General features: G+C 36.6%; 2 protein-coding genes, 1 non-coding gene and 1 pseudogene across 9 annotated transcripts; 1 reads left to right on the forward strand and 3 right to left on the reverse strand.

The window, feature by feature from the left end:
• Positions 1-14,169: 14,169 nt before the first annotated feature.
• LOC137240377 (fatty-acid amide hydrolase 2-B-like) lies at positions 14,170-37,725 on the reverse strand (annotated as a pseudogene).
• Positions 37,630-68,172, reverse strand: LOC137237143 (fatty-acid amide hydrolase 2-like). Of its 7 annotated transcripts, none has more exons than XM_067760441.1 (8): positions 68,034-68,172; positions 43,224-43,472; positions 42,929-43,151; positions 39,168-39,385; positions 38,808-39,098; positions 38,619-38,744; positions 38,238-38,501; positions 37,630-38,166 (listed from the first exon to the last, which is right to left on the reverse strand). In XM_067760441.1, exons 2-8 carry the CDS (start codon positions 43,392-43,394, stop codon positions 37,876-37,878), a joined length of 1,584 nt encoding a protein of 527 aa, XP_067616542.1. In that variant the 5' UTR covers positions 43,395-43,472; positions 68,034-68,172; the 3' UTR covers positions 37,630-37,875. The 7 variants fall into 7 exon arrangements, with proteins under 7 accessions (XP_067616542.1, XP_067616546.1, XP_067616544.1 ...); XM_067760445.1 differs by having other exon boundaries at positions 43,224-43,397; positions 68,034-68,094; XM_067760443.1 differs by lacking the exon at positions 68,034-68,172 and adding an exon at positions 67,864-68,017.
• On the forward strand, positions 59,350-59,422 carry TRNAK-CUU (transfer RNA lysine (anticodon CUU)). Its single transcript has one exon. It is a non-coding gene; the product is annotated as a tRNA-Lys (tRNA).
• A 62,256-nt stretch (positions 68,173-130,428) lies between the features above and the next one.
• Positions 130,429-134,646, reverse strand: mAChR-B (muscarinic acetylcholine receptor). The gene is made up of 3 exons (XM_067769480.1): positions 134,531-134,646; positions 134,037-134,467; positions 130,429-133,067 (listed from the first exon to the last, which is right to left on the reverse strand). The coding sequence occupies exons 1-3, from the start codon at positions 134,644-134,646 to the stop codon at positions 130,429-130,431; spliced, it is 3,186 nt and encodes a 1,061-aa protein (XP_067625581.1).
• Between the last annotated feature and the right edge of the window lie 9,533 nt (positions 134,647-144,179).

Here is a 144,179-nt window from a genome sequence, read left to right on the forward strand (position 1 = left end):
GATTTCGAATATCAATATTACCATGACGCCACGTTAGCACACAAAATTGTTCGTTTGCTAAATATTTGTTTTAACAAAATAAAACATGTACGAACGGGACTGTCTTCGGCTGTGCCGAAGACTTCATACCTTTCATGAATGGGGCTGAACAATAATCTTATCCCGTTCGTAATCTCCGAATAATCGGATGTATAAGATAAGAAATATATAGTGAACAGATCTACATACCTTAACGATTTTTAAGATAAATATAAAATAAAAAACAGGTAGGTACTTTGTGTGAGGATGCAAAGTTTCAGGTTTTTTGTGGTCTGCGTGTAAAAACTATGACTACGAATCACGTATTTCAACAATATATGACGTAAACGTAACTATTTGATGAAATTTGATGAATTTTGAAGCTTCTAGCCGTAAAAAGGGGGCAAAAATTAGAGTTTATATGGGGTATATAATATATATACCACCGATCTCTATGATTTTTTCAGACAACAATATATGCTATATACGTAAGCATATGGTGAAATTTGAAGCGTCTAGCTGTTAAAAAGGGGCAGAAATTGCGCAAAGTTTCTTAACTGAACAATCGGTTGTATGAGATATATACTATATATACCACCGATCTCAATGATTTTTTCAGACAACAATATATGCTATACACGTAAGCATTTGGTGAAATTTGAAGCTTTTAGCTGTTAAAATGGGGAAGAAATTGCGCAAAGTTTCTTATCTGAACAATCGGTTGTATGGGATATATACTATATATACCACCGGTATCTATGATTTTCTCAGACAACAGTATATGCTATACACGTAAGCATTTGGTGAAATTTGAACATATATAAACGATTTTTAAGATAAATATAAAATAAAAAATAGGTAGGTAATCTGTGTGAGGATGCAAAGCTTCACGTTTTTTGTGGTCTGCATGTAAAAACTATGACTACGAATCACGTATTTCAAAATTATATGACGTAAACGTAACTATTTGATGAAATTTGATGAATTTTGAAGCTTCTAGCCGTAAAAAATGGGTCAAAATGACAGTTTATATGAAGTATATAATATATATACCACCGATCTCTATGATTTTTTCAGACAACAATATATGCTATATACGTAAGCATTTTGTGAAATTTGAAGCTTCTAGCTGTTAAAACGGGGCAGAAATTGCGCAAAGTTTCTTATCTGAACAATCGGTTGTATGAGATATATACTTGTATACCACCGATCTCAATGATTTTTTCAGACATCAATATATGCTATACACGTAAGCATTTGGTGAAATTTGAAGCTTCTAGCTGTTAAAATGGGGCCGAAATCGTAAAAAAAATATATATATATTATATATATATACTATATATACCATCATATATATATTATATATATCACCGATCTCTATGATTTTTTGACACAACAATACATACTATATACGTAAGCAATCGGTGAAATTTGAAGCTTATAACTGTTAAAATGGGGTAGAAATTGCGAAAAGTTTCTTATCTGAACAATCGGTTGTATGAGATATATACTATATATACAACCGATCTCTATGATTTTTTCAGACAACAATATATGCTATATACGTAAATATTCGGTGAAATTTGAAGCTTCTAGCTGTTAAAATGGGGCTAAAATTTGCGAAAATATATATATATACTATATATTTATACTATATATACCAGCATATATATACCATATATTCTACCGATCTTTATGATTTTTTCAGACAACAATATATGCTATATACGAAAGCATTCGTTGAAATTTGAAGCCTCTAACTCTTAAAATAGGGCAGTAATTACGAAAACTTCCTTATCTGAACAATCGGTTGTGGGGGATATATACTATATATAGGACCGATCTCATAAATTTTTTAAGGCAACAATATGTGCAATATACGAAAGTATATGGTGAAGTTTGAAGCTTCAATCTGTTAAATTGGGTAAGATATTACAAAAATCCTCTTTTTCTGAAAAATCGGTTGTATGGAGGATATATGCTATAGTGGTCCGATCCGGTCGGTTCCGACAAATGTCTAATCGGACACCTAAATACACCCGCTCACCAAATTTTATCAAGATATCTCAAAAATTGAGGGACTAGTTTGCATACAAACAGACAGACGGACATGGCTAAATCAACTCAGCTCTTCAACCTGATTATTTCGGTATACTTAATGGTGGGTCTATCTATTTTCCTTTAAGGACTTACAATTTTCGGTTTCGTGACGAAATTAATATACCATTTCATTTTCATGAAAGGTATAAAAAAAGTGTATCAGTGTTAATGTACACGAACTTCTGAACAATATTAATAAATCTTTCTCAACACAAAATTTAGTTCACATTTTCATTTTATTCTCCATTTTGCATCTATGTTTTTAGACAGTAGATATAACCGTGCAGGCAAGAATCGCTGTTACTTGAACTGATAGCGACTTTCGGTTACATAGCACTCCAATAATAAATTTACCGGTAATCGGAATAAGGCCGTTAGTGTATATGAATGTGTATTAGAGATGTACAGAAAGGCCTTCACAGGAACTTGAAACACATTTTTCAAATTTAAATCATCCGAATCGAAACCGGAAACAGACAAATTTCAATATGTTTGTAGAGTCGGTTCCGTGAATTGTTGCCAGTGGAACATATGGTCTCTAGATGATTGACGAGTTTAAGAAACGAAAAATAAACAATGTATTTGTGAGTTCTGCAAGCTATTGAAAACATAGCAAGTTCCCTTAATAGTTTACATCATTTAATGCTTGATCGCAGCAATCTCCGAGTGCAGATGTCCTCGGCCTAGGGAGGAGGGTCAGCACTGCATCCTAAAAATAAATAATAGTTTAAATAAACTGAAAAACCACGTTTTTAATGCTAACCGAACTAAAAATTAGAAAATAATTTTTAATCACAAAGATTTTATGTTACATTGGTAGAAGGTGGAATAATTTACCACAACTAATTTACTCAAAATAAAATTACTATAATAAAATTTAAGTCATTAACAGAATAATAAAATTCAGAGTAAAAAGCGTGGGGTGTGTTTTAAACTAGATATTTCAATTACTCTACTTGCAACTACAATTATTAAAGTATAGTCAAATTTTATTATAGGTAATTTTATTTTGAGTAAATTATTCCACCTTCTACCAATGTAACATACAATCTTTGTGACTAAAAATTATTTACTAATTTTTTGTTCGGCTTTTTAGTTTTTTCAAACTATTATTTATTTTTTATTTTGATGGTTTTTGTTTGTAGATTTCCATGTTTTCAGACGTCGGCCAATTTCTTGTACGTGAATAACCTTGACTGTTTGACTGATTGATGTCTGCGCCTAAGGAATATTTGGAATAAAAAATTCCGGGACGGTAATTTTTTTATGTTCTTATTTTACTCCAATGGGAAATCGATTGAAAAAGCTATTGCAAGTTAAATTGATCATGCGGATCTTGTTTGCTTTTGTGTTCGTCTCACTTTAGTAAAAACATGGTTATGGTCTTTTTCCGAAATGGTCACATGGTCAAATGAAAATTTCCTAAATGGTCACTACACCAAATTTTGAAGGGTCCTAAAGTCAGTTGGCCTATGACCCCTTTAATTGGTCAATTGATCTTATGACCAATTCAAATGGCCACTGTCCGTAGACCCCACGTCACCTCACCATCAAATTATTGCTTTGTCATTGGTCCTTAATACGTACGCAAAGTTTTAATTAAACTTATAGTCATTTGATGTGGTCATAAGGTCAATTGACTTTATGTAACCCCACCATCTAATTATTGCATTGTCATCGCGTGCAAAGTTTCGAATTAATAAAACTTTTGGAAGTTACTGAAAACAAAGAAAGCTAGGTAATAAGTAGAGGCGGAGAATATTTTTTACTATGAGTTTGGGAAACTGTCCTGGGGTAGTTGGTTCAATATGATTGCTTTTAGTGAAGTACGCTAGTAATTGTGACGTACTACTACTACAGTAGAGATGTAAATAAAGGAGATATTGCTATACTAAATATTTGAGTTATTTATTCGACAGTTCAGCGATTGGACGGTAAACTGAGGTGCATAATAATCAGGAATTTCCCAAAATTTCTTCTTATACCGGGATTTAGAAACTTAATTTTAGTTACAAATACTCTCACAATTAAATAAAATATTACTACATTGTAAAGTGTTTTTTATATATACGCATGTGATATCGATATTGCCTTGAAAAGTAACTAATTTGTAAATGACTTTTGTGAAAAATATATTGTTTAAAGCCTCCGTTTGTGAAAAACTGCATAGAGAGAAGCTTTTCAATAAATATTAATCTAAATTACAGGATTTAGTCCTTTTATAACGTCGGGTGTGGAAAGAGTTCCTTTTTAAAAGGCAAATTTTGTAATTTAAAATGTCAAAAGGACTCCAATGTGAGCGAACCTTATTCAATTAAAACGTTTATATGCTGAAAATATCGAAACTGGTGAACAGTAAGAAATTTTTGAAGATTCGTTAAATGACGAAAATTTTGCTGGTTTTGAAGATAATATCCTTCCGGTTGAAAATGATGATGGTATTGTGGAGGTTGCCGACCCAACTGCTGATAGAGACAATTCCATTACCAGTACTTTTGATGAATTAACTGCTCCCTCTGCTAATAAAACTGCCGCTCCAAACGTTGAAGAATATGGTGTTGCAAATGACACCCCTATTGCTAATGTATCTGTTAAAGATTCTTTGGAGGAAGAAATCCAATTCCTTCAGAAGAGGAAGGCAATACTACAATTGAAGAGTCAAATACAACAACTGGAAGTAGGACTTGGTGGAAAACCTCTCGCAGACCTAAATCCGAAAGCGGAATTGAGCATGCTTTACCGAAGTTTGATGGAGAAAGTAGTGCTTAGGGTATTAAAAATTTTCTGGAAGATTTTGAAGAAATCATGAGAACGATTAATGCTGATGATCGTTTTAAACTTATTAGTGTTCGTCGTTCGTTGGCGGGAACTGCCAAACTGTCTTTGTCAGCAACTACGGCATTAAGTTATGATGCATTGAAGGAAACTCTTATCGCAGAGTTTGCTATCACTACTACGCAATATGACATTTATCGGAAATTAGGAGAAAGATGCTGGGATAGACGACAAGAGAATTTGCATTTTTATATCCTTTCAATGCAATCTCTGGCGAAGCATGGCAATATAAATGAAAGGAGTTAATAGATTTTATTTTGGATGGGATTAACCAACAAGTATCTAATACTCATCTTTTAATGGGAGCTCGTAATCTCCCAGAGCTTAAAAGTTTGGTAAATAGATACAAGGACAAATATTTAATTCCTATAGTTGAAGGGAGGCGAATTAGTTCTGCTGCTATGAATAAGCCGATTACAACAAAAATAGCCAAAGAAGAGTCAAATTCAGCCAGAAATGCATATCTTTACTTCAACTGTTCACAAAGAGGTCACATTAAAGCAAACTGTCCTTATGATTTACGACCGAATGGATCTTTTTTCCGTTGTTGGAAGATGGGGCATGATCACCGCTCTTGTTCTGATCCCAAAAAGATTTTAAAATTGCGCCAAGATCCAAGATGTCGTGGGTGCCAATAATTTAGTTGTAGTATTTCTTTTAATAACGTGGTAGGAAGTGCAGAGTTTAACAATTTTCTTTCTTTATTTGACATTGGCAGTCCAGTTTTGTTAGGAAATCTTGCATACCAAAACGTCAAAATATATGTTCTGACCAGAGTGCAATTATGTTGGAATTGTGGGTCGGAAGATTAATATAATAGGAGTTATTACTTGTTTGTCAAATTTAAAAATCGATTAAATGATATCAAATTGCATGTTTTAGAAGACAAAGACGATTTTCTAAAAAGGTACAAATTATATTTAACAAAATTGAGTTTGAAATATTCAATAAATGAATTGAAATCAGTTAATGAATGTATAAAACTTTGCACTTCACTCAATGATAATATAACTCGTGTAATCAATGGGCTCAGTATTTTAAGAAAATGTAAGTTGTGTGTAAATGGAAACGATTCTGCAAACCTTTTGTTCACAGAAGAAATACCCAATGGTATATCATCCTTAGAAGTTCCAGATATTTTTAAGATTAGTAGTGAAGAATTTAACTTATATGAAAAATTAGTATTAACGCGAGGGGAAGAAATAAAAGCAATTGTTTTAGAGTCGTACGTTAAATACAATGTAGATATAGAACCATTTGATTATAAGATGACAATTCATCTTACTTCAGATGTTTCATTTCATTGTGCACCTCGGCGGCTCTCTTTTGCTGAGCGTACAGCTGTGCAGAGTACTATAAACGCTTTAGAGGCGCAGGGTATTATACGTTCTAGTAACTCGCCGTACGCTTCTGCTATTGTCTTAGTTAAAAAGAAAAATGGGCAGATGCGGCTTTGTGTTGATTATCGTGGTTTAAACAAAATTACAGTACGTGAGAACTATCCGCTGCCGCTTATAGATGACAGTATAGAGTATTTAGATGGCAAAAGATTGTTTTCGGTTTTAGATTTAAAGAATGGGTTTTATCAGGTTGCAGTTTCCCCTGATTTAATTAAATACATATCCTTTGTAACTCCAAATGGGCAGTATGAGTTCCTTAAAATGCCGTTTGGGTTAAAGAATGCTCCTGGCGTTTCAGAGATTTATTAATAATATATTTAGTGATTTAATTGAAGCTAGAAAAATTATAATATTGTTACGAATATTAGCAAAACTAAGGAGTGCTGCCAGCTCTAAGCCGATCTAAGCAGTGACGTGAATGCACATCAATAATTCAATCATTATGTATCTACATAAACGAATAAATAATTGCGTCTACACATATGTACACATTCCGACGAGCAACATTTACATACAAGGCAGCAAGAGATGAGATGTCACACACCGATGAATTTACTTATACGCTTATGTGTGTGCGGGAGACTGTAAACTACAAACACATGCATATACCTTATCTGAGTTGTCACAAGAGAGAGCAATAATTTGTGCACGTAGTTGTGGCTGGCGATTTTGTAGCCGAAACAACTAGTAACTTCTGGAAATCGAAGAGCCTAGAAGTATGCAGCGTAAACTATAAAAGCGGCGCCAGCGAGTAAGAAGTAATTCAGTTTGATTTGAATTGTCAAGCAGTTACGAGTAAGACGATATCTAGCGAGCAATAGCACTATTATTTTGAAAGTCAGTTTTCTTTAAGATATCAGTTTGGTTATTAAGCTATTCGTTGCACAGTTTGAGTGTTATTGTGAAGTACTTAATAAAGGCCATTTTTCCATCATTCAATATTGGAGTTATTTATTCAACAGTTTAGTGATTCGAACTTAGCAGAGGATTGCAAATAAGAGGATTTGCAAGCAAATTCGTTACAATTGGTGTCAGAAGAGGAATTGTTGAATAAATTCCAGAGGACAACAAGGACATGGCAAAGTTAAGTGAATTGAAGATCCCGCAACTGAAGAAGGAGTTGGAGAACCGTGGATTGAATACAACTGGCATTAAACTCGAACTTCAGGCACTACTACGAGAGGCAATGGAATTAGAAGGAATTGATGTGGAAGAGTATGTCTTTCATCTTGATGGCGAGGAGACAACAAAAATTGAAGAGAAAAACGAATCATCACAGACAATTACCAGCACAGACTTGAACATGATATTGGCTGCAATAACTGCTCAAACATCGACAGTAACATCTAAGATGGAAGCGCAAGAGGCACGTATAACAGAAATGTCATCACAAATATCCACCAACATGTCATCACAACTGGAAGAACAGAAGACGTATATGATATCCCAACTGGAATCGCAGGAAACCCGTATAACATCACAATTGGAAGAGCAAAAGGCATATATGGCATCCCAGCTGGAAACACATGAGACACGTATTTCAGAAATGTCGACACAGATTACATCAATGATGGAAACACAACTGAAAGAGCAAGAGGCGCGTATATCATCAAAACTCGAAGCGCGTATGGACGAGAAAATAACGCAGTTTGAAGAAAAATTCGAGGCAGAGGTGGATGCATTGAGAGGTCGTATACAGGAATTGCAACTTAATCGGCCGACTGCTTCAGCGAGCAATACGAAGGTAAAAACTCCATCTTTTGACGGTTCTCTTCCTTTCCAGGTCTTCAAGCTACAGTTTGAGAAGACCGCAGCAGTGAACAACTGGAATGCGGAAGATAAAGTTGCTGCACTATTCGTGGCATGGAAGGGGCCAGCAGCGGAAATTCTACAGACGATTCCCGAAGGAGAGCGGAACAATTATGAAGCATTGATGGCTGCTGTAGAACGACGTTATGGAAGCCAGCATAGGAAACAGATATTTCATATTGAGTTGCAAAACCGTCACCAAAGAGCGGATGAGACTTCGCAGGAGTTTGCCTCGGATGTTGAAAGGTTGGCTCATCTCGCAAATGCGGACGCACCTGTGGAATACACCGAGAGGGTAAAAATCCAGAGTTTTATAAACGGCATACGGGACGTAGAAATGAAACGAGCGACATATGCAAACCCAAAACCCACATTCGCAGAAACGGTATCGCATGCTCTGATTCAGGAAACAGCGTCGCTTTTGTGTAAGCCAGTCTTCAAAGCACGCCGTGTGGAAGTAGAAAGGCCAGAGTGGGTAGACACAATTTTGGAAGCACTAAAGGGATCTCAACAGAAGAATGCCGCAGTTATTAAATGTTTCAAGTGCGGCAACCCAGGTCACATTGCACGTCATTGCGATCTTGGTCCTAATAGTTCCAACAATGTGGGTGGCCGTAAACGCAAAGCTGGCGGAAATGAGCAAGAGCGTGTCGAAAGTAAAGAACGAAAACTTGCCCCGGCTGTTGAATGTCCTGTGATATCTGTGTCGCAGATTGGAAGGAAATCAAGCAGTCTTACCATCAGAGGGAATGTGGATGGTAAAGAGCGTGTACTGACTGTAGATACGGGGGCATCTCATTCCTTGATTCGATCTGATTTGGTCTGGAGCGAGGTTGCGTACGGTCACAGGCGAATATAACCAAGTTCAGGGAGAAGTAATATGTGAAATCCTAATTGGGAAGGTCATGGTTCTACACAAATTCGTTGTGGCGGAGATCGTTGATGAAGTTATATTGGGAGTGGATTTCTTGGTTGACCATGACATCAAGATCGATATGCAGAGAAGGGTGATGCATTATGAGAACCAAGATGTGCCACTTAACTTCAGTTTGGAAAAAGGGTTCAGCAGTAAGCGAGTGCTGGTCGAGGAGATTCGACAGAGACCACGAAAGTCAAGGAAAGTAGATCGAGCAAAGGTTGATGGATCGAATGTGCCAAATAAATCGAAATTAAAAGTACCTGCGAGGAAAAGACCGGCATCAACAAACCCTAATGGACGCACTAAATTCACTGAAAGAATTTTTCAGAAAGAATGCAAGGATGATTTCAAGCCAGCGCGCACTTTTGTTGGGAAACGTCGGAACGATACTGAGTATGTGAAGCCAATCCGTCAAGAACAAGCTCTACAAAGTAGTTCTTCATTGGCCAAGCAACAGAGTGCGAGAGAACGATCCAGAATAATGAGTAGTAAGATGGAACACAGGTACGACAGGGAAAATAATTCGGAAGGTTTCCGGAATGGAGATTTGGTACTGTTAAACAACCCTCACCGGCGGAAAGGTGTCCCAGCCCAATTTCGGTGCAGTTGGGAAGGCCCGTACAAGATTGTGAAGAAGCTCAGTGATACCATCTACCGCATACAAAGCACTGAGAAACCACGGAGTAGAAGAGTGGTACATTTGGCGATGCTGGCAGCGTTTAGATCGAGAGATTTGTCTGATCGGGACGATCAGACTTAGGTGGAGGGCAGTGTTACGAATATTAGCAAAACTAAGGAGTGCTGCCAGCTCTAAGCCGATCTAAGCAGTGACGTGAATGCACATCAATAATTCAATCATTATGTATCTACATAAACGAATAAATAATTGCGTCTACACATATGTACACATTCCGACGAGCAACATTTACATACAAGGCAGCAAGAGATGAGATGTCACACACCGATGAATTTACTTATACGCTTATGTGTGTGCGGGAGACTGTAAACTACAAACACATGCATATACCTTATCTGAGTTGTCACAAGAGAGAGCAATAATTTGTGCACGTAGTTGTGGCTGGCGATTTTGTAGCCGAAACAACTAGTAACTTCTGGAAATCGAAGAGCCTAGAAGTATGCAGCGTAAACTATAAAAGCGGCGCCAGCGAGTAAGAAGTAATTCAGTTTGATTTGAATTGTCAAGCAGTTACGAGTAAGACGATATCTAGCGAGCAATAGCACTATTATTTTGAAAGTCAGTTTTCTTTAAGATATCAGTTTGGTTATTAAGCTATTCGTTGCACAGTTTGAGTGTTATTGTGAAGTACTTAATAAAGGCCATTTTTCCATCATTCAATATTGGAGTTATTTTTTCAACAGTTTAGTGATTCGAACTTAGCAGAGGATTGCAAATAAGAGGATTTGCAAGCAAATTCGTTACAATATACATGGATGATATAATATTAGCAACCAATGACTATGAAGAACATAAAGATTTATTACGAGCGATACTAGATCGTATAACAGAAGAGGTTTAAAGTTGAATATGGCTAAGTTTAAATTTGCCTACAGTCAAATTGAGTACTTGGGTTATCTCGTGTCTGCCGCTGGAATTACGTTAAGCGAGTCACATATCCAAGCTATTAAAAATTATCCTATTCCAACAAATCAGAAAGAACTGCAGTCGTGTCTAGGATTATTTTCTTATTTTAGACGATTCGTACCTTCTTTTTCAAAAATTATAGGTCTCTGTTGAGTTTGTTGAAAGAAAATATAACTTTCACTTTTGATGAGGAAGGTTTTGATGCCTTCAAAAAACTAAAGTCTGACCGGTCTGAGGCTCCAGTTCTGTGTATTTACAACCCTCTGAGAGAGATTGAACTGCATTTTGATGCAAGTGCAGTTGGTTTCGGAGCAGTTCTTTTACAACGGCAAGATGATAAGAAAATGCACCCGGTATCATATTTTTCAAACGCTACATCGACTGTTGAAGCTAAATATCATAGTTTTGAATTGGAAACTTTAGCAATAATATATGCTCTTAGACGTTTTCGGCCCTACTTAGAAGGAGTACCTTTCAAAATTGTAACAGATTGTAACTCACTAGCCCTAACACTTGAGACAAAATAAATTAATGGTCGCATAGCAAGATGGGCATTGGAATTAGAAAACTACAACTATAAAGTAATTCATCGCCCAAGTATTTGCATGAAACATGTAGATGCTTTAAGTCGTTGTGTTATGTCTGTAAGTTATGCTGAAGTAGAATTTCAAGTGCAGGTTGCCCAAGTGCGTGATGAAAATTTAAATAGTATTCGCGAGATACTTTTAGTAGGGAAACTAAAACATTTTGATTTGCAAGATGGACTTGAAGGAAGATGGAAATAAGTTTCTTTACGTTCCAAGAGAAATGGAGGATAATATTATAAGATTAGCTCATGAAAAAGTTGAGAAGACATGTGGCAAAATAACTCAACTTTATTGGATACCAAATCTTCGTCAAAAAGTAAAACATTTTGTTGAAAATGGTTTGAAGTGTATTATGTATGGAGTGCCAGCGGCATCTCGTGAAAGACATTTATAAAACATCATAGTATGGTTAGAAATTCTCCAAGTATGCTTCTTTATAGCATAGGACAGAGAGTTTGTAGATGAATTTTAAGAATATTTAGATAATAAATTAGGCCTATCTGTAAAACGAGATTTAGATAAGATTCGTGCTGATGCCAGTGAGGCAATTCAACATGCTCAAGAATATAGATATAATTATTTTTTTGAATCATAGTATATGTAGATGCTAAAAAATATGAGGTTGGTGATTTTGTTGTCATAAAAAATGTGGATTCTGTAATTGGGACAAATAAAAAGTTTGTTCCTAAATATAGGGGACCATACGTTGTATTCAAAATCCTTGGGAATGACCGCTATGTAATTAGGCATATAGAAAATTGTCAACTTAGCCAGCTTCCATACGATGGAGGTGTTGAAGCTAATAAAATGCGGAAATGGTTAATGAATAATAATGCTGAATCCATTGAATGAATTGCCTTTAGTATGGTGTTATGTTCTATATCACTAAGAATCATTGTCTAATACTAATATGTGTGACTGTAATCGAGGTCGATTAGATGTCAGATTGGTCGAGTGGTAAAGTGTTTTTTATATATACGCATGTAATATCGATATTGCCTCGAAAAGTAACTAATTTGTAAATGACTTTTGTGAAAAATATCTTATAACTTTAAACGAGCAATTCTTGTATATTTGTATATTTGTATGTTTGTATATCCGAACGATCTCGGGAACGGCTCAACCGATTTAAATGAAATTTGGCACAGAGATAACGTATCACCTTCTGATACTTTCTACCTAGGTGCTGCCACTCAAAATGTTTCACAAGGTTGCCACCTATTCGAAATTAAAAAAAATTGCATGAGATATGCCGATATGAGTATCAAACGAAAGGTATTTCACTCCGCATTACAATAGGGACATTTTTGAGTAGGGTTGCCATTTAAGGTTGCCACCTATTCGAAATTAAAAAAAATTGCATGAGATATGCCGATATGGGTAACAAACGAAAAGTATTTCACTCCGCATTACAATAGGGACATTTTTGAGTAGGGTTGCCATCTATCCGAAATCAAAAAAATGGTAGGAGATATGCCGATATGGGTATCAAACGAAAGGTATTTCACTCGGCATTACAATAGAGACATTTTTGAGTAGGGTTGCCATTTAGGGTTGGGGTAGTTAGATGAAATAGTACTCTACTTACTCATATTCTATTAAAACTTTAAAGGAGAACATTAAAGTTAAAAATCTTCGTAAAAAAATCTTACACATGATTCGACTGAACTTTCTTTGTTGTCATAAAAATTTCACACACGCTAACAAAATCGAAATGTAATATCAAGGCACTGTGGCAAATTCTAGCCAAATATATTTAAATGCATATTTTTGGCAAATATGAAATGAATAATTGCAATTTCTCACAGATTAATATTAGATTTCTCACCATAGCAAAAAGATATCTCACCATCGTAATTTGCTACCGTTGAACACTAGAGGCATATGTTCAATTTGAAAACGACATCAACCATTTAACTACTTACCAACAGATGGCGCTTAGGGAAGTAAGTTGACATTTAATTAAACTAACTGATAGTTGTCATAACTGATAGTTGTCATTCGTGAAATTTACAAGTTTTTGGAATGTAATAACATTGTGAGACTTTCATAGTGTATAACTAAAAAAATGTTTGAAATTAGACAATTTGGCGCATGAAGATACTTGACCTAAATAAGTTAGTTCTCGATTTCACTAATTGTCATAACAATCCCTTATACTATAGGTTGGGATTACCATTCCAGTTCATTTTGCGGTTAGTGTTTCATATGTTTTTGAAATCTATTTTTAAGGAAATGAAATATTGGTAAGAAAAATATATAATATACATATGTACATATAAAAAAAAGTAGAGTTTGATTAATGAACAAAGAATGTTATTTGGAATACCCGAAGATTGCCGAGCAAAGCTCGATCGCCAGGTACTATTGTTTAAAAGTTCAGTATGTGAAAAACTGCATAGAGATTATTAATTTAAATTACAGGATTTAGTCCTTTTGTAACATATTGCTATAAAAGTGATTGCAAAATGGGTGATGTAGTGGAGTTTAATAGCGAGACACAGTATAGACTAGAAATTTAGAAAATCTACAATCATAACCCACAAAGTGAACTCTTTCAGGGAGTACAACGACTAAATGGCCCTAAATTTGGGCCAATTTGCTTCCTATAAATGGATAAATGGAAAAAAAGTTTTGTTTATTATTTCCAGATCAGAGTTAAATCACCAGCTGCATAAAACCGATCATTTCAAAAAAAAAAAAAAAAAAAAATTGTTCTTTGAATGTTTAAGGCAGCACTGTCCAAGCAACAGTCCGTTAAATATTTCGGAAATATCGCAGATAAATTTGGACTCGTCACGAAACATTTTATTTTAGCCGAATAAAAAATGTTTACCAAAATTTTGTTAATAACACCTACTATGAATACAAATTTAAAAAATTAATCTCTTTCATATACTAAATATCATGTGGCGTGGGCGGAATCCAACCACCGAGCGCGGCCTCTAGCTCACTAGCAATTTGGAAACACAACTTGTCCATATATGGTGCGGCAACCACTTGAAATCCAACCGGTAGGCCATTATAGTTAAAACCCGTAGGGATGTCGCGGGAAAACCGATAATATTAAATATCATAGTGTAATCTATATTCCAAAGGGCTAAAGGCGAGGTATGATGATGAATACCAGATGTGAAGAAAGTGGGTAAAAACAAAACGCCATTACTTCCAAGCAATTGCTGAAAGGAAATAAAAACAAGTAAGAACGGGACTGTCTTCGGCTGTGCCGAAGACTTCATACCTTTCATGAATGGGGCTGAACAATAATCTTATCCCGTTCGTAATCTCCGAATAATCGGATGTATAAGATAAGAAATATATAGTGAACAGATCTACATACCTTAACGATTTTTAAGATAAATATAAAATAAAAAACAGGTAGGTACTTTGTGTGAGGATGCAAAGTTTCAGGTTTTTTGTGGTCTACGTGTAAAAACTATGACTACGAATCACGTATTTCAACAATATATGACGTAAACGTAACTATTTGATGAAATTTGATGAATTTTGAAGCTTCTAGCCGTAAAAAGGGGGCAAAAATTAGAGTTTATATGGGGTATATAATATATATACCACCGATCTCTATGATTTTTTCAGACAACAATATATGCTATATACGTAAGCATATGGCGAAATTTGAAGCGTCTAGCTGCAGGGGCAGAAATTGCGCAAAGTTTCTTAACTGAAAAATCGGTTGTATGAGATATATACTATATATACCACCGATCTCAATGATTTTTTCAGACAACAATATATGTTATACACGTAAGCATTTGGTGAAATTCGAAGCTTCTAGCTCTTAAAATAGGGCAGTAATTACGAAAAGTTCCATATCTGAACAATCGGTTATGGGGGATATATACTATATACGACCGATCTACATTTTTTCAGGCAACAATATGTGGAATATACGAAAGTATATGGTGAAGTTTGAAGCTTCAATCTGTTAAATTGGGTAAGATATTACAAAAATCCTCTTTTTCTGAAAAATCGGTTGTATGCAGGATATATGCTATAGTGGTCCGATCCGGTCGGTTCCGACAAATGTCTAATCGGACACCCAAATACACCCGCTCACCAAATTTTATCAAGATATCTCAAAAATTGAGGGACTAGTTTGCATACAAACAGACAAACGGACAGACGGACATGGCTAAATCAACTCAGCTCTTCAACCTGATTATTTCGGTATACTTAATGGTGGGTCTATCTATTTTCCTTTAAGGACTTACAATTTTCGGTTTCGTGACGAAATTAATATACCATTTCATTTTCATGAAAGGTATAAAAATAGGTAGGTAATCCGTGTGAGGATGCAAAGCTTCACGTTTTTTGTGGTCTGCATGTAAAAACTATGACTACGAATCACGTATTTCAAAAATATATGACGTAAACGTAACTATTTGATGAATTTTGAAGCTTCTAGCCGTAAAAAAGGGGTCAAAATGACAGTTTATATGAAGTATATAATATATATACCACCGATCTCTATGATTTTTTCAGACAACAATATATGCTATATACGTAAGCATTTTGTGAAATTTGAAGCTTCTAGCTGTTAAAACGGGGCAGAAATTGCGCAAAGTTTCTTATCTGAACAATCGGTTGTATGAGATATATACTATGTATACCACCGATCTCAATGATTTTTTCAGACATCAATATATGCTATACACGTAAGCATTTGGTGAAATTTGAAGCTTCTAGCTGTTAAAATGGGGCCGAAATCGTAAAAAAAATATATATATACTATATATACCATCATATATATTATATATATCACCGACCTCTATGATTTTTTGACACAACAATACATACTATATACGTAAGCAATCGGTGAAATTTGAAGCTTATAACTGTTAAAATGGGGTAGAAATTGCGAAAAGTTTCTTATCTGAACAATCGGTTGTATGAGATATATACTATATATACCACCGATCTTTATGATTTTTTCAGACAACAATATATGCTATATACGTAAGCATTCGTTGAAATTTGAAGCCTCTAGCTCTTAAAATAGGGCAGTAATTACGAAAAGTTCCTTATCTGAACAATCGGTTGTGGGGGATATATACTATATATACGACCGATCTCATAAATTTTTTCAGGCAACAATATGTTCAATATACGAAAGTATATGGTGAAGTTTGAAGCTCCAATCTGTTAAATTGGGTAAGATATTACAAAAATCCTCTTTTTCTGAAAAATCGGTTGTATGGAGGATATATGCTATAGTGGTCCGATCCGGTCGGTTCCGACAAATGTCTAATCGGACACCCAAATACACCCGCTCACCAAATTTTATCAAGATATCTCAAAAATTGAGGGACTAGTTTGCATACAAACAGACAAACGGACAGACGGACATGGCTAAATCAACTCAGCTCTTCAACCTGATTATTTCGGTATACTTAATGGTGGGTCTATCTATTTTCCTTTAAGGACTTACAATTTTCGGTTTCGTCCCGAAATTAATATACCATTTCATGTTCATGAAAGGTATAAAAATAGGTAGGTAATCTGTGTGAGGATGCAAAGCTTCACGTTTTTTGTGGTCTGCATGTAAAAACTATGACTACGAATCACGTATTTCAAAAATATATGACGTAAACGTAACTATTTGATGAAATTTGATGAATTTTGAAGCTTCTAGCCGTAAAAAAGGGGTCAAAATGACAGTTTATATGAAGTATATAATATATATACCACCGATCTCTATGATTTTTTCAGACAACAATACATGCTATATATATATCACCGATCTCTATGATTTTTTCAGACAACAATACATGCATACGTAAGCATTTTGTGAAATTTGAAGCTTCTAGCTGTTAAAACGGGGCAGAAATTGCGCAAAGTTTCTTATCTGAACAATCGGTTGTATGAGATATATACTATGTATACCACCGATCTCAATGATTTTTTCAGACAACAATATATGCTATATACCTAAGCAATCAGTGAAATTTGAAGCTTATAGCTGTTAAAATGGGTTAGAAATTGCGAAAAGTTTCTTATCTGAACAATCGGTTGTATGAGATATATACTATATATACAACCGATCACTATGATTTTTTCAGGCAACAATATATGCTATATACGTAAGCAATCGGTGAAATTTGAAGCTTATAGCTGTTAAAATGTGGCCGAAATCGTAAAAAAATATATATATACTATATATATATACTATATATACCATCATATATATATTATATATATCACCGATCTCTATGATTTTTTGACACAACAATACATACTATATACGTAAGCAATCGGTGAATCGGTAATATACTATGTATACCACCGATCTCAATGATTTTTTCAGACAACAATATATGCTATATACGTAAGCAATCGGTGAATCGGTAATATACTATGTATACCACCGATCTCAATGATTTTTTCAGACAACAATACATGCATACGTAAGCATTTTGTGAAATTTGAAGCTTCTAGCTGTTAAAACGGGGCAGAAATTGCGCAAAGTTTCTTATCTGAACAATCGGTTGTATGAGATATATACTATGTATACCACCGATCTCAATGATTTTTTCAGACAACAATATATGCTATATACGTAAGCAATCAGTGAAATTTGAAGCTTATAGCTGTTAAAATGGGTTAGAAATTGCGAAAAGTTTCTTATCTGAACAATCGGTTGTATGAGATATATACTATATATACAACCGATCACTATGATTTTTTCAGGCAACAATATATGCTATATACGTAAGCAATCGGTGAAAATTGAAGCTTATAGCTGTTAAAATGGGGTAGAAATTGCGAAAAGTTTCTAATCTGAACAATCGGTTGTATGAGATATATACTATATATACAACCGATCTCTATAATTTTTTCAGACAACAATATATGCTATATACGTAAATATTCGGTGAAATTTGAAGCTTCTAGCTGTTAAAATGGGGCTCAAGTTTGCGAAAATATATATATATATACTATATATACCACCATATATATACTATATATACCACCGACCTTATTAATTTTTCAGACAACAATATATGCTATATACGTAAGCATTCGTTGAAATTTGAAGCCTCTAGCTCTTAAAATAGGGCAGTAATTACGAAAAGTTCATTATCTGAACAATCGGTTGTGGGGGATATATACTATATATACGACCGATCTCATAAATTTTTTCAGGCAACAATATGTGCAATATACGAAAGCAATCAGTGAAATTTGAAGCTTATAGCTGTTAAAATGGGGCCGAAATCGTAAAAAATATATATATATACTATATATATATACCATATATACCATCATATATATATTATATATATCACCGATCTCTATGATTTTTTGACACAACAATACATACTATATACGTAAGCAATCGGTGAAATTTGAAGCTTATAACTGTTAAAATGGGGTAGAAATTGCGAAAAGTTTCTTGTCTGAACAATCGGTTGTATGAGATATATACTATATATACAACCGATCTCTATGATTTTTTCAGACAACAATATATGCTATATACGTAAGCAATCAGTGAAATTTGAAGCTTATAGCTGTTAAAATGGGGTAGAAATTGCGAAAAGTTTCTTATCTGAACAATCAGTTGTATGAGATATATACTATATATACAACCGATCTCTATGATTTTTTCAGACAACAATATATGCTATATACGTAAGCAATCGGTGAAATTTGAAGCTTATAGCTGTTAAAATGGGGTAGAAATTGCGAAAAGTTTCTTATCTGAACAATCGGTTGTATGAGATATATACTATATATACAACCGATCTCTATGATTTTTTCAGACAACAATATATGCTATATACGTAAATATTCGGTGAAATTTGAAGCTTCTAGCTGTTAAAATGGGGCTAAAATTTGCGAAAATATATATATATATACTATATATATATACTATATATACCACCATATATATACTATATATATCACCGATCTTTATGATTTTTTCAGACAACAATATATGCTATATACGTAAGTATTCGTTGAAATTTGAAGCCTCTAGCTCTTAAAATAGGGCAGTAATTACGAAAAGTTCCTTATCTGAACAATCGGTTGTGGGGGATATATACTATATATACGACCGATCTCATAAATTTTTTCAGGCACAATATGTGCAATATACGAAAGTATATGGTGAAGTTTGAAGCTTCAATCTGTTAAATTGGGTAAGATATTACAAAAATCCTCTTTTTCTGAAAAATCGGTTGTATGGAGGATATATGCTATAGTGGCCTGAACCGGTCGGTTCCGACAAATGTCTAATCGGACACCCAAATACACCCGCTCACCAAATTTTATCAAGATATCTCAAAAATTGAGGGACTAGTTTGCATACAAAGGGACAGACGGACAGACGGACATGGCTAAATCAACTCAGCTCTTCAACCTGATTATTTCGGTATACTTAATGGTGGGTCTATCTATTTTCCTTTAAGGACTTACAATTTTCGGTTTCGTGACGAAATTAATATACCATTCCATTTTCATGAGAGGTATAATAATACGTAATTAGACTCACAGTAAGCTCGGCTTTAATTGTTTCAGCTTCTGCTCTGTATTGTTGAAGTTGCTTGCCTGTAATGGCAGCATTGAGTCCCTGAATTAAATCAAAATATAGCGCTTCCTTAGTATATTCCGATTTACCAAAAATTGATTTTAGAAATTCAGATGAGGTCTCGCGTACTTTATTTGGATTTTTGCTGTTAATCAAATGTGGAAAATCTTTCAACAGTATTATACCACCGAGTGCAATCTCAAGCGAGTTGGTAAAAGCTTTTGTTGAAACCTTCTTCACTTGACAGCCACGATTCTGGAAGAACTTCACAGCCATCATGATGGAAAGTTTCATCTCGTGGTCAGGTGATAAATGGCAAATGCCGTTAAGTCCTTCAAATCCAAATGCATAAAGAATCTATAAATCAAGGGGTTATGTCAATATTATTTTTTTTATTAAATAAATCGAAATAAAATAGTGAATAAATAACTACAATTTTCAGTTTATATTCAGAGAGTTTCATTTAATATTCAAAAAATTACAATTTATATTTAGAATTTCCATTTGATATTCGGAAAGTTCCAATTCACATTCGGAAAGTTGCAATTCATATTCAGAATTCCATTTCATATTCAGAAACTTACAATTAATATTCAGAAAATTACATCAGAATTGGCAAGATGGCTTAGAAGGTTCAATATGGTCATATTAATAGTTCTAGAGATAGACGGGCTAATACCTTAATGGTGCTTGTTGCCGTATCTATATCCGAAAAAGGATAACACTCCCCACTTCTGTAAGCTTTATACGGCCCACTTTCATGGTGAAAAGTTAAAACAAAAACAAGAAAAACCATATAAGAACATACAAAATTATGTAGCAAGTGTACTGCGCTTGGGACCATATTACCCAATGTTGAAGAAAGTAAGGGCAATATGACCTAAAATAAAGTCACTAAAAACAGCGAAATTGGAAAAAATTCTTTACTTTAAATCAAATTTCTTCCCACGTTGGTCCGCCATTAGGACCTCCTGCATCCGTTTCTAAATACTCAATGTCTAAAAGTTGAATGTAAAATACTTTTTCTGAATATCAGTTAAAAGTTTCAGAACATCAATTGTAGTTTTCTGAGTGTGAAATGTTATTTTCTGAATATTATTTGTAAGTTTATGAATACTGTAACGAATTTACTGCAATTCCTCTTATTTGCAACCTTCTGCTAACGTTCGTATCGCTAAACTGTTGAATAAATAACTCCAATATTTAATAATGAAAAATGCCCTTTATTAAAGTACTTCACAATAACACTGATACTTCACAACCAATAGCTTGCTTAAATGAAACTGATAGTCGTGTCTCTACTGTTGCTGCATTTTATATCTGTGATTTCTCGTTCGCATCTTCTATGCGCTTCCATTCTAGAATTTACTAGTTGGTTATCAGCTATAAAATTACTACGTTTATAGCTTCTCATATGCGCGTACACATGTGAGCACAATTATAATTGCATACTTTTGGGAGCATCTCAGATAAGATATCTGCATGTGTTTGTGCGTCTCTTCTCCGCTGCGTGTACGTACATATGTGAAGACATAATGATTGATTTAATGATGTGCATACAAGTCACTGCTTAGCATCGGCTTAGAGATGATAGTATCCCTTAGTGTTGCTAATATTCGTGACACTGCCCTCCACCAAAGTCTGATAGTCCCGATCAGACAAATCTCTCGATTTAAGCGCTGCCAGCCTTTCCAAACGAACCATTTTCATTTTGGTTCGTGGTTTGCCAATGGTTTGTATGCGGTACTCTTGATCCGTTGATCCGTTTTACAACTTTGTATGGGGCTTCCCAATTACTCCGCAATTTCGGGGACAGACCTCTTTTTCGTTGTTGGTTGTATAACAGCACCAAATCTCTTTCCTGAAACCCTTCCGAATTAATTGCTTTATCGTACCTGGCTTTCATTTTGACACTCATAATCTTTGCTCGTTGCCTTACCAGATCGTGTATCTCTCTCAGCTCTTCTTCCAAGACACCAGTGGATTTCTTTACATTTCTCTCCGCATCGACATCTATTCCATACTTCAAATCCGCTGGCAGTCGAAGGTCATTGCCAAAAATTACCTTTGCGGGAGTTTGAATAATGATATGTGTGTACCCCACTCCTTATGGTATTTGTCTACTACTTTCCTTAAATGCTCCTCCAAGGTTCTATTGAAACGTTCCACCATACCATCGGACTGAGGATGCAATTCAACTGTCCGTGTTTTTCGAATGCCCAACTTCTTACACATTTCTTGGAACACAGCTGATTCAAAATTCCTGCCTTGGTCAGAATGTAACTCCATTGGCACACCATACCTTGCAACCCAATCGTTTGTAACCACTTCTGCTACTGTTTCCGCTTCTTGGTTTGGGATTGGGTATACCTCTGGTCATTTACTGAAATAATCCATAACACCAGTACGTATTTGTTTCCGCGGTTGCTAATAGGAAATGGACCTGCGACATCCATTGCGGTCCTTTCAAATGGTGCACCTGAGGTATATAGCTTCATCTGGCCATGACTTCGGGTTTTGGGCCCTTTCGCTCTGCTGCAAACCTCGCAGTTGGCAATCCACTCAGTGACCGACTGACGGCAACCAACCCAATAGAATCCCTGCTTAATTTTCTCGAGCGTCTTCGTGATTCCGAGATGACCTCCATTTGGACTGTTATGTAGTTCACTGAGAACGTCAGGAATCCTTTTCCTTGGAACAACTATCAGTTTCTTCTTACTTTGACCATCCTCACTTTCCCATACTCGATGCAAGCAACCGGATATCAACTCTAAACTGTTCCACTGTGCCAAATATGACTTCGCAATGGGACTCTCTGCTGACATCTCCTCTCTATTTGTTCTTCCTTTGGTCGGTCGAGCCCTTGCATAACATGTGACAGATCTGTATCTTCTAGCTGACACTTCCTTAGCTGTTCCTTGTCCCATTCATCTGTACATGTTGTAGTCATTAGCCGGACATATATAATGTCTTCTTTAGCCTCTGCCTTTGAACAGTGCTTGCATTCCAAACTACATGGTCTTCGTGACATTGCATCAGCATTTCTATGGGTACTACTTCTCCGATGCTCAATGGAAAAGTCGTAGCTTTGTAGTCGCTCGATCCACCGTGTCAATTGTGCCTCTGGGTTACGGAACTGTAAGAGCCATTTTACCGCTGCGTGATCTGTCCTGACGCGGAATCGCTGGCCGTAGAGGTACTTGTTAAAATGTTTAATGCACTCTACCAGTGCCAACAGCTCTCCGTGTAACGCAATAGTTCCTCTCTGGTTTTCCAATTGAACGGCTGTAATATGCAACTAACTTCTCCCGTCCGTCGACCAGTTGTGATAAAACGCCTCCTATAGCATATCCACTCGCATCGGTATCTAGAATAAATGTTGCTCCTGGAATCGGATATGCCAAAAATGGGACAGTGCACAAACGCTTCTTCAATGTTTTGGAAAGCCACTTCTTGCTCCTTCTTCCATTCAAAAGCTTTATTTTTTCTTGTAAGCTCATGGAGGCTATGGGCTACGCTGGAAAGTTTGGTACAAATCGGCGGTAATATGTGCACAGCCCAAGGAAACTTCTCAATTCATGCAGGTTCTGTGGTCTTGGCCAATCCTTTACAGCCTCTATCTTTTCGTTCGCAGTGGAGATGCCCTCTGTCGTTACCTTGTAACCCAAATAATTTACTTCCCTTTTAAACAGCGCGCACTTTTTGGGACTTAGTTTCAGACCAGCGCCAGCTATTCTCTGGAAAACTTCCTCCAAGTTTTTAAGATGTTCATCAAAGTTCTTGCCCAATACGATGATATCGTCCAGGTATACCAAGCATGTTTTCCAATGTAGTCCTTTCAATACCTGATCCATGAGTCTCTCAAAAGTAGCTGGTGCATTACAAAGTCCAAAGGCATTACTGTAAATTGCCAAAGACCATCTCCGACGCTGAAGGCTGTTTTTTCTTTGTCTTCCTCCTTCACCTCCTCTTGCCAGTAGCCACTTTTCAAGTCCAGTGTGTAAAACCATTTGGTACCAGAGAACGAGTCCAGAGTGTCGTCCATTCTCGGCAATGGGCAGCTATCCTTTTTCGTGACGTCGTTCAACTTGCGATAGTGTACGCAAAACCTCATTTTTCCATCCTTCTCCATGGACTAGCTCATGGTTCGATGACGCCGCTGTCGCTAATTTCTTGTACGATTTGACTCACAACTTCCCGCTTCGCCAGTGAAACATTACGAGGAGCTTGACGTATCGGCCTCGCGTCTCCAATGTCAATTTGATGTTTCACATCATTGGTGCGCCCTGGTTTGGAACCATCCTGGTCAAATATGTTTGCGTACTTTAGGAGCAGTTGCTTTGCCTTACTCTGATAATCTTCCTCTAGCCCCTCCGCCCATGCCGTGATGTCATTTGAAAGATCAGCTTTGCTAGTTGAAACGTGTTCCTGGAGCTGTTCACAGTTAATAACTATTTCAGCCTCTTGACATATTACCAATATAGCTCCTTTGGTCAGTTTGAGTGGTGACTTGATCTCATTGAGTACTCTTACCGGAATACGTCCATCTTGTTTTGTCATAGCCAGGGTTTTCCTACAAGTACGTTCAGTGTTGCTTTGTTTGCTGCTTCGACAACCCACAATTTGGTTGTCCCACAATCTCCATCAACCCTTGCCCAGATAACCGCTTCTGATTTTGGTGGTATTTGCTGACTCTCTTCCACCAGCACTCGCTTACTGCTGGTGTCTCTCTCGTAGCCGAAATTAAGTGGAACATCCATGTTCTCATATCGCATCGCCTTGTTTTGCATGCCGATATTGATGCCTTGGTCGATTAAGAAGTCCACTCCAATTATGATTTCATCAACAATCTCTGCCACTATAAAATTGTGTACCACCGTGACGTTCCCAATTGCGACTTCACATGATACTTCTCCTAGAAACGTGGTGTTTTCTCCCGTGGCTGTACGCAATCTTGCCCCATGCAGTGGCCTTATTTTCTTGTTGACTAAATCCGCTCGAATGATGGAATGAGATGCACCCTTATCTACAGTCAGTAAACGTTCCTTTCCATCCACATGTCCTCCGACAGTAAGATTGTTTGACCTTCTTCCAATTTGTGAGATAGAGATTATGGGGCATTCAATTGAGGGAGCCAGCTGTCGCCCCTTGCGACTGACTCGCTTTAGTTTAACGATTGATTGGTCTTGGAGATCTGCTCATCTCCTTCAGCTCTGCGTTTACGACCACCCACATTGTTGGAACTGTTAGGGTTGGTGTTGCAATAACGAGCAATGTGCCCTGGATTTCCACACTTAAAGCATTTGACTGCATCATTATTCTTCGGCTGCGTACCTTTCAATGCTTCCAAAATTGTGTCTACCCACTCTGGTCTCTCTACTTCCACACGATGAGCCTTATATGCTGGTTTACTCAATACGGAGGCAGTTTCAGGAAATGTCGGTTTTGGGTTTGCGTATATAGCTCGCTTCGTTTCCACGTCCCGTATGCCATTTATAAAACTGTGGATTTTTACCCTCTCGGTGTATTCCACGGGTGCGGCCGCAGTTGCCAAATGAGCCAATCTTTCAACAACCGAGGCAAACTCCTGCAGAGTCTCATTCACTCTTTGTCGACGGGTTTGCAACTCAATTTGGTATATCTGTTTTCTATGCTCGCTTCCATAACGTCTCTCGACAGCGGCCATCAATGCTTCATAGTTTTTCCGCTCTCCTTCGGGAATCGTCTGTAGGATTTCGGCTGCTGGCCCCTTCAATGCTACGAATAGAGCTGCAACTTTATATTCAGCATTCCAGTTGTTCACTGCTGCTGTCTTCTCAAACTGCAGCTTAAAGACCTGGAAAGGAACAGAACCGTCAAAGAATGGTGTTTTTACCTTGCTGAAACAGCTGGGCGATTTAATTGCAACTCCTGTATACGACCTCTCAAAGCATCCACCTCGGCTTCGATTTTTTCCTCAAACTGCGTTATTTTCTCGTCCATAGGCGCTTCGAGTTTTGATGATATACGCGCCTCTTGCGCTTCGAGTTGTACTATTATGCGTGCCTCTTGTTCTTTCAGTTGTGTTTCCATCTTTGATGTCATCTGTGTCGACATTTCTGAAATACGCGTTTATTGTGCCTTAATCTTCGATGTTATGCGTGTCTCCTGCGATTCCAGTTGAGATGCAATACTTGTAATCTGTTCTTGCAGTTGAGATGACACTGTCGATGTTTGAGCAGATATTGCAGCTAAAATCATGTTCAAGTCTGTGCTGGTAACTGTCCGTGGCGTTTCGTTTTTCTTTTCAATTTTTGTTGTTGCCTCGTCGACATCAAGGTGAAAGACATACTGTTCCACGTTAGTTCCTTCTGCTTCCATTGCCTCTCGTAGGCGTGCCTGAAGTTCGAGTTTAATGTCGCTTGTATTCAATCCAAGGCTCTCCAACTCCTTATTCAGTTACTGGATCTTCAATTCACTTAACTTTGCCATGTCCTTGTTGTACTCGAAATATTCGGAATTTATTCAACAATTCCTCTTCTAACACCAATTGTAACGAATTTACTGCAATTCCTCTTATTTGCAACCTTCTGCTAACGTTCGTATCGCTAAACTGTTGTATAAATAACACTGATACTTCACAACCAATAGCTTGCTTAAATGAAACTGATTGTCGTGCCTCTACTGTTACTGCCTTTTATACTATGTGATTTCTCGTTCGCATATTCCAGGCGCTTCCATTCTAGAATTTACTAGTTTGTTATCAGCTATAAAATTGCTACGTTTTATAGCTTCTCATATGCGCGTATATATGTGAGCACAATTATAATTTCATACTTTTGGGAGCATCTCAGATAAGATATCTGCATGTGTTTGTGCGTCTCTTCTCCGCTGCGTGTACGTCCATATGTAAAGACATAACGATTGATTTAATAATGTGCATACAAGTCACTGCTTAGCATCGACTTAGAGATGATAGTATCCCTTAGTGTTGCTAATATTCGCGACAATATTTTTTTTTTTGTAGCATCCAATATATTTTGCCAACTGTATACATAGAATTCATCTAATAATTTTGTGGTTTTTTAAAAGTAATTCATATTTGGTGGTTTTTTTAAAGTAATTTACGAATATGAAATGGAATTTCTAAATATGAATTGTAAATTTCTAATTATCAATTGCAACTTCCTGAATATCAGTTGTAATTTTCTGAATATTAAATGGAAGATTTGAATATAAATTGCCTTTTTCTGAATATCAATCGTAACATTCTGAATATGAATTTTCTGAATTTGAGTTGTAGTGTAGATTACATTCAATGAAATTGTTAAAAACAGTTTATCAAAAAAGGCGGTCAATTTTTTTAGCGTATTAATATTTTTCTGAAGTTTCCAGATAATATACTTTCTATCATCCCAAGCTAATGTTTTGTGAAAATTAGTTTTAAAACTACACGTACACGTACATTGAAAACATTTTCTGGAGCAGTTTGAGAATGGCCGATTTCAAACACATAAGAACACCCTCACCCTTTTTGGCGGCCACCGTGGTGTGATGGTAGCGTGCTCCGCCTGCCACACCGTATGCCCTGGGTTCACACCCCGGGCAAAGCAACATCAAAATTTTAGAAATAAGGGTTTTCAATTAGAAGAAAATTTTTCTAAGCGGGGTCGCCCCTCGGTAGTGTTTGGCAAGCGCTCTGGGTGTATTTCTGCCATGAAAAGTTCTCAGTGAAAACTCATCTGCCTTGCAGATGTCGTTCGGAGTCGGCATAAAACATGTAGGTCCCGTCCGGCCAATTTGTAGGGGAAATCAAGAGGAGCACGACGCAAATTGGAAGAGAAGCTCGGCCTTAGATCTCTTCGGAGGTTATCGCGCCTTACATTTATTTTTATTTATTTATTATGAACACCCTCAAAGGGAGCTTTCAGAAACCACTATTTTTGTTGACACATTGCATCCGTTAATTAAGTGATAGAAATTTTGGTTTATGAAGGGAGAGTTGAGCCAACTATCAAATTAAATAACTATCCATAAATTTCAAGGAAAGGGCTCCTTAGACTATTTGTTACACTTCACCATAATAATAACAGGAAATTGAAGGAAACATTTTATTCATAAACAGCACTTTAAAATGTCAAAGAACTGTCAGACAGCCGAATAAACACGTTGAGAAAATGTAGCGAAAAATATTTCTACTCAGTATTTCGGATCGTAACTGCTCAACGGTGCGTTCAGTAAGGTATCACTCAACGACTTTTGTGTTTCCTGAAAGCGCCCAATGGCAAAGTTACAATTTGTTTCGCTCCACACATCGTTTTTGGGTATTAGAAAAAAAATTTAATTCCTATTTTTTCGAGTTTCATTGAGTAGTCTTAACTTCGACCCTTGTGCGCACCCCTCAAACGTCTCCAAACGAGGTAAAAACATAAATGTGATATTTTTGTCGTTGCTGTTCAGTCTGAAGAAGTGAGATTCGGAAAATCGGTAATTTGATTTATAAGAAGCACCCTAATCTACCTACATACATACGCTGATATTATCTGTTTTAACAGGCGTGAAGAGATCCAACTTTTCAGCATTTTTGCCTGCCATTGCATGCGTTAGCAAACTTAAATCCCTTCCAAAGCGGGTAATCGGACCCAGTTGCAGGTATATTTGCAAATAGGGATCTTTGCAATATGGAAAATGTCCTTCTACTGAGGTAATACCACCTGTTGGTTTATGTCCAAATACGCAATTAAATAATGCTGGAATGCGAATGGAGCCGCCAATATCCGAACCAATACCGAATAGGCTGGCGCCTGAACCATTTAAGGCGCCCTGGACGAAAAAAAAAAAACATAATAATATTAACTACTTGTGAACTAGTACACATTTTACTTGCATACCTCTCCTCCAGAGGAGCCTCCGACCGTGCGCCTACTATCGTTAAGGATTGAGGCAGCGTTTTTGCGTAGCTGGATTTGTTTCAATGCTAAAGCAATATTCGGGTGTTATGGAAACTAACAGTGGTATACCACCGGCATCTATTACATTCTGTACTACTCCACCGTTTTCAAGACTTATTAGGTGGGCACGCTGTTTGCTTCTACACGTATTGGCATGGATGGAAAAGCGATAGGAATAACTGAATTAAATAAAAGTTTGAGATATCGGTGTTTATTTGCACCTTTTAATCCGCAGCTCTCTTTCACTGTAAATGGTATTCCTAGTAAAGGACTACGTTTGAAAAGTGCTGATAATTCAGCGTCCGATGTTTTTGATATAAGGCCGTCAGCACGAATCGATTCTTCATGTGCTCTTGTAAAACGATCCTTCACCACTGCATTTATAAAAGGCTCTACTTCTTTAATACGCTCGATGTAAGCTTTAACAAGATCTTCGGATTTCAACTATCAAAGAAAAATATAAACACAAATATTAACATCTGATATTAAGCATTTATAAAGTCCGAAACTTATTGGGATTTCGGCGGCTATAATGTGCAAGCCCGTGTAGGCCCAAATCTGTTAGCAATAGGTACGAGTGACGACTACAGTATTTAGCGGTTTGCATTTCGATAACTCACACCCATTTAGATATATCGGGGAAAATGTAGATAGGTAATTTCCATTTAATGAAGTTACTCGGTGCTTTCCCCGACCACACGTTTTTCATTTCAAGGTAATCGCGCTTAACTTGTTGCGTGTAACTCAAAAATTGTTATCCCCAAAACCAGCCACTGCAGCGAAACTATTCCTAATTCGGCCCACTCCAGGAAGGTGTTGAACCGGACGTGCAGCTCTCGCGGCTGATTCCCATAACTAGACTCTATGTGGAGCAATGCTAAGCGCCCGCTTCGCTTCCCTCTTCGTTAATTTTTGCAACTCTCCGTCGATCCCGATAGCAGCAACCCGGCAATTTTGACACTTCGTTCAAATGTTCGTTCCACACAGGTATGACATTTCGTCAGTGTCAAACGGTTGTGAGTTCAAAAGAGAAGCAAACACATATATCTTACTTGTAAACCTACCCAATGGTGATAACTTAAAGATCTTTCACATGGGTAAATTTTCGGTTCGGTTTTTCGACTTTCAAATAAAGCAAATTGATGGTTAAAAGCCAAAAATCCTCCACCATGAAAATATACTCAGCAAAAGTTTATCTAACGGCTGGAGGCGGCATAATACACGGAGGTTTTGTCCTGCAAGTTTGTAGAAAAAATTAAGTATTAGCACTTTGCAAATTGGAAGATAAGAACAGAACATGAATAGAAAAATACTTTTTATCTATTATGTATTTAACACTTTCTAAATTTCGCTTTTCAAATACATCTGCATATCTTAAGGGACTAAATTATACGATCGCATAAAAAAAATATATATAATGATATTTTTCACTTAAGGTAAAAATCACGAAGTACTCGGCAGTATACAGTATACTCGATCCCTTTTATTGAGCATGAGTGTTAGCATCGATATTTTGAGTACTTTTCTTGAGTACAGCTATCATCCAAAAAACTAATATTTTCTTTGCTCAGCATAACCCTCTATCAGCAATGTTTATCATAAAAAGCTTTATCTGATTTTTAATTTGAATTAAACCGAGCTTAAAACAAAAGATTGATTTGAGTACATAAAGGGATTTTTCATCACTCATTGGCATATACATACATATGTATGTAATACCATTATCCTATATTGCTAATAGAAAATCCTCGCAATTCGAAATCAAAACAAGACAACCTACAAAATTCTTGTGATTGTATCAGCATAAAAGCCTCGTCACATAAGCAGTTTCTCATATAGATGCGTTTAACTTAACCTTATGCATTATGAGTAGATTGTACGTATTTTTATGGAGAATGGTAGATTGAGCGACACTGGCGCCATCTACCATGAAAAATTAGCAAAGCATACGAAGAAGAATTTGACATTTGCTTTGGCTAAGGGTGCTGGCACACTTTGAAATTACATTTCCCACTCGTTGATAACTTTTCTAACATTTTTCGCAATTAAAACCTGCAATATAACAAATGAATATGTTAGCAAGTATTTTTGTTGTATAGGGAGAATGTTTAAAACAGTGCTCCCGAAATTTTGTATGTGAATAGGCAAGGCGAAATAAACTTCAATTGCCAAATCTGAGATTCTTTCATATTTATAAACGCAACATCTTGGTTGATTGTGGCGATGTTGCTGGAGTGCATAAGCTTGTGCTAAACGCATCTGTATGAAAAATTTCATTGTGCCGCGGCCTTAAGTGTGACAAGAAAAAATTTAAATTTAGTTACATTCGATTATTGAATACATAAACAACAAGTAAAGGTGTCTAAGTTCGGGTGTAACCGAACATTATATACTCAGCGTGAGCTTCATTTGCACATTTCATTTCAGATAAATTACTTTTCTACATAACACGTGGCACCACCAGTTTAAAAAAAAAATGTCTCCCCATTTCCTCTTACAACAAAACTTAATTCAAAACTATTTTTTGCTAGTTACAGCTCATTATTCTAGTCTACGATCCTTGTAAACTTGTTTTATATATCTAAGTTGCCGTGGTCTTTAACCGATCCCATCCATTTTTACTAGAAATATTTCCTGCTATAGGGAAAATTTGTGTACCCAATTTTATTACGATCCGCTAATTTTTCTTCGAGTTATGGCTCCCGAAACATAGAAAATTGCTTAGTCATAAAAGGGGCGGTGCCACGCCCATTTTTTAAATTTTAATTTTTTCCTATTTACCCACTTGGGAAATGAAATACCATTGATATAAAGCTCTTTTTTGCAAAAATATAGCTTATTTTATTCGTCCACAACCCTTTTAAAATTCTTTTATATAAAAGTGGGAGTGGTCCTTAACCGATTTCGTTAATTGTTCTTCAAAGCATTCCTTATAGTAAAGCCAACCTCTCTGCCGAATTTTGTTACGATAGGTTTAACGATTTTGGATTTATGGTTAATAATATTTGTAAAATTGATTTTATCAAAGTGGGTGGTGCCACTCCCATTCAAAATTTTTTTTTTTAATTTTTATCAAGAGTCTCAATATCAGTCCACACGTCAAATTTCAACATTCTAGGTGTATTATTTACTAAATAATCAGGTTTTTTGTGTTTTCCAAAATGTTATACATATGTATAAAAAGTGGGCAAGCACGCTGAGTATAAAAACATTTAAACAGCAATATATCGGCACTGTGACGTTTGTGAATGAACGTAGCTTGTAGTAGCAATGCAGGAGTATTACATATATGCTCATTGGGGTACTTCATATTATTAGCACTTTACAATAAAGCTGGCAAAAGTGGGTTGTTTGATCTCCGGAAAAATTGGGCTTCTGTCGATAGAGAGTATTGATTATATACCGATGATGTAATGTTCATGTTTAGATTCATCAATTGTATTATTAAACTTTTATAAAAAAAGTTGACCAGTAACCTATTTTAAAATTAAAAAATAAACAAAAAATTTAATTGTGCTGGGTAAGACGAACAATACAAAACAAGTAAGGAAGGCTAAGTTCGGGTGTAACCGAACATTACATACTCAGCTGAGAGCTTCTGAGACAAAATAAGGGAAAATCATGTAGGAAAATGAACCTAGGGTAATCCTGGAATGTATTTGTATGACATGGGTATCAAATGGAAGGTATGAAAGAGTATTTTAAAAGGAAGTGGACCATAGTCCTATAGGTGGGCGCCATTTTGGGATATCGCCATAAAGGTGGACCAGGGGTGACTCTAGAATGTGTTTGTACGATATGGGTATCAAATGAAAGGTGTTAATGATTATTTAAAAGGGAGTGGGCCTTAGTTCTATAGGTGGACGCCTTTTCGAGATATCGCCATAAAGGTGGACCAGGGGTGACTCTAGAATGTGTTTGTACGATATGGGAATCAAATGAAAGGTGTTAATGAGTATTTTAAAAGGGAGTGGGAATTAGTTCTATAGGTGGACGCCTTTTCGAGATATCGCCTAAAGATGGACGAGGGGTGACTCTAGAATTTGTTTGTACGATATGGGTATCAAATGAAAGGTGTTAATGATTATTTAAATGGGAGTGGGCCTTAGTTCAATAGGTGGACGCCTTTTCTAGATATCGCCATAAAGGTGGACCAGGGGTGACTCTAGAATGCGTTTGTACGATATGAGTATCAAATTAAAGGTATTAATGAGGGTTTTAAAAGGGAGAAGCCCTTAGTTGTATATGTGAAGGCGTTTTCGAGATATCAACCAAAATGTGGACCAGGTTGACCCAGAACATCCTCTGTCGGGTACCGCTAATTTATTTTTATATGTAATACCACGAACATTGACCAAGATTCCAAGGGCTTTTGATTTCGCCCTGCAGAGCTTTTTCATTTTCTTCTACTTAATATGGTAGGTGTCACATCCATTTTACAAAGTTTCATCCCTTTTTTCATATTTGGTATAGAATTATGGCATTTTTTTCATTTTTCGTAATTTTCGATATCGGAAAAGTGGGATTAGTCGTAGTCGGATTTCGGCCATTTTTTATATCAAGATAAAGTGAGTTCAGATAAGTACGTGAACTAAGTTTAGTGAAGATATATCGATTTTTGCTGTAGTTATCGTGTTAACGGCCGAGCGGAAGGACAGATGGTGGACTGTGTATAAAACCTGGGCGTGGCTTCAACCGATTTCGCCCATTTTCACAGAAAACAGTTACCGGCATAGAATCCATGCCCCTACCAAATTTGACAAGGATTGGTAAATTTTTGTTCGACTTATGGCATTAAAAGTATTATAGACAAATTAAATGAAAAAGGGCGGAGCCACGCTCATTTTGAAATTTCCTTTTATTTTTGTATTTTGTTGCACCATATCATTACTGGAGTTGAATGTTAACATAATTTACTTCTATACTCTAAAGATATTAAATTTTTTGTTAAAATTTGATTTAAAAATTTTTTTTTTAAAATTGGGTGTGTTCGTCATCCGATTTTGCTAATTTTTATTTAGCACACATAGGAGTAACGTTCCTGCCAAATTTCATCATGATATCTTCAACGACTGCCAAAATTACAACTTGCAAAACTTTTAAATTCCCTTCCTTTAAAAGTGGGCGGTGCCACTCCCATTGTCCAAAATTTTACTAATTTTCTATTTTGCGTCATAAGGTCAACCCACCTACCAAGCTTCATCGCTTGATCCGTCTTTGGTAATGAATTATCGCTTTTTGGTTTTTCGAAATTTTCGATATCGAAAAAGTGGGCGTCGTTGAAGTCCGATATCGTTCATTTCAAAAAGCGATCTGAGATGAGTGCCCAGCAACCTACGTACCAAATTTCATCAAGATACCTCAAAATTTACTCAAGTTATTGTGTTTACAGACAGACGGACGGACGGACGGACGGCCGGACTTACGGACATGGCTAAATGAATTTCTTTTTTCGCCGTTACTGGTTACCGTTATGCGAACAAAATTAATATACTCTGTAGCTCTGCTCAGCTGAGTATAAAAAGACCGCTTATCATTGGCTTGTTTGTTCACCTTTCGTTTGTTTAACAGCTCCACTAATTCAACTACTTAAAGTGTCAACAATTTGTTATGAATCGGCGGAATGCCCGGTTTTTTTCGCGCCATTAATATATTCAGAACTGGGTTAACTATGGACCAAATGATTTTAGCAAGAATTTGCAGCAGTCGAAATATAAGCTCCTTGTTTTATTTTTGTGTTTATTCTTTATACCGGCATAGAGAATTGAACAGTAAAATAATATTTTAATAAATGCACTTAATACTTTATATAGCGACGCGCACGTTTACTACGAGGGAGTGCGGAATGCCTACTGATTCCAATCATTCTGTTTTAATTTGCATGTGGCACGAGATCGTATTCTTTGTATGCGCTAAGAGAAGTGAAGCAACTGGTTGAACAAGCATATACCACGCCAATACGCTAAAGTAGCTTAAATTGAAATAAATGAAATGCGATATTTTGGTTCATTAAGAGAGTTGGCACTTACTACATTTTTTCTATCTTCATCTGTATCTAATGAGACAGCAATGTATCCAATTTAATTTTAAGTTACTCTCAATTATATGACTATTGCTAAATTTTGTAGTTTTGTAGTTGTCCCTCTCCCCAACGCAATAAACTGCGGGTTTCACAACTTTTCCCTAATAGCCTCAAAACTATATATGATATTTTGAAAAATTTAACAAAAACAAAAAAAAAAAAAAGAATGGAAGTCGCGTTCATCTGTAACCAAACGTTATACATGTGAAAGAATATTTACTGTGAGCTTTAGCAATAATGTTGGGGTTGGATTTAACATCAAAAATGGTTGAAACAATGTTCATTTAAAATATTTTACCACGGTTCAATTTAGATCTCAATTGGTTTCCTAGGTACTGGCTTTCCAAGTGTACTGAGGCGCTTTTCTGTGGTTATTAGAAAAATTGGGTGTGCTTATTAGAGACGTTTTCGCCGTTTTTCGCACGCCGCCGTCGAATGTCAAAAATATCAGCGGGGGGGGGGGGGGGGGTGGTGGCGGCGTTCGGCGCATTACTATATTTTCTACACATTTAAGACAATTATTGTTTATGTCGAAAATTTGTCTGATATAGTCGAAAGGGGTATCAACGGATGCGCATCACTGCCAGTTTTAATAATCCAATTGCAAAATTTAACTCTTTCCACCCATTCAAAAGTTATTTAAAAAAACAGTCGCTTTCAATGCCAGCTTAATACGGTTTTAGCATCACCCAATTCATCAAGTTATTAAAATTAAACACTAAAAGAGAAGTTATATAAAAAATTTAAATGCTCAATTTACAAATTTTTTTTTTGAAAAAATTAATAAGGAACAATGAATTTAAATAAAATAACCCAAGTCGAACATGTTTTTAAATTGTCCTTAAGTTGTTAAAAAAGCAAGTTACTCGAAAAAAGTGCCGATTTTTTCAAAACTTCTATATTTCCGATTGGCTAAGATAATAAGCGAAATCAGTGATGCAAAATCCTTTAGTAGGTTCCAAAGGTTTAAATACTCCTCTGAAAATTTTCTCACCACATACTAAAGTTGAATATATATGTATGTACGTATGAGAAGGGTTCGAAAAATCACGTGACCTTATATTCAAATATCTGCTGTTTATTTGCGAAACTTTAAAATATCGTCGGAAATGTTAATTTTGATTTTCACATTTCATCTTTCAACACACAAATCTCCGGGCTTGTATTTAATTGTCCATTATTTCTCACTCATTCATTTAGTGACTCATTATTACAAGGACTCTTTCCTGACAATTTGTTAGAATCTAAGTCCTCAATACATAAGCCTTCCAAAGACTTTACTCGACTCTGCGCCACGTATGCTTGTCTCTTTTCGAATTCCAAAATATTTTGATGTCACTTCTAACGGACTGTATGTAATATATGTTCCAAATATGAGCCAAATCGGACATCATAGGTCGCTTTTTATTCATGTATGTATTATGTGTTCCGAATATGGACCAATTCGGCCCACAAATACGAAAATTTTGAATATCTCGACCCTTGTGCCACCTATCGACGATTTTTTCACAAGCCGTTTTCTATTCATGTATGTATTTTTTTTGTAAGGCGCGATAATCTCCGAAGAGATTTCAGGCCGAGCTTCTCTTCCAATTTGCGTCGTGCTCCTTTTAATTTTTCCTACAAATTGGCGGGACGTGACCTACTTGTTTTATGCCGACTTCGAACGGTATCTGCAAGGCACATGAGTATTCACTGGGAGCGTTTCATGGCGGAAATACACTCGGAGTGCTTGCCAAACACTGCCGAGGGGCGACCCCGCTTAGAAAAATTTTCTTCTAATTGAAAAGCCTTGTTTCTAAAATTTTGATGTTGCTTTGCCCGGCGCGTGAACCCAGGATCTTGGGTGTGATAGGCGGAGCACACTACCATCACACCACGGCGGCCGCAATGTATGTATTAATAATGTATGTATTAATAATACATTGTATTATGTGTTCGAAATATGATCCAAATCGGACTAAAAATACGATTTTTTAAAATATTTCGATCAATGCGCCACCTAGCGGAGATTTTTTTGTGTCGCTTTCTATTAATGTATGTATTATGTGTCCCAAATATGAACCAAATTGGACCACAAATACGATTTTTTTGAATATCTTGATCCTTGCGCCACCTGGCGGCGATTTTTTTCATATGTTGCTTTCTATTCATGTATGTATCATGTGTTCCAAATATGAGCCAAATCGGACTACAAATACGTTTCTTTGAAATATTTCGATCCATGCGCCACCTATCGAAGTTTTTTTCATATTATTGCATTGTCGTCGGGTTCTGAACTATATTCCAAGTTTCAAGCTTGTAGCTTATCGGGAAGTTATTTAAATTTTAATTACAAAATTCGTTCGCAATGGCCGTGCAGCCGGCCTGTCAAGTCAAGCTAAATAAAACCGTAAAAAAAAAAAAACAAGTTGGTCAAATTTCGGCCACAGGCGATACTAGTTTTAGTTAATACCTTTATTAATGTCGCGTATTCAAAATCGAAATTAAATAGTAACTTAAGTTTAGTTATAGCTGTTTGACTATAAATGCGCCCAAGCTCTAAATTTTTGAATACCTACATTCAGGATGGAAAATGACACTGAAGACGATACAACGCCGAAACCAGGTTGCCTCCAAACCAAATTTGTGGGAAAGGTAAACATAAACTCAAACACTTCTTGTGACACAAAGTTTCTCAGGGGAAATAAATTTGCTCCTCCATTAAACGTAGCACATTATGATACGAACAGCATTTTTGTGCTTAATTTTTCAACCGAACACTAAACAACAAGAGGGAATTGATAGGCAACTTATTTTTGGTTGAAACGAAAACATCATTATTAATTGAATGTTGAGATAAAGCATTAACTAAGCATGCTTATGTTATGTACCTGTATATATGGCATATCGTATGGTTAAATAAAACTAAGGACGTACACATGGTTAAAATTACTAAAATAGAACTCAAACCACAAATCTGTACATAGGTAAATACAGAAACATACAAACATACATAACTAGAAATCACATATTACTTATTCTTTAGCTTATTTATACTAAGATTTTATATCGTTAGGGATTGGCGGCACCCAACCACCGAATGCTCCTTCCAATTCAGCTGCTATTTGTAAACAAAGTTTATCTTGATACGGTGCAGCAACCACTTGAAAGCCAATCGGCAAGCCTCGTTTATCCAAACCCATGGTAACATGTGTGGCAGGTAAACCCAATATATTAAATATTAGCATTAGATCCACACCAACCAAATTCAATGTGCCAGTGTTGAAGGCAAAGGCAGAAGTGGGAAAAGTTGGTACGAGGAGCACCCCATTCTCGCCGAGCATATCCTGCAATACAAAAAAAAAAAAAAAAAAATCGACTGTAATTATCTCAGACACAATTTCGTTGTAATATGTACCACCAGATATTCTTTCAGAGCTTTGCGTTCAACGCGAAAGTCTTCTGCTTCCTTGTCAGAAATATATACTTTCTCTAAACGCATCCACTCCATAAACACAGCGTCACGGTTGTGCTGAGATTTTCCAACTAAGGAAAGAAGAACCTGCCAAATCAGTGTCTTTTTGCTGGGATGACTTTGGCCTGTTACACTCGGTACACCTTGAAGTTCAGTAAGGGCGCGAAGTCCTATTTCTCTGGCATTCTCAAACCTATCCAATTTTATCTGTTTGGAATAAAATAAAAAAAAAAGTTACAGGATAAAATTGTAACAATGTTTAACAGGCAAATATATTTTTGAAATTATTTGAGAAAACGAGCCGTTAAGCTTTTAAGTACTTGCCTCTTTTGTTATGAGTCCTCCTTTCTCAAAGCATTTAACTGCTTTTGTTATAGCTAATTGTATATCTAAATCAGTCGGTTGATGCGTTAACTTAGCGAAGCCGCTAAACCCGTAAGCGTAATATACCTGTAACAGATTTTTCATGGATACTCTATATAAAAAATCTAACACTGGTAAGAAATTGAATACCTTTATATCCTTTACCGCTATTGGTTCGTGGAATTTCAATTTCTTATAATTATCGCCAGCCATGACTTGCAACAAAATTGGTAAATCCTTAGCAAAACGTGTAATGGGACCTGTTGTAAGATAATTTACGAGTCTTGGGTCATCGCAACTTGGATAGTTGCCTTTGACTGAAAGCAAACTTGCTGTTGCTTTGTGCCCGAATACACCACAAAACATTGAAGGCAATCGTATTGAGCCACCAAGATCAGAGCCCAAACCGAAAGTGGACGCTCCACAGCCATTAAGAGAACCCTTTAAATAAAGAAAAAGTTTAAGTTTAGAAATGTATACTTCGCGGCAATTTTTGTCTATGGCGTTCACCTCACCACCTGATGATCCACCAGATACTCGGTTTAGATCATACGGGTTGCGGCATTTTCCATTCATCTTGGTATTCGTCTCATAGCTCATACAGAACTCTGGATTTGCTGACACCAAAAGTGGTATGCAACCAGCAGAACGTAATCGCTCCACCACTTCACTATCTTGTTCACATTTTATATTTTTTCGATGAATGTTGCCGACAGCAAAAGATAGACCTAAAATAAGCCAGTATTAAACATTAGAACTTTAAAAAAATGGTGCTGATTTGATATATAATTATATAACCATGTTATTATTATCTTTTTTTTGTTTTTTTTTTTTTCTAAATGACCATTAGCAGATATCTATTTACTTAATTAATTTATAATATAGCGCCTCTGAGTTAGAGATGTCAACTCGAAATCGTCATAAAATGGTATTTTTTAATTCCAAAAAGTCACAAAAATTAGTTGCTTGTGACTCCGGTAGGCTTTGAATCCTATCAAAGTATCAATATGAAGTTTTTTACGCAATGTTTTTTTTTATATATATATTTACAACAAACACATAAAATAAAAACAACCATAAAGACAAACAAAACTTTTTCACCAAGTTTAGTTAAACTTAAAGTTAAACTGGACTTTTGATGAAACACCTGACTGATAAATTGAGCTTCAAAGTTCACTTATAACTTTGTACCAATTCAAACAACACTGAAAGCTTACCGAAAGCACACAGTTATCACTTCAAATTTATTATTAGGGGGACTCATTAAAGCATATAAATTTATAAGGTGTAAAATTATATCCATTTACACACGCTGTTATATGAACGCACCTAGTAATGTTATTGGTGAACTTAATTTTCGATCAGCTGCATTATTGCCAAAAATTTTTTAATTGTTATACAAATTAAAAAATGCCCAGATTAAGTGAAAAATCAAAATAAAACATCTTTACTAAGAAATTCTTGTAAATGACTTGCTGATGTCGGATGAAAAGGTCGGCAATTATGTTTGCAGGGTTGCATTCCTTTGAGTTTACCGCATTTACACCATGAAATGTGCGCGTAAATTTATACAAATTGTGTAAATGATTTTTCATACATAATTTGACAGTTCGTTTACGCACCAGATGAATTTATACGTTTACACACTTTATAAGGCATTTATAAGGTTAAATGAGTTCCCCTATTATTGAATTTGGTTGGTTAAACATACATAAATGAATGTCTGGATTAGAGCTTACGATTTCTTCTTGAACACAAGCGAGAAAATCGACTTCTCGCGAGATACTCTTGTCTCGAAGTACTCGTAATACTCACGATCTTCTCGACTTTCAATTCAGTCGCTGCATTGGCAATATTCTATAGATTTCGGGGTTTTTTACTTGTGGTTTTACTAATATTTTGGCTTGTGCTCCAGAAGAAATCGTAATCGATTAAGTTGAATGTCGAGAAGGTGAGACTCGCGAGAAATCTCTTCTCGAACTTGTTCGAGATATCGTAAGCTCTAGTCTGTATGTTTAAGGAATATTGGTAATACGTGTATCATGGATATATTTAAAACTATTTGGACTTATACCGAAAAGCAATTATACAAGTTATAAAGGCGTTTGAAGTCCTAAGTATATCGTCAAACTTCTTCTAAGATTAGCGTATCGTACTTAACGATTTTACTCAGTGTAAGAAAACTTCTACAATCAATATAGGTCGGCAAACTCTCTGCCGAATTTTGTTACGATAGGTTTAACGATTGTTGATTTATGGTGGCGGCCGCCGTGGTGTGATGGTAGCGTGCTCCGCCTACCACACCGAAGACCATGGGTTCACACCCAGGAAAAAGCAACATCAAAATTTTAGAAACAAGCTTTTTCAATTAGAAGAAAAATTTTCTAAGCGGGGTTGCCCCTCGGCAGTGTTTGGCAAGCGCTCCGGGTGTATTTCTGCCATGAAATCTCTCAGTGAAAACTCATCTGCCTTGCAGATGCCGTTCGGAGTCGGCATAAAACATGTAGGTCCCGTCCGGCCAATTTGTAGGGAAAATCCAAGAGGAGCACGACGCAAATTGGAAGAGAAGCTCGGCCTTAGATCTCTTCGGAGGTTATCGCGCCTTACATTTATTTTTTTTTTATTTTATTTAAAATACTATTTGAGAGTTATGGCTCTGCACATAAAAATTTATAGATCAATGTGGTCATATTAAATCGTTCACAAGAAGGTCGGGCTTATACCTCCGTGGTGTCTGTTACGGGAACGAACCAGATATATATCCGGAAAAGGACCAGCAACATCAGCATAACAATCCCTAAAACCTTCGCAGAGTGTGTTTACAACAGCAATAACAACAACGCGTCCGAATCGGAGTCGAAGCTCTGGTACACCCCTAGCAGATAATGTGTACAAATTATTACAAATGATCCCGTTCGTGGATATAAAAAAGTTTGAAGGGAGGGGTAACTGAGAGATCAATATTAAATTTCAGAGAAGTTGGAAATTTCTGCTACAGAACTTTTTATAGCAAAAATTTGCAATCAGCAAATCGGCCGTTTTAACACATACATGAAAACTTTACAATCAAATGAAAATTTTTTAGTAGGTCATGAAAAAAACCTTAAAAATCAAAGTCGAAAAAAAGTAAAAAAAAATGAAATTTCGCAGGCTCGAAAATTATTTTCTGAGTATGCGTAGTGGAACTTTTTTCCTGAGCCCAAATCCTATCGAAAAATCGATGGCCCGATATCGGTTAATAAATCGACCCAGTCTAATGCACATAGTAGCGTTGGGAGCAAAGAGAGCGGTTAGCTTGTTAGTTGGTAAATATTTAAACTGTTTATTAGCTAGCTGAAACGTTTGCAGTCAAATTCGCTGGTGAGGGAGAGGAAGTATGATCTGCAGGAAAAACCTATTGAGCAGGCTCTGTATTTGCCAACTTAAGTCCTGGCACCTAATTGGGGGTTTGCAAGAATGCCCAGGTTTCTGAGTATTAAATAGAAATAGATGGGGTTTTCTCCTTTATGGGATTTCTGGCGATATTAGAAGACATTCCGTGGAAGCTCTGAGCGCGGTGTTATGGCAGGCCTACAATTTACTCCAGCCCGGCAAAAATATTGGAGACGCGTAGCATACAAAATGCTGCACATTTGTTTTATAGGTAACTATGAGCCTTTCTTTACCTTTGTTTCAATAGTAGTCAGTGAGGGACTTGAGGCTACGGCTTTGAATTTTAGGTACAATTGTGTAAAGTTTCGCGAGGCGCAAAACCTTGAAAGACTAGGAAGTTGTTAATTTTACAGCATAGCTCATCAATAAAAGGGCAAGTACAATGGTAACTTCTTCGGATGGTAAAGGGAGCTATATTCTAAGTAACAATACTCATTCTCTACGGGAAGTCACTCAGAAATGGATTAAAATATTCTCCTAATTATTTACTGAAATTCACGGACAAACATGAAACAGGCCCAATATATAAAAAGTAATAAATTCAACATGGGACCATGGGAAATACTATGGTTTGGATGCCCTCTCTTATAAGACATTTTGGAATAATTTTGGGTAAGACAGAGACCGGTTTTTGAATTTCAGGTTTTTGCTAATTTAGAATGTTCATCCACCCCACTGTATAGCAAGAATGTAAAGGCACAGCTTAGGATAGATCAAATATAATGTGGATAGCTATTAGGTTTGCGCAGGAGTTTTCCTAAGAACAAGATGGAAGATTTATAAATTAATGTCTAACAAATGAGCGAAGCCATTGAATATTATTGATTTAATTATCTTACCTTTCAAACCAGTAGATTCCTTGACGGTAAATGGTATACCAAGTAATGGATAACGTGAAAACAGTGCTATCAACTGCTCACTATTTGCTTTCGCAATCAGGTTATCGGCATGTTCTGCTTCTTTGATCGCTTGCTCGAAGCGATCTTCAAGAACTGCATTCAAACTGGGATTTACTGCTTTTATACGCTCTATATATGTTTTCACAAGCTTCTGTGAGGTGATCTATAAGTGATTGTCAAAAAATGCTATCAGTTATATATAGTTTTTAGTCCTGTTATATCTTTTTCTATTTACCTTCTTTTTTCGTATGTCATTAACTAATTCGCCGACTGACTTAAGTAGCACCGCGTCCCGAATCGGTGGATAAGTTGGCGGCTTACGTGGCAGTAACCAGTTGACTAGCGTGTTCACAACAAAGCAGAGCAAGTTGCCAATGGCGAAGATAGCTCGCAAAAAAGGTAGCATATTCTATATATGTATAAATGTATTTGCGACTATTCTTAGCCAGAATAAACAGTCAACTTGTAATGAATTTTCGAAGAACTGTGTATAAAAAAGCATTCGCAAGGAGTTCAATGGTTTCAATTTTTTAGACAAAAATTTTCTAAATAATGTTAATAAATTTCGTTGTTTAAATGTATTAAAAAAACAATAATTTAATCTGTAGGAACTAATATGTGCGAGTTTTCCAGTTTTGTCGCTCCCTTGGATCACTCGGCACCTGTTGGTTTGTCGATCTCATGATCTCCATTTGAGGCGTAAAAACTTTTAATTTTTCAAGGAGCAAAAAGACGTTTATCATGGAAAAAATTGAGCAGAGTGCTCGTTATAAGATATGCTAGGCGAGAAATAATTTTTATTTTAATATTTGGGTGGTTCCGTAGAAGTCTTAGCAAAGAGCAAAAAAAGTAAACTTTTGCCTAAGAAAATTGTTTGCATGTCAATCGAAAGCTGCACATGTTGTCCTCTCCGACACGAAGGTTAAGTTAGGTTGAACTGGCCGGTCCATGTGGACCTGGCGTAGACTGATTCATTCCGTAGTGTTATTAGAATTTTTTTTAATAACCAAACCGAAAGCCCTATCAAAAACCAGGACCTATGTTATAAAATAGCTTATTTCTCTTTGCAAATACTAGAAGCTTGACGCCAGAAGGCAGTGTCAAGTCAGAACACCCGCCATGAGTCTACAGTCCTCTCTATTTAATAATAGGAGTAGCTTTGTTATACTAAAGTTGTAAGTGATCTTTGAAACTTTGCTGCCCCACGCTTGGGTCCACGCCTTCCCCACTTGGTCGATCATGTGGACCTCTCGCGTTCTCTTCTCCTCGCCCAATCTTATGTTTGTTTGTTTAAATGTGTATTCAATTTATACTTAATATTTTAAGAATTTATGAGCTTAACACCGGCATATAATAATTGAAGATTTAATTATTGGGTCGTCTACGTGGCAAGCTTCAAGGGATGCGCCCATTTTAGCTAGTTTATCCTCTTTTTCATTCCCATCTATTCCCATATAGTCTGAGACCTAATATAGATGTATGCTTCTCCCTATCCAGATACTTTCCAGGGATTGCTTATACTCTAAAACACTTATAGAAGCTGTGCTAGGCTATATTATTGCCTTAATTACTGCTTTGCTGGCAATATAAAAGATGACGCGGCTGTAGTTTCTACACTCAGAGAAAAAATCGTTCTAAAACGAACGAAACAAGTTCAAAATTAAGAACATTCGTTGACAAAAGCCTGCTAAGTACGTTTTTTCTTAACTCGTGTGACTCCGATGGGCTTGTTTTAAGAACAGTTGTTCCAAGCACACCGTTCGTATTTTATGACCAGTTTGGTATTGATGCGTGAAAATTCTGTGCTAATTTCAAGCACTACTTGGGCTTGATTTGAGGTTTTACGTTCTCACGCTTCGAGAACGATTTGGGGTCGATTTAACATTTTTCGGTCTCAATTCAAGAACGCTTCGCGCTTGATCTTTGGTAGGAGGGGAAAGTATTTTTTTTTAATAGGTACCCATTTATTATACTCAGTTGAGCAGAGCTCACAGAGTATATTAACTTTGATTGGATAACGGTTGGTTGTACAGGTATAAAGGAATCGAGCTAGATATAGACTTCCATATATCAAAATCATCAGTATCGAAAAAAAATTTGATTGAGCCATGTCCGTCCGTCCGTCCGTTAACACGATAACTTGAGTAAATTTTGAGGTATCTTGATGAAATTTGGTATGTAGATTCCTGGGCACTCATCTAAGATCGCTGTTTAAAATGAACGATATCGGACTTTAACCACGCCCATTTTTTCGATATCGAAAATTTCGAAAAACCGAAAAAATGCGATAATTCATTGCCAAAGGCGGATAAAGCGATGAAACTTGGTAGATGGGTTGACGTTATGACGCAGAATAGAAAATTAGTACGATTTTGGACAATGGGCGTGGCACCGCCCACTTTTACAAGAAGGTAAAAGTTTTGCAAGCTGTAATTTGGCAGTCGTTGAAGATATCATGATGAAATTTGGCAGGAACGTTACTACTATTACTATATACGTGCTACATAAAAATTAGCAAAATTGGATGAAGAACGCGCCCACTTTTTAAAAAATTTTTTTTTAAAATTCAAATTTTAACAAAAAATTTAATATCTTTACCGTATATAAGTAAAATAAGTCAAAATTCAACTCCAGTAATGATATGATGCAACAGAATGCAAAAATAAAAGAAAATTTCAAAATGGGCGTGGCTCCGCCCATTTTCATTTAGTTTGTCTAGAATACTTTTAATGCCATATGTCGAACAAAAATTTACCAATCCTTCTTAAATTTGGTAGGGGCATAGATTCTATGACGGTAACTGTTTTCTGTAAAAATGGGCGAAATCGGTGGAAACCACGCCCAGTTTTTATACACAGTCCACCGTCTGGCCTTCCTCTCGGCCGTTAACACAATAACTTGAGCAAAAACCGATATATCTTTACTAAACTTAGTCCACGTACTTATCTGAACTCACTTTATCTTGGTATAAAAAATGGCCGAAATCCGACCATAACCACGCCCACTTTATCGATATCGAAAATTACGAAAAATGAAAAATTGCAATAATTCTATACCAAATACGAAAAAAGGGATGAAACATGGTAATTGGATTGGTTTATTGACGCAAAATATAACTTTGGAAAAAACTTTGTAAAATGGGTGTGACACCTACCATATAAGTAGAAGAAAATGAAAAAGTTCTACAAGGCGAAATCAACAGCGTTTGGAATCTTGGCAGGAATACTGTTACTGGTATTGCATATATAAATAAATTGGCAGTACCCGACAGATGATTTTCTGGATCACCTGGTCCACATTTTGGTCAATATCGCGAAAACGCCTTCACATATACATCTAAGGGCTACTCGCTTTTAAAACCCTCATTAATACCTTTAATTTGATATCCATATCGTACAAACACATTCTAGAGTCACCCCTGGCCCACCCTAATGGCGATATCTCGAAAAGGCGTCCACCTATAGACCTAATGCCCACTCCCTCTTAAAATGCTCAGTAACACCTTTCGTTATTTACCCATATCGTACAAACATTCTAGAGTCACCCCTGGCCCATCCTAATGGCGATATCTCAAAAAGGCGTCCACCTATAGACCTAATGCCCACTCCCTCTTAAAATGCTCAGTAACACCTTTCGTTTGATACCCATATCGTACAAACATTCTATAGTCACCCCTGGCCCGCCCTAATGGCGATATCTCGAAAAGGCGTCCACCTATAGACCTAATGCCTACTCCCTCTTAAAATGCTCAGTAACACCTTTCGTTTGATACCCATATCGTACAAACACATTCTAGATTCACCCCTGGCCCACCCTAATGGCGATATCTCGAAAAGGCGTCCACCCATAGAACTAATGCCCACTCCCTCTTAAAATGTTCAGTAACACCTTTCGTTTGATACCCATATTGTACAAACATTCTAGAGTCACCCATGTTCCACCTTTATGGCGATATCTCGAATAGGCTTCCGCCTATAGAACTTAGGATTACTCCCTTTTAAAATACTCATTACCACCTCTCATTTGATACCCATATCGTAAAAACACATTCAGAGTCACCCCTGGCCCACCCTAATGGCGATATTTCGAAAAGGGGTGCACCTATAGACCGAATGCCCACTCCCTTTTAAAATGCTCAGTAACACCTTTCGTTTGATACCCATATCGTACAAACATTCTAGAGTCACCCCTGGCCCACCCTAATGGCGATATCTCGAAAAAGTGTCCACCTATAGACCTAATGCCTACTCCCTCTTAAAATGCTCAGTAACACCTTTCGTTTGATACCCATATCGTACAAACATTCTAGAGTCACCCCTGGCCCACCCTAATGGCGATATCTCGAAAAGGCGTCCACCTATAGGCCTAATGCCCACTCCCTCTTAAAATGCTCAGTAACACCTTTCGTTTGATACCCATATCGTACAAACATTCTAGAGTCACCCCTGGCCCACCCTAATGGCGATATCTCGAAAAGGTGTCCACCTATAGACCTAATGCCTACTCCCTCTTAAAATTCTCAGTAACACCTTTCGTTTGATACCCATATCGTACAAACATTCTAGAGTCACCCCTGGCCCACCCTAATGGCGATATCTCGAAAAGGCGTCCACCTATAGGCCTAATGCCCACTCCCTCTTAAAATGCTCAGTAACACCTTTCGTTTGATACCCATATCGTACAAACATTCTAGAGTCACCCCTGGCCCACCCTAATGGCGATATCTCGAAAAGGCGTCCACCTATATACCTAATGCCCACTCCCTCTTAAAATGCTCAGTAACACCTTTCGTTTGATACCCATATCGTACAAACACATTCTAGATTCACCCCTGGCCCACCCTAATGGCGATATCTCGAAAAGGCGTCCACCCATAGAACTAATGCCCACTCCCTCTTAAAATGCTCAGTAACACCTTTCGTTTGATACCCATATTGTACAAACATTCTAGAGTCACCCGTGTTCCACCTTTATGACGATATCTCGAATAGGCTTCCGCCTATAGAACTAAGGATTACTCCCTTTTAAAATACTCATTACCACCTTTCATTTGATACCCATATCGTAAAAACACATTCTATCGTCACCCCTGGCCCACCCTAATGGCGATATTTCGAAAAGGCGTCCACCTATAGACCTAATGCCCACTCCCTTTTAAAACGCTCAGTAACACCTTTCGTTTGATACCCATATCGTACAAACATTCTAGAGTCACCCCTGGCCCACCCTAATGGCGACATCTCGAAAAGGCGTCCACCTATAGACCTAATTCCCACTCCCTCTTAAAATGCTCAGTAACACCTTTCATTTGATTCCCATATCGTACAAACACATTCTGGAGTCACCCCTGGTCCACCTTTATGGCGATATCTCGAAACGGCGTCCACCTATGGAACTAAGGATTACTCCCTTTGAAAATGCTCATTAACACCTTTCATTTGATACCCATATCGTACAAACACATTCTAGAGTCACCCCTGGCCCACCTTAATGGCGATATCTCGAAAAGGCGTCCACCGATAGACCTAAGGCCCGCTCCCTCTTAAAATGCTCAGTAACACCTTTCATTTGATACCCATATCGTACAAACAAATTCTAGAGTCAGCCCTGGTCCACCTTTATGGCGATATCCCTAAATGGCGTCCATCCATAGAACTATGGCCTACTCTCTCTTAAAATACTCTTTAATACCTTCCATTTGATACACATGTCATACAACCACATTCCAGGGTTACCCTAGGTCCATTTTCCTACATGGTGATTTTCCTTATTTTGTCTCCATAGCTCTCAACTGAGTATTTAATGTTCGGTTACACCCGAACTTAGCCTTCCTTACTTGTTTTTTATTTGTAATAATTTTTTTGTCATAAATAAAAAATATTTATAACATAAAATTTTTTATTATTATTCAAAAATATAAGAAAAAATGCATATATACAATTTTTTCATTCATTTCTCTTATTGAGAAGTTATTCTTATTTGAAAACGTAATCTACATATATACTTAAAACATTTCATAACAAGTTTGATAATTACCTGTGCATATGTGAATGGAACTGAGGGAAAAATAAGAGGTAAAAAGAGAGAACATAAAAACATTGTTTTAAAAAAATTCAGAGTTTGGCGGTGTACGAACTCGCCCCACACGATCTCAACCACAACATCATAGCCGCTGTGCCACTACAACTGCCTGGCATCTCGTGCCAAATGTTGTATTTAACACTGTAGTGCATACGAATTGTACCGTTTCATTTTTCTTGAACTTAATTTAAGAACATTGTACTTAATTTAAGAACATTCGTTCTCATTAATAGAACATTTGTTCATAATTTAAAACCAGCCGTTATCTTTTCAAGAAAATGGTGTCAGTTCAAGAACAAGGTTGTTGTTTTAAGAACAGGTCGTTCGTTTTTCAAAAACAAAAAAGTAAGAACATGAAGAGCTTGAATTGAGTCCGGTGGTGCTAGATTTTAGAACGGCGTTTTTATCTGAGTGTATATCCTATTATACAGTCAGCGTGGACAGGCTCCACAATTCCTGGTGAATGGAAAGAAGGGGTTATAATCACTATCTCAAAAAAAGGCGATCTCAGCCAATGCAAAAACTGGCGCGGCATTACATTGCTTAACACAATCCATAAGGTTCTAGCATTCATCATACTGGCAAGAATATCGCCCACGCTCAACGCACAATTGCGTAAAGAACAGAACGGCTTTAGACCAAATCGATCTTCCGTGCACCACATCAATACCTTACGAATAATCATAGAGCAGTCTAATGAATGGAGATCGCCACGATATCTTCTCTTCATTGACTTTGAACGTGCGTTTGACACAATCTTCCGTGAAGCGATATGGAGTGCGCTGCAAAACTGCGGGGTCCCAGAGAAAGTCATTGACATGATTAAGGCCCTCTACAAAGATGCAATGATCAGTGTACGCTTCAAAGGAAAAAACAGCAACAAATTTAGCATAAACAAAGCCTTACGACAGGGGTGCGTCCTATCAATACTGCTTTTCATACACAGAGAAAAACGCCGTTCTAAAATCCAGCACCACCGGACTCAATTCAAGCTCTTCATGTTCTTACTATCACTAAACTGTTGAATATGTAATAATGCAAAATGGCCTTTATTAAAGTACTTCACAATAAATAACTCTACTCTTGCCCGACAGATTGGGTGCTTAATCAAAACTGACTGATAGCTTCAATGAAACTAAACTCTCGCGCCTCTACTTTCGCCTTTTTATATTGTCTGATTTCCTCGTTGCATACTTCTAAGGCCTTTCCATTTCAGAACTTATTAGTTAGTTACCAGCTACAAATCACCAGCCACAACTATGTTTATTGCTTCTCATAATACTTGCACAAATTATTGCCCTCTCTTGTGAGCACCTTAGACAAGATATATGCATGTGTTTGTGCGTTGCTTCTCCGCTGCTCGTATGGACATGTGTGTAGACATAATGATTGAATTATTGATGTGCATACAAATCACTTTTTAGCATCGGCTTAGAGATGGCAATACCCCTTAGTGTTGCTAATATTCGTAACACTGCCATCCACCTAAGTCTGATCGTCCCGATCAGACAAATCTCTCGATCTAACCGCTGCTAGCCTCTCCAAATGAACCACCCTTCTATGTCGTGGTTTCCCAATTATTCGTATGCGGTAGATGACATCACTGATCCTCTTCACAAATCTGTACGGGACTTCCACACTACACCGATATTTGGATGCAACACCTTTCCGCCGGTGAGGGTTGTATAGCAGTACCAAATCTCCCTCCCGGAAACCTTCCGAATTATTTTCCTTGTCATACCTGTGTTTAATCTTACTACTCATTATCCTGGATCATTCCCTGGAACTCTGTTGTTGGGCCAATGAACTACTTCGTAGAGCTTGCGCTTGACGAATTGGCTTCGCATAATCCACGTTTCACAACAGTAGTGCGCTCTGGCTTGAAACTACGCTCGCATTCTTTCTGGAAAATTCGTTGCTTCGTTTTTGTGCGTCCATTAGGTTTTGTCAATGCCAGTGTTTCTCTCGCAGGTACTTTTGATTTAGCTTTATTTGGCCCATTCGATCCATAAAACTTTACCTTTGACTTTCGTGGTTTTTGTCGAGTCTTCTCCACCAGTACCCGATTACTGCTGAACCCTTTCTCCAAACTAAAGTTAAGTGGTATATCCTGGTTCTTATAGCGCATAGTCTTTCTCCGCATATCGATCCTGATGTCATGGACAACTAAGAAGTCCACTCCCAATATGACTTCATCAACAATCTCCACCACAATGAATTTGTGTAGAACCACGACCTTTCCAATTAATACCTCACATACCACTTCTCCTTGGACTTGGTTATACTCGCCAGTGACTGTACGCAACCTTGCTCCAGGTAACGGTTTTACTCTCTTGTTGACCAAGTCAGCTCGGATTAAGGAATGAGATGCGCCCGTATCTATAGTCTGTACACGCTCCTTGCCATTCAGCTTTCCTTCGACGGCAAGACTGCTCGATTTTCTTCCAATTTGTGACACAGATATCACAGGACATTCAATAGCTGGGGCAAGTTTACGTTATTTACATCTGACACGATCTTGCTCATCTCCTCCAACTTTGCGATTACGGCCTCCCACATTGTTGGAACTATTAGGACCAAGATCGCAATGACGTGCAATGTGACCGGGCTTCCCGCATTTGAAGCATTTGATAACTCTTTCACTCCGCTTTTGCGATCCTTTCAGCGCCTCCAATATTGCGTCTACACACTCTGGCCTGCTTTGAAAACTGGTTTACACAGCAGCGACGCTGTTTCCTGAATCAGAGCATGTGATACCATTTCTGCGAATGTTGGCTTTGGATTTGCGTATGTAGCTAGCTTTGTTTCGACGTCCCGTATGCCATTTATAAAGCTCTGAATCTTTACCCTTTCAGTGTATTCCACGGGTGCGTCCGCATTCGCTAAATGTGCCAGCCTTTCAACATCCGACGCAAACTCTTGCAATGTTTCACCAGGCCTCTGGAAGCGGTTCAGTAACTCCATTTGGTATATCTGTATCCTATGATCAGTTCCGTATCGTCTCTCTAGAGCACCCGTCAATGCTTCATAACAGTTCCGTTCGCCCTCTGGAATAGTTTGTAAAATCTCAGCTGCAGGCCCTTTCAATGTCATGAACAGTGCAGCAAATTTATCTTCAGCATTCCAGTTGTTCACTGTTGCGGTCTTCTCAAATTGTAGCTTAAAGACCTGGAAAGGAACTGACCCTTTAAAGGATGGTGTTTTTACTCGCTGAAACAGCTGGGCGATTTAGTTGTAACTGCTCCATACGACCCTTTCAATCATCGACTTCTGCCTGAGATTGAGCGATTTTTGCATCCTGCGCTTCCAACTTTGATGTTACCCTTGCTTCGTGTGCTTCTAACTGCGAAGACATTTGTGCCGCCTGCAATGATAAGCGCTCCTCTTGTTCTTCCATCTTGGATGTTATGCGTGTCTCCTGCGATTCCAGCTGGAATGTTATACGGTTCTCCTGGGATTCCATCTGTGATGACATATACGTTTTCTGTTCTTCCAGTTGAGTTTCCATCTTGGATGTTATCTGTGTCGACATTTCTGAAATACGCGTTTCTTGTGCTTCAATCTTCGATGTTATTTCTGACGACATTTCTTTTACTGTCGATCTTTGTGCAGATATTGCAGCCAAAATCATGTTCAAGTCTGTGCTCGTAACTGTCTGCGATGTTTCGTTTTTCTTTCCAATTTTTGTTGTCTCGTCCCCATCAGGATAAAAGACATACTCGTCCACATCAATTCCTTGCGACTCCAATTTGCAACCTTCTGCTAAGTTCGAATCACTAAACTGTTGAATAAATAACTCCAATATGTAATAATGCAAAATGGCCTTTATTAAAGTACTTCACAATAAATAACTCTACTATTGCCCGACAGATGGCGTGCTTAATCAAAACTGACTGATAGCTTCAATGTAACTAAACTCTCGCGCCTCTACTGTCGCCTTATTATACTGTCTGATTTCCGCGTTGCATACTTCTAAGGCTTTTCCAAAATCACCAGCCACAACTATGTTTATTGCTTCTCATAGTACTTGCACAAATTATTACCCTCTCCTGTGAGCACCTTAGATAAGATATATGCATATGTTTGTGCGTTGCTTTTCCGCTGCTCGTATGGACATGTGTGTAGACATAATGATTGAATTATTGATGTGCATACAAATTACTGTTTAGCATCGGCTTAGAGATGGCAATACTACTTAGTGTTGCTAATATTCGTAACAATATTATATTTCATAAACCTTTAATATCTCCTAGATTAGCCAAATAATTGGGTTAATATTTCATGTCTCTACTGCAATCGGTTCGAGGAGGAAGAAGCGTCGAATGGCAGAATGAAGAGGCAACGTTCAGCAGAAGGCGACAACCCTGCTTTCAAGGGGCATAAAGGACTCAGTCCCAGGGCCGCGAGGCAGGGTAACCACATAGACAAGACAAGTAGGAATAGAGCTGTAGGACAGATGCGAGGTAGTAACTACCTCGATGACTGCAAGTCAGAGAGAGGACGTTGAATGAGTGATGTGGCAAAGCAGTCGCTGACTGTGGTGCTGGTTGATCGTAGCAATGCTTTCGGACACATGACTACAGCGACAACATCGCGAGCTAGCGGTGGCTGTAGGAAGTGGTTCTAAACCTTCAAAAGCAAGGCACGAATGCGCAGTGGTGATTAAAGCGCAGATCCCCATGGTACCAAAAGGTAAAGGATGGATACCATGCGTGATGAAGCCGGAGGATACGCTGCAACTTCTGCAGAGTCAGAATCCGAATATACCGACACATGATTGGAAGGTACTTACTGCATCTCGACCTACGGATGAGGGTAAGTTATACATCTTCCAAATAAACAAGCAGGCGGAGGATATATTGTACACGCTGCTTGGCAAAATATCCGGGATATCGGAGATATTTATATGTGATTTAGGAAAATAAGTCCCATGAACAACAATCCTAACACGCTGGAAGTGGCCGTTGACGTCACGACGAAGTTGTCAGTGGGGGGCAAAGCGCCTAATGGTGTTGCGAGCCTTACAGAAAACCTCCAACAAAGTAAAGTAGCGTCGAGCGAACTCCACCTAACTCTTGAGCACGGTTCGTTTAACGTGGCGCTGATTCAGGAGGCACAACTTCAATCGGGAGGAGAGGTTTCTAGGCTTATTTCGCGTTTACTATACGCAAACCGAAGGAAGGTTTCGAGGTGTATTCATGGTAAGGAAACAGCCTCATTCATATATGCTGCCTAATTACACTATTGAAGACCTCCTACTGGTGGCCGTCGATCAGAAGAATAAGCAGGCATTTATCCTGACATCCTGCCATATGGCCCATACTGCGGAAGCACGACCTGTGGAATGCAGAGGTTAGTACGGGAGGAAGGGCGCAAAGAGCGGTTGGTCATAGGCTCAGATGCGAATGCGCACCACAATGCGTGAAGAGGGGGACATTCGAATGAGAGACGCGAATATCTATTTTGTTATATCCTGCAAACTAATTTGCAGATACCCACCAGCGGAAGTGTCCCTACATATGCTGGTTGCGCTCTGAACATGATATATCAAGATATGATTGGATGGCTTCTGCTAGACTATCCTTCTCCGACCATGCGTATATCGGGTTCAGAGTCCCCCTAAGGAGGGTAGAGTTCTTCCCTTCTCTTCTTTCTCTTTTGAAACCTCAAATCAACGAACTGGACTAAATTCAAGAAACACATAGAAACAAAACTGGGACATCCCAAAGAGATTTTCAATGTGGAGGAATTGGAGCAGTCCAACGACTACCCAACAAAGATTCCTATGACTGCGTATAACTAAGCTTGCCCTCTAAGAAGATTCAGAGGAAAAGCAATGCCGCCATGGTAGAGCAACGAGCTGAGTCCTCCAAGAGGAAAGGGAAAACATAGTCCAGGGACTAATAAAGAAAGATAACGGAGAACGGTCATTTAATAGTGAGGAATCCGTTGAGTTGCTTTTCGACACACATTTCCTAATGGGAAATTATTAAGAATAGTCAGCAGGCAGCACTTACACTTCGATTACGAAGCGGGTAGTGCCGGACTTGATGACTGATACCAAAATCGAGTGGATGGTGAAGACTTTCTCTAAGCTGGAATCGCCGGGGCCCGAAGGCATATTCCCAGCCATGCTACAAATTTCAAGCAGTGTAGTCGTGGAATGGCTTAAAATAATATTCGATGGGCGTATAAGACTGAATCATGTGCCGCACTCTTGGAGAACTGCTCGTGTAGCTTTCCTACCAAAACCGGGGAATATCGGTCATATGTATTCAAAAGACTACGGGCCCAGAGGCTGATGATGCCACACAAAATATAAGACGTACCTCAGAAAATTGGAGCGGGTATGCAGTATGTTAATGCTTAGCATTACGTGAGCCCTGAAAACAATCCCGACGGCTGAAATGTATGCCATTTTGCACATTCCAATTGCAGATCTGGTGGCAAAAACAGAGCGTTAGCAATTGCAACGAGGTTCAGTGCCTCGGGGCAGTTTGAGCGCAGGCCATACGGCCAAAGTAGTATAAAAAAATAAATAAATCTAAGGCACGATAACCTCCGAAGAGATTCTAGACCGAGCTTCTCTGCGTCGCGCTCCTTTTTAAATTTTTCTACAAATTGGAAGGACGAAACCTACCGGGCCGACTCCGAACAGCATCTGCAAGCAAATAGGTTTTCACTGAAAGCTTTTCATGGCAGAAATACACTCGGGGTGCTTGTCAAACACTGCCGAGATTATTATTTATTATATTCCTAGATAGAATTGAACATCTAGTTGACAATTGCAAAAGTTAAAACTAATACCATAGCCTTCCAGAAGCACAACGTATCGCTCGTAGTCGGAGCATAGGGCGGAGGCAAACGCTCTCCAGCGATTTCTATCAGTCGCTAAATGTCTTATTTCATTCCAGGTGGCGGTGGAAGGACTCTAGTTGAAAATCGTATGCATCCAAGTTTGTCGAGGACGTCCCCTGCGCCGGATTCCTTGTGGGACCATTGGAAGGCCATTTTGGCAACGTTGTCATCTTCTCTGCGGAGAGTGTGACCGATCCAACCCCACTTACGTTTTTTAATTTCAGTGTAGATTGTGGGTTGTTTGTGAGTGACAGTAGGGTTTCCGGGAGGGAGATTTGGTACTGCTATACAACCCTCACCGGCGGAAAGGTGTTGCATCCAAATATCGGTGCAGTGTGGAAGGCCCGTACAGATTTGTGAAGAGGATCAGTGATGTCATCTACTGCATACGAATAATTGGGAAACCACGACATAGAAGGGTGGTTCATTTGGAGAGGCTAGCAGCGGTTAGATCGAGAGATTTGTCTGATCGGGACGATCAGACTTAGGTGGAGGGCAGTGTTACGAATATTAGCAACACTAAGGGGTATTGCCATCTCTAAGCCGATGCTAAAAAGTGATATGTATGCACATCAATAATTCAATCATTATGTCTACACCAGGGATGCACCTTAACGTTAAGCTAATCGTTTATCAAAAAATTTCCACCGTTTCCGTTGAAACACTTCGAAATATTATCGATAAAGAAATTATCAAGATAAATTGTATCTCGTATTTAACCGAAACGAAAAGCTTTCGTTAACGTTAAAAACGTTAACAAAAACGTGATACTTTATGTTTGAATTGTGCTGGCAATGCTATAGCCATGGTGAAGCCGTAAGGTGGCAACAATGAGCGCACATACACACACAAACTCTATGTAATTTGTTTGTGTAATTCGTTGGTGGTAATGTCAAAAATACTCTGAGAAATGTTTGTACTGTCAAAATTCATGAGAAAAGTTGCAATCAGCTTGGCTAATGCTTTCACCTTTAATGACTCCGCCATCAATCAGCTTTGCCAGCATAGTTTGAAATTAATAATCAACACAAACGATTTGATTTCGTTTTGATATGGCAGAAAACGAAACGAAATCATTTCGTTAATTTGACGATCTTAACGTTAATAAACGAAACGAAATGACTTCGTTTCGTTTATTAGCGTTGATTATCGTAACGAAATGATATCGTTTCGTTGGTTAAGCATGCCTGGTCTACACACATGGCCATACGAGCAACGGAGAAGCAACGCACAAACACATGCATATATCTTGTCTAAAGTGCTCACAAGAGAGGGCAATAATTTGTGCAAGTATTATGAGAAGCAATAAACATAGTTGTGGCTGGTGATTTGTAGCTGGTAACTAACTAGTAAGTTCTGGAATGGAAAGGCCTTAGAAGCGTGCAACGAGGAAATCAGACAATATAAAAAGGCGAAAGTAGAGGCGCGAGAGTTTAGTTTCATTGAAGCTATCAGTCAATTTTGATTAAGCACGCAATCTGTCGGGCAAGAGTAGAGTTATTTATTGTGAAGTACTTTAATAAAGGCCATTTTGCATTATTACATATTCACCAGTTTAGTGATTCGAACTTAGCAGAAGGTTGCAAATAAGAGGATTTGCAGTAAATTCGTTACAATATGTTATTAGATTATTTTGTTTTACTTCAACAAATTGTCCATAATATATACACGGACATAGTAAAATAATGATATAATCCATATATTTGCTTAGAACGCACTATGTTTCTTCAAACTAAAAATAACAAGTAAGGAAGGCTAAGTTCGGGTGTAACCGAACATTACATACTCAGCTGAGAGCTACACTCAGAGAAAAATTCGTTCTTAAACGAACGAAACAAGTTCAAAATTAAGAACATTCGTTGACAAAAGTCTGTTAAGAACGTTTTTTCTTAACTCATGACCGATGGGCTTGTTTTAAGAACAGTTTTTCCAAGCACACCGTTCGTATTTTATGACCAGTTTGGTATTGATTTGTGAACCTCCTGTTCTCATTCCACTATTTGTGCTTAAAATAAGATTTTTCGTTCTCAATTCAAGAACGGTTTGGGCTTGATAATTGATGGGAGGGGAAAGCATTTATTTTTTATTAATCATAATTTTTTTGTCGTAAATAAAAAATATTTATTATTTAAAAATTTAAGAAAAAATGCATATATACATTTTTTCATTCATTTCTCTTATTTGAAGATGTAATCTACATATATACTTAAAACATTTCATAACAAGTTTGCTAATTACCTGTGCATATGTAAATGGAACTGAAGGAAAAATAAGAGGTAAAAAGAGAGAACATAAAAAAATTGTTATAACAAAATTTAGAGTTTGGCGGTGATCGAACTCGCGCCATACGATCTCAACCACAACATCATAGCCGCTGTGCCACTACAACTGCTTGTCAGCTCGTGCCAAATGTTGTATTTAACAATGTAGTGCATACGAATTGTACCGTTTCATTTTTCTTGAACTTAATTTAAGAACAGTGTACTTAATTTAAGAACATTCGTTCTCATTAATAGAACATTTGTTCATAATTTAAGACCAGCCGTTCTCTTTTCAAGAAAATGGTGTCAGTTCAAGAACAAGGTTGTTGTTTTAAGAACAGGTCATTCGTTTTTCAAGAACAAAAAAGTAAGAACATGAAGAGCTTGGATTGAGTCCGGTGGTGCTAGATTTTAGAACGGCGTTTTTCCCTGAGTGTATGGAGACAAAATAAGGGAAAATCACCATGTAGGAAAATGAACATAGGGTAACTCTGGAATATGTTTGTATGACATGTCTATCAAATCTAAGGTATTAAAGAGTATTTTAAGAGGGAGTGGGCCGTAGTTCTATAGGTGGACGCCATTTAGGGATATCGCCAAAAAGGTGGACCAGGGCTGACTCTAGAATTTGTTTGTACGATATGGGTATCAAATGAAAGATGTTAATGAGAATTTTAAAACGCGTGGGCCTAGTTCTATAGGTGGACGCCTTTTCGAAATATCGCCATAAAGGTGGACCAGGGGTGACTTTAGAATTTGTTTGCACGATATGGGTATCAATTGAAAGGTTTTAATGAGTATTTTAAAAGGGAGTGGGCCTTAGTTCTATAGGTGGACGCCTTTTCGAGATATCGCCATAAAGGTGGACTAGGGGTGACTCTAGAATTTGTTTGTACGATATGGGTATCAAATGAAAAGTGTTAATGAGTATTTTCAAAGGGAGTGGGCCTTATTTCTATGGGTGGACGCATTGTTATATAACTGACTGTTGGGGTAAGGCGGAGGTGGCATGTGGCATGCTGGCAAGCCCATGCTAGCTCGTCGGGTGGGGTGAGTTTTCGCTCACCAGCCTTACCTGCAGTTATATACACAAAAAGGAGAGTTCATGTTATATAACTGACTGTTGGGGTAAGGCGGAGGTGGCATGTGGAATGCTGGCAAGCCTGGCTAGCTCAGTGGGTAGAGCATGAGACTCTTAATCTCAGGGCCGTGGGTTCGGGCCCCACGTTGGGCGCGATTGTTATATAACTGACTGTTGGGGTAAGACGGAGGTGGCATGTGGCATGCTGGCAAGCCCCTGTTAGCTCGTCGGGTGGGATGAGCTTTTGCTCACCAGCCTTACCTACAGTTATATACACAAAAAGGAGAATTCATGCCTGAATGTATGAGAAGAAAGGGAAGGCTGGAAGAAAAGGTCTGTCCGGGTCGAAAAACCGAAAAAGTGCGATAATTCATTACCAAAGACGAATAAAGCGATGAAACTTGGTAGGTGAGTTGAATTAAAAGAAGGTAATTTAAAAGTTTTATAAGCTGTAATTTGGCAGTCGTTGAAGATATCATGATGAAATTTGGCAGGAACGTTACTACTATTACTGTATGTGTGCTTAATAAAAATTAGCAAAATCGGAGAACGACCACGCCCACTTTTAAAAAAATTTTTTTTTAAAGTCAAATTTTAACAAAAAATTTAATATCTTTACAGTATATAAGTAAATTATGTCAACATTCAACTCCAGTAATGATATGGTGAAACAAAATGCAAAAATAAAAGAAAATTTCAAAATGGGCGTGGCTCCGCCCATTTTCATTTAATTTGTCTAGGATACTTTTAATGCCATAATTCGAACAAAAATTTACCAATCCTTGTGAAATTTTATAGGGGCTTAGACTCTGGGACTATAACTTATTTCTGTGAAAAAGGGCGAAATCGGTTTAAGCCACGGCCAGTTTTTATACACAGTCGACCGTCTGCCCTTCCGCTCGGCCGTTAACACGATAACTTGAGCAAAAATCGCTATATCTTTACTAAACTCAATTCACGTACTTATCTGAACTCACTTTGTATTGGTGTAAAAAATGGCCGAAATCGGACTATGACCACGCCCACTTTTTCGATATCGAAAATTACGAAAAACGAAAAAAATCCCATATTTCTATACCAAATACGAAAAAAGGGATGAAACATGGTATTTGGATTAGTTTATTGACGCAAAATATAACTTTAGAAAAAAACTTTGTAAAATGGGTGTGACACCTACCATATTAAGTAGAATGAAATGAAAAAGTTCTGCAGGGCGAAATAAAAAACCCTTGAAATCTTGGCAGGAATTCTGTTCGTGGTATTATATATATAAATAAATTAGCGGTATCCATCAGATGATGTTCTGGGTCACCCTGGTCCAAATTTTGGTCGATATCTGGAAAATGCACTCACATATACAACTAAGGGCCACTCCCTTTTAAAAGCCTCATTAATAGCTTTAATTTGATACCCATATCATACAAACACATTCTAGAGTCACGCCTGGTCCACCTATATGGCGTTATCTCGAAAAGGCGTCCACCTATAGAACTAAGCCCCACGCCCTTTCAAAATACTCATTAACACCTTTCGTTTGATACCCATATCGTACAAACAAATTCTAGAGTCAACCCTGATCCACCTTTATGGCGATATCCCTAAATGGCGTCCACTTCTTAAAATACTCTTTAATACCTTTCATTTGATACACATGCCATACAAACACATTCCAGGGTTACCCCCGGTTTATTTTCCTACATGGTTATTTTCCCTTATGTTGCCACCATAGCTCTCAACTGAGTATGTAATGTTCGGTTTATTTTGACCAAAATCACTTGATTCTCTTTTAATTTCCTATCTTTGATTTGCCGATCTTCTCAGTAAATTTTTTCCTTCTATCACATAAATCTTTTTCGCATATTCGCTTCTGACCATTTTTTTTTGTTTTCCTTTTTTTCTTGGTTTTTTTTTGCGCTTAAATTCCGTCAGGTCAATAGAGTTTTTTATCTTCACAGAGTTCACGTTAGTCACCTCTTTTGCACTATATCAATTTTGATTTTAATCCATAGCCTTTTTTTATTATTTTTTTTATTTGATTACCTTTTTATTTAGTTATTAACATATTTTTTTCCGCCATAAGAAAAGGGAGGAAATATTTTACTTCGATTCGGACCGCGACCGCATGTCCGAATAAAGTCAAATCAGAAAATATCTCCTCTCCCACTATCGTTGGTAGGTTGGAAAAACTTCCAACATAGAATCCGCTCATAGGTATATGTATGTCAGTTTATGTATGCACTTTTAACTTTTCAGCGTCCCCCTCTCTCTTCGACGCAGGCGCCATCGTTGCTGGATAGATCGGTGAGTGCTAGTCATTAAGTTATGTTAATGTTTTCTTACACTATGTATATACATAAACATATATATACCAAACAATTGAGCGCTTGCATAACAGTGGCGGTACGATAATTCCGACTTTTGATTTTGGTGCTTTGGCAATTTTTTTTCTTGTTCTCGCGAACCGTGACTTTAAAAGTTCCCTTTTTTCTTATTAATCATTTACCCATGGACTTTTATTATCTTACCCTCTTTGTTTTTATCGTTTTGGCTTTTTTTCATATTTTCATCTTGAAGTTTTTTTTCATTTATAAAAGTATAAAGCGGTATATATGTACATACATATACTAATCTATATACGTACATATATATATAAATTGGCCTAGTCTAATTATTTTCCTTTTTGCTAATTATTTGAATTAGTTGGATTAAATTTGTTGAAATTGAATTAAAATAAAATAAATGTAGGGCGCGATAACCTCCGAAGAGATCTAAGCCCGAGCTTCTCTTCCAATTTGCGTCGTGCTCCTCTTGCTTTTCCCTACAAATTGGCCGGACGGGACCTACATGTTTTATGCCGACTCCGAACGGCATCTGCAAAGCAGATGAGATTTCACTGAGAGCTTTTCATGGCAGAAATAACCCGGAGTAGAGGTTTACGCCGATCACTTTATCGGCGGCGGCGGCGTAGGCGTACGAACAGTAGGAATCCCTACCACCAGTCGCTACCACGCCTCCTGAGCCTCACACCATATGCCAGTTCAGAAGCTATACGACTGCGACTTCGAACTCATACCTTCGTCGACGTCACTTTCCTAGAAGCTCTAGGTGTAGCTCCGAAGGCTTTCCAACGGATGCTTTTGTTGCGCTATGCTGCCGAGCTACACTTTGAAACGTTAGGGAGTGACTATTCGGCCAAAGATGCCGCCCTCGAAATCATAAGCAGTCTAAGTGGATGTCACTGCGTCATGAGTGAAAATCCGTATAATCCTCGGCGCATCTGCATAATTAAAATTTTACCAGGACCCTGGATAAAATTTTTAAAATGTAGACCAAAGATTGCAGACGTTTGTGTTCACAACATTGATTTCAATAGTCTTCGTTAAATCAAATTTAGAATGAAAGTCGACGGATTTTAAGTTGAAAGTTGTTAACTACTGTTTTCAGGCCTTACGATATAGGAGCTCATTATGGATGACCGCGTAGCTTCAGTTTTCAGACAAGTTCAACTGTCCACTACGTTAGGGTAGTATCACACACGGTCATTAGTTCCACTGTCTTGGGAAAGCTTTTGCTTCGCCCCTTTGAGTGTTCTTGCGAAGGACAAAGCCTCACCTGGTAGATATATGTGCCTACGTATTCACAATTGTAAAAGGAGCCGTAACGTGTAGGTGATATTTAAACTTGGTTGATAGGCTATAATCAATGTGATTCACTCCAAGGGACTAGTTTTGGATAGGGCCGCCAACTTTAGGAAATGTCAAACCGGGAGACTTGGGTGTTGAAGGATGAAGTGTGAAAATCAATATTAACATTTCAGACGCTATTGTATAGTTTCGCAAATAAACAAAAGATGTTTGAATGTAAGCTCAAGCGATTTTTCAAACCCTTCTCATATGTATGTAATTTCAAAGCAGTGTTTATGCCCCTAGAACATACTAAAGGATTTTGCATCACTGATTTCGCTTATTCTTGAGGACAGTTTAAAAACATGTTCGCCTTGGGTCATTTTATTTGAATTAATTGTTCATTATTTTTTCAAAAATGCAAAGTGAGCATATAAATTTATTATATAACTTTTCTTTTAGTATTTTGTTTTAATAACTTGCTGAATTGGGTGATGGAAAGTCCGTGTTAAGCTGACATCGAAAGCGCCTGTTATTTTAAATAACTTTTGAATAGTTATAAAGAGTTAAATTTCGTAATTAGTTTCTTATAACTGGCAGTGATTCGAATCCGTTGATACCACTTTCGACCATATCCGACCAATTTTCGACATGAACAATAAATGGCCTAAACAGTCTTAAACGAGTAGAAAATATGGTAACGCGCCGGACGCCGCGCCGCCACGCCGATATTTTTGACATTCGGCGGCGGCGTGCGAAAAACGACCAAAATCGGCGGCGGCGGCGGCGTTTATCGGCCAAACACTGCCGAGGGGCGACCCCGCTTAGAAAAATTTTCTTCTAATTGAAAAACCTTATTTCTAAAATTTTTGATGTTGCTTTTGCCCGGGGTTTGAACCCAGGGCATCCGGTGTGGTAGGCAGAGCACGCTACCATCACACCACGGTGAATTAGGTATTAGAAATAAATTTTATTGATAAAATAGTTATTTTTTTTTTGTGGATTGTAAATACTATTTTTAATATATTTTTCGATTGGATTTCCACCTTTTTCTTTTTTTTAACTTTATTGCCAATTAATTTCGTTTTGTTAAATAAACCTGATTGCTCTACAAGTTGAGTTTACCAGTATTTTTTTATTTAAACCTTATTTTATGGGTTGAAGTCATTTCAAAAATGTCAGGCTAATTAGGCATTAATTTGGTGTGGGTGTTGCACGGGTGTATTAGAGGAGACGTAGATGTGAGGTTACCGTGACAGACTAGACAGATAACGAACATGGGACATTGACGGACGGACACATGTCAGGCTAAGGGGGCGTTGCTAAAGTTTGGGAGTGAGTGCAACGCCTAAGACTGCGTCAAGGTTTTACGCAGAAGGGGAGGTATTACTCCACCTGACCCGGACAGACCTTTTCTTCCAGCTTTCCCTTTCTTCTCATATATTCAGGCATGAACTCTCCTTTTTGTGTATATAACTGCAGGTAAGGCTGGTGGGCGAAAACTCACCCCACCCGACGAGCTAGCAGGGGCTTGCCAGCATGCCACATGCCACCTCCGCCTTACCCCAACAGTCAGTTATATAACAGCCTTTTCGAGATATAGCCATAAAGGTGGACCAGGGGTGACTCTAGAAAAGTGGGCCTTAGTTCTATAGGTGGACGCCTTTTCGAGATATCGCCATTAAGGTGGACCAGGCGTTTGTGCAATATGGGTATCAAACGAAAGGTGTTAATGAGTACTTTAAAAGGGAGTGGGCCTTATTTCTAGGATGGACGCCTTTTCGAGATATGGCCATAAAGGTGGGCCAGGGGTGACTCTATAATGTGTTTGTACGATATTGGGTATCAAATTAAAGGTATTAATGAGGTTTTAAAAGGGAGTGGTGGTAGTTGTATATGTGAAGGCGTTTTCGAGATATCGACCAAAATATGGACCAGTGGGCCCAGAACATCATCTTTCGGGTACCGTTAATTTATTTATATATGTAATACCACGAATAGTATTCCTGCCATGATTGCAAGGGCTTTTAATTTCGCCCTGCAGAACTTTTTCATTTTCTTCTACTTAATATGGTAGGTGTCACACCCATTTTACAAACTTTTTTTCTAAAGTTATATTTTGCGTCAATAAACCAATCCAATTACCATGTTTCAACCCTCTTTTCGTATTTGGTATAGAATTATGGCATTTTTTTAATTTTTCGTAATTTTTGAAATCGAAAAAGTGGGCGTGGACATAGTTGGATTGCGGCCATATAATACAAAGTGAGTTCATATAAGTATGTGAACTGAGTTTAGTAAAGATATATCGATTTTCGCTCAAGTTATCGTGTTAACGGCCGAGCGGAAAGACAGACGGTCGACTGTGTATAAAAACTGGGCGTGGCTTCAACCGATTCTGCGCTTCTTCACAGAAAACAGTTATCGTCTTAGAATATAAGCCCCTACCAAATTTCACAAGGATTGTTCAATTTTTGTCCGACTTATGGCATTAAAAGTATCCTAGACAAATTAAATGAAAAAGGGCGGAGCCACGCCCATTTTGAAATTTTCTTTTTTTTTTGTATTTTGTTGCACCATATAATTACTGGAGTTGAATGTTGACATAATTTACTTATATACTGTAAAGATATTAAATTTGTTGTAAAAATTTGACTTAAACAAATTTTTTTTTAAAATGGTCACGGTCGTTCTCCAATTTTGCTAATTTTCATTAGGCATACATACAGTAATAGGAGTAAAGTTCGTGCCGAATTTCATAATGATATCTTCAACGACTGCCAAATTACAGCTTGCAAAACTTTTAAATTACCTTCTTTTAAAAGTGGGCGGTGCCACGCCCATTGTCTAAAATTTTATTAATTTGCTATTCTGCGTCATAAGTTCAACTCACCTACCAAGTTTCATTGCACAATAAAATACGAAAATAATATATGATCCCGGGAAAAAAGGCCGATCCTTTTTTAAGTCCTGAAAGATTCAGGATTATTGGATTTTATTCCGGAGATTTTTGAAAATAGCCTTGAAGTGTCAATTTAAATAACCTAAAACTTGTTCCAAAAATATACCCTTTCATGGGCAAAATAGACAAAATTGGGGAACAAAAACACAAAAAAAATCTGTGGAAAAATTTTTTCGAATGGTTTCTAAAGGTTTTATTGCACAAAACCTAAATCTGAAGATCGATTTTCCAAATTGGTTCAGGTTTTCGAGATATTTGTGTCTAAAATTGCGGAAAAAGCCCCTTTCTATATATAACAGACCAACAAAATTTCAAATAAATTTTGTAACAAAAAACAGGACTAAGCTTTCTCGAAGGCGAGGTAAATCCGAACCTGGAGTCAAAATAGTCTCGGGACTTTAAGTTTTTTAAATATTCGACCTAAAGATTCAAAATACCTTTTTGAGGTACACTTGAGGTCATGTCAATTTTAGAATTCTATTTTTAAGATCGTCATTCTGCCTTAAATAGATATTCCCACTCTTCAAAATCCCTTTCAAGTTTTCTTGGTTTTTTTGGCGTTAGAAACCATCTATTGAATTTACTGAGATTGGTAAATTCGTCAATCTTTAGATTTTTTTTTTTCGAAACCAGCCTAAAACCCAGTAAACTTAATACACGATTTCTTAGAAGAAAAGCAATTTTTTTTAAGTACTCAAAATGGATTTTGGAGAGTAGGAGTATTACTTCAAATGTATCTCAAACACGTGTTTGTTTTTTTACTTGTAGGTTGAATATTTCAGTTTTTGTTTTCAGCATACTCATTTAATGTAAAATTGATTTCAAACAAACTAGCCACCAAATTTTTGTTGTCCGGTGTTATTATTATGCGTTTGCAACACTGTTTGGATAAAATAATAATGAAAAATAAACACATGTTTCTGAATTTCACTTCTTCATCAGCTGGCTTCTCGGGAGCTGTGTATCATATGGCTGGGTGGAAACAGGCATCTGCCTTTACACTGGTATGCATGTTGGAGATTCGAGTTCAATACTCAGCTCCCTAGAAGCTAGCTGATAAAGAAGTGAAATTCAGAAACATGTCCTAGTAACCATCGCCGTTTGCAAACTTTGCAATTTTTCTCTAATATCAATAACAAAACAATTGTATAAAGCAATGTGAGCAAGTCTCACTAATTAAATACAGATTATAACTTGTATTTTGGTATTGAATCGACATATCTATGTTTGTCCTATGTATGTGTTGCAATTTTTCTCAAAAACAGTAAAGCAATCAAAATTAAAAGTCTGGATAGGCTAAAAATGCCAAAAATTGTTCTTCCTAGTGTAAAATCCCTCAGAGTAAAGTCTTAAAGCAGATTTATTTAAATCTCCGAACTTGCGTACAAGTTTTCCCAATTCAAATGGTAATTTTTAACAACACATGGATGCATTTCAGAAAAGAGCAAATATATTGCATAAACCAACAAACTATATTTCAGAGAATGTTTTCTTGTGTACACTACGAACAGCCTGTTATCATTACTTTTCCATCGCTCTCGTAAATGTTAACAATTATTTATTTAAATTATAGAGCTTTGACTATTAAAGAAGGATACTCGCTGAGGTAATGAAAGTTTTTCGTTGCACGATTTGAAAGTCCCCGCTGACAAAGGCATTTTAATCGCATTAGCTAATTCCTGCACTTTACACTTGCAACTCAATCACTATACAACGAGGGTGTTTTCCCAAAAATTGTAACTCTTTTTTCACATATAGAACCGAATTTGCTTTTACTTGCATAATCCAAGGTCATTAATGCAAAAATTGTGTACAATCCACTGCTGTTGCCAATGCTGCCAAAGTTTCTTTTACGAATTAGAAATCCAATACTGCTACTGGTTATATTTAGATATGATATGGATAAGATTCCAATCCAAGTATTGTTTTGTACATTAGAAATTGATTTGTAATTTTATTTTCATTTAATTTTCACTTAATTCAATTTGCATATTAATATAGGTATTTACTTTACTATATTATATCTGTTCCATATCAAATATTTAAAAAACTTTTCACTTAATAATAACGTATTATCACTTTCTTTTTAAGGGTTTTTTAAAGGGAAATTAACTTCACTAAATCAGCATTAGGCGCACTTAATTAATTACAAAGTTAGATTTCAAATATACTTAATTACCTCAAAGTGAGGATATGTTGTTGTGTAGGTATTATGTAAACCCGATAAGTTAATGCTTCTAGTTCAACAGCGCTTCCAGTACTGAGGGCGATCACATTAGATTAAACCCAGCTCAACTTTTAATCGCACAAATAGATATTCTCATACGATTACCACATACTTGCCGATACATATGTGAATACATATTTACACAGATTTAAATAATTACAAAAAATACCGCATTTAATACGATCGCGTTTACGCGCGCACCTTGACAAAGGAAAATAATAAAACGCTTATAAATTGTACTCCGAGACAAAGTTCAATTTTTGCTTTTACTCATACCTACCTTCCTTATACTATAAATAATAATTCGGTACTTAAATCACTAATTTATAACCGTAATGATATTGACTAACGACAAGATCTATTAATATTTTGCTGCAGCTGTGGTTGTCCGTTAATTTCTATAATAACTACATCAAAATAATAAAACATATTAGATTTCTATATTAATTTGTTGTCTTCAAGACCAAGTTTGTTATTTTTGTATAATTTATATTTTACAAGTCATATTATATTAAGTTATTATACACAGAAAACGAGTAAATTAGAAAATAAAACAAAGTTCATAGACGGTAAAGCCGACTATTTCAAAACCCATGACGGTTTATCACCAGCGAGGACACGGCTTTCTGCACGATAAACGCGGACGCTCCCACAAGTATGGTAGGAGATTGCCATATCTCGCCAAAAATCTCTATCGTAAGCGCAGGGCTTGTGAGTTGCATCAACTGACAGCCGATGGTAACAATGGCATTCGATCACCTACGCATGCATACTACCCTCTATTGATTGATCAGCCGAATTTATCATATCTGAGAAACGCACTTTCATAAACTTTAAAAAGGAAAGTGGACCGAATATGAAGCATACGCAGATAATCCTTACACTGCTCTCCCAATCGCGTCAGAGGTATCGCGCTCTGCGCAAGGACATTGTAAGACAGCAAAATGCTGGCGATCCCAAATCAGGGACAAAAACCTGTGCATCAGTCAGTTTATAGACACAGAAAAGCGTGTGAAATGGGAGGATCATCTATTAAAGGACTGTAACCTCCCTGCTGGTGTAGGTAAGCTATGTTCAACCATAAAGTCCTATCAAACCCAACTAAGCCCGAAAAACAGAATACTTATCGTCTTCGGCGATAAATTGCTATCAGTAGGCCTGGACGGGATTGCAATACCGATGCTTAGAAACCCTGGCTTTGATGGATTAAAATACCTGTCTCTTCCCACTTTCGTAATCCTTGCAAAATGGAAAACCGCTACGAAAGCTTGGGAAACTAGCTAGATCCTCATATTTCCTATCGCCAGTAGCCAAGACACTTGAAGCTGCCCTGCATCCTTATTTCACCATAAACCTTCGACTTGCCAGTCATCAAAATGGCTTTCGAAAATTACAAAGAACTACCACCGTGCTAAACGCCATCAATATATAGATAAATTGTGGACTGAATTAAGAACTCCATCAAAGAACAGTAAAAGTAGCGCTAAACTTATCAAAAGTCTAACAGCCAATCACGGCACGTTACTGCAAGACTTGAAAGGGTATACCCTTCCTCCCAGTCTAAAAATGTGGACTGTAAATTACCCGTGAGGTCGGCAGGCATCTGTGTAGCTCAGTAACGTAGAGTAAAAACCCCCAATAATTAAATAAGGGGTGCCAAAGAGTAGTCCCCTATCTCCACTTTTGTTTATCTTTTACATAACGAAGCTCCCTTCCCCACTAAAAGGAGCTGCCATTGATGAGATATGCAATGAAATTAACGACTAGACCTAGTCTTTCCAGTTTCTTCACCAAGCGAAATTTGGCACTGTCACCATCCAAATCCCTAGTGATCTTATATATAGGGTTGACGTGGCAAATAGTGGTATTAATGGATATTGACGTCGATTGCTTTGCGCCTATTCTACACACAAAAAAACCTAGGTGTGTCGTTTACTCAGCACCATCCTTTTGACAGCTCTTGAAGCAAAGACAAACAAACGCTCATAGCCACTTTCAAAGGAAAAGTCGGTCGCTTGTGTGCTCCGAGCCTAAAAGAAGCACACTATAGAAAACCGGGGCCTGTCAAAACACCGCGCTCACTGACACGGCATATCTTCTTATGTATTTAAAACATCATCTACACAGTGAGGCGAGAATACTCCCCATAAAGGAGATAAATCAAATGCTGAATAGTCGGAAACCTGGGAATCCCAACAGGCATCTGATTGAAGAGCCCCGCCTCCCCGGAACTTAAGAAGTCATATCCGTGAGCACCCTGAAGAAATTCTGCCCTCAAGAAGTCAGCCGTGTAAATAAAATGATTCATCGACAAAGAGTCGCCAAATTACTATGCCAACAATTACCCGGTGCACACCGTTCCCAAAACCAATACCCTAAACTCTCAGTTAAGGAAAGCAACCTCCCCAGGGAGACGCGCGTCACTCTAGGTCAACTTCCATCTGGATACTGCTATAGGTTAACCTCTTACTTATCCAGAATCAACCCAGACATACCGAATGTATGTCCTGCCTGTAACACCAAACCATCTTTTCAATTGAAATGTGGAACCAGCACCTCTAACCCCCTTATCTCTCTAGTCCAACTCTGTTGAAACTGCAAGTATACTCGGACTACCGTTAAAGGTTATTGATGAAAATTTTTGAGTGATCGCACTTGTGCAGTACTACAACAACAAAAAGCTTAGCTAACAAGTTGGTTTCCAACAAATTTGCGTCCGCTATTATTCGGTTATTTTCTCTGAAAAGAGGTCATGAAAAATGAAAACAAGTCAAACCTAGTTATTTTTACACAATTTGTCAACTAATTAGTCATCAAATAATTTTATTCTATTTTCCATTGCGTATGAAAATTTCATGACATTAAAAAAATTATGCTGTAAATTTAAATTTTACCGTATTTATTTGCCTATACAAAGTACATTTTTGATTTTTTGTTAGAAATGTAATATATGTAAATTCCCCATGTAATTTGTATATTCGTTTGGACTATGGATTCATTCAGTCTATGTACGGTTCTCACGGACCGAAAAGCAATGTTTGGTGTGTGGATATAATCAAAATAATTGACTTAAGTTTCGTTCGTAAATATTGCAAACAGAATTGAGGTGACTGTTTACCATCGAATGATCTAAATTTCTGAAGCACTCGATGTCCAAATAAAAAGATATATGTTATTATTTAAAGTAATACACGTTTAAAAGTTTGAGGCTATGTTAATTTGAAACTTCTTTGCACTACATACATATATGACCAAACGAAAATTTAATTAAAGAGCAAACCTCACAAAAACATACAAAAATGACAGTGCTGAGTGGAGTGGAAAAATGTTGACAAAGCGCTTGTTCAAAGGACGCTCTGTAGTTAGATGTTTGGTTTGGTCGACCCCAATAATCGCTAAAAACAAAGATATATTCAAATTTATTTCCAATCAAGTCACACAAGTAATCTGCATGTTCATATCGTCCTTTGGCGTGCAGGATCACGATTCTCAAATTGTAAAATACCGCTTTAGCCATAAAATTAGGCACAGAATTATAACCAAAACATAGGCTCATAACAAAGCACACTGTACTTTTATACATAAATTCTTTTTTCGACGATATTGTCATTTAAAATTTTCACTGAAAACATTCGTTGCGTCTATGGCGCCTTTTGCGTCTTTCTTTGCAAAAATGACAAATTTTGAACTATTGAATATACATAAATTGATTATTAAAACTGCATCTAAATACTAATTATTTGAGCCTTTAACACTTGAATACACAGGATGCTTCACAAGAACTCGTCAAAATTTAAAATTTTAGAAAAATGCAAAAACTAAATTTTCTTAGTAAATAACTGAAAGAAAAAATTTAACTTGGCTTATAAAATATTTTTAATGATAAAACCAGATAAAATAATGACCTCGATGAAGGGGGTGTGGCAATGCCCACTTACGATAAAAAGTTGCTTCTTTTAAAATATTGTAACGAATTTGGGGAAACTCCACTTATTTTACACCTTCTACTAACGTTCGTATCGCTAAATTGTTGAATCAATAACTCCAATATTCAACAATGCAAAATGGTCTTAATTAGACTACTTTGAAAGTACTTCACAATAACACTTATACTTCGTAACCAATAGCGTACTTAAATCAAACTGATTACTGACTACTCAGCTTGTGCTGCTTTTATACTCTCTGCCTAAATGGCTAGACGTTTCTTCTTCTAGAATTCTCTATCTAGTCACCAGCCATACGCGCGTGTATTTGTAGTGTGTAACCATATGCGTGTGTATATGTGAGTATTACTTCGGCTGATGATAACATGCGTTTTTGAGTATCCATCTGCTGCTTGCATGTATGTGTGTACATGAGGATTAACGTGTTTATGTAGCTTGCTTTATGGTTTTTGTTGTTGTGCATTTATTTAGTGATGTGAATATTCGTCACACTACCCTCCACCTAAGTCGGATGGTCCCGATCAGACAAATTTCCTGATCTAAACGCTGCCAGCCTATCCAAATGGACCACTTTCATTTTGGTTCGTGGTTTCCCAATGGTTTGTATGCGGTAAACTACATCGTTGATCCGTTTTACAACTTTGTATGGGCCTTCCCAATTGCACTGCAATTTCGCGGACAAACCTTTTTTTCGTTGTGGGTTGTATAACAGCACCAAATCTTCTTCGTGAAAACCTTCCGAATTAATTGCTTTATCGTACCTGGCTTTCATCGTGTTACTCATAATTTTTGTTCGTTGCCTTACAAGATCGTGTATTTCTCTCATTTCTTCTTCCAAGACACCAGTGGATTTCTTGGCATTTCTCTCCGCATCGGCATCTATCCCAAACTCCGAATCAGCTGGCAGTCGAAGGTCATTGTCAAAAACTACTTTTGCGAGGGTTTGGCCTGTTGTCTCATGCACTGCCGATCGATAAGCCATCAAGAATAATGGTATTCGCGTATCCCACTCTTTATGGAACTTGTCCACTACTTTCCTTAAGTGCTCCTCCAATGTTCTATTCAATCGTTCCACCATACCATCGGACTGAGGATGCAATGCAGTTGTTCGAGTTTTTCGAATGCCCAATTTCTTACACATTCCTTGAAACACCGCTGATTCAAAATTTTTCCCTTGGTACACCATACCTTGCAAGTTGCAACCAAATTGTTTATGAATACTTCTGCTACTGTTTCCGCTTCTTGATTTGGGATTGGGTATATCTCTGGCAATTTGCTGAAATAATCCATAACCACCAGTACATATTTGTTTCCGCAGTTGCTAGAAGGAAATGGACCTGCGAAATCCATAGCGATCCTTTCAAATGGCTTACCTGAGTTATATTGCTTCATCTGGCCATGACTTCGGGTTTTGGGCCCTTTCGCTCTGCTGTAAATCTCGCAGTTCGCAATCCACTCAGTGACCGACTGAAGGCAACCAACACAATAGAATCTCTGTTTACTCTTCTCGAGCGTCTTCGTGATTCCAAGATGACTTCCGCTTGGCCCATTATGCAGCTCGCTGAGCACGTCAGGAATCCTCTTTCTGGGAACAACTATCACTTTCTTCTTGCATTGACCATCTTCACTCTCCCATACTCGATGCAGGCAACCGGATAGCAATTCTAAACTGTTCTACTGTGCCTTATATGACTTCGCAATAGGACTCTCTGCTGACGTCTCTTCTTTATTTGGTTTCTCGTTTCGTTCGAGCCCTCGCATAATATGTGACAGATCTGTATCTTCTAACTGACACTTCCTTAGTTGTTCCTCATCCCATACATCCGAACACATTATAGTCATAAGCCGGACATCTATGATGTCTTCCTTAGCCTCAGTTTTCTAACAGTGTTTGCATTCCAAATTACATGGTCTTCCTGACATTGCATCAGCATTCCCATGGGTACAACCTTTCCGATGCTCAATGGAAAAGTCATAGCTTTGTAGTCGCTTGATCCACCGTACCTATTGTCCTTCTGGATTACGGGACTGCAGAAGCCATTTCAAAGCTGCGTGCTCTGTCCTTACTCGGAATCGCTGGCCGTAGAGGTACTTGTGAAAATGTTTAATGCACTCTACCAATGCCAACAGCTCCCTCCGTGTAACGCAATAGTTCCTCTCTAGTTTTCCAATTGATCGGCTGTAATATGCAACTACCTTCTCCTGTCGTCTCCTATAGCATATCGACGCGCATCGGTATCTAGAATAAATGTTGCTCCTGGAATCGGATATGCCAACATTGGGGCAGTGCACAAACGCTCTTTCAATGTTTGGAAAGCCACTTCTTGCTCCTTCTTCCATTTAAAGGCTTTATTTTTTCTAGTAAGCTCGTGGATGCTATGGGCTACGCTGGCAAAATTTGGTACAAATCGGCGGTAATATGTGCACAGCCCATGGAAACTTCGTAACTCATGAAGATTCTGTGGTCTTGGCCAATCCTTTACTGCTTCTATCTTTTCATTCGAGCATGGGAATGACCCAAGTAACTAACTTGCCTCTTGAACAGAGAATACTTTTTGGGACTAAGTTTCACACCAGCACCAGCTATTCTTTGGAAAACCTCCTCCAATGTTCTTCGTACTTTCCCAATACGATGATGTCATCTAGGTACACTAAGCATGTTTTCCAATGTAGTCCTTTCAGTACCTGATTCATGAGTCTTTCAAAAGTAGCTGGTGTATTACATAGTCCAAAAGGCATCACTGTAAATTGTCAAAGACCATCACCGACACTGAAGACTGTTTTCTCTTTGTCTTGCTCCTTCATTTCCATTTGCCAGTAGCCGCTTTTCAAGTCCAGTTTGGAAAACCATTTAATACCAGATAACGAGTCCAGAGTATCGTCAATCCTAAGCAATGGGTAGCTATCCTTTTTCGTGACGTCGTTCAGCTTGCGGTAGTCCACGCAAAACCTCATTTTTCCATCATTTTTCTTCACAAGTACCACCGGTGAGCTCCATGGACTAGCTGATGGTTCGATTACGCCGCTGTCGCTCATTTCTTGTATGATTTGACTCACCACTTCTCGCTTCGCCAGTGTAACACTACGGGGAGTTTGATGGATCGGCCTCGCATCTCCAGTGTCAATTCGATGTTTCACAACTTTGGTGCGGCATGGTTTTGAATCATCCCGGTCAAATATGTTGGCGTATTTTAGAAGCAGTTGTTTTGCCTTACTCTTATAGTCTTCCCCTAGTCCCTCCGTCCATGCCATGTTGTCTTCTGAAAGATCAATATTGCTAGTTGAAACGTCTTCTTGGAGCTGTGCACAATTGATTACTACTTCAGCCTCTTGGCATCTTCCCAAAATAGCTCCTCTGGTCAGTTTGAGTGGTGACTTGAACTCATTGAGTACTCTTACCGGGATACGTCCATCTTGTTTTGCTATAGCCAGGGTTTTTCCTGGAAGTTCGTTAGGTGCTGATTTGTTTGCTGCTTCGACAACCCACAATTTGTTTGTCCCACAATCTCCATCAACCTTTGACTAGATGACTGCTTCTGATTTTGGTGGTATTTGCTGACTCTCTTCCACCAGCACTAGTTTACTGCTGTAGTCTCTCTCGTAGCCGAAATTAAGTGGGACATCCATGTTCTTATATCGCTTCCTCTTGCTTTGCATGTCGATCTTGATGCCTTGGTCGATTAAGAAGTCCACTCCAATTATGACTTCATCAAAAATCTCTGCCACTATAGAATTGCGTAGTAACGTGACGTTCCCCATTGCTACTTCACATGCTACTTCTCCAATTACCTGGTTGTCCTCTTGCTCCAAGCAATGGTCTTATCTTCTTGTTGACTTAATCTGATCGAATGATGGAATGAGATGCACCCGTATCTACAGTCAGTAAACGTTCCTTCCCATCCACATGTCCTCCGACAGTAAGATTGCTCGACCTTCTTCCAATCTGTGAGATAGAGATTATGGGGCATTCTATTGCGGGAGCCAGCTGTTGGCCCTTGCGGCTGATTCGCTTCAGTTTAATGAGTGAGTGGTCTTGGATATTTGCTCATCTCCTTCGGCTCTGCGTTTACGACCACCCACATTGTTGGAACTGTTAAGGTTGGTGTTGCAATAATGCGCAATGTGCCCTGGCTCTCCACACTTAAAGCATTTGACTGCATCATTGTTCTTCTGCTGCGTACCCGTCAATGCTTCCAAAATTGTGTATACCCACTCTGGTCTTTTTACTTCCACACAATGAGCCTTGTATGCTGGTTTACTCAATAGGGAGGCAGTTTCCTGAGTCAATGCATGTGATACCGTTTCTGCAAATGTGGGTTTGCGTATGTGGCTCGCTTCGTTTCGACGTCTCGTATGCCTTTTATAAAACTCTGGATTTTTACCCTCTCGGTGTATTCCACTGGTGCATTGGCATTTGCAAGATGGGCCAGCCTTTCGACATCCGATTCGGACTCCTGCAAAGTCTCATTCCATTTTTGGTAACGGTTTTGCAACTCAATTTGGTATATCTGTTTCCTGTGTTCGCTTCCGTATCGCCTCTCTAGAGCGCTCACCAATGTTTCATAGTTGTTCCGTTCGTACTCTGGAATTGTTTGCAAGATTTCAGCTGCAGGCCCTTTCAATGCCACGAACAGTGCAGCAATTTTATCTTCAGCACTCAGTTGTTCACTGCTGCGGCCTTCAATCTTAAACACCTGGTAAGGAACAGAACCGTCAAAGGATGATGTCTTTACCTTTGGATTACTCGCTGAAACTGCTGGGCGATTTATTTGCAACTCCTGTATACGACCTCTCAAAGCTTCTATCCCGGCATCAATTTTGTCCTCGAGCTGTACAATTTTTGTATCCCGTGCTTCCAGCTTTGATGTTACCCTTGCTTCCTGTGCTTCTAACTGCGAAGATATTTGTGCCACCTGCAATGATAAGCGCTCCTATTGTGCTTCCATCTTCGATGTTATTTGTGACGACATTTCTGAAAAACGTGCTTCTAGTCGTGTTTCCTGTGATTCCAGTTGAGTTTCCATCCAACATCCAAGTTATTCGGTTCTCCTGGGATTCTAGTTGAGATGCTATATATGTCTTCTGGGATTATAGTTGAGATGCGACTGTCGATGTTCGAGCAGATATTGCAGCCAATATCATATTAAAGTCTGTCTCGTCCCCATCAGGATGAAAGACATCATTGTCCACATTAATTCCTTCCGACTCCATTGCCTCTCGTAGCCGTGCTTGAAGTTGGACCTTATTGCCGCCTGTATTCAATCCACGGTTCTCCAACACCTTTTTCAGTTGCTGTATCCTTAATTCACTTAACTTTGCCATGTCCAAGTTGTATTCGAAATTTCGGAATTTATTCAACAATCCCACTTCTGACACCAATTGTAACGAATTTAAGGAAACTCCACTTATTTTACACCTTCTGCTAACGTCGTATCGCTAAATTGTTGAATAAATAACTCCAATATTGAATAATGCAAAATGGTCTTTATTAGACTACTTTGAAAGTACTTCACAATAACACTTATACTTCGCAACCAATAGCGTGCTTAAATCAAACTGATTACTGACTACTCAGCTTGTGCTGCTTTTATACTCTTTACCCAAATGTCTAGGCGTTTCTTCTTCTAGAATTCTCTACCTGGTCAGCAGCCATATGCGCGTGTATTTGTAGTGTGTAACCATATGCATGTGTATATGTGAGTACTACTTCGGCTGATGATGACATGCGTTTGTGAGTATCTCTCTGCTGCTTGTATGTATGTGTGTACATGATGCTTAATGTGTTTATGTAGCTTGCTTTAAGGTTTTTGTTGTTGTGCATATATTTAGTGATGTGAATATTCGTTACAATATAATATTTTTATAAAAGTCAAATGTCAATGCCTTCTAATGAATACATATATAGGGTGCCGAAACAACGAAATTTATCGTAAACGTTTTTATATTTTTGAAAAATTCAGAAACCAAATATTTTAATTATAACGGAATACAAATTATTGAAAATTGTTTAATAGTGCTGTATTTGAGCGAAAAATAAATCAACCAATAAATTTCTGAAAAGAGGTGTGGTACTGCCCACTTAAGAATAAAAGTTTAATCTGAGCGACCGCTTTATTCTGTAAAAATCTAGTACTCTTCTGAAAATCAAATGCCTTAGCTTTAAAAAAAATATACATACAGGGTGCTTCAGAAATCATTAAAAAAATTTATAAATTTTAGAAAAATGGAAAAACGAGAATTATACTATATACAAACAGAAAAATAAATTGAGGCAATTTCGATTTAAATTGAGTGGTGTTCATACAACTCAATTTAGCTTACACAATAGTAATTTGATAGCTGATTGGTTCATCTCTACAGCAACAACATACCTTTGTTCAGATTGTCAAAATGTGCGTGTTGGTATTAGGCGAATGGAATGGAATGAAAACATAAAACTTTGAAATTTGTGTGTGTTGTAAAAAGTGTGTTCACTGTTTTGGTTTCATTTTTAGTTTGCCATCTTCTTTTGACAATCCCTACTGCAGTGAAATAAAAAAAATAAAATCAGTTGATGAGATGAACCAACCATATAGGATAGCCATGCGTAACTGACGTTTAAATCTACTCAATAAACACACTTTACAAGGTTGCATTTGTTTGAAACAATTTATTACAAATTTTTTTTTAAATTGGCAATTTATTATTACAATTTAATATATGATAAGTTGCGTAATAAATTACCCAAATGGTATAAATTGCCAATTTGGTGTGTGTTTGTACATGGTATTATATTATTATAAATTGCTTAACTAAATATGGAATAAAAAATAAACTTGTATTTAAGTATTTTATTTTTCAATACAATGTTTTATTGACTACTAAACCATTTTGTGATAAAAAAGTCGTAATAATTTATTTTAACTTGACATAGTAATTGTCACCAAAAAACATATCTAACATAAAAAGCTTTTCTGAGCTTTACGCATATGAATGGACAAGGTTTTCGTTTTGTCTAAGTAAAAAGTGATCATATATACATTTATATTTGTATTTTGGAATTTGGTGATGGGGAGTGCTGTTTTTGGTCCTCATCATTCGCTGGGGCCTTGCTAACGGAAATGTTTCTCTTTATGCGACTTAACGCTTTCTTCGTCTTTTTATATTTAATGATTTTGAAAGATGAGCCGTGGCGATAGTTCTAGTAGTATTTGACAGCTTCCTATTCCTTGTGTAAGTCGAACTTCTATACGTATGTACTCAGACAAGTATTTACACCCAAGATTGCTTCGCTTTATTTGATGTAAAAAGTGAAATCGCATATACCTAGATATTTAGAAATATCTACTGTAAAAAGGTCTTTATTTGTGTTTTTTCATCAAAGTTTGAAAAAGGGCCTAAAAATGGCCTTTTTCGTGAACAACTTTTAGCAGAAAACTGGATTTCAATTTACGCCTCAAATTTAATTATCTTTCTTTAGAATAACGGTAGCTTTATGTACAGACAAAGCAATTTTAAATATACGGAAAAAGAACAAAATCTACACATTTTTGCCAGTATTGAAAATTTGTCAATTTCGAGCGACTCTACCTTCTAAACTATAAATTGTTTTATAACAGTTACTTTTTCGTAATCCTGGAAAGTTCTCTAATAAGTAAATGTTTTAGGTTTGTCGAGCGCTTTCTTAAGGTTTTGCCAGGCTTTTTCGGCAGAGGCGCCATAGTGCGACGTCCATGAGACAATTTGTTACGTGATATGCTATGGGAGCTGTGCTTTTCTCCCCATTTTCTTTTTACGTGTATCTTTTTGACGAGATTAATGACGACTTCAAACATCGAATGCTTTTTTTTTTGATCATCGCATTTTTCAGTAAGCACTAAAAGGCTATAGGTACGTTTGTACTTACACCCAAAGTTTATACACTTGCGAATATATAAATGTATCAAGGTACATTAGCGTGATCTTTTCGATGTATTAAGACTTTAATAAGGCTTAATACCTAGCTGCTTCCAAGGAAAAGCGCGAAGTTTGAAATCCTTTAAGTCGATACGAAACCATTTCATATTTCTATACCGGTTCTAAAAGTTCTGGGTTGGACCAAAAATGATTGAAATTGAAGTTAATTTTCGATATTTACATCCTTTTAATTTAAAGAATAAGATTACAGCTTTTTGAGTACCTTCCTAGACTTAGAAGGCTAAGGCTAGGCTTACTTACTACAGTTAGGTCTGGTTTTCAGTAGTTGGTTAAGCTCAGCTTAAATTAAGTTTGCTTAAACTCAAGTCAAATTTAATCTCCAGTCACACTAAAAAGCAGTTTTAGGCCGCCTTTTTATTATCTAGATAATTTGTAAATAAGCAACAGCTGGATTTTGTTTACCCAACAAACCTAGAAGAAATATTTTTTCAGTCTTGGAGAAATATATATCTTGTTCTCAAGTTGATATCCAACATCATTCTCCAATCACCAACCTGCCTTGGGGAAATTTTGCAAAATTTCTAGTTCTCCAGATGACCTCCAACGTCATTCTCAAAGTTTTCCCCAACCTTTGTGAAATTTTGGGAAATGTATAGTTCTCAAATGAGTATCCAGCGCATTTCTCCAGTTGATATCCTCCAGGTGGTAGCCTCCATGTTAGTACCACTAACACCAACATCTATTTTTGTGATAAATAAACACCTGGTTTATTGCTATCAACCGTTATAAATTGAAATCAAATTATACATGGTTTATTTTATTTTCGTGAAAATACTATAGTGTAGGAATCTTACATTTGAGTCCAATTAGAGAACCACACTCGAGTACAAGTTGGAAGCTATATATTTTTAACTTAAGTAACAGCATATTTTGCTTTATAATAAATTCCCTTTTTTGCTGCGAACGTTATGATTCTCAAGTTGAGCCACGGTTTTGAAACAAACATGAGATTTTAGAAGTATGCTAGTTATCAATATGAGGTCTAATAGTATTAAGCCCAAATGCTTGTTGGGAATACTCGACGCCATTGCGAACGAACGTAAATGAAAGCACCTATACATAAGCAAATTTTCAAATAGATGCGTTTAACACATTCTTATGCATTATGAGTAGATTGCACGTATTTTTATGGATAACGCCATATCGAGCAACACACTAGCGCCATCTGACATGAAAAAGTAGCTATCTTCCAACTTTTGTTACAAGCAAACATGCTGGAATTATAAAAGGTGGGGCATTGCGCATGTAAACATTATTTTAAAAGCAATTTTTACGTCATTTTCCTTTTGCTCTTGTTTTTTTCTCTCTTTCTTTCATTCGCTGAAGAAGTCAAGTGTGACGTCGATGCGCAGAACGGAGCAATTTTGAACTCGTGAATGCACAATCTTATGTGTGTGAATTGTGAGAAGCAAAGCATAAGATGAAGAATTTGACATTTGCTTTGGCTAAGGCTGCTTTCACACTGTTTTTTTTTGAAATTATTTTGCCCACCCGTTGGTAACTTTTCTAACATTTTTCACAGTTAAAAACGGAAATTTTAGAAATGAAGAGACGTATAGAGTCAAAGTGGAAGGGTTTAACTGAGCTCGACCTTAACTGCAGGTAAAACCGCCCTGAAACAGGACATATGTAAGTGTAATCACATATTCCAATTACCAAACAGTTTGCAAATATCTTAAAATTATACAAGAGCCCTAAACTTTGACACCACTCTAACGTAAATACATACATATGGGCATGCCTTTAGAAAAACTCGGATTCTGTCAACCGCAAATTTAAACGCAAAAAAGCGTGTAACTGCTCAAATAATTAATGAGTGTGTGAGTGTGTCAAGAAATCAATTCAAGTGCTTATAAAATATTTCCTATGATTTAAATATATTTTATTATATTCAAGGTTTAAAAGGTAGTAGTAGGTTTAGTAGTATATTTAAATGGAATTGATTTTTTAATAACGACTAAACACATTTTGCCATTTGTAAGCATATACCTTGTTATGAAACCAAATTGTTTAAAACAAGTTTTAGTACATCTTGGTAACCATTGTTGATACGGTCTAGGTTTAACTAAGTGCTGTGAATGATCTTTAAGCGAGCCCAATCAAAAGTAAGCTGATAAGAAAAGGTGAGGTCGCCTGTCCCCAAGCCAGTGGCCGGTGAAAGCATTAGTATCTTCGTAGTGCTACTGAGATGTATGGCTATCAAAGTGCACTGAATTAATATAGCAAACATTTCGAGGGCTACACGAACTATAATGACCTTAGTATTGACTGCTTTCCCAAGTTTTAATTCTATTGACCGGCGGCATGCTGCAGCTCAACCTTCAATGAGGCTTGGGAAGACTATTTCTTCGATTGCTAAACCTCTCGTTAGTCAAATATTGTTGACGTTTGTATGACTATGGAAAATTTTAGTCACACACTTTATTTTTCTGATACAACTAGCGTTTTTCGAATGGTAGAAGCACAGTTGCATCTGTGTTGGATGAAAGAATTACTTAGTTACTTACGTTATTTACAAGCAACATATGTACATATATAAATAAAGAAATACCAGATAGAGGCACAGACGCCAGTCTTAAATGAAAGCTTTAGACTATGAGTTTTTTTGTTTACCGATATTTGTGTTTTGCGGCTGCTTTGCAGTACTTGTTTTTATTATTGGTTATATCACATGTTTTTTTCATATTTGCATTTTTTTTATTAGAAAAAATGAGAAGTTGTTATGTAAAAGTTTTAATTGCACGATGAGCATCACAATTTTAATAGATACAAAGTTTAGATATTAAATTAAGTTTTGGGCTTGTTTTGTTCAAAGCTTTAGCACTTGAGGGCGAACGAAAAATTAAAGCTTTAGTAATATTTAGTTTACTGGTTGAGTTCTTCGATATATTTGACACAGAGTGTTTACGTGTGAAAAGCAAATTGCGCTTTTTTGTATTTTTTGTACTGTTTAAAGTGCGTGCACACTAAGCGACGCGACAAATAGCGACACGTTCCACAAAGTATTCGCGGCATTTTTGCCTACTCAACTTGGTCGTGTCGTGTCGTCCGAATGTCCGTGGTTCCATAAGAATACATGCAAAGAATATTTTGTCGCTACGTGTAGCGTCGCTTAGTGATAACGCACTTTTAACAAACTAAGGCTGGGTGCGAATTGTACCTAAATGGAGGAAAAACTTAAATTACTAGAAATTATCAGCCCCTGGTCCACCTTTATGGCGATATTTCGAAAAGATGTCCACCTATAGAACTAAGGCCCACGTCCTTTTAAGATACTCATTAACACCTTTCATTTGATACCCATATCGTACAAACAAATTCTAGAGTCACCTCTGGTCCACGTTTATGGCGATATCTCGAAAAGGCATCCACCTATAGAACTAAGGCCCACGCCCTTTTAAAATACTCATTAACACGTTTCATTTGATACCCATATCGTACAAACAAATTCTAGAGTCACCCCTAGTCCACCTTTATGGCGATATTTCGAAAAAGGCGTCCACCTATAGAACTAAGGCCCACGCCCTTTTAAAATACTCATTAACACCTTTCATTTGATACCCATATCGTAAAAACAAATTCTAGAGTCACCCCTGGTCCACCTTTATGGCGATATCTCGAAAAGGCGTCCACCTATAGAACTAAGGGCCACACCCTTTTAAAATACTCATTAACACCTTTCATTTGATACCCATATTGTACAAACACATTCTAGAGTCACCCCTGGTCCACTTTTATAACGATATTCCGAAAAGGCGTCCACCTATAGAACTAAGGCCCACTCCCTTTTAAAACACTTATTAACACCTTTCGTTTGATACCCATATCGTACAAACAAATTCTAGAGTCACCCCTGGTCCATCTTTATGGCGATATCTCGAAACTCTCCCACTTCCTCTTAAAATACTCTTTAATAACTTCCATTTGATACACATGTCATACAAACACATTCCAGGGTTACCCTAGGTTGTTTTTACAACATGGTGATTTTCCCTTACTTTGTCTCCACAGCTCTCAACTGAGTATGTACACCCGAACTTAGCCTTCCTTACTTGTTATAATATAAGTATAGTTCTTGGTTCATGGTTCATGGCTCAAACAGTTGTTCGTATAAACAGTTTTGGAACAGTAGTCAGTTTTTAGGATAATTACTGGATTGCTTCAGTATAGTTAGTTTCAGGACATTTGAAGACTATTTTCGAATCGATTCGAAACGATTTTAGGATAGTTTCCAGATGTTTTTTGGGGCGCTTTTTAGGAATAATTTCGGGGAAGGTTTCGTGGTGTTTTAAGGAGTATCTCCTATTCGTTCTCGAGATAATTCTGGCGCTATTTCAAGATAATATCCAGATCATCCATAGATCACTCGCAGCTAGTCTCCTGATGGTTTTGGGGTTTTTGCGCTATCATGTTCCGTTTATTTCAGAATTGCGGGACCGGTTCCTGACTGTTTACGAATCATATTTGAGCTCAATAAGTTATAGAATAATGGGTTATTTCAAATTTATGAATAAATTTTAAATGTCGAATTCAACGAAATTTTATGTTCTATTTACTTTGTGCTGACCGTGCTCATCGTTGGTCCGTGCTCCCAGCTATCCAAGCTCTCATCGTTACTTCAACATAAAGACGGTCAAAACTGTGCAACAAATATGCAACTGAAATTGTTTTAAAGAATCCCTTTTGATTCTAGTACATTTTCATAAATTTTACCTTTTAAAGTATTTGAATTAAACAAACGTCATATTTTTTAATTCTTGTATATAATTTATTTCCTTTTTAATTATTAATTTTGAAACTAAAACATTATAAATAAAATTGGTTTTCGAAATTATAAATTGTAAATAGCTTTTACATTTGGAGGCGCATATTAATATCTTATCAAAATATTACAGTTAAAGCAGCGTAAATTGACTTGTTTAAATCATGCAAATTTCTAGACTTTATTTTATACATTTTTGTTTTACATAAAAACCACAATTGGATAGATCAATCAATATACATATGTAGATATGTGTCCGAGAGCTCACATTCAAAAAATTTGTTTCTAATAAATTCAGTTTATTGGTAAGTAACGTTATGCCAATTTCACACAGAGGTTTAATGAAATAACTAGTCAAGTTGTAAATATTAAAGCCTCAATCGAACTCAATCTTCCATACAAAATACAAATTCTTAATTATCTCTATATTGCTTTATTGAATGCCTAATCGAGTGAAAAGTCTAGTCGGTTTTGCTTGGCGCTTAGAATTTTATTGTCAATGTAAATGACAATCAAAAATAAATTATTTTCAATAATTTACGAAAAATAGAAAAACACGAAAAAATTTCAAAATTTAATTTTCGCTGCATTTGCTGCAAAAGAAATATGTTTTTTTCGAAAATAGGCACATATTTGGTTAGATCCAACATCCATGGGTAGTTGCGCGTGCTTTTTATTTTGATTGTATTTATAGTTAAGAAGGAAACGGCTGCTTTCCATTTTAACAATTTTTTGTAAAAACGAAATATTTTTTGGGCTGCTAACAGTTGTTCACTTAATGAAGCAAAACGTCCTGTATGAAAAGGGAAACTTAATTATTTCATTAAATAAAATTGTGTTTCGCTTAAGTTTCTGTGTGAAAACGGTATTACATATATTTCATGGATGACAAAACTTTTTTTAAAAGAAACACAAAAAAAGAATTTATCAAAATGTTGTAATATTTAATTCAAGCTCAAGAAAAATAAACCTATCGTCAATTGCTGTAGACCACAGCTTGTACTGGAAATAATTAAGGTAAATGTAAGAGCAAATATGCTAAAATAAAGTTTTCTTAAAATGATTGAATTAAGTAAAGTTGTACTGTAATAATTTCATTAAAGTCTTGATAGAGTTTCTGTATATGTGTATATGTTTATTTTGTGTTGATATGTTTTTATGCGGCGGCCACCGTGGTGTGATGGTAGCGTGCTCTGCCTATCACACCGTATGCCCTGGGTTCAACTTCCGGGCAAAGCAACATCAAAATTTTAGAAATAAGATTTTTCAATTAGAAGAAAATTTTTCTAAGCGGGGTCGCCCCTCGGCAGTGTCTGGCAAGCGCTCCGATTGTATTTCTGCCATGAAAAGCTCTCAGTGAAAACTCATCTGTCTTGCAGATGCCGTTCGGAGTCGGCATAAAACATGTAGGTCCCGTCCGGCCAATTTGTAGGGAAAAATCAAGAGGAGCACGACGCAAATTGGAAGAGAAGCTCGGCCTTAGATCTCTTCGGAGGTTATCGCGCCTTACATTTATTTTTTTATTTTTATGTTTTTATGTTTATGTATGTAAATCCGACACTTTCTTCTTTGTTGAGAGTATTTCATATTTTCGTAAATATTTATATTTTCTTTGCTAATCAGTTTATATAATTTGCATTTTTTTTATGCAAAGTGGCTATTCGTCCGGAAAATTTGTTTCAATATAAAATGAAGAGTAACACCAATAAGAAATAAAAAATAATAAAGCAACAGGAAAATCTAGAAATTTTTTTTCTAAATTTTCTGGACGAATAGGAATATATTTATTTATACCCTCGTATGATTGGCTTTTGAAAGTGATATAAGACCTGTTTTCGTCAACATTTTTTAATTTATTTTAAAGTTATTGGGTGAGAACTGTACTCAAATCAGCATTATAATTTTTTAATGAACTTATTGCCTTTTTCAAAAAACCGTGTATAAGTATGTATACAAATACTTGTGCATAAACTAAATTTATTGTGGAATTGTGTATGTTTTAAAGTTACATACATACTATGCCCATATTCACAAAGCGCTATTAATACATTTCACATTACATATATTTGTGGTTATTTCCTTAAATATACATATGTATATGTACATGTTTACGTATGTATATGTATTTATATATTCTAAGTGACATCAAAATATACGGTGGATAAATTTTTCATACTAGCAAGAGCTTGCAAAATTATTAATATAAAAAAAAAATACTTCTAAAATTTACTTTGCGCACAACTGGATATACGGCGTATAACTCAAAAATATTTTTGGCCTAGGCTCGAAAATTCTTTTTAATATAATTTGTGAAGAAATGCATATTACCGGATTCCTAATCCCGATAGAGATAGATCTTTCTACATAACCGATTCAATATTAGCTCCCCAACTCACTGGGAAAACTCCAAAAATAAAAAAATATATCTCATATCTCAGTGGCAGATTTTGGCGATTTCTAAAAGTATGTTCCCAGCAAAAACTGGCAAAACGGTGGTAAGCAATAAGGAATACTGGTTTTGCTCCTGATAGATAATACTTAGAATAAGGTCAATTAAGTATAGCATTGTGTTTTAATTAGATCAACTATGTTGATATCTGTATAAACCTGCATACAGTTCATCGTTAAATCTTTTTCGGTACGCGCCGTCATAGAGGCCCGTGAATGTTTCGAAGGTGTTTTTTTCGAACACTTCCACAGCCACCCTGTCTGATGTTGTCATGCTCCATACTTCAGCATTCTACTACTTATGTAGCATGATTTTTGTTTGCCGAGAGAGAACCTAATTTTGCAATTGCCTACTTAGTCTAGAGCAGAACAGCGCCTGTCTCAGGTCAATGATGTCAATGTCGTCAACGGGTTAGAACTAACCAAAGCAAGATCGTAGTAAATAGCCAAATAAATCGTAGTAATAATCAATTTTTCGTAGTTAAATCTAAACATAAAACAGCATTAATATTTTTTGTGTAAAATTAAAGGTAACTGACCAAGTTTAAAAAGCTCTCCCTAAAATTGTTGGATATTTTTCATCTATGTATATCACCATACGTCACATTTTTCCACTTAGAGTATGCCTGTAATTTTTTCAGAGAACCAGACTTCATAGAAACTTTGAAATATTTTAGTGAAGTTTTTCTGGGAATTTCTTTTTATTTGTGTGAGACTATTAACGCTGCTATTCCCATTGAATTTTAGTAGATGTTATGTTTTTCCTATAACGATATAATATTATATTTTATAGTATTATTGTGAAATTTAAACAAAAGTACATATGTAATTGAAATAGTTTCCATGTGATTTTAAAACAGCAAATATGTTGACTCCAATCCAATTACCTAGCAACATAGAACATACAGCCATTTTTGCTACGATCGTAGTGATGTTCTAATCCTGCTAATCAGCATACGCCATTAATTGCACGCTCTTATAAAATATTGTTCCAGAGCGGTTAGGTTCCGCGCTTTTAAGTATTATTATTGTCTGTAATAAAACTGTCCACGATATTTTTTCATGTTCCCAAATATGTCATGTTTTACATTTACAGATTATTTGTTTTGGCCACAAACCATATACATATAAGTATGTATACGTATGTATTTGAAAAAAAAAAAAAAAAAAAAAAAAAATAGTTTTAAAAAAACTTAACTCCCATTTTGGTCGATTTTTCATTGCGTGGATTTTGCACTAAAACAAAAAAATATATCAAAGCTATGTATATAATATGTTAATGCTTACAAACAACGGCAATGTTATATATAATCGGTGTTATTTTTTACTTATATGTTTAAATACATATTTATGTTTGTATATGTAGTAATAATAACAATAACATTGATATGTAATTGCACCAGATCTCTTTAGATATTCATAAATTTGTAAATAATTTTTGTATATTTGTTCATGACTTTAATTGTTCATAGGGACAATTACGATATATGTGTGTATATGTATATTTCACCAGTTTATGTACTTAAGCGTATTTTAAATTTATTTATTTCCTATTTTACAAGTAATTTTGAAGCTAACTTAATTTATGTACATATACATATATATGTGGCTGCTACTTCTGTAATTATTGTCTAATTTTGTCATATAATTGTTAAGATTTATTTCTTTTTAAAACTATGCATTAATTTTTACCATAAAAACTAAATAATTATTGACTTTTACTAGCACTTACATTATTTTTAATATTTTTTTATTTTAAACTAATCCGAATTTCTCTTAATATTTTACTTTTCTGAATATACATGCTTAAGCCTTTGGTCAGAGGTGGAAAAAATAATATAATAATTTTCAAACGCCTGCCCAAAAGCTTATCTATTTAAGATCGTAAACTAATTGAACAAAGTATTCGCATTGAATAGAAAACTAAATTCAAGTTATTTATACCGAACTTTTATCCTAGCATTCATTTTACAATTTACTATGTATTTAGTAATTATTTCCAATATCCTAACTGATATTTCCCGATAAGCAGCTATTTCAGATATATTTTCTTCCAATACAGCTGATCTATTACTTTGTGAATGTGTTTGAAAACTAAGTAATATCATTATGTTGTTCCTTGGGCTCATTAAGGACTAAAGAAATCTTTAATTATCAAATACATTCTAAGCGTTTAGAAAAACTGCAGAGGGTAACTGAGGTACACCCTTATTTACCAAAGTAATACAATGCCCTCATAATTTTAACAAATATTTTCCCTAAAAATGTTGTATGAAAATAGACTACTACAAATAGAACACACGTTAGAACATATTTCATAAGTTTGCACAAATTTTCAAAAATGCAATGAATATGCACCTCCAGGAAGGCAAAACCGGGTCATTTTTTCTTAAATTTTGTAAAACAAATTGACATGAGAAGGAATGGAATATTTATTATGCAAACCTTCGAAACCTTTTAGTGCTTAGACTAAGTTTAAATGACATTGTCTTCATTTTTGTACTTCGAATCGGTAAATAAATAACTTGATTTCCAATACAAAGTTTCGCCTTTGATAACCAGTAGTTATAAACAAATTCCAGAGAAAACCGTTCATTTCTTCCTGGCTCTAGAGGAGAACCTTAAAAAAGCGTAAATAAGACAGTTTGCACAGCTAAAATCCCTGCTTGTAGAGATCGGATATATGTCAACATTACGATTAACTTTTGTGGATCTATTCAAGATAAGGGCATGTGTAAATGTGACCTTCAACGAGGTATATATATAACGCGGTTATTTACTTGTTAGATCTTAACCCTGAAATCGGTAAATGAACATCCAGTCATGTTCGATAACCGATATTTATCACACAGGGCCGGCTCAAGAGAATTTGGGGCACTAGGCGAGTTAAAATTTGTGGCCCCTTTTCCCGTATTTATAGAAAGAAATTGGAGATCAGAAAACTAGAGATCAGAAATATTAAATTCAAACGTAGTGTCAATAAAACAAAAAAAAATATTTCTTTTGCATATTAAATATATTTTTTTTTTCAACAAAAGAACGAAAAAATAACACACAAAACTATTTTTAATTATTTTAGAGTTTCCTAAAACTTCATTTTCAGCGCCTTCAACTCAGAGAAATTTGACATAATTTTACTTAAATCTAATTTTTGCGCAATTTCATGTTCTCTTGATAGCAATGCTAAACCTACAAGCCTTTCTTGAGTCATGGTCGAACACAAGTACGTTTTGATTAGCTACCTAAATTGGGCATGAGACCAGACAAGTTGTGCTGTAAAATATAACTAAGAACATCAAGAGGGTTGAATGACTCTGGGACTCTTCGTGCGATTGCTTGTAATTCATCACATAAAAATGCAGCATTTATATCTTTCGAGGCATTGAATGTTAAAGCTTTTTCTAGATTCTGGCAACTTTTCAAAATTGTTTCTTAACTCTCATTCAACAAATTGTGGACATCGTTCAAAACTGTAAAAACAGAGTTCATATTTTTCAGTTGCAGAAATCGCTCATCGATGGAATTGATAGGAGTCTCCAAAATTGAAAAATAAAAATTTATTTTGAATATTTGCTTTTCATCAACAGTTTGTTCGTCATCTCCTTCATACGAAAATTTGTTTGTCCTTTTCCGTGGTCTTTTCGATGATTCAAAATTAGTAATCACACCAAGATCCTGAGCAACGATTTTTTCGAAACCTGAGTCTGATTGCATGTCCTCCAAAAATTTCTTAGTTCCAGAAAGCTGCTCAGTACACGTTTGTAAATTCATTTCTTCAGACTGAAGAAGTTTACTGCTAATATTTATTTCGAACAAAATATCGTACCAAACAATCAACGACACGACAAAATTGTAATTTGAAATTTTGCTGGCGAGAGATTCGCGTTGCATTTCCGGTTGAACCTTTCAAATTACACTCAACGGCTACATCTATGATAGCGTCGTATACATTGTCGAGTTGATACCGAAGAGGTTTTAGGGCGTCAATACGACTTTCCTATTGCGTAGAACTTAGCGGGTTCAAAGTTAATATAAGTACGTGGCGTAGTAAAACTGACCGACGATGGGTGGACCTAGAAAAAAAATTGTATATAGCTTGTACAAGCATGAAAAATCACTTTGCTTCCAGACAACAATCAGCAGCGTCATTGACGACGAGATTTAATGAATGAGAATTGCATGGCACGAAAAATGCTCGAGGGTTTGCAAAAAGGATTTTTAGTACAAAAGTGTTTATCGAATTTGGTGCCCTAGGCGGGTCACGTAGTTCGCGTTATGGTAGAGCCGGCCCTGTTATCACAAGAAAATAATTGACAAGCGGATACTTGTAAATACTCGAATGCACATCAAGAGAACTCATGAATTAAGAATTAACTCTTTAGAAACGTCAAGACTGACTTATTTCATGTGGATGTTGCATAATAGCTGTATGCCATAAAAACAGAAAATGTTCACTGTATGAAATAAAAAAAGCTGGAAGCTGATGTTATTTTTCTTGTAGGCCTCAACAAGATGAATTATTATCGAGTTAAGGCGTTACGAGTTGAAAAATGGGTTTTGTACCATGATTATTGGTGATTTTTTAAAGAAGAAATTTGAAGGTTTCTAACGCTATGTATCATTGATTAATTTTCATTTGCTGATTTTACAACAAAGAGGATAAATGATACATATTACAAAGATTTTCCATCATCCCTTGTTAAATTCAATTTAGAAGCAATCGGACTTCTCCGTTGTGCCGTCTTCAATGCCATTTTCCCGAAAGAACGAAATCGTTCTCATTTTCATTATTCGTACGAAAGTTATGAATATACTTGATATGTTTGAGTATTCGACCAGCAAATACGGAAGTTTTTGATATGTTATGAGTTTTTTTTTCAAACTTTGGCTACTTTTATAGCGCTCTTTTATTTAGGACCGGCATTTTCTTTGAAAGGTAATGCTCATCAACAAGTTTGTCTCTGCTTAAGCTCATAGTGGAAAACAAATGGTTTGATAGGGAATAAAAAGGTATTGTTTGGTTGGACAAATGTGCTCTAAACTGGGCTGGTCACCATACGAAATGAAAAAGCAGCAAAAGTCCGCTACTAAATGTGATGCTTGCATTGAGAGGGTTTCAGAAAATTGTATTTGATCCCTCAAAAATACAGACGAAAGTTTTTATTTTTATCTTATAAAGCTTTATAATTCCTTCTCATGTATTTTTCACCACAGCAGTCGTTTTTTCATAGCTTGTTGCAGAGAAAATCACACATTAAGGGCCTAGAACTGGTTTATCAGGCAAAACTATAAGAAACAAGTAAGGAAGGCTAAGTTCGGGTGTAACCGAACATTACATACTCAGTTGAGAGCTGTGGAGACAAAGTAAGGGAAAATCACCATGTTGTAAACAGAACCTAGGGTAACCCTGGAATGTGTTTGTATGACATGTGTATCAAATGGAAGGTATTAAAGAGTATTTTAAGAGGAAGTGGGTCATAGTTCTATAGATGGACGCCATTAAGGGATATCGCCATAAAGGTGGACCAGGCCTGACTCTAGAATTTGTTTGTACAATATGGGTATCAAATGAAATGTGTTAATAATAATTTTAAAAGGGAGTGGGCCTAAGTTCTATAGGTGGACGCCTTTTCGAGTTATCGCAATAAGGGTGGAGCAGGGGTGACACTAGAATGTGTTTGTACGATATGGGTATCAAATTAAAAGTATTAATGAGGGTTTTAAAAGGGAGTAGCCCTTAGTTGTATATGTGAAGGCGTTTTCTAGATATCGACCAAAATGTGGACCAGGGTGACCCAGAACATCTTCTGTCGGGTACCGCTGATTTATTTATATATGTCATACCACGAACAGTATTCCTGCCAAGATTCCAAGGGCTTTTGATTTCGCCCTGCAGAAAATTTTCATTTTCTTCTACTTAATATGGTAGGTGTCACACCCATTTTACAAAGTTTTTCTAAAGTTATATTTTGCGTCAAAAAACCAATCAAATGACTTCAGATAAGTACGTGGACTAAGTTTAGTTAAGATATATCGTATTTTGCGCAAGTTATCGTATTAACGGCCGAGCGGAAGGACAGACGGTCGACTGTGTATAAAAACTGGGCTTGGCTTCAACCGATTTCGCCCATTTTCACAGAAAACATTTATCGTCATAGAATCTATGTCCCTACCAAATTTCACAAGGATTGGTAAATTTTTGTTCGACTTATGGCATTAAAAGTATTCTAGACGAATTAAATGAAAAAGGGCGGTTTTACGCCCATTTTGAAATGTTCTTTTATCTTTGTATTTTGTTGCACCATATCATTACTGGAGTCGAATGTTGACATAATTTACTTTTATACTGTAAAGATATTAAATTTTTTGTTAAAATTTGACTTAAAAAAAATTTTTTTTTTAAATTTGGGCGTGTTCGTCATCGATTTCGCTAATTTTTATTTAGCACACATATAGTAATTGGAGTAATGTCCCTACCAAATTTCATCATAATATCTTCAACGACTGCCAAATTACAGCTTGCAAAACTTTTAAATTACCTTCTTTTAAAAGTGGACCAACATTTTTCTAATTTTCTATTTTGCATCATAAGGTCAACGCACCTACCAAGTTTCATCGCTTTATCCGTCGTTGGTAATGAATTATCGCACTTTTTCGGTTTTTCGAAATTTTCGATATCGAAAAAGTGGGTGTGGTTGTAGTCCGATTTCGTTCATTTTAAATAGCGATCTGAGATGAGCTCTGCTCAGCTGAGTATAAAAATAACTTTTCATGTATTACAAAAACGATAGAATCCCTTCAATCCAACCTTTTATCTTTAGAAGAGGGTGTGAATTTGATGGAAGATCTGGAAAGAAAATTGAATGATGTGCATGGGGTTGCAACTAGAAATGTATATTGTAAATTAAGACAAGTACTAGATAAAAATGTTGGTTACAAAATTTTAAAATCCATTGCAAATGTTTTAAATGGGAAATATTTTGACACAATAAATTTTAGTGCATTAACATCAAATGACATTGGCTTTTTCAAATATTCTCCGCTATCTAGTGCTGGCGTAGAAAGAAGTTTTTCTATGTACAAAATCATATTATCCGATAACAGAAGATCTCTTACTGTTGACAATTTAAAAATGTATCTTGTTATTTATTGTAACAAAAAGCTTCAAAGTGCAATAAAAAATTAAAATTTTTCAGGTCATTTTTTTTTTTAGGTAATTTTGAAGGATTTTTTAAGTCAATATGTCATTTTTTGAGTCATTTTTGGCTTTTCTTTAGGTCAACAAAATCCGGGCCCTAGTTATATTCAATGGCGATCTTTACAAAATCGAATTCAAAAGGAGGCTACAATTGATAAACTTATCAATGACCAGCTAATCACTGAAACTTAAAAGTGGAAAGAAATTGTATATAGAACTTTGTACACTATTTTATTTTTGGGTGAAAGAGGCCTAGCTTTCAAAAGCGAAAGTATATATCTTGGTGACCGAAACGGTGAACATTTTTTTGCCATCTAAGATCTCATAAGCCAATATGACCCGATACTTAGAGATCATTTGGCGAAAGCTAGGATTTCACAACAGCAGTACAAACGTTTACAAATTCAATATCTTTCCCCAGACATTCAGAACGAGTTTATAGAAATTTGTGCAAAGCACGTGAGGGAAACTATATTAGATAAAGGCAAGAAAGCCAAGTATTTTGCTATTATCGTTTATGCTATGCCTGATGCTAGTCACGTTGACTACGTTCATTTTGCGCTAACTCCATTTCAATTCGAAAGCAGCAAATTTTAAATTCAAGAACGGTTTTTAGGATTCGTGAATTGTAACAAAAAACCTGATCAGAAAATCGCTGATCTAATTTGCCATACTTGATTGAAGATTGTCGTGCACAAGGGTACGATAACGGCGCCAATATGAAAGGAGCTTACAACGGAGACTAAAACTCGAAAGCTGATTACTCGCCTTGTGCAACCCACAGTCTCAATTTATGTGGTGTTGATGCTGCAGAATGCTGTACGGCTGCAATTACTTTCTTCGGAGTTGTACAAAAATGTTTTACTATTTTCAGCAGCACTCCACAAAGATAGGATATCCTAAAAAAAAAATGTACCGATCGATCTTCATAGTCTTTCAGCCAAAAGCCAAATTTGACTGCGCAAGCATATGGCGATGTTACCGGCATTCTCAAGTACATCAACAAGTTCGAATGTATCTTGCTGTCCTCAATTTGGTTCAAAATACTGACTATCATTAATGAAAGAAACGTGGTCCTCCAAGCTAGAGACGCCACCATAGATGTTGAGGTCCGACATATAGATGCCTTATTAGCTGATTTGAAGTTGATCAGGAACCAATGGGAAACAATTTGAAACGAATGCAAAACAGTTGCTATTCAATTGAACATCTCGCCAAAGTTTCCGGACATTCGAAAGAGAAAATCCAAAAGACGTTCTGAAGATAATTTAAATGAGGTGATTACGGATTATTCGGAGTCTGATTTTAAAAACAATACATTCCTGGTGATCTTTGATTCGGTAATCACTGGCATTACTGAACGATTTGCAGCTATGAGAAATTTGAGCGAGAAGTTTTCTTTTTTGTGGCAATTTGAAGACATGGATGAAACTATGGTTCGGGCGAGCGCAGCAAAATTTGTTGAAAAATACAAGACGGACATTTCTCAAAGCTTAAATACAAAATAATTCACTTGAAACACATTTACGAAGCAAATTTTGATAAAGTTCTGTCACCATTGAAATTGCTAAATGCCATCTACATATGTTCAAAATCTGTATACGATTTTCCCCGACATTTGTGTTGCATTACGTATCTTTTGCACTATACCTGTCACTGTAGCTAGTGCAGAACGTTCTTTCAGCGTCCTTTCAAGAATCAAAAACTTTCATAGATCGCGTTAATCTCAAGAGCGAGTTTGAGGACTTGCCACGATTTGTGTTGAATCCGTTTTGGCAAGATATTATTATAAAAATTTTGCAGCGAAAAAAGCAAGTAAAGCCACCCTTTGATATCCGAACTTTCTATATTGAATAATTAAAATTTATAATCATCTTTAAATTTATCAGAAATGGATTAAAATATTGCCAAATAACTAGAAAAGATTATTTGAAACAATATGTGGCTGTTAAAAGAGAATTTTATTTCTACGTTACAATAAAATAGTATAAATAGTAAATATTCTGTGTTAATTTTGTTGTCAGCTCTTTGTCTAAAAATCATTTAGTTGATGTGACAAACATTTTTTTTTGATGTAATCCATCAATAATGAATCATGAATGAGACGTCATTAATTCAAGTTAATCAAATGTATGAGTGGATTTTTTATAGGGGGCCCGTAATTTTGTTTAGTCCCGGGCCCAGATTTTCTCTCTTCGGTCCTGCATATGCACACGTATATAAGTCAACCGCTTCGGTATCCAGCGGCCTTTACATGAAAATTTCAATTATAGAGGCCACACACAAATAAACTTTCCTACCTCTTTCCAAAAAATGCGATAAGTCTAGAGTGAATTGGGGATAGGTCGCAAAAGAGTATGCGACTTAAGCCAGTTGTGATCGCTTTATATGGATTGGAGTGCACCCTTTTGTTGGACAGGTCCTTTTTCTAATCTTCCCAATGCCTTTCTCGTACAGTCCAACATACCATCTTCGTATCCTTACGTACACTGTCGCCCGCGTCTTCATTTTCGCAAACGGGTACTGTCGGAAAAGTCTCCTTCTAATTGTCTTTGAACTCTAATGCAACACTAAAAATTTATTTTTCGTATTGGTGTAGTAGGAAGTAGGAAAATTTAACAAAAAAACATCCACGATAATGAAACGTTGGGAATCGTACTGTGATTTCTATATAATTTCAGCGCATTTTCTTAATTGTTTTATTTCATCAATCAATGAAATTGACACTAGTACGTGATTATTACACAACTGTTTTTGGTTGGTTTTTTCAAATAAACAATGCCAGTAGATCCTACCAAACTATTGTCTATTTGTGTGCCAAATTTCATCTTAATCTGTCCAGTCGTGATTGCGTCACAAACTTAAACATTTGGAAATCTAAACAAGCATCCATATATCGAAACTTAATTTTTATACTCAGTTGAGCAGAGCTCACAGAGTATATTAACTTTGATTGGATAACGGTTGGTTGTACAGGTATAAAGGAATCGAGATAGATATAGACTTCCATATATCAAAATCATCAGTATCGAAAAAAGATTCGATTGAGCCATTTCCGTCCGTCCGTCCGTCCGTCTGTCCGTTAACACGATAACTTGAGTAAATTTTGAGGTATCTTGATGAAATTTGGTATGAAGTTTCCTGGCCAATGAACGATATCGGACAATAACCACGCCCACTTTTTCGATATCGAAAATTTCGAAAAATCGAAAAAGTGCGATAATTCATTACCAAATATGGATTAAGCGATGAAACTTGGTAGGTGAGTTGAACTTATGACACAGAATAGAAAACTAGTAAATTTTGGACAATGGGCGTGGCACCGCCCACTTTTAAAAGAAGGTAATTTAGAAGTTTTGCAAGCTGTAATTTGGCAGTCGTTGAAGATATCATGATGAAATTTGGCAGGAACGTTACTCTTATTACTATATGTCTGCTTAATAAAAATTAGCAAAATCGGAGAACGAGCACGCCCACTTTCTAAAAATTTTTTTTTTTAAATTCAAATTTTAAAAGAAAAGTTAATATCTTTACAGTATATAAGTAAATTATGTCAACATTCACCTCCAGTAATGATATGGTACAACAAAATACAAAAATAAAAGAAAATTTCAAAATGGGCCTGGCTCCGCCCTTTTTCATTTAATTTGTCTAGGATACTTTTAATGCCATAAGTCGAACAAAAATTTACCAATCCTTGTGAAATTTGGTAGAGGCTTAGATTCTAGGACGATAACTATTTTCTGTGAAAAACGGCGAAATCGGTTAAGCCACGCTCAGTTTTTATACACAGTCGACCGTCTGTCCTTCCGCTCGGCCGTTAACACGATAACTTGAGCAAAAATCGATATATCTTTACTAACCTCAGTTCACGTACTTATCTGAACTCACTTTGTATTGGTGTAAAAAATGGCTGAAATCCGACTATGACCACGCCCACTTTTTCGATATCGAAAATTACGAAAAATGAAAAAAATGCCATAATTATATACCAAATACGAAAAAAGGGATGAAACGTGGTAATTGTATTGGTCTATTGACTCAAAATATAACTTTAGAAAAAAACTTGGTAAAATGGGTGTGACACCTACTATATTAAGTAGAAGAAAATGAAAAAGATTTGCAGGGCGAAATCAAAAGCCCTTGGAATCTTGGAAGGAATACTGTTCGTGGTATTACATATATAAATAAATTAGCGGTACCCGACAGATGATGTTCTGGATCAGCCTGGTCCACATTTTGGTCGATATCGCGAAAACGCCTTCACATATACAACTAAGGGCCACTCCCTTTTAAAACCCTCATTAATACCTTTAATTTGATACCCATATCGTACAAACACGTTCTAGAGTCATCCCTGGTCCTTGTTTATGGCGATATCTCGAAAAGGCGTCCACATATAGAACTAAGGCCCACTCCTTTTTAAAATACTCATTAGCACCTTTCATTTGATACCCATATCGTACAAAAAAATTCTAGAGTCACCCCTGGCCCACCTTTATGGCGATATTTCGAAAAGGCAGCCACCTATAGAACTAAGGCCCACGCCCTTTTAAAATACTCATTAACACCTTTCATTTGATACCCATATAGCACAAACAAATTCCAGAGTCACCCCTGGTCCACTTTTATGGCGATATCTCGAAAAGAAGTCCACATATAGAACTAAGGCCCACGTCCTTTTAAGATACTCATTAACACCTTTCATTTGATACCCATATCGTACAAACAAATTTTAGAGTCACCCCTGGTCCACGTTTATGGCGATATCTCGAAAAGGCATCCACCTATAGAACTAAGGCCTACGCCCTTTTAGAATTCTCATTAACACCTTTCATTTGATACCCATATCGTACAAACAAATTTTAGAGTCACCCCTGGTCCACGTTTATGGCGATATCTCGAAAAGGCATCCACCTATAGAACTAAGGCCTACGCCCTTTTAAAATACTCATTAACACCTTTTATTTGATACCCATATCGTACAAACAAATTTTAGAGTCACCCCTGGTCCGCGTTTATGGCGATATCTCGAAAAGGCATCCACCTATAGAACTAAGGCCTACGCCCTTTTAAAATACTCATTAACACCTTTCATTTGATACCCATATCGTACAAACAAATTTTAGAGTCACCCCTGGTCCACGTTTATGGCGATATCTCGAAAAGGCATCCACCTATAGAACTAAGGCCTACGCCATTTTAAAATACTCATTAACACCTTTCATTTGATACCCATATCGTACAAACAAATTTTAGAGTCACCCCTGGTCCACGTTTATGGCGATATCTCGAAAAGGCATCCACCTATAGAACTAAGGCCTACGCCCTTTTAAAATACTCATTAACACCTTTCATTTGATACCCATATCGTACAAACAAATTCTAGAGTCACCCCTGGCCCACCTTTATGGCGATATTTCGAAAAGGCGTCCACCTATAGAACTAAGGCCCACGTCCTTTTAAGATACTCATTAACACCTTTCATTTGATACCCATATCGTACAAACAAATTCTAGAGTCGCCCCTGGTCCACCTTTATGGCGATATTTCGAAAAAATGTCCACCTATAGAACTAAGGCCCACGTCCTTTTAAGATACTCATTAACACCTTTCATTTGATACCCATATCGTACAAACAAATTCTAGAGTCACCCCTGGTCCACGTTTATGGCGATATCTCGAAAAGGCATCCACCTATAAAACTAAGGCCTACGCCCTTTCAAAATACTCATTAACACCATTCATTTGATACCCATATCGTACAAACAAATTCTAGAGTCACCCCTGGTCCACGTTTATAGCGATATTTCGAAAAAGGCGTACACCTATAGAACTAAGGCCCACGCCCTTTTAAAATACTCATTAACACCTTTCATTTGATACCTATATCGTACAAACAAATTCTAGAGTCACCCCTGGTCCACCTTTATGGCGATATTTCGAAAAAGGCGTCCACCTATACAACTAAGGCCCACGCCATTTTAAAATACTCATTAACACCTTTCATTTGATACCCATATCGTACAAACAAATTCTAGAGTCACCCCTGGTCCACCCCTATGGCGATATCTCGAAAAAGCGTCCACCTATAGAACTAAGGCCCACGCCCTTTTAAAATACTCATTAACACCTTTCATTTGATACCCATATTGTACAAATGCATTCTAGAGTCACCCCTGGTCCTCTTTTATAACGATATTCCGAAAAGGCGTCCACCTATAGAACTAAGGTCCACTCCCTTTTAAAACACTTATTAACACCTTTCGTTTGATACCCATATCGTACAAACAAATTCTAGAGTCACCCCTGGTCCACCTTTATGGCGATATCTCGAAAAGGCGTCCACCTATAGAACTTAGGCCCACTCCCTTTTAAAATTATCATTAACACATTTCATTTGATACAAACAAATTCTAGAGTCAGGCCTGGTCCACCCCTGGTCCATCTTTATGGCGATATCTCGAAACGGCGTCCATCTATAGAACTTAGGCCCACGCCCTTTTAAAATACTCATTAATACCTTTCATTTGATACCCATATCGTACAAAATAAATTCTAGAGTCACCCCTGGTCCACCTTTATGGCGATATCTCGAAAAGGCGTCCACCTATAGAACTTAGGCCCACTCCCTTTTAAAATTATCATTAACACATTTCATTTGATACAAACAAATTCTAGAGTCAGGCCTGGTCCACCTTTATGGCGATATTCCTAAATGGCGTCCATCTATAGAACTATGGCCCACTTCCTCTTAAAATACTCTTTAATACCTTCCATTTGATACACATGTCATACAAACACATTCCAGGGTTACCCTAGGTTCTGTTTACAACATGGTGATTTTCCCTTACTTTGTCTCCACAGCTCTCAACTGAGTATGTAATGTTCGGTTACACCCGAACTTAGCCTTCCTTACTTGTTATAATATAAGTATAGTTCTTGGTTCATGGTTCATGGCTCAAACTGTTGTTCGTATAAACAGTTTTGGAACAGTAGTTAGTTTTTAGTTTATTACTGGATTGCTTCAGTATAGTTAGTTGCAGGACATTTGAAGACTATTTTCGAAGCGATTCGAAACGATTTTAGGATAGTTTCCAGATGTTTTTTGGGGCGCTTTTTAGGAATAATTTCGGGGAAGGTTTCGTGGTGTTTTAAGGAGTATCTCCTATTCGTTCTCGAGATAATTCTGGCGCTATTTCAAGATCATATCCGGATCATCCATCGATCACTCGCAGCTAGTCTCCTGATGGTTTTGGGGTTTTTGCGTTATCATGTTCCGTTTATTTCAGAATTGCGGGACTGGTTCCTGACTGTTTACGAATCATATTTGAGCTCAATAAGTTATAGAAAAATGGGTTATTTCAAATTTATGAATAAATTTTAAATGTTGAATTCAACGAAATTTTATGTTCTATTTACTTTGTGCTGACCGTGCTCATCGTTGGTCCGTGCTCCCAGCTATCCAATCTCTCATCGTTACTTCAACATAAAGACGGTCAAAACTGTGCAACAAATATGCAACTGAAATTGTTTTAAAGAATCCCTTTTGATTCTAGTACATTTTCATAAATTTTACCTTTTAAAGTATTTGAATTAAACAAACGTCATATTTTTTAATTCTTGTATATAATTTATTTCCTTTTTAATTATTAATTTTGAAACTAAAACATTATAAATAAAATTGGTTTTCGAAATTATAAATTGTTAATAGCTTTTACATTTGGAGGTGCATATTAATATCTTATGAAAAGATTACAGTTAAAGCAACGTAAATTGACTTGTTTAAATCATGCAAATTTCTAGACTTTATTTTATACATTTTTGTTTTACATAAAAACCACAATTGGATAGATCAATCAATATACATATGTAGATATGTGTCCGAGAGCTCACATTCAAAAAATTTGTTTCTAATAAATTCAGTTTATTGGTAAGTAACGTTATGCCAATTTCACACAGAGGTTTAATGAAATAATTAGTCAAGTTGTCTATATTAAAGCCTCAATCGAACTCAATCTTCCATACAAAATACAAATTCTTAATTATCTCTATATTGCTTTATTGAATGCCTAATCGAGTGAAAAGTCTAGTCGGTTTTGCTTGGCGCTTAGAATTTTATTGTCAATGTAAATGACAATCAAAAATAAATTATTTTCAATAATTTACGAAAAATAGAAAAACACGAAAAAATTTAAAAATTTAATTTTCGCTGCATTTGCTGCAAAAGAAATATGTTTTTTTCGAAAATAGGCACATATTTGGTTAGATCCAACATCCATGGGTAGTTGCGCGTGCTTTTTATTTTGATTGTATTTATAGTTAAGAAGGAAACGGCTGCTTTCCATTTTAACAATTTTTTGTAAAAACGAAATATTTTTTGGGCTGCTAACAGTTGTTCACTTAATGAAGCAAAACGTCCTGTATGAAAAGGGAAACGTAATTATTTCATTAAATAAAATTGTGTTTCGCTTAAGTTTCTGTGTGAAAACGGTATTACATATATTTCATGGATGACAAAACTTTTTTTAAAAGAAACACAAAAAAAGAATTTATCAAAATGTTGTAATATTTAATTCAAGCTCAAGAAAAATAAACCTATCGTCAATTGCTGTAGACCACAGCTTGTACTGGAAATAATTAAGGTAAATGTAAGAGCAAATATGCTAAAATAAAGTTTTCTTAAAATGATTGAATTAAGTAAAGTTGTACTGTAATAATTTCATTAAAGTCTTGATAGAGTTTCTGTATATGTGTATATGTTTATTTTGTGTTGATATGTTTTTATGTTTATGTATGTAAATCCGACACTTTCTTCTTTGTTGAGAGTATTTCATATTTTCGTAAATATTTATATTTTCTTTGCTAATCAGTTTATATAATTTGCATTTTTTTTATGCAAAGTGGCTATTCGTCCGGAAAATTTGTTTCAATATGAAATGAAGAGTAACACCAATAAGAAATAAAAAATAATAAAGCAACAGGAAAATCTAGAAATTTTTTTTCTAAATTTTCTGGACGAATAGGAATATATTTATTTATACCCTCGTATGATTGGGTTTTGAAAGTGATATAAGACCTGTTTTCGTCAACATTTTTTAATTTATTTTAAAGTTATTGGGTGAGAACTGTACTCAAATCAGCATTATAATTTTTTAATGAACTTATTGCCTTTTTCAAAAAACCGTGTGTAAGTATGTATACAAATACTTGTGCATAAACTAAATTTATTGTGGAATTGTGTATGTTTTAAAGTTACATACATACTATGTCCATATTCACAAAGCGCTATTAATACATTTCACATTACATATATATGTGGTTATTTCCTTAAATATACATATGTATATGTACATGTTTACGTATGTATATGTATTTATATATTCTAAGTGACATCAAAATATACGGTGGATAAATTTTTCATACTAGCAAGAGCTTGCAAAATTATTAATATAAAAAAAAAATACTTCTAAAATTTACTTTGCGCACAACTGGATATACGGCGTATAACTCAAAAATATTTTTGGCCTAGGCTCGAAAATTCTTTTTAATATAATTTGTGAAGAAATGCATATTACCGGATTCCTAATCCCGATAGAGATAGATCTTTCTACATAACCGATTCAATATTAGCTCCCCAACTCACTGGGAAAACTCCAAAAATAAAAAAATATATCTCATATCTCAGTGGCAGATTTTGGCGATTTCTAAAAGTATGTTCCCAGCAAAAACTGGCAAAACGGTGGTAAGCAATAAGGAATACTGGTTTTGCTCCTGATAGATAATACTTAGAATAAGGTCAATTAAGTATATCATTGTGTTTTAATTAGATCAACTATGTTGATATCTGTATAAACCTGCATACAGTTCATCGTTAAATCTTTTTCGGTACGCGCCGTCATAGAGGCCCGTGAATGTTTCGAAGGTGTTTTTTTCGAACACTTCCACAGCCACCCTGTCTGATGTTGTCATGCTCCATACTTCAGCATTCTACTACTTATGTAGCATGATTTTTGTTTGCCGAGAGAGAACCTAATTTTGCAATTGCCTACTTAGTCTAGAGCAGAACAGCGCCTGTCTCAGGTCAATGATGTCAATGTCGTCAACGGGTTAGAACTAACCAAAGCAAGATCGTAGTAAATAGCCAAATAAATCGTAGTAATAATCCATTTTTCGTAGTTAAATCTAAACATAAAACAGCATTAATATTTTTTGTGTAAAATTAAAGGTAACTGACCAAGTTTAAAAAGCTCTCCCTAAAATTGTTGGATATTTTTCATCTATGTATATCACCATACGTCACATTTTTCCACTTAGAGTATGCCTGTAATTTTTTCAGAGAACCAGACTTCATAGAAACTTTGAAATATTTTAGTGAAGTTTTTCTGGGAATTTCTTTTTATTTGTGTGAGACTATTAACGCTGCTATTCCCATTGAATTTTAGTAGATGTTATGTTTTTCCTATAACGATATAATATTATATTTTATAGTATTATTGTGAAATTTAAACAAAAGTACATATGTAATTGAAATAGTTTCCATGTGATTTTAAAACAGCAAATATGTTGACTCCAATCCAATTACCTAGCAACATAGAACATACAGCCATTTTTGCTACGATCGTAGTGATGTTCTAATCCTGCTAATCAGCATACGCCATTAATTGCACGCTCTTATAAAATATTGTTCCAGAGCGGTTAGGTTCCGCGCTTTTAAGTATTATTATTGTCTGTAATAAAACTGTCCACGATATTTTTTCATGTTCCCAAATATGTCATGTTTTACATTTACAGATTATTTGTTTGGGCCACAAACCATATACATATAAGTATGTATACGTATGTATTTGAAAAAAAAAAAAAAAAAAAAAAAATTGTTTTAAAAAAACTTAACTCCCATTTTGGTCGATTTTTCATTGCGTGGATTTTGCACTAAAACAAAAAAATATATCAAAGCTATGTATATAATATGTTAATGCTTACAAACAACGGCAATGTTATATATAATCGGTGTTATTTTTTACTTATATGTTTAAATACATATTTATGTTTGTATATGTAGTAATAATAACAATAACATTGATATGTAATTGCACCAGATCTCTTTAGATATTCATAAATTTGTAAATAATTTTTGTATATTTGTTCATGACTTTAATTGTTCATAGGGACAATTACGATATATGTGTGTATATGTATATTTCACCAGTTTATGTACTTAAGCGTATTTTAAATTTATTTATTTCCTATTTTACAAGTAATTTTGAAGCTAACTTAATTTATGTACATATACATATATATGTGGCTGCTACTTCTGTAATTATTGTCTAATTTTGTCATATAATTGTTAAGATTTATTTCTTTTTAAAACTATGCATTAATTTTTACCATAAAAACTAAATAATTATTGACTTTTACTAGCACTTACATTATTTTTAATATTTTTTTATTTTAAACTAATCCGAATTTCTCTTAATATTTTACTTTTCTGAATATACATGCTTAAGCCTTTGGTCAGAGGTGGAAAAAATAATATAATAATTTTCAAACGCCTGCCCAAAAGCTTATCTATTTAAGATCGTAAACTAATTGAACAAAGTATTCGCATTGAATAGAAAACTAAATTCAAGTTATTTATACCGAACTTTTATCCTAGCATTCATTTTACAATTTACTATGTATTTAGTAATTATTTCCAATATCCTAACTGATATTTCCCGATAAGCAGCTATTTCAGATATATTTTCTTCCAATACAGCTGATCTATTACTTTGTGAATGTGTTTGAAAACTAAGTAATATCATTATGTTATTCCTTGGGCTCATTAAGGACTAAAGAAATCTTTAATTATCAAATACATTCTAAGCGTTTAGAAAAACTGCAGAGGGTAACTGAGGTACACCCTTATTTACCAAAGTAATACAAAGTCCTCTCTCGGCGAACGAAAATCATACTCTACAAGTCACTTATCGTACCCGTCCTGCTATATGGGGCAGAAGCATGGACCATGACAACAGCAGATGAAGCGGCTTTGGGAGTGTTCGAGAGAAAAGTTCTTCGAAAGATTTATGGACATCTACGCGTTGGCGATGGCGAGTACCGAAGAAGATTTAATGATGAGCTGTACGAGCTATACGCAGACATCAACATAGTCCAGCGAATTAAAACGCAGCGGCTGCGCTGGCTAGGCCATGTTATGCGAATGAAAGATGATGCTCCGGCCAAGAAAGTGTTTCTATCGGAACCCGCCTATGGAAGCAGAGGTAGAGGGCGGCCCCCACTCCGTTGGAAGGACCAGGTGGAAAACGATTTAAACTCCCTTGGTGTGACCAATTGGCGCCGGTTGGCGGAGCGAAGGAGCGACTGGCCAATTAAGTAAGTAAGTAAGTAAGTAAGTAATACAATGCCCTCATAATTTTAACAAATATTTTCGCTAAAAATGTTGTATGAAAATAGACTACTACAAATAGAACACACGTTAGAACATATTTCATAAGTTTGCACAAATTTTCAAAAATGCAATGAATATGCTCCTCCAGGAAGGCAAAACCGGGTCATTTTTTCTTAAATTTTGTAAAACAAATTGACATGAGAAGGAATGGAATATTTATTATGCAAACCTTCGAAACCTTTTAGTGCTTAGACTAAGTTTAAATGACATTGTCTTCATTTTTGTACTTCGAATCGGTAAATAAATAACTTGATTTCCAATACAAAGTTTCGCCTTTGATAACCAGTAGTTATAAACAAATTCCAGAGAAAACCGTTCATTTCTTCCTGGCTCTAGAGGAGAACCTTAAAAAAGCGTAAATAAGACAGTTTGCACAGCTAAAATCCCTGCTTGTAGAGATCGGATATATGTCAACATTACGATTAACTTTTGTGGATCTATTCAAGATAAGGGCATGTGTAAATGTGACCTTCAACGAGGTATATATATAACGCGGTTATTTACTTGTTAGATCTTAACCCTGAAATCGGTAAATGAACATCCAGTCATGTTCGATAACCGATATTTATCACACAGGGCCGGCTCAAGAGAATTTGGGGCACTAGGCGAGTTAAAATTTGTGGCACCTTTTCCCGTATTTATAGAAAGAAATTGGAGATCAGAAAACTAGAGATCAGAAATATTAAATTCAAACGTAGTGTCAATAAAACAAAAAAAAATATTTCTTTTGCATATTAAATATATTTTTTTTTTTCAACAAAAGAACGAAAAAATAACACACAAAACTATTTTCAATTATTTTAGAGTTTCCTAAAACTTCATTTTCAGCGCCTTCAACTCAGAGAAATTTGACATAATTTTACTTAAATCTAATTTTTGCGCAATTTCATGTTCTCTTGATAGCAATGCTAAACCTACAAGCCTTTCTTGAGTCATGGTCGAACACAAGTACGTTTTGATTAGCTACCTAAATTGGGCATGAGACCAGACAAGTTGTGCTGTAAAATATAACTAAGAACATCAAGAGGGTTGAATGACTCTGGGACTCTTCGTGCGATTGCTTGTAATTCATCACATAAAAATGCAGCATTTATATCTTTCGAGGCATTGAATGTTAAAGCTTTTTCTAGATTCTGGCAACTTTTCAAAATTGTTTCTTAACTCTCATTCAACAAATTGTGGACATCGTTCAAAACTGTAAAAACAGAGTTCATATTTTTCAGTTGCAGAAATCGCTCATCGATGGAATTGATAGGAGTATCCAAAATTGAAAAATAAAAATTTATTTTGAATATTTGCTTTTCATCAACAGTTTGTTCGTCATCTCCTTCATACGAAAATTTGTTTGTCCTTTTCCGTGGTCTTTTCGATGATTCAAAATTAGTAATCACACCAAGATCCTGAGCAACGATTTTTTCGAAACCTGAGTCTGATTGCATGTCCTCCAAAAATTTCTTAGTTCCAGAAAGCTGCTCAGTACACGTTTGTAAATTCATTTCTTCAGACTGAAGAAGTTTACTGCTAATATTTATTTCGAACAAAATATCGTACCAAACAATCAACGACACGACAAAATTGTAATTTGAAATTTTGCTGGCGAGAGATTCTCGTTGCATTTCCGGTTGAACCTTTCAAATTACACTCAACGGCTACATCTATGATAGCGTCGTATACATTGTCGAGTTGATACCGAAGAGGTTTTAGGGCGTCAATACGACTTTCCTATTGCGTAGAACTTAGCGGGTTCAAAGTTAATATAAGTACGTGGCGTAGTAAAACTGACCGACGATGGGTGGACCTAGAAAAAAAATTGTATATAGCTTGTACAAGCATGAAAAATCACTTTGCTTCCAGACAACAATCAGCAGCGTCATTGACGACGAGATTTAATGAATGAGAATTGCATGGCACGAAAAATGCTCGAGGGTTTGCAAAAAGGATTTTTAGTACAAAAGTGTTTATCGAATTTGGTGCCCTAGGCGGGTCACGTAGTTCGCGTTATGGTAGAGCCGGCCCTGTTATCACAAGAAAATAATTGACAAGCGGATACTTGTAAATACTCGAATGCACATCAAGAGAACTCATGAATTAAGAATTAACTCTTTAGAAACGTCAAGACTGACTTATTTCATGTGGATGTTGCATAATAGCTGTATGCCATAAAAACAGAAAATGTTCACTGTGTGAAATAAAAAAAGCTGGAAGCTGATGTTATTTTTCTTGTAGGCCTCAACAAGATGAATTATTATCGAGTTAAGGCGTTACGAGTTGAAAAATGGGTTTTGTACCATGATTATTGGTGATTTTTTAAAGAAGAAATTTGTAGGTTTCTAACGCTATGTATCATTGATTAATTTTCATTTGCTGATTTTACAACAAAGAGGATAAATGATACATATTACAACGATTTTCCATCATCCCTTGTTAAATTCAATTTAGAAGCAATCGGACTTCTCCGTTGTGCCGTCTTCAATGCCATTTTCCCGAAAGAACGAAATCGTTCTCATTTTCATTGTTCGTACGAAAGTTATGAATATACTTGATATGTTTGAGTATTCGACCAGCAAATACGGAAGTTTTTGATATGTTATGAGTTTTTTTTTCAAACTTTGGCTACTTTTATAGCGCTCTTTTATTTAGGACCGGCATTTTCTTTGAAAGGTAATGCTCATCAACAAGTTTGTCTCTGCTTAAGCTCATAGTGGAAAACAAATGGTTTGATAGGGAATAAAAAGGTATTGTTTGGTTGGACAAATGTGCTCTAAACTGGGCTGGTCACCATACGAAATGAAAAAGCAGCAAAAGTCCGCTACTAAATGTGATGCTTGCATTGAGAGGGTTTCAGAAAATTGTATTTGATCCCTCAAAAATACAGACGAAAGTTTTTATTTTTATCTTATAAAGCTTTATAATTCCTTCTCATGTATTTTTCACCACAGCAGTCGTTTTTTCATAGCTTGTTGCAGAGAAAATCACACATTAAGGGCCTAGAACTGGTTTATCAGGCAAAACTATAAGAAACAAGTAAGGAAGGCTAAGTTCGGGTGTAACCGAACATTACATACTCAGTTGAGAGCTGTGGAGACAAAGTAAGGGAAAATCACCATGTTGTAAACAGAACCTAGGGTAACCCTGGAATGTGTTTGTATGACATGTGTATCAAATGGAAGGTATTAAAGAGTATTTTAAGAGGAAGTGGGTCATAGTTCTATAGATGGACGCCATTAAGGGATATCGCCATAAAGGTGGACCAGGCCTGACTCTAGAATTTGTTTGTACAATATGGGTATCAAATGAAATGTGTTAATAATAATTTTAAAAGGGAGTGGGCCTAAGTTCTATAGGTGGACGCCTTTTCGAGTTATCGCAATAAGGGTGGAGCAGGGGTGACACTAGAATGTGTTTGTACGATATGGGTATCAAATTAAAAGTATTAATGAGGGTTTTGAAAGGGAGTAGCCCTTAGTTGTATATGTGAAGGCGTTTTCTAGATATCGACCAAAATGTGGACCAGGGTGACCCAGAACATCTTCTGTCGGGTACCGCTGATTTATTTATATATGTCATACCACGAACAGTATTCCTGCCAAGATTCCAAGGGCTTTTGATTTCGCCCTGCAGAAAATTTTCATTTTCTTCTACTTAATATGGTAGGTGTCACACCCATTTTACAAAGTTTTTCTAAAGTTATATTTTGCGTCAAAAAACCAATCAAATGACTTCAGATAAGTACGTGGACTAAGTTTAGTTAAGATATATCGTATTTTGCGCAAGTTATCGTATTAACGGCCGAGCGGAAGGACAGACGGTCGACTGTGTATAAAAACTGGGCGTGGCTTCAACCGATTTCGCCCATTTTCACAGAAAACATTTATCGTCATAGAATCTATGTCCCTACCAAATTTCACAAGGATTGGTAAATTTTTGTTCGACTTATGGCATTAAAAGTATTCTAGACGAATTAAATGAAAAAGGGCGGTTTTACGCCCATTTTGAAATGTTCTTTTATCTTTGTATTTTGTTGCACCATATCATTACTGGAGTCGAATGTTGACATAATTTACTTTTATACTGTAAAGATATTAAATTTTTTGTTAAAATTTGACTTAAAAAAAATTTTTTTTTTTAAATTTGGGCGTGCTCGTCATCGATTTCGCTAATTTTTATTTAGCACACATATAGTAATTGGAGTAATGTCCCTACCAAATTTCATCATAATATCTTCAACGACTGCCAAATTACAGCTTGCAAAACTTTTAAATTACCTTCTTTTAAAAGTGGACCAACATTTTTCTAATTTTCTATTTTGCGTCATAAGGTCAACGCACCTACCAAGTTTCATCGCTTTATCCGTCGTTGGTAATGAATTATCGCACTTTTTCGGTTTTTCGAAATTTTCGATATCGAAAAAGTGGGTGTGGTTGTAGTCCGATTTCGTTCATTTTAAATAGCGATCTGAGATGAGCTCTGCTCAGCTGAGTATAAAAATAACTTTTCATGTATTACAAAAACGATAGAATCCCTTCAATCCAACCTTTTATCTTTAGAAGAGGGTGTGAATTTGATGGAAGATCTGGAAAGAAAATTGAATGATGTGCATGGGGTTGCAACTAGAAATGTATATTGTAAATTAAGACAAGTACTAGATAAAAATGTTGGTTACAAAATTTTAAAATCCATTGCAAATGTTTTAAATGGGAAATATTTTGACACAATAAATTTTAGTGCATTAACATCAAATGACATTGGCTTTTTCAAATATTCTCCGCTATCTAGTGCTGGCGTAGAAAGAAGTTTTTCTATGTACAAAATCATATTATCCGATAACAGAAGATCTCTTACTGTTGACAATTTAAAAATGTATCTTGTTATTTATTGTAACAAAAAGCTTCAAAGTGCAATAAAAAATTAAAATTTTTCAGGTCATTTTTTTTTTTAGGTAATTTTGAGGATTTTTTAAGTCAATATGTCATTTTTTGAGTCATTTTTGGCTTTTCTTTAGGTCAACAAAATCCGGGCCCTAGTTATATTCAATGGCGATCTTTACAAAATCGAATTCAAAAGGAGGCTACAATTGATAAACTTATCAATGACCAGCTAATCACTGAAACTTAAAAGTGGAAAGAAATTGTATATAGAACTTTGTACACTATTTTATTTTTGGGTGAAAGAGGCCTAGCTTTCAAAAGCGAAAGTATATATCTTGGTGACCGAAACGGTGAACATTTTTTTGCCATCTAAGATCTCATAAGCCAATATGACCCGATACTTAGAGATCATTTGGCGAAAGCTAGGATTTCACAACAGCAGTACAAACGTTTACAAATTCAATATCTTTCCCCAGACATTCAGAACGAGTTTATAGAAATTTGTGCAAAGCACGTGAGGGAAACTATATTAGATAAAGGCAAGAAAGCCAAGTATTTTGCTATTATCGTTTATGCTATGCCTGATGCTAGTCACGTTGACTACGTTCATTTTGCGCTAACTCCATTTCAATTCGAAAGCAGCAAATTTTAAATTCAAGAACGGTTTTTAGGATTCGTGAATTGTAACAAAAAACCTGATCAGAAAATCGCTGATCTAATTTGCCATACTTGATTGAAGATTGTCGTGCACAAGGGTACGATAACGGCGCCAATATGAAAGGAGCTTACAACGGAGACTAAAACTCGAAAGCTGATTACTCGCCTTGTGCAACCCACAGTCTCAATTTATGTGGTGTTGATGCTGCAGAATGCTGTACGGCTGCAATTACTTTCTTCGGAGTTGTACAAAAATGTTTTACTATTTTCAGCAGCACTCCACAAAGATAGGATATCCTAAAAAAAAAATGTACCGATCGATCTTCATAGTCTTTCAGCCAAAAGCCAAATTTGACTGCGCAAGCATATGGCGATGTTACCGGCATTCTCAAGTACATCAACAAGTTCGAATGTATCTTGCTGTCCTCAATTTGGTTCAAAATACTGACTATCATTAATGAAAGAAACGTGGTCCTCCAAGCTAGAGACGCCACCATAGATGTTGAGGTCCGACATATAGATGCCTTATTAGCTGATTTGAAGTTGATCAGGAACCAATGGGAAACAATTTGAAACGAATGCAAAACAGTTGCTATTCAATTGAACATCTCGCCAAAGTTTCCGGACATTCGAAAGAGAAAATCCAAAAGACGTTCTGAAGATAATTTAAATGAGGTGATTACGGATTATTCGGAGTCTGATTTTAAAAACAATACATTCCTGGTGATCTTTGATTCGGTAATCACTGGCATTACTGAACGATTTGCAGCTATGAGAAATTTGAGCGAGAAGTTTTCTTTTTTGTGGCAATTTGAAGACATGGATGAAACTATGGTTCGGGCGAGCGCAGCAAAATTTGTTGAAAAATACAAGACGGACATTTCTCAAAGCTTAAATACAAAATAATTCACTTGAAACACATTTACGAAGCAAATTTTGATAAAGGTCTGTCACCATTGAAATTGCTAAATGCCATCTACATATGTTCAAAATCTGTATACGATTTTCCCCGACATTTGTGTTGCATTACGTATCTTTTGCACTATACCTGTCACTGTAGCTAGTGCAGAACGTTCTTTCAGCGTCCTTTCAAGAATCAAAAACTTTCATAGTTCGTGTTAATCTCAAGAGCGAGTTTGAGGACTTGCCACGATTTGTGTTGAATCCGTTTTGGCAAGATATTATTATAAAAATTTTGCAGCGAAAAAAGCAAGTAAAGCCACCCTTTGATATCCGAACTTTCTATATTGAATAATTAAAATTTATAATCATCTTTAAATTTATCAGAAATGGATTAAAATATTGCCAAATAACTAGAAAAGATTATTTGAAACAATATGTGGCTGTTAAAAGAGAATTTTATTTCTACGTTACAATAAAATAGTATAAATAGTAAATATTCTGTGTTAATTTTGTTGTCAGCTCTTTGTCTAAAAATCATTTAGTTGATGTGACAAACATTTTTTTTTGATGTAATCCATCAATAATGAATCATGAATGAGACGTCATTAATTCAAGTTAATCAAATGTATGAGTGGATTTTTTATAGGGGGCCCGTAAATTGTTTAGTCCCGGGCCCAGATTTTCTCTCTTCGGTCCTGCATATGCACACGTATATAAGTCAACCGCTTCGGTATCCAGCGGCCTTTACATGAAAATTTCAATTATAGAGGCCACACACAAATAAACTTTCCTACCTCTTTCCAAAAAATGCGATAAGTCTAGAGTGAATTGGGGATAGGTCGCAAAAGAGTATGCGACTTAAGCCAGTTGTGATCGCTTTATATGGATTGGAGTGCACCCTTTTGTTGGACAGGTCCTTTTTCTAATCTTCCCAATGCCTTTCTCGTACAGTCCAACATACCATCTTCGTATCCTTACGTACACTGTCGCCCGCGTCTTCATTTTCGCAAACGGGTACTGTCGGAAAAGTCTCCTTCTAATTGTCTTTGAACTCTAATGCAACACTAAAAATTTATTTTTCGTATTGGTGTAGTAGGAAGTAGGAAAATTTAAGAAAAAAACATCCACGATAATGAAACGTTGGGAATCGTATTGTGATTTCTATATAATTTCAGCGCATTTTCTTAATTGTTTTATTTCATCAATCAATGAAATTGACACTAGTACGTGATTATTACACAACTGTTTTTGGTTGGGTTTTTCAAATAAACAATGCCAGTAGATCCTACCAAACTATTGTCTATTTGTGTGCCAAATTTCATCTTAATCTGTCCAGTCGTGATTGCGTCACAAACTTAAACATTTGGAAATCTAAACAAGCATCCATACATCGAAACTTAATTTTTATACTCAGTTGAGCAGAGCTCACAGAGTATATTAACTTTGATTGGATAACGGTTGGTTGTACAGGTATAAACGAATCAAGATAGATATAGACTTCCATATATCAAAATCATCAGTATCGAAAAAAGATTCGATTGAGCCATTTCCGTCCGTCCGTCCGTCCGTCTGTCCGTTAACACGATAACTTGAGTAAATTTTGAGGTATCTTGATGAAATTTGGTATGAAGTTTCCTGGCCAATGAACGATATCGGACAATAACCACGCCCACTTTTTCGATATCGAAAATTTCGAAAAATCGAAAAAGTGTGATAATTCATTACCAAATATGGATTAAGCGATGAAACTTGGTAGGTGAGTTGAACTTATGACACAGAATAGAAAACTAGTAAATTTTGGACAATGGGCGTGGCACCGCCCACTTTTAAAAGAAGGTAATTTAGAAGTTTTGCAAGCTGTAATTTGGCAGTCGTTGAAGATATCATGATGAAATTTGGCAGGAACGTTACTCTTATTACTATATGTCTGCTTAATAAAAATTAGCAAAATCGGAGAACGAGCACGCCCACTTTCTAAAAAATTTTTTTTTTAAATTCAAATTTTAAAAGAAAAGTTAATATCTTTACAATATATAAGTAAATTATGTCAACATTCACCTCCAGTAATGATATGGTACAACAAAATACAAAAATAAAAGAAAATTTCAAAATGGGCCTGGCTCCGCCCTTTTTCATTTAATTTGTCTAGGATACTTTTAATGCCATAAGTCGAACAAAAATTTACTAATCCTTGTGAAATTTGGTAGAGGCTTAGATTCTAGGATGATAACTATTTTCTGTGAAAAACGGCGAAATCGGTTAAGCCACGCCCAGTTTTTATACACAGTCGACCGTCTGTCCTTCCGCTCGGCCGTTAACACGATAACTTGAGCAAAAATCGATATATCTTTACTAACCTCAGTTCACGTACTTATCTGAACTCACTTTGTATTGGTGTAAAAAATGGCTGAAATCCGACTATGACCACGCCCACTTTTTCGATATCGAAAATTACGAAAAATGAAAAAAATGCCATAATTATATACCAAATACGAAAAAAGGGATGAAACGTGGTAATTGTATTGGTATATTGACTCAAAATATAACTTTAGAAAAAAACTTGGTAAAATGGGTGTGACATCTACTATATTAAGTAGAAGAAAATGAAAAAGATTTGCAGGGCGAAATCAAAAGCCCTTGGAATCTTGGAAGGAATACTGTTCGTGGTATTACATATAGAAATAAATTAGCGGTACCCGACAGATTATGTTCTGGATCAGCCTGGTCCACATTTTGGTCGATATCGCGAAAACGCCTTCACATATACAACTAAGGGCCACTCCCTTTTAAAACCCTCATTAATACCTTTAATTTGATACCCATATCGTACAAACACATTCTAGAGTCACCCCTGGTCCTTGTTTATGGCGATATCTCGAAAAGGCGTCCACATATAGAACTAAGGCCCACTCCTTTTTAAAATACTCATTAGCACCTTTCATTTGATACCCATATCGTACAAAAAAATTCTAGAGTCACCCCTGGCCCACCTTTATGGCGATATTTCGAAAAGGCGGCCACCTATAGAACTAAGGCCCACGCCCTTTTAAAATACTCATTAACACCTTTCATTTGATACCCATATAGCACAAACAAATTCTAGAGTCACCCCTGGTCCACTTTTATGGCGATATCTCGAAAAGGCGTCCACATATAGAACTAAGGCCCACGTCCTTTTAAGATACTCATTAACACCTTTCATTTGATACCCATATCGTACAAACAAATTTTAGAGTCACCCCTGGTCCACGTTTATGGCGATATCTCGAAAAGGCATCCACCTATAGAACTAAGGCCTACGCCCTTTTAAAATTCTCATTAACACCTTTCATTTGATACCCATATCGTACAAACAAATTTTAGAGTCACCCCTGGTCCACGTTTATGGCGATATCTCAAAAAGGCATCCACCTATAGAACTAAGGCCCACGTCCTTTTAAGATACTCATTAACACCTTTCATTTGATACCCATATCGTACAAACAAATTCTAGAGTCGCCCCTGGTCCCCCTTTATGGCGATATTTCGAAAAAATGTCCACCTATAGAACTAAGGCCCACGTCCTTTTAAGATACTCATTAACACCTTTCATTTGATACCCATATCGTACAAACAAATTCTAGAGTCACCCCTGGTCCACGTTTATGGCGATATCTCGAAAAGGCATCCACCTATAAAACTAAGGCCTACGCCCTTTCAAAATACTCATTAACACCATTCATTTGATACCCATATCGTACAAACAAATTCTAGAGTCACCCCTGGTCCACGTTTATAGCGATATTTCGAAAAAGGCGTACACCTATAGAACTAAGGCCCACGCCCTTTTAAAATACTCATTAACACCTTTCATTTGATACCTATATCGTACAAACAAATTCTAGAGTCACCCCTGGTCCACCTTTATGGCGATATTTCGAAAAAGGCGTCCACCTATACAACTAAGGCCCACGCCATTTTAAAATACTCATTAACACCTTTCATTTGATACCCATATCGTACAAACAAATTCTAGAGTCACCCCTGGTCCACCCCTATGGCGATATCTCGAAAAAGCGTCCACCTATAGAACTAAGGCCCACGCCCTTTTAAAATACTCATTAACACCTTTCATTTGATACCCATATTGTACAAATGCATTCTAGAGTCACCCCTGGTCCTCTTTTATAACGATATTCCGAAAAGGCGTCCACCTATAGAACTAAGGTCCACTCCCTTTTAAAACACTTATTAACACCTTTCGTTTGATACCCATATCGTACAAACAAATTCTAGAGTCACCCCTGGTCCACCTTTATGGCGATATCTCGAAAAGGCGTCCACCTATAGAACTTAGGCCCACTCCCTTTTAAAATTATCATTAACACATTTCATTTGATACAAACAAATTCTAGAGTCAGGCCTGGTCCACCCCTGGTCCATCTTTATGGCGATATCTCGAAACGGCGTCCATCTATAGAACTTAGGCCCACGCCCTTTTAAAATACTCATTAATACTTTTCATCTGATACCCATATCGTACAAAATAAATTCTAGAGTCACCCCTGGTCCACCTTTATGGCGATATCTCGAAAAGGCGTCCACCTATAGAACTTAGGCCCACTCCCTTTTAAAATTATCATTAACACATTTCATTTGATACAAACAAATTCTAGAGTCAGGCCTGGTCCACCTTTATGGCGATATTCCTAAATGGCGTCCATCTATAGAACTATGGCCCACTTCCTCTTAAAATACTCTTTAATACCTTCCATTTGATACACATGTCATACAAACACATTCCAGGGTTACCCTAGGTTGTTTTTACAACATGGTGATTTTCCCTTACTTTGTCTCCACAGCTCTCAACTGAGTATGTAATGTTCGGTTACACCCGAACTTAGCCTTCCTTACTTGTTATAATATAAGTATAGTTCTTGGTTCATGGTTCATGGCTCAAACTGTTGTTCGTATAAACAGGTTTGGAACAGTAGTTAGTTTTTAGGGTAATTACTGGATTGCTTCAGTATAGTTAGTTGCAGGACATTTGAAGACTATTTCCGAAGCGATTCGAAACGATTTTAGGATAGTTTCCAGATGTTTTTTGGGGCGCTTTTTAGGAATAATTTCGGGGAAGGTTTCGTGGTGTTTTAAGGAGTATCTCCTATTCGTTCTCGAGATAATTCTGGCGCTATTTCAAGATCATATCCGGATCATCCATCGATCACTCGCAGCTAGTCTCCTGATGGTTTTGGGGTTTTTGCGTTATCATGTTCCGTTTATTTCAGAATTGCGGGACCGGTTCCTGACTGTTTACGAATCATATTTGAGCTCAATAAGTTATAGAAAAATGGGTTATTTCAAATTTATGAATAAATTTTAAATGTCGAATTCAACGAAATTTTATGTTCTATTTACTTTGTGCTGACCGTGCTCATCGTTGGTCCGTGCTCCCAGCTATCCAATCTCTCATCGTTACTTCAACATAAAGACGGTCAAAACTGTGCAACAAATATGCAACTGAAATTGTTTTAAAGAATCCCTTTTGATTCTAGTACATTTTCATAAATTTTACCTTTTAAAGTATTTGAATTAAACAAACGTCATATTTTTTAATTCTTGTATATAATTTATTTCCTTTTTAATTATTAATTTTGAAACTAAAACATTATAAATAAAATTGGTTTTCGAAATTATAAATTGTTAATAGCTTTTACATTTGGAGGTGCATATTAATATCTTATGAAAAGATTACAGTTAAAGCAACGTAAATTGACTTGTTTAAATCATGCAAATTTCTAGACTTTATTTTATACATTTTTGTTTTACATAAAAACCACAATTGGATAGATCAATCAATATACATATGTAGATATGTGTCCGAGAGCTCACATTCAAAAAATTTGTTTCTAATAAATTCAGTTTATTGGTAAGTAACGTTATGCCAATTTCACACAGAGGTTTAATGAAATAATTAGTCAAGTTGTCTATATTAAAGCCTCAATCGAACTCAATCTTCCATACAAAATACAAATTCTTAATTATCTCTATATTGCTTTATTGAATGCCTAATCGAGTGAAAAGTCTAGTCGGTTTTGCTTGGCGCTTAGAATTTTATTGTCAATGTAAATGACAATCAAAAATAAATTATTTTCAATAATTTACGAAAAATAGAAAAACACGAAAAAATTTCAAAATTTAATTTTCGCTGCATTTGCTGCAAAAGAAATATGTTTTTTTTCGAAAATAGGCACATATTTGGTTAGATCCAACATCCATGGGTAGTTGCGCGTGCTTTTTATTTTGATTGTATTTATAGTTAAGAAGGAAACGGCTGCTTTCCATTTTAACAATTTTTTGTAAAAACGAAATATTTTTTGGGCTGCCAACAGTTGTTCACTTAATGAAGCAAAACGTCCTGTATGAAAAGGGAAACTTAATTATTTCATTAAATAAAATTGTGTTTCGCTTAAGTTTCTGTGTGAAAACGGTATTACATATATTTCATGGATGACAAAACTTTTTTTAAAAGAAACACAAAAAATGTTGTAATATTTAATTCAAGCTCAAGAAAAATAAACCTATCGTCAATTGCTGTAGACCACAGCTTGTACTGGAAATAATTAAGGTAAATGTAAGAGCAAATATGCTAAAATAAAGTTTTCTTAAAATGATTGAATTAAGTAAAGTTGTACTGTAATAATTTCATTAAAGTCTTGATAGAGTTTCTGTATATGTGTATATGTTTATTTTGTGTTGATATGTTTTTATGTTTATGTATGTAAATCCGACACTTTCTTCTTTGTTGAGAGTATTTCATATTTGCGTAAATATTTATATTTTCTTTGCTAATCAGTTTATATAATTTGCATTTTTTTTATGCAAAGTGGCTATTCGTCCGGAAAATTTGTTTCAATATGAAATGAAGAGTAACACCAATAAGAAATAAAAAATAATAAAGTAACAGGAAAATCTAGAAATTTTTTTTCTAAATTTTCTGGACGAATAGGAATATATTTATTTATACCCTCGTATGATTGGGTTTTGAAAGTGATATAAGACCTGTTTTCGTCAACATTTTTTAATTTATTTTAAAGTTATTGGGTGAGAACTGTACTCAAATCAGCATTATAATTTTTTAATGAACTTATTGCCTTTTTCAAAAAACCGTGTATAAGTATGTATACAAATACTTGTGCATAAACTAAATTTATTGTGGAATTGTGTATGTTTTAAAGTTACATACATACTATGCCCATATTCACAAAGCGCTATTAATACATTTCACATTACATATATATGTGGTTATTTCCTTAAATATACATATGTATATGTACATGTTTACGTATGTATATGTATTTATATATTCTAAGTGACATCAAAATATACGGTGGATAAATTTTTCATACTAGCAAGAGCTTGCAAAATTATTAATATAAAAAAAAAATACTTCTAAAATTTACTTTGCGCACAACTGGATATACGGCGTATAACTCAAAAATATTTTTGGCCTAGGCTCGAAAATTCTTTTTAATATAATTTTTGAAGAAATGCATATTACCGGATTCCTAATCCCGATAGAGATAGATCTTTCTACATAACCGATTCAATATTAGCTCCCCAACTCACTGGGAAAACTCCAAAAATAAAAAAATATATCTCATATCTCAGTGGCAGATTTTGGCGATTTCTAAAAGTATGTTCCCAGCAAAAACTGGCAAAACGGTGGTAAGCAATAAGGAATACTGGTTTTGCTCCTGATAGATAATACTTAGAATAAGGTCAATTAAGTATATCATTGTGTTTTAATTAGATCAACTATGTTGATATCTGTATAAACCTGCATACAGCTCATCGTTAAATCTTTTTCGGTACGCGCCGTCATAAACGCGTAGAGGCCCGTGAATGTGTCGAAGGTGTTTTTTTCGAACACTTCCACAGCCACCCTGTCTGATGTTGTCATGCTCCATACTTCAGCAACCTACTACTTATGTAGCATGATTTTTGTTTGCCGAGAGAGAACCTAATTTTGCAATTGCCTACTTAGTCTAGAGCAGAACAGCGCCTGTCTCAGGTCAATGATGTTAATGTCGTCAACCGGGTTAGAACTAACCAAAGCAAGATCGTAGTAAATAGCCAAATAAATCGTAGTAATAATCCATTTTTCGTAGTTAAATCTAAACATAAAACAGCATTAATATTTTTTATGTAAAATTAAAGGTAACTGACCAAGTTTAAAAAGCTCTCCCTAAAATTGTTGGATCTTTTCCATCTATGTATATTACCATACGTCACATTTTTCCACTTAGAGTATGCCTGTAATTTTTTCAGAGAACCAGACTTCATAGAAACTTTGAAATATTTTAGTGAAGTTTTTCTGGGAATTTCTTTTTATTTGTGTGAGACTATTAACGCTGCTATTCCCATTGAATTTTAGTAGATGTTATGTTTTTCCTATAACGATATAATATTATATTTTATAGTATTATTGTGAAATTTAAACAAAAGTACATATGTAATGGAAATAGTTTCCATGTGATTTTAAAACAGCAAATATGTTGACTCCAATCCAATTACCTAGCAACATAGAACATACAGCCATTTTTGCTACGATCGTAGTGAAGTTCTAATCCTGCTAATCAGCATACGCCATTAATTGCACGCTCTTATAAAATATTGTTCCAGAGCGGTTAGGTTCCGCGCTTCTATAATTTTCTTTAGTTCCACTGTTTATGAAATTGGTAGTACGGCAATGCCTTTACTACCTTGCGAGTGCATAGATGAGCTAGGGGCCGCGGATATAACCAAAGTTTATCTTCATATACCTCTTGTTTTATAAATAAAATTTTTTTTATATATACTGAAAATTAAACAACAAATTTTAGAATCGATGTCAAAACTATCGGTACATTGGATAGTACTTCATTATCAACAGCAAAGCGTTATTGGCACTATTGATAGTTAAATAAAAGATATGTATATACAATTATTGAATATGTTCTTTGTTGTGAGCTATGTAGAGAAGGTACCAAATATTTTAAGTATTATTATTGTCTGTAATAAAACTGTCCACGATATTTTTTCATGTTCCCAAATATGTCATGTTTTACATTTACAGATTATTTGTTTTGGCCACAAACCATATACATATAAGTATGTATACGTATGTATTTGAAAAAAAAAAAAAATAGTTTTAAAAAAACTTAACTCCCATTTTGGTCGATTTTTCATTGCATGGATTTTGCACTAAAGCAAAAAATATATCAAAGCTATGTATATACTATGTTAATGCTTACAAACAACGGCAATGTTATATATAATCGGTGTTATTTATTACTTATATGTTTAAATACATATTTATGTTTGTATATGTAGTAATAATAACAATAACATTGATATGTAATTGCACCAGATCTCTTTAGATATTCATAAATTTGTAAATAATTTTTGTATATTTTTTCATGACTTTAATTGTTCATAGGGACAATCACGATATATGTGTGTATATGTATATTTCACCAGTTTATGTACTTAAGCGTATTTTAAATTTGTTTATTTCCTATTTTACAAGTAATTTTGAAGCTAACTTAATTTATGTACATATACATATATATGTGGCTGCTACTTCTGTAATTATTGTCTAATTTTGTCATATAATTGTTAAGATTTATTTCTTTTTAAAACTATGCATTAATTTTTACCATAAAAACTAAATAATTATTGACTTTTACTAGCACTTACATTATTTTTAATATTTTTTATTTTAAACTAATCCGAATTTTCTTAATATATTACTTTTCTGAATATACATGCTTAAGCCTTTGGTCAGGGTGGAAAAAATAATATAATAATTTTCAAACGCCTGCCCAAAAGCTTATCTATTTAAGATCGTAAACTAATTGAACAAAGTATTCGCATTGAATAGAAAACTAAATTCAAGTTATTTATACCGAACTTTTATCCTAGCATTCATTTTACCATTTACTATGTATTTAGTAATTATTTCCAATATCCTAACTGATATTTCCCGATAAGCAGCTATTTCAGATATATTTTCTTCTAATACAGCTGATCTATTACTTTGTGAATGTGTTTGAAAACTAAGTAATATCATTATGTTGTTCCTTGGGCTCATTAAGGACTATAGAAATCTTTAATTATCAAATACATTCTAAGCGTTTAGAAAAACTGCAGAGGGTAACTGAGGTACACCCTTATTTACCAAAGTAATACAATGCCCTCATAATTTTAACAAATATTTTCCCTAAAAATGTTGTATGAAAATAGACTACTACAAATAGAACACACGTTAGAACATATTTCATAAGTTAGCACAAATTTTCAAAAATGCAATGAATATGCACCTCCAGGAAGGCAAAACCGGGTCATTTTTTCTTAAATTTTGTAAAACAAATTGACATGAGAAGGAATGGAATATTTATTATGCAAACCTTCGAAACCGAAAACGAATCGGTAAATAAATAACTTGATTTCCAATACAAAGTTTCGCCTTTGATAACCAGTAGTTATAAACAAATTCCAGAGAAAACCGTTCATTTCTTCCTGGCTCTAGAGGAGAACCTTAAAAAAAGCGTAAATAAGACAGTTTGCACAGCTAAAATCCCTGCTTATAGAGATGGGACATATGTCAACATTACGATTAACTTTTGTGGATCTATTCAAGATAAGGGCATGTGTAAATGTGACCTTCAACGAGGTATATATATAACGCGGTTATTTACTTGTTAGATCTTAACCCTGAAATCGGTAAATGAACATCCAGTCATGTTCGATAACCGATATTTATCACAAGGGCCGGCTCAAGAGAATTTGGGGCACTAGGCGAGTTAAAATTTGTGGCCCCTTTTCCCGTATTTATAGAAAGAAATTGGAGATCAGAAAACTAGAGATCAGAAATATTAAATTCAAACGTAGTGTCAATAAAACAAAAAAAAATATTTCTTTTGCATATTAAATATATTTTTTTTTTCAACAAAAGAACGAAAAAATAACACACAAAAGTATTTTTATTTATTTTAGAGTTTCCTAAAACTTCATTTTCAGCGCCTTCAACTCAGAGAAATTTGACATAATTTTACTTAAATCTAATTTTTGCGCAATTTCATGTTCTCTTGATAGCAATGCTAAACCTACAAGCCTTTCTTGAGTCATGGTCGAACACAAGTACGTTTTGATTAGCTACCTAAATTGGGCATGAGACCAGACAAGTTGTGCTGTAAAATATAACAAAGAACAACAAGAGGGTTGAATGACTCTGGGACTCTTCGTGCGATTGCTTGTAATTCATCACATAAAAATGCAGCATTTATATCTTTCGAGGCATTGAATGTTAAAGCTTTTTCTAGATTCTGGCAACTTTTCAAAATTGTTTCTTTACTCTCATTCAACAAATTGTGGACATCGTTCAAAACTGTAAAAACAGAGTTCATATTTTTCAGTTGCAGAAATCGCTCATCGATGGAATTGATAGGAGTATCCAAAATTGAAAAATAAAAATTTATTTTGAATATTTGCTTTTCATCAACAGTTTGTTCGTCATCTCCTTCATACGAAAATTTGTTTGTCCTTTTCCGTGGTCTTTTCGATGATTCAAAATTAGTAATCACACCAAGATCCTGAGCAACGATTTTTTCGAAACCTGAGTCTGATTGCATGTCCTCCAAAAATTTCTTAGTTCCAGAAAGCTGCTCAGTACACGTTTGTAAATTCATTTCTTCAGACTGAAGAAGTTTACTGCTAATATTTATTTCGAACAAAATATCGTACCAAACAATCAACGACACGACAAAATTGTAATTTGAAAATTTGCTGGCGAGAGATTCACTTTCTCTTCGCGTTGCATTTCCGGTTGAACCTTTCAAATTACACTCAACGGCTACATCTATGATAGCGTCGTATACATTGCCGAGTTGATACCGAAGAGGTTTTAGGGCGTCAATACGACTTTCCTATTGCGTAGAACTTAGCGGGTTCAAAGTTAATATAAGTACGTGGCGTAGTAAAACTGACCGACGATGGGTGGACCTAGAAAAAAAATTGTATATAGCTTGTACAAGCATGAAAAATCACTTTGCTTCCAGACAACAATCAGCAGCGTCATTGACGACGAGATTTAATGAATGAGAATTGCATGGCACGAAAAATGCTCGAGGGTTTGCAAAAAGGATTTTTAGTACAAAAGTGTTTATCGAATTTGGTGCCCTAGGCGGGTCACGTAGTTCGCGTTATGGTAGAGCCGGCCCTGTTATCACAAGAAAATAATTGACAAGCGGATACTTGTAAATACTCGAATGCACATCAAGAGAACTCATGAATTAAGAATTAACTCCTTAGAAACGTCAAGACTGACTTATTTCATGTGGATGTTGCATAATAGCTGTATGCCATAAAAACAGAAAATGTTCACTGTATGAAATAAAAAAAGCTGGAAGCTGATGTTATTTTTCTTGTAGGCCTCGACAAGATGAATTATTATCGAGTTAAGGCGTTACGAGTTGAAAAATGGGTTTTGTACCATGATTATTGGTGATTTTTTAAAGAAGAAATTTGTAGGTTTCTAACGCTATGTATCATTGATTAATTTTCATTTGCTGATTTTACAACAAAGAGGATAAATGATACATATTACAACGATTTTCCATCATCCCTTGTTAAATTCAATTTAGAAGCAATCGGACTTCTCCGTTGTGCCGTCTTCAATGCCATTTTCCCGAAAGAACGAAATCGTTCTCATTTTCATTGTTCGTACGAACGTTATGAATATACTTGATATGTTTGAGTATTCGACCAGCAAATACGGAAGTTTTTGATATGTTATGAGTTTTTTTTTCAAACTTTGGCTACTTTTATAGCGCTCTTTTATTTAGGACCGGCATTTTCTTTGAAAGGTAATGCTCATCAACAAGTTTGTCTCTGCTTAAGCTCATAGTGGAAAACAAATGGTTTGATAGGGAATAAAAAGGTATTGTTTGGTTGGACAAATGTGCTCTACACTGGGCTGGTCACCATACGAAATGAAAAAGCAGCAAAAGTCCGCTACTAAATGTGATGCTTGCATTGAGAGGGTTTCAGAAAATTGTATTTGATCCCTCAAAAATACAGACGAAAGTTTTTATTTTTATCTTATAAAGCTTTATAATTCCTTCTCATGTATTTTTCACCACAGCAGTCGTTTTTTCATAGCTTGTTGCAGAGAAAATCACACATTAAGGGGTTAGAACTGGTTTATCAGGCAAATCTATAAGAAACAAGCAAGGAAGGCTAAGTTCGGGTGTAACCGAACATTACATACTCAGTTGAGAGCTGTGGAGACAAAGTAAGGGAAAATCACCATGTTGTAAACAGAACCTAGGGTAACCCTGGAATGTGTTTGTATGACATGTGTATCAAATGGAAGGTATTAAAGAGTATTTTAAGACGAAGTGGGCCATAGTTCTATAGATGGACGCCATTAAGGGATATCGCCATAAAGGTGGACCAGGCCTGACTCTAGAATTTGTTTGTACGATATGGGTATCAAATGAAAGGTGTTAATGAGTATTTTAAAAGGGCGTGGGCCTTAGTTCTATAGGTGGACGCCTTTTTCGAAATATCGCCATAAAGGTGGACTAGGGGTGACTCTAGAATTTGTTTGTACAATATGGGAATCAAATGAAATGTGTTAATAATAATTTTAAAAGGGAGTGGGCCTAAGTTCTATAGGTGGACGCCTTTTCGAGATATCGCCATAAAGGTGGACCAGGGGTGACTCTAGAATTGGTTTGTACGATATGAGTATCAAGTGAAAGGTGTTAATGAGTATTTTAAGAGAGCATGGGCCTTAGTTCTATATGTGGACGCCTTTTCGAGATATCGCCATAAAGGTGGACCAGGGCTGACTCTAAAATGCGCTTGTACAATATGGGTATAAAACGAAAGGTGTTAATAAGTGTTTTAAAAGGGAGTGGGCCTTAGTTCTATGGGTGGACGCCTTTTCGGGATATCGCCATAAACGTGGACCAGGGGTGACTCTAGAATTTATTTTGTACGATATGGGTATCAAATGAAAGGTGTTAATGAGTATTTTAAAAGGGCGTGGGCCTAAGTTCTATAGATGGACGCCTTTTCGAGATATCGCCATAAAGATGGACCAGGGGTGACTCTAGAATTGGTTTGTACGATATGAGTATCAAGTGAAAGGTGTTAATGAGTATTTTAAGAGGGTGTGGGCCTTAGTTCTATATGTGGACGCCTTTCGAGATATCGCCATAAAGGTGGACCAGAGGTGACTCTAGAATTTGTTTGTACTATATGGGTATCAAATGAAAGGTGTTAATGAGTATTTTAAAAGGGCGTGGGCCTAAGTTCTATAGATGGACGCCTTTTCGAGATATCGCCATAAAGATGGACCAGGGGTGACTCTAGAATTGGTTTGTACGATATGAGTATCAAGTGAAAGGTGTTAATGAGTATTTTAAAAGGAAGTGGGCCTTAGTTCTATAGGTGGACGCCTTTTCGGAATATCGTTATAAAAGTGGACCAGGGTTGACTCTAAAATGCGCTTGTACAATATGGGTATCAAACGAAAGGTGTTAATAAGTGTTTTAAAAGGGAGTGGGCCTTAGTTCTATGGGTGGACGTCTTTTCGGGATATCGCCATAAACGTGGACCAGGGGTGACTCTAGAATGTGTTTTTACGATATGGGTATCAAATTAAAGGTATTAATGAAGGTTTTAAAAGGGAGTGGCCCTTAGTTGTATATGTGAAGGCGTTTTCGAGATATCGACCAAAATGTGGACCAGGGTGATCCAGACCGTCATCGGTCGGGTACCGCTAATTTATTTATATATATAATACCACGAACCGTATTCCTTCCAAAATTCCGGGGGCTTTTGATTTCGCCCTGCAAAACTTTTTCATTTTCTTCTACTTAATATGGTAGGTGTCACACTCAGTTTACAAAGTTTTATCTAAAGTTATATTTTGCGTCAATAGACAAATACAATTGCCATGTTTCATCCCTTTTTTCGTAGTTGGTATATAATTATGTCATTTTTTTCATTTTTCGTAATTTTCGATATCGAAAAAGTGGGCGTGGTCATAGTCAGACTTCAGCCATTTTTTACACCAATACAAAGTGAGTTTAGATAAGTACGTGAACTGAGTTTAGTAAAGATATATCGATTTTTGCTCAAGTTTTCGTGTTAACGGCCGGGCGGAAGGACAGACGGTCGACTGTGTATAAAAACTGGGCGTGGCTTCAACCGATTTCGCCCTTTTTCACAGAAAACAGTTATCGTCCTAGAAGCTAAGCCTCTACCAAATTTCACAAGGATTGGCAAATTTTTGTTCGACTTATGGCATTAAAAGTATCCTAGACAAATTAAATGAAAAAGTGAGGAGCCACGCCCATTTTGAAATTTTCTTTTATTTTTGTATTTTGTTGAAACATATCATTACTGGAGTTGAATGTTGACATAATTTACTTATATACGGTAAAGATATTAACTTTTATTTTAAAATTTGAATTAAAAAAATTTTTTTTTTAAAAAGTGGGCGTGGTCGTTCTCCGATTTTTCAAATTTTTATTAAGCAGATATATAGTAATAAGAGTAACGTTCCTGCCAAATTTCATCATGATATCTTCAACGACTGCCAAATTACAGCTTGCAAAACTTCTAAATTACCTTCTTTTAAAAGTGGGCGGTGCCACGCCCATTGTCCAAAATGTTACTAGTTTTCTATTCGGCGTCATAAGTTCAATTCACCTACCAAGTTTCATCGCTTTATCCGTATTTTGTAATGAATTATCGCACTTTTTCGATTTTTCGAAATTTTCGATATCGAAAAAGTGGGCGTAGTTATTGTCCGATATCGTTCATTTTAAATAGCGATCTGAGGTGAGTGCCCAGGAACCTACATACCAAATTTCATCAAGATACCTCGAAATTTACTCAAGTTATCGTGTTAACGGACGGACGGACGGACGGACATGGCTCAATCGATTTTTTTTTCGATACTGATGATTTTGATATATGGAAGTCTATATCTATCTCGATTCCTTTATACCTGTACAACCAACCGTTATCCAATCAAAGTTAATATACTCTGTGAGCTCTGCTCAACTGAGTATAAAAACTAATTCAAAGCTCAAAAAGAAACTAGTAGGAGCTACAGAGTTTCTGAAGACAAAAGTACTTACTAATTTTCAAAACTAGGGGCTAAATAAACATGTTACAATATAAAAGCAATTTTGGCTGTATTTTAAAGGATACAAAATATGTACTTTGATTAGCGAGACAGGCTCATATTTGTTACTGATATTAGAGAAAAATTACAAAATTTGAACACGGCGATGGTTACGAGGACATTTTTGTGATTTTCACTTCTTCATCAGCTAGCTTTTCGGGTGCTGAGTTTTGAACTGGAAATCACCTGTATCCGTACTGGCGTTGTGGCAGTTGCCTCCACTTTGTATTTTACGTCTAAGTATTGCCCTTTTGTTGCTATTAGCGTTGCACACAATTTATTGGTATTTATATACCATATGCTTTTAATTCCAAACTATGGGGAATATTTTTAGGCTCGTTGAACAGAGGAAGCTACTATGACACCAGTATGAATGCAGGCGATTTCGAGTTCAAAACTCAGAATCTGAAAAGTTAGCTGATAAAGAAGTGAAATCCAGAAACATGTTGTTGTAACCATCGCCCTGTGCAAATCTTTCTCTAATCTCAATAAAAAAATTTAAAACGTAAAAAAAAACCAACGTTTTTTCGAAATCGCTCACATTTAACAAATGCAATTTGCCAGGATTTTAACGAACGGTTTTCTGCTTCCGATAACAATTGTGCCACTCACTAACTCAATTTTAATGTCGCTGACGAGATGACAATTATATTTGGTTTAACTACAAGATAAGTGGCTTCATTTTCACATTCCCTGGAAGCAGATATGACATAACTCTGTTGTTATTTGTACTAATTGTGTTTTTTTATATATCCCAACAAAATCTGTAAAACACGAATTTCTGCAAAGAAAGTTTGATTATGATCTTTGTGTTAAGTTCAATGCTCTTCGAAAATTGTATCAAAAATAGCTGCCTGTGAACTATCTCTTTGATCTCTTCCTAGACGCTAAATATTTCTATCACTATTTAATTGTTATGTAATATATTATTCTTAAGTCATATGAAAATCGCCTTTGAGTATTCGTGTAAACGTTTTCTTAAATTGTTGATTTGCAAGCGCATAACAAAAGGGATTCATTGGGCTATTTGCATAACACAGAAAATATGAAAACATATAAAGATGCTCATTTGTGCATGGTGGGTTTCGACAAAATCCCTCTACCAGTGCCAGCACATGGTACGGCGTCCAACATGCCACAAAACAGCCAAGAATGAAAGAGATCGTTCGAAACGCTTTTCTTGCACGATTTTCTGATTTTGACTTTTGGCGCCCACCACCAATTACTATCGGCAGTTTCTTTTTACTTTTAAAATGCTTGCCGATTGAATGAATGAAGGCGCGCTTGCTGGAGTTTCGTCGGTTGGTGTCAGCATTCGTTTGCGTTTGTGATTTTGTGCTCGAATTTTTGTTGTACGTATTAGAGGTGCTGTCACTACTACCAACAGTCGTACTAATTGCCGCCCCACCCGAAACCAATAACGTATTGGAGTTATTGACATTTTGAGTTGTAGTTATCGCTACAGGTGCTGTAGAACCAGAGCTGCCTTCTGTGGTGGAAGCAATTTTATTGGTGGTTGTTGTTTCTGATATTTCACGCTCATCAATTTTCTCAAGTTGTGCAGGTGGCGCTGTTGTGGTGGTTACCGTTGATGTTATTTGATTTTGTAGCGTTAACGCTGCTTTTGTTATGCTGGCAGTTGCGACAGCTGTTGTGATGTTCTTCGTATTTGTCTCTAGAGGACTGGAGCTTCTACGGATCTCTTCAATAATCAACTTATCTCCAGCGATTTTAGCCTGTTCGTTGATGTTTAATAAACTTATTGCTTCTATACAACTTTCCCGACGTTTTTTGACAAAGTCCTCCATGCCTGTATAGGGTTCAAGAAAATGTCGTTCAATTTCGGCGTGATCAGGCCCGTTTGTGGTTGTGGAATAATTCTTATCAATATATGGATCAGGTGGATTGCTGATAACAGGTTGGGAAGTACGTTGTGAAACACTTTTTTCGGATTGTTGTTGTTGTAGTTGAAGCTGAGCTGCTTTTTGCAGTGCCTGTTGTAACAACTTGGGATTTGTGACAACTGTATTGGGACGATCGGGTACATTTTGTACGTCAACATATGTTTCAAAACCAGTTGTTGGCATTGTTTGATGCAATGAGCCGGTAACGCTCTCGTTTGTGGTGGGAGAGGCTAGCATGATTGAACTTTCATCCATAAAACGCAGATCAGAGTAGTTGGTGAGTAGGTTATATGTCATTTGGAGCTCACTGTAACTGTTGCTATCGCCAAACGGTTGATCCGAATATTCTTCAGATAGGGGAGAAGGACATTGAAACTGCTCGGGTGGAGGAAGTATGGCTTTAGCCAAATCTGGTTGTACCTGTTCATGGGGTATTTCAATTGGCGCTATATCTACAGGCGATAAGGGTGTTTCAGATTGTAACTTAGACGCGCTGCTGGATCGGGAACAGGGTGGGTAAGGTTCTTTTTCTCTGTTATGTTCATCAAGCAAGCGATCACTTTCAGCAATTTGGGAAAGGACTGTGCAGGAAGTACGTTTAACACGCTCGCCACATGCTTTTGAATGCATGCTAACCTCCTCCTTGCTTTGCGTTCGTAAAAGTGCACCACTGCGTGTTGGATTAGGAGATGTGGCTGTGACTACTTTTGCCACTGTTTCATTGGATTTGGAGTTAATGGTACACTGATTTAGATTACCTTTGCTGCGTGTAGCGATTAGTGCTGCTTGTGCTCCCAATACCAATCCAATTGACGATCTTTTCCTCAGATTAGCTAACCTTTTCTGATTCACTATTTGCTGCGTTTGGTTGACCGAACTTTCTTCATCGGAGTCAAAAGCTGGGCTGCTAGATGGTTCACTTTTCTCCGTTTCACCAGATCCCCCATCTTTTTTGCCATTTTCTGTTTTGCTATCAGAAATTCGCCGTTGTTCATTGCTACAATCGTTGACCGTTCCGTTAATTTCTTCAGCTTGTGCCAGTGGGTTCATTTGGCCTGAATTTCGTTTGGAGGGACCATTCGTACTGCAAATTCCACTAATATCTACTTGTTGTTGCAATATTTTTTCTTCAATCACTCCTATACCGGCAGCATGGCCAGCCATGCCCGACATGGCACCGGCACTCAACGCCACCATTGACTGCATTTTTCTTTGCTTGGCTTCGCTGCGTTTTTGCATCTCGTACGCTGTACGATAAATACCGCCGTATAGCACAAATAAAACTACAAGTGTTGTCCAATAGTAACCAATAATGAGAGCCGTATTGAAGACTGGGTCTTTCAGAAATTGTACAGCGCATTGACCGGGTAATAAATCACGTTTGCCAGTAAAATGCTCCCAACCGAATATGGATATGAAAAAAAGTAGCGCTGGTATTATCCAAGTTATTGTGACCATATAAATGACTCGTTTTCTAGTACGCCAACTGCGGTATTTTGCAGCGATTTTCACCGAACAATACCGGTCGATGGTAATCAAGAGGACTGTGTACTGTGAGGCAAGGCAAACTGTATAGTCTACAGATAGCCAAAGATCACATAGCAATGGACCCAAATCCCAATAACCCATTAGCACGTATATTGTGTAAAATGGCATTGAAACTGAACCTGAAAAGGAAATAATTAAATGAAAATTGTGTTTCATTAAAATTGAAATACCAAAGTAATCCTGAATAAAGAGCCTCAACAAAGTCCTTAACTCAATGAACGGTAGAACCTCGCAAAAGAAGAACGAGACGTTGCTGGAACTTTGTCAAAGTCGACACAACGAAAAAATCACCTGCTAGGCAAATAAGACACCACATGTACATGAATGGAACAAGGAGATCTTGCAAACCCCTTAATTTGTATTCGAGATAGTGTGAACATTGATGATAAAGACTGAGAGTACCATGAAAAACTCAGAACATAAAATGATCTCTTGAAAACACTCAATGAGACAGATCCCTTCTTTATATCTTCAGAAATTAATGAATTTTCTGTGTAATGTAGCACAGGATGTCGTAGATTCCAGCAGAGTAAATCTCAACTTGAAATTCAATGAAATGCGTTTTCAGACATTTCATATGTGCCCCGACCAGAGTAGGGCATCTGTAAAGAAAATGCCCAACCAATCAATTGCACGATTAAGGTACTAGCGCGACCATCACGGGAGCGATCTGGTATAACTATGTTGAGCCTTCTACATCGTCAACCCCCCCTTCCATTAAGAGCTTGGGGTCGCATGTTAAATAGACAGGACTCGCAACTGAAAGGCGAGGTTGACAAATGGGTTGTGTAAGCTCTAAATTGCGTTGGGTGAAGCTGAAAGGGCATTAGTGTCAACGACTTGAGCAAGAGAGCAAAATTTAAAAAAGGTAAGAAAAATATGAATAAAAATTCAGATTTGACAAGTTTCTGGATTACTCTCGTATTTATACTTGGGGTATTCAAGGGACCCTGATCATCAACTAACCTAATTTTGTGTTATGTATTTTTACGCAGTTTTAAAAGAAACGCAATACACAATTTTTAGACTGATAAAGTGATATCGAGTTGACGTGAATACCCAAAGTGTAAAGAAATTCCCCAACATACCAATGAGTACATCCGTAGCAGCTAATGAAGCAATGAAATAATTACTCGGCTGACGTATATTGCGATCAACGATGAACGCAAGTAATACGAGTACATTACCGCCAATTGTTAGAATGATACATATCGATAGACATAACGCGATCAGTATGCTCTGCCATAGGGCAAATGGTGGCAAAACCGGTGATGGCGTTGTGTCATGCGTTGTAGCATTTGTATAGTCCTCTAGTACACTTTGGTTCAATCTGCTATTGTTAAAGGCCGCAGCTAGCATATCTATATCAGCGTCAGCGTTCCAAATACTTAGCTCACCATTCTCACCGACGAAAGGATGATAAAGCTGAGCGGCCTCCAGAAGTCGTTTGCATTCGGTGTGTTCAACAAAGCGATTAAAAATGGATTTGCAGATATTTTCGCGCTCCTTTTTCATCCGCCTAGTTAAAAAATTAAAAAAAAATTATGATATTTACATAAATATGTGTTCCATATTTACTAACCATTGTGTTATGAAATCCGGTTTTATAGAGTAAATTGGATCCGTTTTATTAGTGCTACCCACTTCCAGTGCGGACAATTCAATGCCATTGTATTCGCCATGAGTTGGTGTTAACATTTTGTTTCAAGTTTGAACATTTAACTCAACAATTGAGAAAGGCCAGTGTCCACACAAAGCTTATACTTGACGTCTTCCAAAAACTGTACTTGAAGTCATTTTCGGTTCTAGCATTTTAGTTGGTCAACCGCAAATCGTATTAAATTAATTTAATTGGCAGTAAGGACAAGTTCATTGACAAATCCAGTTTGGCAGATACCTGAAATACAAAAGAAAAGCATATTTATTAAATTGTTTATCGTTACCAGTGTAAGCTTTTGTCGCTTTTGTAAATCTGTATGTATATTAGCTGGGTCAAATAATTTTTTTCATTTTTCGTATTCGAATTGTCTATATCTTATATCTTAGTAATTTTTCCGACGAATTTTTGTGTCTTAAATAAGTTCAACTATATCCATATACAGCAATGTCCGTTAGAGTTAATTTTTGAACATGCTCCTCTCACAAAGCAAATGATATGGCGACGTAGTCGTAATCGATCCACTTCTTTGCTTGACATATCTGATCACGCTCCGCATACCATAACGAAGATCCTGGGTTCAAGCCCGAGGCAAAACAACATCGACAATTTAGAGAAACGTGCCCCTCGACAGAGATTTGGCAAACTATCCGAGTGTATAGCACCCATGAAAAGCTTCTCAGTGAAAACTAATTTGTAGGAAAAGATTTAAAGGGCAAGACGCAAATTAGAAGAGAAGCTCGGCCTAAAAGCTCTTCCGAGGTTGTCGCGACTTGCATTTATTTATTTATTTATTTTATATCTGATTATCAATGCCTTTCATTCAGAGTAAATGCTATTCACCTATCACTTAGCTGAAACTCTATCTTCTAAAGGCTTGATACTTCTTGCTAGGTTGCAAGCAATGTCACTGATCTTGCTCTGAAGTATTCTATTAAAAAAATAGCATACATCGACTGCTGAGTGGAATATCACCCATCTCGCCTGTCGTTTCGAAAACGCCCTATTTATGAAAAGACTTGAATAACGCCCTATTTAAGAATTTGTTTCAAAAACGCCCTATCTCAACATTTGGTTCAAGAACGCCTTATCTCAGAATTTTTTTGAGAAACAATCCAGCAAATGTCAAATTATATTGAATTTAAGCTTAGATGGGGCATTTTTGAAACAAAACCTGATATAGGGCGTTATACGAACGTTTTATATACCAATTTTCGGACTGAACAAAGTCTGCAGGTATTCTAGTAATATATACATATCAATGAACCAAAGTGGGTGTAAGCGAATAGCCACAAAAAGTCAAAAGCAAGAGACAAAGTACAAAGTGTGGAGCGGGGCATTTAAATGGCTGAGTGGATAGATGCATCAGCCAGCGTGAACGCAGTTGATCTCGATTTAAAAACTCGTACTCGAAAAGCTAGGTAATGAAGAAGGGAAATTCGGAGTCATATCCTAGTAATCATCGAAGTGTGGGAATTTTGGATTTTGCTATAATATCAATAACGAAAACAAAAAGTGGACAAAGTATATTCAAAAAGTTGTAGTACGAACACCAGATAAGCAAGGACAGCGAAATTCAATCGGCTAAGGAGTTCAGGTAATGAGAACCCATCAATTTGCTGAGTATAATAAAGTTCGATTTGAAGAGCATCTAGAACGGGGTCATGACCTTACGTGGACCATACGAGGTTGTGTGACATCAAGTTCTATATCAACCATAGGGTGTAGAGGGTCTTAGAGAGCATAACCTAAGCGTTAAAAAATAAATATTCATATTTGATCAAGATTTTATCTTGCCGTAAGAACTAACTCTTACTTCTTACAAGCTTAAAGCCAATTAAACATTTTTAAAATCTACCTGCTGGTCATTGTTTCTCTAAAAAAAATCATAATTTTTATGGAAATAAACTCTTAAATAAACCTGACATAAAGTCATTTATAGTACTCGCTATATGAATTCAAAAGTAAATCTGTAACACCGTGGACTCAGAAAGTCTTGGAAATATTGACTTAGGCAGAGTAGTTTGTGGTAATAAAGTCGCCTTTATAGCCCGGATTTGGCTTCTCGTTTCTATATATCTTTCGAATATAACATACACATTCACATATTTAGCTAATATATTTAAACATACGAGTATATGTACTATATATGTAGTCTTGCTTTTATCTTCGTTTCTATTGAAAAATAAGTTTGCGCTGCATTTTAAATTGTTTCCCAAATGTGACTAGAACCAATTTTTCTATGTCGCATAGTAATTGAATTTGTGTTTTGTGCTACAGAGCAAAAGGCAATTGAGCATGAGAAACTGTCTATAAGTATTAGACTGACCGTTATTTTCTAACCTGCTAGTTTTCGAAACAAATTATCAAAACAATGAAAGTTATTACATATATACTATTAATAGATTTAAAATGTCCTTACCTCTATCTGTCGATACCTTCAGAAAATTGTGAGATAACTGTTTTGGTATGTGGATTTGGATGATCGGATGATACCCACGCCCATTTTTCATATATAGAATAATTAAAAAAAATAATATTTTTTAAAACACAAAGAACGTGTTATTGACTATATAATACACGAACAATAGCCACATTTTATATATATAATTGTAATTGCAACTAAAAATTTAAATTCTTGGAAATTTTTGAAAAGTGACTGGTCGATTAGCTGCAATTTAGAGACGCGTTGTTTGGGCTTATGTCATATAAAAGAAATTTCGTGGGATCGAATCGCGCTCAAGGCCTGACAATAGTTATTTTATCATTATTATTTTTATGATAAATTTTTCCTTAAACAGAATAGAAGAAAGACGTTGCCGATGAATGAATTTAGCAGTTCCCAAAATGGATCTATACAACGAGCTTTGGCAGGTATCTAAATTTTTTCTTTCTTCTACATATTGTAATTTAAAAATTTGTTCATTTAAGGAAAATTTTATCATAACAATTATAGTGAGGTGTATGTGGTATCACAACGGACCTTCGTGTTGTCCAAGTGAGCTATCCTTATCATGGCAGCTACCACCTAACCTATCCTATCCTAGTGATAAAAAAATTATTGTTAGGCCTTGAGCTCGATTCGAATCCGCGATCTTACAAATCAGTAGGCCGATATAACAACACAAAATGTTAAAAGAAATTTCTTTCGCTTTTGTTTAGGTTAGACTGTTAGACCCTCCTTCTTATTATTTAGAGTAATTCCCATTGTGGAATTGAAAAATCTATCGTATTTGTGACATTGCCTTTAACGATAGTAAGTTTTAAGTTCTATTCTAAAAATTTAAAAACTTAGTCAGCGCCCCTGCGTGTACAGTTCAAAGTTGATGAATAACGGATACCCCAATGGGAACGTACATAGATATGTACATATGTACACATGTAAATGTTAGGTGCATAGTGATGAAAGTCAAGCTGTCATACCTAAAATATTTTGCAACAAAATAATGTAGGATAATCTTGTTACGCATAAGTAGTGAAATGTGTGCGTATTAGGGAAATGAGAATTTTGCAATGAAATATTATTTTTCAACTTGAAAACATATAAAAACATGCTTTAACATACATAAATATTATTAAGTTTTAAAACTTAATTGTATCAAACATTGACACCTATGGCTTCATAACCAAATATGTATGTAAAGGGATGTGGCTAAACGTTTTAAAGACAAAGTTAAATTGCTCGTTGATAGAACACAACATTTTTCTAAGCTTGCATTGTAACGACAGTTCGTTTGATAAGTGGGTTATACATAACTAATAGAGGATACTTTTCCGAACACAGCAATGCTGCATAAAAAGTTCCGAAGATATGTAATAACTAAAAATAGTTTATAATGTGAATTCATCATGTATTTGCTACAAAAAATTCAGTTTGTATGGGAGATGCAGAATCTTCATCTGCGAATCTTCCCTTTTTGGTACTTTAATTTATGCAGCTGCATCGAATTTCTGTAATTGATCAATAATAGTTTATAGAGACAAGTAATTCTCAGCCATTACCGCCATACACATGCAATGTACAGGGCTAAGAAATATTATATTACACCATCCTACGTTTACTGTATTGGTCACGCAGAAGAAATTCATTATCGGATTTGTGATGAGAGAGCCTCAGTTTCCGCACGGTTTCCGCAATCACGAGCTTGATCGTTGCAGGAAGAAAAGCTGTTTGCCATCTTCGCACTGAAGTATGTAGAGCTATGGTTGGAGCGAGCACATGAAGAAGTTGCGATCTATTTGATCCAATCTCTAATAGAACACGGATACATCCGTGTATATCTACACAGAATGGGCTATAATGAAAATCCGAACTGCCTTTTTTCCGACACATGGACGACACTCGACATACCTTCCTATAATGCGATCACTTTTCACTAGAGCGGAGCATGGTCAAATATATTTGGCGATTTGTCTCAGGGCAGCCACATTCATAAGAAAACCTTTGTAAGTTTTTAAATGACTTAAACTATGACCACTTTTTTCATTTTCTTCATTCTCAACGAATACTCTTAAGACATACTTGCCTCCATTCAATACATTCTCAGGTGAAAAGGAGCCTAGAATCTCCATTTTTCTTAAGGAACATAGTAAATGAAATAAAACAAGTAAGGAAGGCTAAGTTCGGGTGTAACCGAACATTACATACTCAGTTGAGAGCTATGGAGACAAAATAAGGAAAATCCCCATGTAGGAAAATGAACCTAGGGTAACCCTGGAATGTGGTTGTATGACATGTGTATCAAATGGAAGGTATTAAAAAGTATTTTAAGAGAGAGTAGTTCTATGGATGGACGCCATTTAGGGATATCGCCATAAAGGTGGACCAGGGCTGACTCTAGAATGTGTTTGTACGATATGGGTATCAAATGAAAGGTGATAATGAGTATTTTAAAAGGGAATGGGCTTTAGTTCTATAGGTGAACGCCTTTTCGAGAAATCCCCATAAAGGTGGACCAGGGGTGACTCTAGAATATGTTTGTACGATATGGGTATCAAATGAAAGCTGTTAATGAGTATTTTGAAAAGGAGTGATCCTTAGTTCCCTAGGTGGACGCCGTTTCGAGATATCGCCATAAAGGTGGACCAGGGGTGTCTCTAGTTGTACGATATGGGAATCAAATGAAAGGTGTTACTGAGCATTTTAAGAGGGAGTGGGAATTAGGTCTATAGGTGGACGCCTTTTCGAAATGTCGCCATTAGGGTGGGCCAGGGATGACTCTAGAATGTATTTGTATGATATGGGTATCAAATGAAAGATGGTAATGGGTATTTTAAAAGGGAGTAATCCTTAGTTCTATAGGTGGACGCCTTTTCGAGATATCGCCATAAAGGTGGACCAAGGGTGACTCTAGAATGGTTGTACGATATGGGTATCAAACGAAAGGTGTTACTGAGCATTTTAAGAGGGAGTGGGCATTAGGTCTATAGGTGGACGCCTTTTCGAGATATCGTCATTAGGGTGGGCCAGGGGTGACTCTAGAATGTGTTTGTACGATATGGGTATCAAACGAAAGGTGTTACTGAGCATTTTAAGAGGGAGTGGGAATTAGGTCTATAGGTGGACGCCTTTTCGAGATATCGCCATTAGGGTGGGCCAGGGGTGACTCTAGAATGTTTGTACGATATGGGTATCAAACGAAAGGTGTTACTGAGCATTTTAAGAGGGAGTGGGCATTAGGTCCATAGGTGGACCCCTTTTCGAGATATCGACATTAGGGTGGGCCAGGGTGACTCTAGAATGTGTTTGTACGATATGGGTATCAAATGAAATGTGGTAATGAGTATTTTAAAAGGGAGTAATCCTTAGTTCTATAGGTGGACGCCTTTTCGAGATATCGCCATAAAGGTGGACCAAGGGTGACTCTAGAATGTTTGTACGATATGGGTATCAAACGAAAGGTGTTACTGAGCATTTTAAGAGGGAGTGGGCATTAGGTCTATAGGTGGACGCCTTTTCGAGATATCGCCATTAGGGTGGGCCAGGGGTGACTCTAGAATGTTTGTACGATATGGGTATCAAACGAAAGGTGTTACTGAGCATTTTAAGAGGGAGTGGGCATTAGGTCTATAGGTGGACGCCTTTTCGAGATATCGCCATTAGGGAGGGTGGGGCCGTGTGTAGAAGTCCACGAAAGTGGGGAAAGCTTCTGACCGCCATTCACCTGGGAATGGCCAGAGCGATTCTTTTGCATGCGGTTCAAGCAGCTCACTACTGCCGGTCGCTTGCGGCCAAGTATCCTCTGGGTAGCCGCTAAACTCCCGTTTAGCAGTGAGCTAATGTGAGAAGGCGACAACCTGGCTAGGCCACTCTGACATAATCGGTTTAAGGGCTAGCCGGGGGAGATTTCATCGGCAGCGTCTGTACACCTCTAGGTGCGGCTGCAAGCGGGCGTCTGTCTTGGAGCAAGCGGCTCGCTATATAAACGTGCCAAGTAATATTTTCACCCCCGCTGAGTGGGTTGTGCTCTGGGCTTGGGACCCGCCACGTAAAACCATACTCCAATGAAATATAACAACAAGCCTCGGATAAATACACTCTCTATTGATGACGTCCATGGCAAACGTTTGAAGGACAATGAATTGAGGGCATGCACCTGGAACGTCCGCTCCCTGAATGGGATTGGTGCAGATGCCCGGCTGGTTGATGTCCTCGTCAAAGCAAAATCTGACATCACCGCCATCCAAGAAATGCGTTGGACGAAGCAAGGAAGAAAGAAGATCAAAAATTGTGACATATATTGGAGTGGCCATGCGAATAAGCGCGGTTTCGGCGTCGGATTCGTGGTGGGAGAGAGACTTTGTCGCCAAGTGCTGGCGTTCACGCCTGTGGATGAGCGTCTCGCCGCTATTCGAATAAAAGCAAAATTTTTTAATATATCATTCATCTGCGCCCATGCGCCGACAGAGGAGAAAGACGATGAGGTGAAAGACACTTTTTATGAACAATTAGAACGCACATACGAGCGCTGCCCCCGTCATGATATAAAAGTCGTGCTTGGCGACTTTAACGCCAGGGTGGGCAAAAAAGGTGTTTTTGGCCCTACAGTCGGAAAGTTCAGCCTACACAATGAAACTTCTCCTAACGGACTGAGGCTGATTGACTTTGCCGGTGCTCGAAACATGGTCATATCAAGCACGAGGTTCATGCATAAAAAGATACATCAAGCTACATGGCTGTCTCCTGATCGAAATACTCGCAATCAGATCGATCACGTTGTGATAGACGGACGGCATGCCTCCAGTGTTTTAGATGTGCGAACGATCCGAGGACCTAACATCGATTCGGACCATTATCTCGTTGCAGCCAAAATACGCACCCGCCTCAACGCGGCTAAAAACAAGGAACAAAAAACACAAGGAAAGCTAGACGTCGAAAAGCTTCAATCACAACAGACTGCCAATGATTTCGCAACTCGACTCTCACACCTGCTCTCTGAGGGCACAACTCATCCTGAAGGAATACAGGAGCAGTGGGAGCATATCTCCAAAGCACTTCATACTGCCGCCGAGGAAAAAATTGGTTACCGGCGGCCACGAAAAAACAACTGGTATGATGAAGAATGCCGCGTTGCAACCGAAAGAAAAGACGCTGCCTACAGGGCTACGTTAAAAGCGAGCGCGACAAGAGGAGTGTGTGAACGCTATCGTGAGTTGAAAAGGGAAGCGAGACGCCTTTTCAGGAAGAAAAAAGCAGAAGCAGAAAGGCGTGAGTGCGAGGAGCTTGAGCTGCTAGCCACCAGGAATAACGCCCGAAAATTCTACCAAAAAATACGGCGACAGACGGAAGGTTTTAAGACCGGGGCAAACTCCTGTAGGAATGAAAACGGCGACCTTGTAACTGATGTCCAGAGAGTGCTTAGATTATGGAGGGAACACTTCTCTGCTCTCCTAAATGGAGGCAGCAATTCACCGCGCAGAGATGAAGAACCCGATCCCGCAATCGATGATGATGGAATATATGTCCCCCGCCCGATTATGACGAAGTTAGAATAGCAATAACCAGATTGAAAAACAACAAGGCCGTGGGCGCTGATGGATTGCCTGCGGAGCTATTCAAGTTCGGCGGCGAGGAGTTGGTAAGGCGCATGCAGCAGCTTCTTAGCAAAATATGGGCGGACGAAAACATGCCCGACGGTTGGAATCTAAGTGTTCTTTGCCCAGTCCACAAGAAGGGGGATACTGCAAAATGCACCAACTATCGTGGAATCAGCTTTCTTAATATCGCATATAAGGTCCTTTCAAGTGTATTGTGCGAAAGATTGAAGCCCACCGTGAACCGGCTGATTGGACCTTATCAGTGCGGCTTCAGACCTGGTAAATCTACCATCGACCAGATTTTCACAATGCGCCAAATCTTGGAAAAAACCCGTGAAAAGAGAATCGACACATATCACCTCTTCGTCGACTTTAAAGCCGCCTTCGACAGCACGAAAAGGAGCTGCCTATATGCCGCTATGTCTGAATTTGGTTTCCCTGCAAAACTTATACGGCTGTGCAAAATGACGTTGAGCAACACCATCAGCTTAGTCAGAATTGGGAAGGACCTCTCCGAGCCGTTCGAAACTAAACGAGGTTTCAGACAGGGTGACCCCCTATCGTGCGATTTCTTTAATTTGATGCTGGAGAAAATTATACTAGCTGCAGAACTTAACCGCACTGGAACAATATACTATAAAAGCGTGCAATTACTGGCATATGCTGATGACATTGATATCATCGGCCTAAACACCCGCGCTGTTAGTTCTGCTTACTCCAAGCTGGAAAAAGAAGCGGTAAAGATGGGTTTGATGGTGAATGAGGACAAAACGAAGTACCTGCTGTCATCGAGCAAAGAGTCAGCGCATATGCGCCTTGGCAACCACGCTACTGTTGGCAGCCATAATTTCGAAATAGTAAAAGACTTCGTTTATTTGGGAACCAGCATCAACATAGGCAACAACATCAGCACTGAAATCCAGCGAAGAATCAATCTTGCCAATAAATGCTACTTTGGACTAGGTAGGCAATTGAAAAGTAAAGTCCTCTCTCGGCGAACGAAAATCATACTCTACAAGTCACTTATCGTACCCGTCCTGCTATATGGGGCAGAAGCATGGACCATGACAACAGCAGATGAAGCGGCTTTGGGAGTGTTCGAGAGAAAAGTTCTTCGAAAGATTTATGGACCTCTACGCGTTGGCGATGGCGAGTACCGAAGAAGATTTAATGATGAGCTGTACGAGCTATACGCAGACATCAACATAGTCCAGCGAATTAAAACGCAGCGGCTGCGCTGGCTAGGCCATGTTATGCGAATGAAAGATGATGCTCCGGCCAAGAAAGTGTTTCTATCGGAACCCGCCTATGGAAGCAGAGGTAGAGGGCGGCCCCCACTCCGTTGGAAGGACCAGGTGGAAAACGATTTAAACTCCCTTGGTGTGACCAATTGGCGCCGGTTGGCGGAGCGAAGGAGCGACTGGCGCGCCTTGTTGGACGGCCATAACCGTTTAGACGGTTAAGCGCCAATTAAGTAAGTAAGTAAGTAATCCTTAGTTCTATAGGTGGACGCCTTTTCGAGATATCGCCATAAAGG

Source organism: Eurosta solidaginis, chromosome 1, assembly GCF_040869045.1.
Source record: "Eurosta solidaginis isolate ZX-2024a chromosome 1, ASM4086904v1, whole genome shotgun sequence".
Taxonomy (NCBI): Eukaryota; Metazoa; Arthropoda; class Insecta; order Diptera; family Tephritidae; genus Eurosta; species Eurosta solidaginis.

Coding starts and splice junctions, on each gene's coding strand:
- LOC137237143 (XM_067760439.1), bottom strand. CDS start 66,658: ATGAGTATGCTGAAAACAAAAACTGAAATATTCAACCTACAA. Junction 43,152..43,223: donor ATGACATACGAAAAAAGAAG/GTAAATAGAAAA, acceptor AATCACTTATAG/ATCACCTCACAGAAGCTTGT. Junction 39,386..42,928: donor GGAATCTACTGGTTTGAAAG/GTAAGATAATTA, acceptor GGCTTATTTTAG/GTCTATCTTTTGCTGTCGGC.
- mAChR-B (XM_067769480.1), bottom strand. CDS start 134,646: ATGTTAACACCAACTCATGGCGAATACAATGGCATTGAATTGTCCGCA. Junction 134,468..134,530: donor CCGGATTTCATAACACAATG/GTTAGTAAATAT, acceptor TTTTTTAACTAG/GCGGATGAAAAAGGAGCGCG. Junction 133,068..134,036: donor TGCTACGGATGTACTCATTG/GTATGTTGGGGA, acceptor TTTCCTTTTCAG/GTTCAGTTTCAATGCCATTT.